Source organism: Cheilinus undulatus, linkage group 12 (assembly GCF_018320785.1).
Source record: "Cheilinus undulatus linkage group 12, ASM1832078v1, whole genome shotgun sequence".
In the NCBI taxonomy this organism is placed as follows: Eukaryota; Metazoa; Chordata; class Actinopteri; order Labriformes; family Labridae; genus Cheilinus; species Cheilinus undulatus.
In genome coordinates, this window is record NC_054876.1 from 24,387,739 (window position 1) to 24,531,917 (window position 144,179).

A 144,179-nucleotide genomic window follows, 5' to 3' on the forward strand; every position below is an offset into this window, starting at 1 on the left:
TCACATCTCTATGGGCCAATCAGAGCAACAAAACACGTGACGTAGCAGCTATCAAGCTGCACGTGCGCAGCTACTGAGGAATAACGCAAAACATGGCGACTATAGACATGTAAGTACTCGCCTTTTGTTGTTTTTGAGAATAAAACAACTCACTGCTGTTCTTTGTTCTTCTTTTAACGAAGGAATGTTGTCAAGTTCTGATAAAACTGGCACTTTAGCAGCATCCATGCTAATCACTTCCTCCATAACTGCACCAGCTCTTACTGCTGCTTGTTTAGGTCAGGACTCTGCCACGCCTGAGAGTACTGCCCCTCGTCGCTGATTGGTCCGGTCACTTTCTAACCGGGCCCAAACAGTTCAGATGGAAGCTTTGCAAAATGGATTCACAAGTGAGAAACAAGGAAACGGATGTATCCATCTGCTTTGCAAGGTTAATGAAAGCATAGATAAGAGTTTCATCTGCAGGGAAGGAGAGTAGTGTGTCTTACTGGTATCCTTAAAATTAATGTTGAGGTTTAAAGCTGTATTTACTTGCCTTTTTGCGTAATTTATTCCTCATGTGATTTTCACATTCCATTCAACAATCCCTATGGATTGTTTACAGTCGGTTCTCAACTGGTGGGTAAGGATCCAAAAGTGAGTCGTGAAGCCATTTTCAATTTCTCACAGATGTGTGCCTCAATCAAAGATATGTGTCAAAAAGTCAGTGATGGACTTTTATTTTGGAAGATGTTCCTATCAATTTTGTTTTATTTCATCTTTTGTTGAATCTCAAGCCAAGATATTTAACAAAAATATTTGGTTATGATTGAAAAATTGTCTGAGGATTTGGAGATGCATCCTGATGCTATACCGGTTTAGAACCACTGGTTTACAGTGTTTCTATGTATCTTGCTACATAAATTTGGACAACCATTTTTAACTTTACAGCTACATCTTATGTTAAATATTAACATATCCTAAAGATGGCATGAATATGTGAAAAATTAGCTGTAAAACAGACAGAAAAATGAATATTCTAATATCGGCATTAGCTAAGATGATGAAATGAAGATGACTGATACTGGTCATGATAACAAAGTCGAGCTACTCTTAGACTCACCTTAACTTCTCTATCAGTGATAAAAGATCTAACGAGAGCTCAGGAGCTCCAAGGAAGATAACCGGTACATGAAGAGTCCCAGTTGTTGACATGCAATAGTGTGATAAGAAGGCATACAGAGATAGAGATAGAAGGGTTAAGCCTCCTCTTAAGACACAAGAGTGTCAGTCTCCCAGACCCTGACAGGGAGATCATTCAAAAGGAGAGGGGCCTGGTAACTGAAGAACCTACCTCCCATACTACTTTTAGAACCCGAGAGTATCACAAGGCAGCCCAGCATTTTTGGAGCATGATGTCCTGGAAGAAAAATCTGACACCGTTGAGCTCTTTAAGATAAGTTGTGCCTGATAAGCACAATTGGCCTCAGTCAACAACTGTTCTTAAAACACATTTGTGCAGTTTTTTAAAGAAGATTATGACATTCCAAAAAGTTTTCTTATCCGTGATTTGTTCTTAGAGAAAGGACAAATCCAAAATTACTCAAGAGCGCTCGTAAAAACATTTGAGTGCCCACGAGATGATAAAACATATCATTTGAACTGGTCAGCTTTTCATTCTAACTGAACTGTTTTTCTCAAACACAAATACGTAAGTTTAATATGGTCAAGCATTAGTTTAAACATGCATCTTAACCACTAAATTTTAAAATCTGCATACATTTATCTCGTGTAGGAGTTACAGTGCCGTGAAAAATTGGATTTGTTTTCCCCCTTAAAAAATTAAATAATCATTCAGACACTGCATTTTGTATTTACTTGGGTTGTCTTTGTGAAATATTAAAATTGGTTTGATGTTCTGAAACATTTAAGTGTGATTAATATGCAAAAACATCATGAATCAGAAAGGGGGCAAATACTTTTTCATAGCACTGTACACACTTATTTAAGCCTTCACACAGGTATTTAAATGGTTTCATGTCTGTGTTTTCAGTATATTTGATATTGACTGCCGGTGTTAAAAATATAATTAATTCTTTCACTTTTGGTGTCATTTTGTGCATCTCAAAAATGAGAATATCATGAACAAGGTCAATATTTTTGTCACTCTTCTGAAAGTGAAACCCATATATCGCCGGAGGTGCATCTGTAATGACGCTCCCAACATTAAGAGTGTCACTGGAGGTGCACCTCACTTACCTGAGGGTTTACTTGATGTTAAGCGTGATTGGGAGTCCTCCTGGTGGTTCCTCCTGATGGCCATTAGAGGTGCATCTCAGATATGGAGGGATGTAAATTTGAGACACATCATCACCTTTGAGTCATAGGGTGTTTCGGCCTTTTAAACACTAGACACCCTTATCAAAGGTGGCCAGCTACAGGGTGATCAAGCCTGAGCTTGTGTCCCATGCCCAATCACGGGATGCACAGATGTTGTTCATTCGTGGGGGGGGGGGGGTTCTCAAGGGGGTGGTGGTGTTAGTGAGTGGGTCCTCTTGCTGTTGTTGGAGCCCAGCACTGGTCCTTCCACTTGAGCCATATCCACTGGCTACTGCAGACTCTGGGACCTTGAAGAGTGGAGAGGCACAGAATCCACGTTGCGTGAAGTCCAGTGTGAAGTTTCCACAGTCAGTGATGATTTGGGCTGCCATGGCATCTGCTGGTGTTGGTCCACTGTGTTTTCTGAAGTCCACAGTCAACGCAGCCATCTACCAGGACATTTTAGAGCACTTCATGATTCCTCCTGCTGACAAGCTTTATGGAGATGCTGATTTCATTTTCCAGCCGGACTTGGCACCTGCCCACACTGCCAAAGGTCCCAAAAGCTGGTTCAATGACCATGGTGTTACTGTGCTTGATTGACCAGCAAACTGGCCTGACCTGAACCCCATAGAGAATCTATGGGGTACTGTCAAGAGGAAGATGAGAGACACTAGACCCAACAATGCAGATGACCTGAAGGCCGCTATCAAAGCAACCTGGGCTTCCATTACACCTGAGCAGTGCCACAGGCTGATTGCCTCCATGCCACGCCACACTGATGCAGTAATTCATGCAAAAGGAGGCCCAACCAAGTATTGAAGGCATAGAAATGAACATACTTTTCAGAAGCCTGACAGTTCTGTTTAAAATATCCTTTTTAAAAAATTGATCTTATGTAATATTCTAATTTTTTGAGACACTGAATTTTGGGTTTTCTTATCTGTAAGTCATAATCATCAACATTTCAAGAAATAAAGGCTTGAAATTTTTCACTCTATGTGTAACAAGTCTATATAATATATGGTTTTCACTTTCAGAAAAGACTGACAAAAATATTGAACTTTTTCATGATATTCTAATTTTTTAAGATGTACCTGTACATTCATTTTAGAACTATTGGAGTATTTCAAAGTATGGCAATTGTTTGATCATTTATTTCATTTTAATTTTAATCTTGACGTTACAAATACTTTGCTTCACTCGCTCTTGTGGGCCTTCTGTATTACAAGGCTTTTAAATATGGTCCTTATATGGGTATAAAAAGGGTGTTTATGGTGATAAGGCAGAACGTGCGCGTGCTTCCAGCCCAGGAGCACCTGGCAGTTATCAGTTCAAGAACACAGGTGCGACCAATCTAGCAGTTTAAGAACGTGCCCGAATATTTCTTAAGGGCAAATTTAAGAAGGAAGATAATTCTCTCTGACTCAAATACCCCCTCAGTTGTAAGCCTTTTTGTAAAACACGGACTGTGTGTCAAGGATTCAACCACCAGATGGCGCTATAGGACCAAGATACGGGTTTGAGTTGCTGAGGTTCATGCTGCTTTCATAACAGTCGGTAATATTAATTGTCTGATCCATTATCCACGAATATGTTTTTCTGTGTTGCCAAGAAGGATTCTTTTTTAATCTTGTTGATTGCTGAGCCGATTTGATGTTTGGGGAAATGATAGGCTGTGCATTATTTACTTATTTATTTTTTTGGTTATGAAAAGAAAAAAAAACATTTTGGACCATTTATTTATCGAACTAAAACAGGACGGAATAAGGGGTTTTCAATATCTGCATATATTCTACATATAAAAAAAATGTTGTTACATTAAAAGTTAACGACGTAAGTCAACGCTGAACCAGGGAGCAAGAGTTTACGTGAAGCCCTTAAAGGCGTCATTAATTCGGCTCCACTTTGGGAGAACAAACCAGACTCCCAAAAGGAACAAAAAAATCCCCCTAGCGGCAGCTCCAGCAGCTCGCCGAAGCAGCAGTAGCAGTAGCACTCGCAGCAGAAGAAGAGGCTGAGCTTGGTTGAGGGGGTTGGGCTGCTTGCTGGTAGGAAACCTGCCGCCAGACATCCACTTTGTCCCCGGCGGTGCAGCGTTGCTTTCCCGCAGCCTCAGCAGCAGCGACACCGCAGAGCAGCCTCCAGCCTCACCTGCTCCTCATCTGCGCTTTCCTCCGCCTCTGTCCAGACACAAACACTGCAGCACACAGAGCCGGACGGACAAGGACGAGCGGCTGTAAGTAACTGCTATTTTTGGGCTTAAATGTTTGTTATATTTGTCATGAAGACAGGTGGAGGCTTTGCTTTTGGTGGAGCTTGTTTTTCTCGTTGGCTTCCTGAAAAGAACACGTTTAAATCACAAAGAAAATGTGTTTTTTTCCCTGTATTTGTGTTCTCCTCCAGTCGCATGCTGTCGATTTTATTATCATGTCTCACAAAAACAGTAATTGCCAACGTTTATGTGTTTTTATTACGCACCACATTGAAGTTAAACCCCCATAAATGTTAAAGTTCTTCTAGTAGATTCCTCTCCATCAATTAGCCTCTTTTCTGCCAGTTTTCATTGACCTGAAAAGCTGTGAGGTAAAAATCATCTCTTTTCAAACACCTCCTCCATCCAGGAGCAGTCTTCAGGGAAATAAGGGAATATATTAAAGGTCGGTGAAAGATGGTGAAACTGGGGAGTAATCTTCAGGACAAAGGGGCCAAACCTGTAAGCGTGGAGGACGGCTTTCAGAATGTGCCCCTCATCACTCCTCTGGATGTTGGCAGCCTGCAGAGCCAAGCACCTGACAAGGTGAGCCCTGGGGTGTGTGGGTTTGTGTGTGTAAGAGTGTTAGAGTTTTTCCTGCTTGTTTGTGCATCTGTCTGTTTTTTCTTAATCTCCTTCTGTTTGTATTTACTCAGTGTTATTGACCTACCTTGTCCCCAAACCCTCTTATGCTGAACACCCCACCTCCTCCCAACACTCACACCCACTTTCATTCATTCACACATCCATTCATCTCATCTGTCACAGGGCCATGTCCTTTGTTTTCCAGCTGAGATTAGGAGACAGATTTGGTGCCAGACAGACTGTCATTTATCATTTCGACATCCCATAGCCACTGCACATCCGCTTGCTAATCCAGTTACCATGGTGGCAGTGCAACTGTTTATGTGTCTGTGTAGGTTTGGACTGGGAGCTGCACTGATTGCACATTATGAAAATTAATGGCATTAGACAATAGGTAAGCTCATTGGTGCTCTTTATGAAAGCATATTATCATGGATCTATTATGTGACAGTGTTTGGCTTATCTCTGTAACACAATTTCAGTGTTACAGCAGCAGTGTATGAAAACATTGTGCTGCCCGGTTACTCTATATAGATTAAATGATTTAATTCATCATACAATCATTGTGGATTAGCTTGCACCAAATAAGGTAACAGAAAGGTTATAGCATAATGAATCAAAATCCACTTTTTACTCCCAAGAAGGAAATTTGGATATACAGCAAATCTCATGATAATACTAGGCAAAAAAAAAAAAATTGAATTTAAAAGTAACAAGGAAGACATAGGTGTAATACAATGTATGAGAGACAAACAGTAGAAAAAATTAATAGGCATGAAATACATTTATAAAAGTCAACAAAAACCAATAAATAAATAAATGAAGACAGGAAATGAAAACAACAGCGCACACTGTCAGAAAGGGCTTTTAAATGGAGTTTAACTGGACAATTTATTCATCATGTTTACATGTAAACACCTACTTTATATTAATATGTAACATATCGACAAACACATTTCCTTTGGGGAATCTTAGGAAACCTATCATTCTCTACCCTCCAAAAAATGAGTCACAACAAATCACTGTCTGTACTTGAAAAACACTCTTTTAGTAACATCTTTTACAGAGATCCAACCTTTAACTACCAATGAGCAAGCAAACCATTTGTACAAATATAAATAACTGAGTTTGTTTTAAAATAACTATCATTTAATGTTTATTTGCGGGATTTTTTTTCTAAATTTTAAGCAGATGTTCTTGATTGTAATTTTTAGGTCAGCGATGTGTTTATCTGTTCATTATGAAAACTGTTGAATTAAATGCACAGTAAGGAAAATTCTGCCATCGGCGGCTCAAGCAAAACAAGAAGACAATATGAAGAGTACAGACCAGCGCTGCCCAGCTGTTCCCTTCTTGAGGACTCTGTTCAATTAAAACAGTAAGGTGTTTTTACTAACCAACATTTTGTTTTTTGATGCCAGAGCATCCTTGGATCCCAGAGCACTTTTAACCCTCTGAGACGGACATTTTCAAAACCAAACGGTAGAGACACAGGCCATGAAAACTTAAATAACTTTTGGACCATAAATCGTAGCCACTTTCTTTCCTCTGGAAGCCCTCCATTTTGCCATTCTAATGACACTACCCAGGGTTTTGTAGCCTTATGGTAGCTTTTATATCAAGCCTTGAACTTGGCTGACTTTCCGGGGGCCTACAGAGATGAAATCCACACCAGTAACTCCAATAATGAACAACTTTTTATCCATTCTCTAATCTATTTTTTATTGTTTGTTCTGCTAGCTTAGCATTAGCCATCAGACTGAGTTCCCAAAATGGATGTCACATGGGCTGTGACAACCAATGGCAGGCTGTTCTGTTGTCACTTCATGCTTTGCCAAACAGTGTATGTGTTTACACTTAGAAACTGGAGGGGAGCTTGATTTAAACATAATGAAGAGAAAAAGAGACAGGCGACCTGTGATGTGGCCCTCTGTGTCACTGCAGTTATGAACTGCTTTGAATAAAAGCTCATAATCAGTCTATGTAAAACGTGCAAGGACTTTTTTTTTTTTTTTTTTTTTAAATACGTGAATGTTTGAAGACTGGTTGTTACAGAATGATTACTTTTTTCATATTCTGGGTCTGAGAGATGGGAGAACAAGTTTAGGCATAAAAAGTCTTAGTCATATATGTGTTCTTGTGTCACACATAAAAATCGCTGTGATTTAATTTCCATTTAGTTTTTTCTTTTGTCTTTATAGTCCCATGACTTTTAAAAAGTTCAAGTGACATTACTGCAGCACACATATTCTTGAATCTCAGCTTATCGTGAATAAAGGATGATTAGAGCTTGACTGTGCACCACAGGGTTGATGTTCTGTAAGCTTTTTAAGTCCAGGCGAGACAAAATGGTTAAAAAATAGAGGATGAAGTGCATTTCTTCCTCATTTTGAGGAATTTATGAAAAAAAAAAACAAAATATTGGTTTCCTGTTTCAATAATAAACCTTATGAGGTGCCTTTTTTATTGAACAGAGCCCTCAGTTCAAACAAGTAGTAGTACTGAGGATGAGCCTGCAAAAGTGGAGGGCACTGAGCAGTGTTGGTGTTAACTCATTGGAGAATTGTCTGGGAGATTGAACTCGCAAATGATAGGAGCCTCTATAACAAGACATGTCCAATTACAGTAATTAAAAAAAAAAAAAATATATATATATATATATATATATATGAATTGTTCTTTCTTTGAAAACTTTGGGAAATATTGAGACTGAAGACCTCAATTCAAATGATATAGAATCTAAGAATGGGCACATTTAAAATTAATATAGGTATTTCAGTGTAAAAGTTCAACATATTGTATCTTTAATTATCTTGACTATCAAAAACTGTAATTTAACAACTTTTATATGAATATATATTGCCCTACATTAGAGTATAATAACCCACTGCTGTCAAATAGCTCCTATTCTGCCAGTTTTCATGACCTGAAAGGCTGTAAGGTGAAAATCATCTAATTTCCAACACCTCTTCCATCCATGAAACAAATTTCCTTTGGGGAATCTAACTCATAAATCAGCTTCTCTCTAGCCCTAGAAATGACTTTAGTCAAGAGAAATCATCAATCAGTCAGTTAGTATTTAGTAAGTGTTATTACGGTCTGGACCTGTCCTCTTTGTAAAGTGTCGTGAGCTAACATTTATTATGAACTGGTGCTATATAAATATAGATTGAGCGATTGATTATTGATACGTATAACCCCACAACAGATAGAAACCTTTGGAAGAAACAGTATCACTGGTAATAACCATCTACATCAGACAGTGGAAGTAGGGACTGCAACTTGAAAAACTGTCACTGTCTGAAAACAATGTGGCTTTAGCAGAAAGAGACCAAAGATCTTTAATAAAGCCATTGCAACTGTTTTTGGATAGTCCTTCTTATTTCCCTGTATTTCCAGAACTGTGATTTGATTCTTTGACTCTGATAACAAATCAGAAATTTAACACATTTCTTAAGCAAAAAAAGCCAAATTTCATAGACAAAGATTTTCTGCTCTTCTCCATTTAGTACACATGAATGATCATATTCAAGCACTGTCTTATCCAATCTCTTCTTCAGTGATTTAAGAGAAGACATACATTGCTCTTTTGTCTGTTCAGTGATTTAAGATTACAGCATGCTGCCAGGTAGCTAAAAGCAAAGAGTGAAGCAGTGAATTTTCTCTAACAGCAAGAAAATCCACCTACAAGTGCCTGTAGAGCTCACTAATTAACACAGCACCTCTTGACTTTAGCAAGTCACTGCCTCCAGCTAAGAGACAGTCCAGCACTGCAGACTAAACCTGATCATTTGGAAGCGTAGATTTCATCCCCTCTAAGTCATACATGGACGCGGTTACCCCACTTATCAGTCTTAGGCCCTGCTAAGCTAAGCTTTCTCTCAGGCTCCAGCAGCTGGAAGTACAGAACTAAATGAAGGCAGTAGTGTATCTGCCTTTTGTTAAGGATGTAATCTATAGTATTACAGGACAGATCCATTCCCAAAAGAACTCTCCTTTGAATATATTTAAGTTTTGGACAATTGCTGGAACAGTATTGTAACTTGAAGCAGCCCATTGAGGCTCTGTGGAGTGTTTTTAGCTAGTTTCAGTTTTCTCACAATTTTAAGGTAAAGAGCAATGTACATATTTAAAAAAGCACAAATTCAAAGCAAGTTTTCAACTTGTAACATTGAGTAAGTCATTGACAAACCAGAAAAGCGTCTCATGTACAATACAAGAGGGATTAAAATTAATGATACAGTAGGATACCATGTGACACGACTAGGGTCTGACTGATTGATTGGCCTGCCCATTTGATTTAATTGGCCAACAATAGCATATTATAAATAATCGTTAATTGGCCAAAAGTTTACCTAACTAGAAAAGCACTCGGAGAGCGCAGACCTCCGCCATTAGCCCTATCTCCCAATAATACAGAATCCTTCAAAAAATTCCTGCATCCGGACGGTGATCCGGATCACTCCCAAAATCTAATAAGTTCTTCTTTATGCCATTTCTGACATGTCCTGAAAATTTCATCAAAATCTGTCCACAACTTTTTAGGTTATATTGCTAACAAACGAACTAACTAACAAACAAATTAACTAACAAACCCTGCCGATCACATAACCTCCTTGGTGGAGGTAATGAAGGGAAAAGGATAAGACTTAGTTTCACTCAGACATGATGTCTGTGTTTTATTATTAATCCAGTAGAGGGTGCTCTGATTCCTTTCATGTTACTAGTTTGTGAAATAAACAACTCCATAAGTTCCCTGTATCATTTCAACCCGCTTGCTCATGAGTCATGACCTGCCTCATTGTGCTGGTCATGCTAACCTGTTAATGTAACGAGCTAAAGTTAAGCTAGATAACCTATCTTAAGATTAGCTAACTATAACTATAATGCTTTAGCTGAGTTAGTAACCACACGGGGATGTAATGGTGTGATATCTCTATAATGACTTCACGGTTCAGAAAGATAGAGGAGAGTAAATGTATGATTTGATGTCAAAAAGTCAATAGATAAATGTCTACAATGTATTAGCATTGGTAGTATTTTCAACCCTCTCTACTCTCTCATCTGGAGGTTTTTTAGAATTGCGCAGGGACACGGGAGAAGAAGCTGGTCAGTCCCCCTGCTCTGTTTCTCTTGTTGTGAGCCGAGAGCCAGTTTTTCTTCTTCTTGTGTTTTGTTTCACTGGCTCCTTCCTCTTCATTGTTGGTTGTTTAATAGCAGTTAGCAAACACTTTTGATCATTACTGCCACCCATCCTTGTCAAATTTGTTTGCTTTTTTTTTTTTTTTTCTTAAGGTTTATTTTGGGCATTTTTGTGCCTTTATTTGATAGAGGTGGACAGTGGACAGAGTCAGAAACAGGGACGAGAGCGGGGGAGCGGCAAAGGGCCCCAGGCCGGACTCGAACCCGGGCCGTCTGCGCACATGGGGCCCCTCAACCACTCGGCCACCTGCGCCCCTTGTTTGCTTTTTTTCATGGTTTGGTTGTATTTGTTGTGTGACTGCGTGCAATGAACTGTGACACTTAGGGACGAATACAAATACGTTACACCCCTAGTATGGCATGGTATTAGGGATGGGGATTGAAACCCAGGTCCTTAAGGACCTGGGTCTGTGCTTATGTAATACCATAGACTGTAGAAAGAATTGGACAAACCCCGTGTGACATCAGTTGTCTGCTTACAATAGGCGGAGTAAAACGGCTTTTGAAGCCAATCCGTGGATGCTTCCATATTCAAATCACGGTCTTGACCGAACTTTGGATCAACCTAACGGCCCACCCACTAAGCGCGACTTCCTGTCAAACTGCTAGCTAGCATTCCGGTTGACAGGAACAGACACTCTGCCTGCCGAGCCATCTGTCAATCAAATGAGACGCACCAATCACCATGAAGTGAGGTTTATCCTAAATATAATCCAAACGAGCATGGTACAAAAAAATTCACCCCCGTACAGTGGGAGCACAATAAAACACTAGCTAATGAGACACGTTTGGTGTTTTGAACCAGGCTGTAAACCAGTTTATTTTGTGTGTCAAAACCGACTGTTTAACATGTGTGCAGACAGAACTTCCGGTTTTCCTGCAGCCAGCCTCAAGTGGACAGTCGCGGTATAGCAACTTTTTGCACTTCCGCATTGACTTCATTTTTTAGGACCGGAGGTTGCTGCTTGTGTAATACCTGAAAATCAGTAACGTTTTAGCTTATCGATACTGCATCGAGTCTCACAGGCTCTGTGACGTAACATCATTTTAGGATACAACTGTTGTAAAAACATACTTCAAGGGTTTTTTTAAGGGCAACATAAACTAAAAGCACATGAAAATTGTGTATCACCAGAATGTACCTTCACCTGTTGGCTTGAGGAATAAAGACTCTGCCTGTGAGATGCATGCAATTATCTCTGCCTGCACTAGGAGCAACATGCTCTCATATCCCTCTCTTAAGCTGCTTCAGAGCAGTTTTCTTCTTCAGTTGCTCAAATAAATGCTGAAAAGGGCTCCAGAACTTTGTAGCAATTCCCGTTTGTTAAAAGTAGTAATCCAGTGTAGAAATCTGTGGTGGAATTGGCAGAATTGAAGTATGCGTTCAGGTAACATCAATAAATTAGATGACTGTATACTATATGTTGTGATGTGTTCAAATGTCACATTAAAATAGGAAAATTTCATTTTTGACAAGAAACCTTAATAAATACAGTTGTGAATATGAAGAATGCGTTTATAATTGAAGGATATAAGGTGTTGCAGACTGAATCATAGCTTTTTAACTCAAGCACTACTCAGCTAAGACCACTTTGAGTGTAAATATTTGTCTCCTTTTTGTCTTTCAACCAAACTATAGAAAAGTATCAAAATGTGGTATCGATAAGGACTCGGATCAATAAAGAGTATTGATAAGGGTATCGATATCAATAAATAATAACGATCTCCATCCCTACATCGTATAGTATGATATAACAGGTTACGATACAATGAGCTGTGTACATAACAGTATGGTTTGATATGTTATGACCCGATATGATACAGTGCAATATAATGCAATACTGTACATGGTGATAGGGTATGATATGATATGAGAATACAATACTACATGTGATATGATGACACCATACCATACTTTACCATACAAAACGAGACGAGGGGAAAAAAAAACAGTTGCAATATAATGTGATAGATACAGTCGTGCATATGTTTTAGGCATGTAGACTGCAAGGGATTCATCATGGGGTCTGACATAACAAAACCCATGAGTCTCTCGGCAGCTGAGCCTTGATAGCATCTCTTTTGTCTGGGCCTTTTCACACCTGGCAATATGCTTGGAGAGCACTGGTGGTTTCCGGGCCCTTGGGACATCCACAGGACCACCAGGGGCTCGTGGCAGCCCTACTACCTGCCCAGACAGTATCCTAGGCTGTTCTTACTCACCACATCCAGCCCTTACTCTGCCCTGAATGTGCAGACTAATTTTTTTTCAAGATAATTTTCCCATACCCCTGGTAAAATGCAAAGACATCCAGAGCAAGACCGGGTTGTGTCAAACCTCATTCCCACTTACTCTACGTCTTTTTTGGGTCTCAATTTTTGGCCCAAACATGCCTAAAAGTTCTTCACAGTACTTTAGGATACATAATCCGTGGCCTACATGAGTTATCCTGTGATAATGGACAGCGGTATATTGCCATATACATATTTTGTTTGACAGTGTTAATATGATGCTTTTTGGGGACATCAGGCATCATCTATTTTCATCTTTGTAGAAAAATAAACACTCGTATTGCATGCTGTCTGGACTTTGTGAATGTCTGACTATTTATGCCACTTAACAAGAATCCCCTAACATAAATCACATAGTAGGTATCCATTTTTTAAATTACTTCCCTCAAGTGGTTTTATTATTGAGGCTCTCCAGATGACAACCAGAACAACCCCCTTAGAAAGCAACACACTAAACACCACACAGCATGGCGTAGCTTTCATTGTGTATTCTGCTGAGGGAAGCACAATCTCTTTCTATTTCATATACCTGTTAACTTGGGAGGCCTGTCATTCACTGCAGCTATACACAAACACTCACCACATGGCTGCACTTTCATGCACTAGGGAACTTGCTTCTGCTCTGATAGAGTGTGTCTGTAAAATACCGGCACGTGTGTGTGCGTTTGATTGATGAGTCAGTTCTGTCAGCAGCCATCAGTTCATAACATGACATTCATAGAGCTGTCAGTCATTTTACACTGATTAAATCAGTCCCACTACACTGGTGAACATGTCTACATTTACTGCACTCAGAGCTGACATTGTGGAGCTTCTACCACACACCAACACCACCATGGAGTCGTATTATGTGATTGCCCAGTGGTGATATAACTTGTTAGTCTGAGCAGGTATACAGACACAGAGAGAATACACTGGCTTAAGTATGATTTCCTGTGATACACTTGTAGTTTTTGTGGCTGGCATTTAAAGAAAAAGAGGTCAGTCATCTCAGCAGGCTGTTTTGTTGACTATTGGTGAATTTCTACATGCCTCAGGAGACACAAGCGCAAAGATTGCTGTTCCTTGTTGCTTTTGGATACACTGGCTGACAGCTGATGCAGATTTTGTATGCCGCTTGCTTGCTCCAAGGACCGACAAATTGTCATTTTAGCCGCTGCATAAGCCGGTTTAAGTTGTCCACTCTTAAAGACATTAGGCAAAAAATGTCTCTTTTGGAATCGTTATGCAAATGCAGATGGGTCCATTTGTTTTTACATGGGACAGAGTGGGAGTTGTAAAGGTCAATTTGCTGCTAAATCTTTAAACGCGTCTCCTGCTGTGAGTGTAAGGATTTGTCTCTCTGGCAAGTGATGCATGAACGCAGCAGAGGCAAGAGAAATAATAATGAAATCTGTAATTAGATGTCAGAGCTGGGGGAGATGTTAATGATGGCTATCACACTTCAGTTGATTTAATGGAAATTCTGCACACTGTAATCCATCTGAAATGTTCACTCTCTTCTTTCCTTTTCAGATCTCATGTAGCCTTTTTCATTTTCTGACTTACTTTGCAATCTGGCTTTGATGTAAACATATACCTGCAAAAACAGTGCTTTCTTTGTTTTTGGTCACTTTGGGACAGCAGATGTGAAACAAGACGATGAAATATCATCACTGTTTAATTTTATATGGCCAAAAACAGCTTACTGCAGCCTGACCACATTTGAAACGTATATCATAACGGTTTTTGTAGAGTTTTTGATAGAGTTATAATAATAATAATATTCATAATATTTGTAATATTCATAATACTAGTAAACCTTTATTTATATAGCACTTTTCAAAGCAGAGTTACAAAATTCTTCTCAGCTTAAAAATAGATTTGCAATCGAACTACAAACTTAGACCCCAAAGACTGATGAAACAACATGAAACCCAGACCCATTGAAAGCCCACTTATAATACTGTATTTTAAAGAGAGATGCAAAAGGGGAAAGGAACTTGCAAATCTGGTCTCCTCTGGTTGATTATACTAGGGAATGGGGGCCTTAGTCCCTCTTGGTCCTTAGCCTGGATTGTGAAACACGTTGCAAACCCTTGGCTGAGGACTTCAGGGTTCCACCAGGCTCATAAGGTGAGAGAAGATGGGTAATGTACTTGGGAGCAAGACCATAAAGTGCTTTAAAAGTTATCATTAGAATTTTAAAATCGATTCCAGAATAAACCAGGAGGCAGTGAGGGGAGGCTAAAGTAGGAGAGGTATGCCCTCTCTTTCTTTTTTTTAAGGTAAAAAGTCTGGCTCTAGTGTCCTGGACCAGCTTTAATTTAAGTAGGCTTTGTTGTGACGGGCAAGAAAATAAAGAACTACGATAATCCAAATGGGAGGAATGAAGAAATGCTTTGTTGTTTCAAGGTGATTTCTGGGAAGCATGTGACAATTTTTTGAGAGCTTCCTGAGCTAATAAAAACACGACTGCAGTACTGAATTGACATGATTGTCCAGATTAAGATTGGGGTCATATTATACCAAAATATTTGCAACTGTCGGCAGTGTTTAATGAGAAAGAACCTAAAGGCCATCCAGTTTTTAAGATGGGTTATACAGTAGGGGTTGACCAATTTTCAACCTGACTGGTTATAGGCCAACGTTTGGTCGATTATTGGTATCAGCATCATATTTGACCTATAATCACTAAAAATAGTTAATCAAAAAGTGTGCTGTCTTGGCTCCACTAAAAAGTATGTCTTCCCCTCTGGCTTTATTTTTCCTAGCACTTGACTCTGGGTCGTAGACACAGTGAGCATATGGCATCACTTTTTGTTCTCCTGCTGCTGTGCTGCTTTGTGCCATTTCTCATGCTGATAGAGCTACAATTAATTTGTTCATCTTTCTGCATTTTTTTGATCTTGCAATTTTTCTTTTGACACATTAGGTACATTTTTTTATGCCATAATAAATCAGTTGTCAGCCTCTTATCAGTATCAGTGTTGGCCCGGTGTACACTTTACGAGTGAAGAAATGTGATCTGGGTCGTTTTGCCTCAAAGACAGAGGAAGCTGGGTGTCATCAACATAACATGCAAATTAATATAATGTTTCCAGATCACATGCCCCAGGGGAAGCATATAGTTGAAAATAGAAGTGGTCAAATAGACCTATGTCAGAACAGGCCCAAAAAAGTACCAGGAAGTACCTATATCGAAATAATCAACTGTTATGCAGATGATATTGTCTGCTTTTTAGGTCAAAAAGAGGCATCATTGTTAATTTTAGTCTCCTTTGTAGTCAGATTAAAGTCCTCACAGGAGTTTTAATATCATTTATAGCAGCGCTGAGGTCAAAGACCTTTAAATTCAGGACGCCAAACATTTAGTTCTGTCTCAAAACATCAGTAATATCTTTGTGATGGAAATCTCTCTAATCTTTCTAAATTTGTAGTAGTTGTTTTTGCCACCAGGCCCCACAGAGAAACAGTTCATTGATAATCAGCTTTTATTTGGCTTTAAGAATTTGATCTGAGAGCAGTTTTTTTCCTGTCTTCTAAAGCTAAAGAGAGGTTTATTGGGTCATGTGGCCTGACTTTGTACCCCAGATCAGCAGCTTTACAGATACAACTCTGGCTGTTTTCACCCTGATCTGGCACAATGACTGTGTGACCTCCCCGGCTACAGGGTTGCCCAGGAATATCTGCAGGGGCTGGGTGAAGTCCACACAAACACAGACACATAATAACACTGCTGTGGGCTGCAGAAGCTGAGGCATTAGAGAGGTATTAGATTTGATTCCATCTGGGCGGGCGGGGACGCGTCACAGCCACCACCGGGTCACCAATATCTTGATTGGATTGCTGCTAGTTTGAAAAAACATCAACAAGCTGAAGAGAGTGGAGAAACGGAGAGGTTGTTAGAGTGATAGATGGTTTCTTTGTGTTTGCTGAGATCAAAGCTCGGGTACAAAAACCTGCCTCAAAGGCTGTGGCTTCCACTGTCTCCTTAAACACGTCTTTTTTTTGGAGTATCTTTTTAAGTCAATCACTTTGTGTTCTTATCCTCATGAATTAGAGAGGGCTTCCTGTGAACGCCGGGATGAAAGATTTTGTAAGTGCTTTAACAATGCGAGGCCACATAACAAGATGAAAAATTACCAATGTTTAATTTGACAAATGGTGATAAATTATACAAGACCCTTTTGTACATTTATGTGTTTTTGCTTTGAGGTTGTTAGAGAAGCTGTGACCCCTGAGGGAAAAACGTTTACTGTGGTAACGTTTCAGTTGCCAATGCTTGAGTAAATGAAAGCCTGCTCATTGATAGAACCTGCTGAATTAAATATTGATTTGTATTTAGGCTGCTACTCCACATCATGTTCTGGTCCATGAAACATGGCTTTCATTAGAACATGAATGCTACCTCTTAGTTTCACCACTAGGTAGTGCTGCTGGGTTTATTCTGTAAACAAACATTTTGACAGGACAAATTCATTGGCACATTTTTTTCCAGAATAAATTGAGATGACAGTGTAAATGTTAAACACCAAACAACCAAAATCATGACAGTATCTTGATTCCTAACATCCTGATGAGTCAAGACAAAAAAGTTTCAGCAGAATATGGAAGCACAAATCACACTCGTTATTTTCTCTGTCTCTGATTTACAAAGAGCATTTTCTGTCTTTATCTGGATAACAACATTGGTATTCCATTGATAATGGGTTAATTTCAATAATTTTCCTCAAGATCTCTAGAAAATTATATCACGAGAAAACCAGCATTGTTGTCTGGAGTAAACAACATAAAAAATTGAAAATGACAAAGAATAAATGTTTGCATATTGTTCAGATGTGTGTACACAAAAGCCTTGGTTTCAACTTTTGGGTCAGGACCCAAAAGTCCAAACAGCCCAGTTTTCTATTTAAAAAAAATCTGGTTATAATTGAAAATTTTCAAAAAATTGGGTGTCATTTTGACACAAAGAGGGAGGTGCTGGGTCCTGCTGCTAGACCAGCTAAGAACCACCGCACTAAAGGCATCTGTAATATTTACTGTTGGATGCTCTTTTTTGCAATTGATCATCAAACATTCAATCCAAATAGTGTAAGGATTGTTTAAATTTCCCAGAATCCAAAGCCATTACTTCAGATCCTTTGTTTTTTTTTTTTTTTTTTAATTTTTACACTCAATGGCCAAAACAAAAATATGCATAATTTACTAACAGTGTGACAAGATTCTTATCAAGGTAAAAAAATGTCTCATGAGATTAACAGGCCTCCAGTAGATCCAGTGCGGCTGTTGCTGTGAAATGGTGAACCGCAAAAAATACAGCCATTTAATTGGTGCACACAGATTCTCACAAAGAAATGGTTTGTAAAGTGATGATATTTGTTACTTCTTTCCTCAGCTTCTGCATTGTTCCACTACTCTCCATCCTGCAGTCTTTGCATTTTATGTCTTTTACTTAATAAAAAAAAATCCCAGTCTTATACTCTGTTATTAAAGTAGAAAATGTATAAAATCAGCAGATGTAAAGAGGATTAATGACATTTGCTTGAAATAGCTGAAAATACAATTGACTACTATAGATGATGGTTATTAATACCTTACTGACAACTGGATTAGTTGACTTATCCTTTTGGATCTAATTTGTGCACAATTTCCAGTCAGACCTTTAATAAATTCTAAAATCTATACTGTCCTGGTTAAAATCTCGGAACTGTTTGTCCAATAGTGATCAAACGTCATGATTTTCAGTTACATGCCTATTGTTAATATATATGTGCTGGTGCATTTTTATAAAAGTGTATTTAGTATTTAAATTGCTCTTTTGTGAGGAAAGAAGTTACCCCCTCCCCCCATCAAACTTTTACTTTCTAGTTTTTTTCATAAAAAGCAGAACATTTCCTAAATAGTTGAGGAGTTAGCTATAACATTGTAATGCTAGCTGTTGAAGACTTGATCCTTCTTTCCAAAATCCAATGACTCCTTAAAATAAGAATTTGTTATGCTTATGTGTAGCGCTGAGTAAACAGTGAAGTGAATCCAGTGTTAATATAAAGGAAACTTTTTGTTTTAGTGAATTAGTTGAAGAAACATAAAAAATGGGGAAAGCTACAGTAACAACGGAAATGTCCTTATTCATATTTATACTGTTCTGTGGCTTTTAGAAACATGCTTGCATAGTGTGTCTATAGGAATAATATTTACAGTGCGGTTTTATGTAGTGTTAAAATCTCTGCAGAACTGAGTAAGGGTTTCTGCCTGCAGGTTGGATCCTCCTGTTTCAGGTCTTCAGGACCGTGAAGCCTGCAGCTTGTTTAAATTCTGCCTGTGTAGATAGATATTGATTTACTCCTCTGATGTGGAGGGAATGTTAAAAACAGCTCTGTACATACCTGAATGAAGAAAGAACAAACAGTACAGGCCAACTTTTTTGAGAGAGCAACGTTGTTGTTGTTTATTTATGGTACGATATTTTCTGTTGAACTGATTTGGTCAATATCTTGACAGTAGCAAAAAATACAGTCATTAAAACCAAAAACAGATCTCAAAAGGAGAATCTTGTGTATCAGGCAGACACAAAACAACTCAGAATTAATGCTGAATGTAGCTTGAAGTGTAGAAAAGCACAAGGAAGTTTCCTCTTTTTATATCTTGTTAGCTTTCATTAATGTTGGGGCTTTTATGCCACTATTAAGCTCAGTGTTATGTTCTGAAACTTAAAGCTCAGAGGTGAATGAAAGAAATCAAAGTTAGGATTAACAGAATATCATTGGAGACATAGATACTTACATTCTCTGACATTGTTTTATTTCTTAATTGAAGATGTTAATTTATTGGATGATTTTTTTTTAGCTTTTAATAGATAATCATTTTTGTTTAATAGAGGTTTGTTACTCAAATCTCCAAAACCCAAACTCATGAGCTCATGTTGAACCAGCAGAGCTGCCACATTGGTGGTTCCCTCCTGTTTTTTATGTGGATTTTATTCACTGTTTTATTCAAACGTGTCAAATCTGTCTGCAGTCGCCCTCCGCACTGAGACTCTCCCTGATTCTCTGGCTGCAACTCAGCCTTTTAGGGAGAAATATGAAACCACAATCACAGTGATAAAAGGTCTGAGGGAGAACATACTGGGGGAGGCAGGAGAAAAGAAAAGATTCGACAGCTTTTCCACAGGGAGCATGAAGTCTACAAAATCACTGTGATTGGAGACAAAAAGATGAAGCTGGCTGGCTAAGGAACTAAAATTCAAGTCAGATTTCACCCTAATATGAAATAACCACCACAAAGCTCTTTAATATTTCCTATTAAAACAACTATACGAAGCTCTGTAGGCTCAAGAATCTTCCAGCATCACATAGTGAGGAAAGCAGCAGTCATTTCCTCTCACAGACATCAAGTGTGGCGGTCCATTACACATCTAAAAGTGACTTTATGTCAGTCATGGAGATATTTAAAGGTCACAGTGACTCAAGAAGTTTGCATAAAATAAATATGTCTAATTGCATTTCTGTAAATAGATTCTCAGAGGAAATTGCACCAGAGGCTGTGCTTCTGTTTGCTGGAATAATTTACCTCCCACTGATGCACAAGTCTCTGTCAGTCTCAGAGTCGCTTTAAAAGGTCACAGTAAGTGGAGGAGTACAAATGAAAGAAAAACTGCAGCAGTAATGTGAGGCTGTTCATGAAAAACACCAACCTCATTCACCACAGGAAGGTTTTTAAAGACACTGGAACTAATACTGTTGTTTCAATCCCGTACTAATATGGTAAATAAAAAACCCAACAGACTTACACCAGCTCAAGTCTTTTTCTTTGGTCATCCTTAAACTTTAAAATGAGGTGTGAACAACATCTATATATCAGTATTGATATCACTGTTGGCTAAAATAAAATTGTAAATATTGGCACATTTGATAGCAGCAAAAATCCAGTAATGTGCATCCCTATTAGACAGCACAATGCCTAGCAAAGATGTACCAATGTGTCGGTGTTACAATGATGTTTGCCCTGTTGACAGACTTGCACTAGCAAACATCTCTGGCATGAACAGATATTAGGGATTTAACTCTCACAATATGATAAGACCTTGATATCAAGTCCATGCTAGGGTATTTTTTGAGGTATAAAAAACTAAATAACAAATGAAGACTTGGAAAAAAAGCGTTGTCTGCATTTATTAAACAACAGTTTCACTTTAAATTTTACAATATGTGAATAAAGTGCCATAGGTATGCATTAGGCAAAATATAAACTTCTACTTTGGGTCCAGTATTAACTAACTTTCCTAAACCGTTGTAGTCCACCAATGAAAATGTCTGTAGGTCTTTGGTGATATATTCACAGATACACCGTGTGTTCTTTCAGCGCTTCCTAAGAAGTCCTTTGGCCTGGTTGGATCCCTCTCCTTGTTTCTCTGCAAATCTTTTCAGGGTGTTGATGTGCCAAGTGACTCCCAATATCACTCATGTTCTCCAACAGTCTGGCACTGTCTGCATTGTTTTTGGTTTCTCTGTCACCTTTTTTCCTTTCTGATTTCTTGACACTAATAAACCAAAATGCATCAGATTTCAAAGTCGCTGGAGCCTCCACAATCTCAAAAACTCTCCCTCCCCAGTGGTAGCATCCACCATTTTCATGGCTTTAGATCAAGCCAGCAAGTGGAGCTCAAAGGATGATGGGTATGCAAGGGCGGATGGTAACTGTAGTTCCTGCACCCCTTCACTCTGATCCACTAAAATAACTACACTATTTGCCCTGTAGACTTCGTTTGAAACCAACACTTCTGTCACCATGACATTGTGAAATGAATCATACCATTACATCTCTAACTGTTACCAGTATTCAGTGGTTATCCAGACTATTTAATCTGCCACTTGCTATGCCTTACTGCTGAATCAAAAAGATGTTTTCTACTGGACAGAAGTCAAATGTTTGACAAACTAAACTGTTTTCATGGTCAGACCCAATAGAAAATGTTGGCATATTGCAGTGTTAAACCAACAGGAACGATGAAATAAAAACATCAGTATCAGTTACATTTTTATCTTAATCAATTCTGATTCTAACTTCACAAATAGCTAGTTTGTAGCATGTTTCTCCTCAATCTGAAGTGGATAGAAAAAAGTTGTTTCCACACCACTTAATCTGGAGTAGGTAGCAGCTACCTTAAACTTCTTCAACATGTAATGAAAGCATGACCATCATACTCAGACCTTCATCCAACAAGTAATCTTGAGTTTTTCTTATATATTGCAATAAATTCTGACTTTCTGACCTTTGTAGTTGTGAATGCTCATAACACCATTATGTTGAAATCGAGATTAATTGCATAGCTCTAATTTTTAAATTCACTTACCTATTAAAATATAAAGCTTTAAGAAATGGGTGCATAAAGCTGAACTGTAAAGGTTTGGAGCAACTTATTATTACAGGATATTGCTGTTGAGAGAGTATTTGACACTTTGTTCTGTGGATTTCTATGAGCTGCTGGTAGCTGAAGGCCTGTGTAAATGAGGCAGCATTGATTGATGGCCTCTTCATTTAGTAATATAAAATAAAGGAGTGAGAAGTGCAGCCAGGGAAAGAGTAATGAAGCAGCATAAAGCGCTCCTATGTTTAAACCTAAAGGCTCTTATTGTGAAATGAGTCAAAGGATGGGTGAGTTGATGCAAAATTGAGATATTACTTATAACTCTGACAAGCCTGACGAGGGTGTTTCTCTCATCATCCTCAGGGGTCTAATCAAATCCTGTGTAGTCAAAACACCTACCGCGGCCTTCAACATGTCAGATAAGAGCTCCGTAGAGCTGGCTGACAGCTCTGTTATTCACATGGTGCAGCCGCTCTGTGTGCGCAGCAGTTTCTGGCTTTGTCTCAAAGTGACGAAGAGCTGCTCAGAAGCAACACACTTAGCCACAAGGACACAGAGACATTGTTCTCTTTTTCTCCCTCCACCTCTCCTCTGCCTCGCCATTTGTACACCTTTGTCCGCAGCCGCCCCCGTCCTCTTGGGAACATTAATATACAGAGAGAGCACGGAGCAGCAGGGACCCTGTCTCTGCTCAGTCCAGCCAGTGATAAGGGTGAAACCATGTAAAAGCAGCTCTCCTTTTTCAGGGAAGTCTGCAGTGAAATTGTGTTGAGGATTTAGAGTAAAGTCTCTTAAATATGGACTGCATAACAGTAAAGAGGATAATCCAGATATTTAACCGAAGGTAATGTTATGTTGGATAAGGAAAAAGTTAAAATAAATGAATTAATTAGGTTGTTAAACATGGGAAATAATGTTTTATATCAGTGATTCTCAGCTTTTTTCCTTCTAGCCCCTAATAACTAAGATAAGCTGAGCCTCCCAAGACCCACAATAAAAAGTGATACACTGCTGTCAAAAATGAACATCAGTAATAATTGTTTTCATTGATTAAATCACAATCCTTGGTCTATATCCAAGTGTTCTTTTAAAAAATGTTGTATAAACTACTTATAAATGTTCTAGCATGATTGTAAGTATTATGTGGAAATCTAGGCCCAAGCCATTGCATCAGAATGAGATAAATATGCAAGATTGAAGTGTATAATGCAGCGTTCATATCAGCATGAATCAAGTATCTAGCGATAAAAAAAACACAAATTGCTTGGTTATGAGATATTTATATTTATTTATTTATAATTTATTTATAAAGATGCATCTCAAAAAATTAGAATATCATAAAAAAGTTAATTTTACTTGTGATTTAATTCAAAAATGGAACTAGATTCATCTCATACAAAATGTTAACCTTCTGCAAAATGATGCTAATTTATTAATTCTTCATTCATACTTTAGTCTTCTTTGTTTGACAGTCCTCTTCTTACTACACCGTTCCAGTCAGCTCTCCATGAATATGTGTTGATACAGCCTCTAAGAACAGCCTGCCCTTAAAGCAGTGACCTTAGGTGGCCTATCCTACTTGTGGAGGGGGACACTGGTCATCTTCTGGACATTTGTCAAGTCAGCAGTCTTCCCCATGATTGTGGTTTTGGAAGGAAGGCTCAGAAAATCTTTGCAAATTGGACTTTTCCACAATATTCTAATATTTTACATGGAGAATTTTTGATTTTTGTGAGCTGTACGCCATCATCGTCAAGATTAAAACAAAAAAAGTCTTGAAATTTTTCATTTTGTATGAGATGGATCTTGAATATATGGAAATTTAACTTTCTAAAGTAAATCACTAGAAAAAAAATAAACTGTTACTTGATATTTTGATTTCCTGAGATGCACCTGTATGTTGTTGTGATATGATAATGTTGTTAGGGGCTGTTGAAGGTAGGTTTAAAAATATTCTCAAGCTTTATCTCAGCCAATTTTTGAGTCATTCCTAGTTGAAGTTAGATGCTGAAAAAAGAAAAAAAACAAACATTAACAAGTAACCCGAGCCATATAGCAGTTTTTAAGTGCATTGTACTACGACACAAAAATTCATGTTTTCCTGTAAACTGTATTATGTTATGCTTTTGACTTTGAGAATATGAATTTGTTGGTATTTTTCTTCTGACAGGATCTAGCAAATGTTTATGTTTAATATTAGGTTGGACCTTCTTATAAGCCCTTAGGGGTTTCTTTTGTCCCACCTGTGCATTTCATATGTTCATGTATTCCTTTGTATTATTTTAGTCTTCTTTCTTTTGATCAAAAAATAAAGAATGAATAAAGCGAATTTGTGCACCCATGCATTTTGCTAAATTGCCATTTTTTTTTTGAACATCCTCACTAAGTTCTGAGGATGCTGTCTTTGCACTTTTACAGAGTTCATGATTTGAAGACTTTTTTGATATAACATTGCTATCATGTTAACATAAAACACATTTAAAAAAATACAAATGTTTATGTTCATACTGCAGCAAGGTTGAAAAGTAAACATCAGTCTTTCAACCAGCAGAAAATCCAAAACACTGTCCAAATCTATAGTTTTGAAGCAGCTCCTCTGTAACACCCAGAACAGTAGAAAAGTAGATAAAGCTGAGAGTTTTGAAGTTTCCCTGTGTGTCTACCCCGTGTCTCTGAACCTGTTCACTGAGGAGTGGTAGACTGACAGTACTGGGCCAGGGCTGTACTGGCCCTGCTTCTCTTTCACATGTAGCTGCTGGCATAAAGCTCAGTGTTTTCCCTTCAGATTAGGTTCTGTGCACAGGACGTTACTAACAGATAGTAAAGTAAACAGATGCCTGGCCTCAGTGTCTCCAGTAGGAATGTTTATAATATCTGATTTCAGGCTATTCTTCAATGTTTGTCCTAACTTAGTGTCCTTAGCGACCTAATCTTTAAACTCTCCCTCTTTCCTTTCTGACACCTTTGTGTAGACTGTATTATTATGTGAACTCATGTTAGCCTACCTTTTTAAAGTCATCTTTGTTTTATTGTAACATTCTGGGGAAAAATGTCTGACCTGTTGATGCCTTTTCAGTGTCTGCTCTTTTGTACCTGTCAGACTCAGGATCTCCTCTGGGGTTAGGATAATAATAAAATATAAAAACCTTAGAGGAAGATCTCTTAAACCTTTACCTGTAATAAAATCTAAGCAGTTACCAAATAATGAAATATCAATAGATTGTGACCCTGACATGTGTTATGCAATTATGTTCTGATGCCAAATATTTTAAAAAGTACAATGCAATGCCAATTTGCCTGATCACATTACTACGCCATGACAGCTCATGGTGCTTATGACTGAATGAGGGTGAATGAAAAGAGGTTATTTGGCTAAAGAAAAAACTTACAGTAACGGCCTGTGTCCATAGCTACTATTTACAGTAGGAGACCTCATTTTCTATACAGAGCCAAGGTGGTCCAGCGTTTCAAGCACTCTGCATCCTGGAACAACCCTGGTATCAGTTATTTGCTGCTACACTCAATGTGCTCTTGGTTGATAAAAAATGAACGTCTCTGTTGCATGTTAATGACTGTTTTTTCTCACTTAGCAATGAAAATCAAGAAAAGGTGATACTTCTGATATAGTCTTTGTCAACAACAGTGATCTGACAGTACAATTTCCTGATCTGCTGTTACTGCCAGCCCAGGACACAATATTTTTTTACATTGGTTTCATGCATTTCCTTGAAAAGGGAAGAGCTATTTGAAAAAGAACCTTACAGTACTAACTTTCCTTATGAAAATTGGCTTCATGAGGAAAGGTTTGAAAATTAGAGCTGCAATCAGTGCAAAATATGGCAGTTATGAACACAGACCCTCAGAGAGGATAGTAGTACATAACTGCAGTGAATGAATTAATCCTGTACTCTGCCTTTGTTTGAGCTATTTCAGTTTCCATTTAATTAGATTTCATGATGTGCCATTTTATGATTGTCTTATATGTTATCAGTTATCACTGCATCATTGTTTTTTTAAATCAAACCATGGATCAAGAACAGAATGCTCTGTATCATATCTTTCATATCGGATCGTATCAGAGGTATCATATCGTGTGGCGTATTGTATATCATAATGTGTATCGTATTATGTATTGTATCAGGAGATGAGTACCTTTACATTTGAACTCGTACAATACCAATTCCCAGATACACAGTTTGTAATGTAACATCAAAATAGTTTTTACAAGTTACACCAACATGGAAGACATTGAGTACTGTAACTTCACAGTGGTTTTTCTTTATATTGCACAAATTAAAACGGAGCCCCACCACCTCCTATTCCTCTAATTTCCCTTATTGAAAAAATGTGTGTTGGGGTCCATGGAAAGCAAACAAATTCAAAACAAATGAACAATAAATGATGGAGAAAAATAAATAAATACATAAAGGTATAATATTTACAAATTAAAATATTACAAACTACAAATGAAAGTAAACAGACTGTTTCGTCTACCATGAACTACATATACTGCACATCTTCTTTCCCTGTGTAGTTTTTTTTTCAACAAAACTAACAGCTAAGCCCGCTCCATACTCATCAATCATGCAGCCGTCCACGCAGAAGCATAAGCGAGCCTTATCTGAAAAAATGTCATGCACTGAACCTACCACACTGAGTCCGTTACGTTCTTTGTATTCACTACAAAAATAAATGGAATGTGGCAAATTGTTTCATTCTGCTATGAAAATAAGCAGTGAGGATGAGCCTGTGGCTCTGTCACTCCTTCAAATCACTCTGAATCCATCCATCCTGACAGAGAGCTTCATACGGCACCACCTGTGCAAAGTTGGAGAGATAGTGAGCAACTTTTAGGACGTGCTGACACTAGTCAATCCTTTCCGTGCCTTAATTGAGTCTCTGTTAGGTGGCTGAGGGAAAAAACATATGCCTTTATCTGGTAAATTTCCATGGTTGATATCCTTCATCTTCTTCCTATCAGCCATCCTTGCTTTGTTGGTTCAGTAAGCTGCTACTGATGCCTTTACTCTTGTGCGTGCAATGCTGCATTTGTGTCAGGCATGGAAAATTGACTACTCTTCCACTCTCTTACAGTTACAAGAATGCGTTACCGAAACATAGTACCATTTGATTTACATGAATCAGTCTCGGGAGGACAGATGGAATTTGATCTGTACCTATAAAAGTACAGGATTAGGTACCCACCATTAATTGTATCATATTGTCAATCATACCTTATATCATAATACATCCTGTAACGTATCGTGTAGCCAATCATATCAAATGGTGTGGTGAGGCACAGTAGCGTGTCTTTAGAGGTAGGTTTTGGTTTGCCATTGGAATTTGTACAACCATATCTTATTGTTACAGCTATACAACAACTTAAAGTATTTTAAGATGCTTTAGAGGCTAATTTGTATGGATATGGTGTGCCTCAAGATTTTGGCTTGATCTTAACTGTGCCATGGGCAAAAGCAGATTGAAAATGCCTATCCTGTCTTATCCTATCCTATCCTATCCTATCCTATCCTATCATATCCTATCCTATCGTGTTGGATTATCAAATCATTATTTTATCCCCTCATTACTAAAATATCGAATTTACAAGAAAATGCAAGAAAATAACAATATACTGTGTTAAAAGCACTGCCTGTGGCTATTATGACTTGTGAGTTCATATCCAATTGAAAGATTGTTTTACACAACATTTACAGTACTGTGCAGAACTTTTAGGTATGTTTGGGCCAAAAACTGACGGAGTCAGGCTTAGATATGGCAAGTTATCCACCTTCAGAACCACTGGGTGGGAAGGAGGATTGACACAACCCCTGTTGGGCTCTGAATGTCTTTGCATATTACAAGGGGCATAGGAAAATAATGTGTTGAAAAAAATAACATAAAACCAAAAACCCTACCTTTAGGGCAGAGTAAAGAGCAGATGTGGGGAGTAAGCACATGGCCTAGGGTTCAGTCTGGTAGGGTAGTACAGTTGCCACGAACCCCTGGTTGTGCTGTTGATGTCCCAAGGGCCTGAAAATCGCATTTTTCCAGGTGTGAAAATGCCCAGGTAGAAAGATACAGTTGAGCTTGACCTTGGCTGCTGAATGACACAGATGTGTTGACATTTTCTGAGGTTGACTTTGGCCACCCCCTGTCTTCAGCCCAATGTTGTGGCACATCGGGCCCTATGACAAATCCTCAGTACCTCATGCCTAAAACGTATCCCACTTTTTATTTTGAGACATTTTTCAAAAGCAAGAGAGGCCATAAACCTTCATTTTGTAAGTTCTGTCTTATGAAACAGAAACCTTACCAGGAAGTTAAAGGCTATATATTGGTCTTTTCATATTATAAATATTAAATTTAGTTATAATCTCAAAGTACATCATAATGTGATTCTGCATCTAGCTCTCTACTTTCCTGACATACTTTTCTGTTTTTGTAAATTGTGTCAACACCTCTGAGGGACTTTAATGGTCCCTCTCACAAAAACCTCAGTTTTTTTCCTTTTTTTAAAAGCATCTCTGAGGATAAATCAGCACTAACCTGTTTTTTTTTCTCCGTAGGTGGTGGTAAAAACTCGCACGGAGTACCAGACAGAGAAGAAGAGGCTGAAGGTGCCAAAGGTGGAGGAGTTCACCATCAGCTTCACTGATGGCGTGTCTGAGAGACTGAAGGTAAGAACTTAAATAACGAATCAAAGTTGTTATGCTGGCCTATTGACCTGATAATCTGGGTCCATGTTGGACCTGATCCTGAGTGGATTGGGGATTAGCTCTGATGCTAATTCAGTTTCCCTGTCAGTGTTATAAAAATGAAATGTCATTTTAATTTGAAGTCATTAATCTCTTTTGGATTGGAATTTGCCACTGGCTCATTTCCTGGATCTCTTATTAGAGAATAAGAGTTGGATCAATCATTCTGTAGCTGATGTGTGTGGGTTGAGATTAAATTTGTCACCATAGCTCTAATTAGAAACAGGATATTTATCCATTTTGCATTTTTGCCTTCACTTACCATAATTAAATTAGTGTGACCAGGTTAAACAGTGTGTTAAGTGCTGTCAACATACTGAGGAGGCAGAGATGTAAGCAGGCGAGCAATATGTTGAAATATTTAGCCCTACAAGGAATAAATCATTCATTATTTAAGAAACAAACACAAAAATTGTGAGAAGAGAGCAGAGACTTTTGTCAGAAAACACTACATACCCATGTACAGTTTAGGATCAGCACCATGTCGTTCTGCTTCGTCCACATGGGGAGACAAAATCCACTCAACTACTGTGTCTCCACCAGTGACTGTTCCCTGGCAGAAAGGACAGCTGACTTTCTCTGCATGTGTGAATCACAGAAACACCAGAAACATCCAGCACCACGGCTGTCTAATTTTGTTGTCATTAAGAGCGACTGAGGAGAGCTCACATTGTCATAGCAGCGAAGAACAACCTCCCACCATGTCTGCCTCTAAAAACAGCAAGAGAGGAGAGAAAGTAACGCAGAGTTAGCGTTAATCAGATGTATAACACTGGTTTGAAAGGGCTCACAAAGTGAGAGGGAGAAGAATGAGGTATCAGACACTGAAAGAGGCTTGGAAATCAGTCTAAATGAGACCTTGTGTTTACATGCGCACGGCCACATACACATACACACACCATAACAACTGATGCACTGGAGCTGTGTCAGAACCATAGACAGTAGAAAGAATTGGCCAAACCCTTTGTGATGTCAGCCTTCTGCTTACAATAGGCGGACTCAAACAGCTCTTGTACATGAAACTCCTTTACCCATTTCAAGATCACATAATCATTATTATGATCCTTGAAACAATTATAACATCAACATATCCTAATATCAAATATCACAATGTGGTACATCATCATTGAAAAATTGCTAAGATATGCTGATTACAAAATTTTGTGCCCAGGGTTTTTTTTTAGTTCTTTTATCCTTTGCAAAATCAATCTGATGCCTTTAGCTGCTGTCACGCTGGGGTAGATCTCAACAGCCTGCTGCTCAACAGTTGTTAGGGGTGAGCATGATTAGCCTGCTAAATGGTGAAAGTCAGATCCCTTTGTAGTTGGCACCAGTATTTTGAGTTGGTTAATCGAAGTATTAACATTTATATTTTTAATCATTGCAGGCCCATAATCCCAGTCAGATGTTGTCTTCACAAACATTAAAACATTACTTTTTTAAAGTTTTGCTTTACTTCCTCCTCTGTCAATGGCATTAAACATCAAAAAATGAAATCATTTTACTCCAAAGCACTTGAATAGTGTGGCCAACAGTCTCTTTCTCATCTCCTTGAAAACAAACCGTACATGCTAACAACAGCTGTCCCCTCTGCTATACGCCAGAACTGAGTGCTGTCAGTGACTTCTTCTATGAATCAAAGGCTCCGTATGCTAGCTAGTAATTAGCAATGAGCAAAAATGGTGCAACGTCCAAGTTTTAAGGTCTTGTGCATGGGGAAAAACATGAGCTCTGTTTACTCAGTGTTAGCCACATTTTGAAAATGAGATTTTCATGTTTGTTTCTGTATCACATGATAGATAAAAACTGATCATGAGAAGTCTGCATCAAACTAAAAAGAGAAAAGAATCTGCTTTTTCTGCAGTGTATTGTTTCTAACAGGCAACATAATTGCTGTGCTAGCTTACTAGCGTAACATATACTTCTAACTCAGCAGTCTGTCAAGTTGCATTGTGGGCTAGTTGCTATGAAAATCTATTTTGATGGTCTATGAGGAAAGAGTTTAAGGGTCTTTTGTGGTCTAATAGTTGTGTGACACTTGACTTAAAGACAAATTATCAGGGAAAAGAGACCAATTGAAGTCAGATGTCATAGCTCTGTAATGCTAGGCTAAGTTGTTGGAGATTGTTCCTCATCAGAAATGTTGCTGTAGACTTTGCTGTCATCTCAGGCTTGCACACCACGTCAGCTTCTGTTAGGCAGAAATGCCTTTCAGTCTGTGTGGTTTTGTGCGGTGTCGGTTGGTTTTTGGAGCTCAGCTGAAGCGCTCGCTTTGCTTGACTGACAGAGCTGATTCTGCAGGCACACAGGCATGTCCAAGACACACACAGACACACACACCCTCACTCACCCCACACACACGCACACGCTGAGTGTGCTGTGCAGTGCAGCACATAGCAAACATTTTGGGATAAAAAGCTTGCACATCTCTTTTCTCTTCTAAGCTTTGCAGATTGTGTTGATGGATGAAGAGCTCAGAGTGTAAAATGCTCTCTAATCTGCCCTCCCTCACCGCCTTGCTCCTGCTTCATGCTTTTCTCTAATTCTCTCCTTCCCTGCAGATGCTTCTTTTCCTTCCCTGCATGTTTTTGCTTATTGCATTGATTTCTCCCTTTTTTAAAACCTTCCTTTCCTTGAAATGCAGTGCCGCTTGGCTGATAAAAGACAGGCATTTATTAAAGTGGACACAGAAGAATATCTGAAAGAAAAGCACTCTCAGAAAGCACAAAAGAGCAAAAGAACAATTGATCTTTTTTGTTTTGAAACATTTAAAACAACAATGCATTTTACCAGCTAAAAAGAAAACCACACAGTCAGAGTTTGGTAGAAACAGGGCATAAAAGTAGAAATATGATGATGGCTTCCTCCTCCCTGCTGCCTCTTCTTATCTCTCCACTCCTTCACCCTCCCTCCTCTGTTCCTCTCTATTTCTCAAAGATTCCTACCGTTAGAGCAGGTTCATGTGTCATCACTTCCCGTGTCTCTCTCCTCTCCCTCCTAGTCTACTCCTGTCCCTCTGCGCCTGCCTTTTACCCTCCTCCCACCCCCTCTTTCTCTGTCTTTGTGATTACTCCCAGCAGACCTGAGAAACAGCGTATTCCCTTCAGTAGTTTTGTTCCATGAAAGACAAGGTTGAGAGCCACGTTTCCCTCCCTTATTAAACATCTTAAAGCTCTTGAGTTTAACTGCATGTTGAAGGACTTGAACTTTGCAGACTTCTCAGGATAATGGAGTTTAATCTGTTATTATAAATGATGTTGGACAAACTTCTCCTATGATAATGGAAAAATATAATCAATTGTTTGTCCAGTGAGGTCATAGAGAAGGAGAAGGTTAGTACAACAAACATGGCAGCACCAGGGGAATGACATTAGGAATGCAAGCAGGGCACGAATGAGATGGATATGACACATGAGGTTTGCAAGAAGTGCTACATGAAAATAAAATACTGTGGAAATTCCACAAACATGAGGGCAAGACTAATGCTAAATGAGCTAAACAGTTAAAAAATGGTTACTGTTGTGGTGTGAGGAGAGAGATGTGCGCTGCAGCATGCAGTTTAGCTGCTGCTGCCATCTGCTGGCTTTGTTGTTAACTGCACCAGGAGGACGTATATCTCAAAACTGTCATCATAGCAACTGCGGCCATAGCGATTCTTTAAAATCTGTATCGATAGGCTATGTGTATCAGCAAAGTACACATAACAATTTATTACGGTATTAATTTTTTAGCACGGGCCAAGTGAGAAGTTTGACCTTTGTAGTATTTGATTGGTTACTGGCTGGGATGCTAAACAGTAGCACTTAGAAAGGCTAATTAGACATCCAAAGCTTTTTTGAAAGACACTGGGTGCTGTGAATTTTCCCCTGGTGCAGAAACGCTGCTGACTTCACTCTTTCTTACTGGGAGATATCAGGATTTAGGTAGCATGCGAGCTAACTGCAGCTAATGCTAATGCTAATGTGAGCTAACAACTTATTTGCAAACACAATCACTAACCTGAAACTAATGAGCCTGTTTCACTGGCTGATGATGGAGCCAGTTCACTCTCTGTGGATGTCAGCTGATGTTTTGAGGTGTTCATGTGGAGAAACGCAGCATTCATGAGGCTAGATAAGCTAATTAGCATCTAGCTATCTTCAACGAGGTGGGATGGTTGTAATAAAATCCTCAAACTCTAATTCTCACACACCTTTCTGGTTTCTCTGGTAGGTTGGACAGGACAATAGATGGCAACATTTCCTCATTTATAAAATGTTCAGTGATTTGTTAAGCCAGAGGAGGGACTGGTAGTAAACTGGGTACTGGGTTATAAAGACTGTGGGCTTTTAAGAAAACATCCTGCCGATGTTTACAGCCTACCTTTCTTTGATGCTAAGCTTACATACACAAGGGCTGAACTATTCGCGAAAATAACCTAATTTGTTTTTTTTCCCTCCAATATTGCGATTGTGATTTAATATGCAATTATTTTTAGGTTCCTCGACTTATGTATTATTTATTATGACGTGTGCTGCTGACTTCTTGGCCAGGTCACCCTTGTAAAAGAGATCTTGATCTCAGTTGTTTTTAACTGGTTAAATAAAGGTTAAATAAATAAATAAATAAATGAATGTACTTTTCAGTAAACACAAGAAATACATTACTCTATATAGTAACGCAGCACAACATTAGATAAACTAAGAAGGGGATGGATGATTCTGAGAAAATATCTAATCGTGATTATTTTGGCTTGTAATGCAAATTTGATATCAATTGATCAATTGCCATCCCTGTTGTAAGGAAAATATATAAATGAACAATAAAGGAAGGATTTTTGTAAAAGACAACTGAATCTGTACATAATGTGTAGAGCATTGAATCTGTGCGTCAAAATATTATTAGACTGGTATTTTGACGCATTTCAGGTAAAATAAATATTGCACTGTCTGTGATTTGAAAATTGCAGCTGGCCATATTGAGATTTAATTAGTGATGCACGACAAGTATTTTTTTGAACTGATACCGATAACCGATAATTTCCTACTCCTAAGATAAGAACCAATAATTTTTTTCTCAATTGTTGATTTAAAAAAAGAAGATTGTTTGATGTATTTATGCACACCTGTGGGTAAGAAGGGGTTAATATGTAGTGAGCAAAGATTTCTTTAATGAATTCTAACTGACATCACTCGTGTTTAGATAAAAAACAAAGAACTATTCTGACTATACAACTGTTATTTTTTTAGTAAAACATTTGTGACTGACGTTTTCCCTTTAAATGAATTGAAGTATCTTGACAAGTGGTCAAATCTTACATTTCAATAAACTAAACAAGAATTCAGCTGACTCATGTCAAATCACACATAAAACCAAATAATAACAGGCTGTCATGCTTAACATATGGAGATGTTTAAGGTCTGGGTTTTTTTCTTTTTGCAGCATAAGTCAGAAATAAAGACAGTTGATGTTTTAAATAAAGATTAAAAATATGCACTGACAGAAGTCATATCAGAGATAGGTTAAAATGTTAAGTCCACCGTGGTCTGTGGCTAAACTTTGGTTCCTAACATCGACCAGACCGAATGAAACCACATCACACAGAGCAGGCAGGGATACGTCTATGAAAGCAGTGGTGGACCAGGAGACTGTCAGACTGATTTTGTCATTTATTAGTGTTGCATCTTTTGGCGACTTATAAGATCTGTTGTGTTAGATTCTTGTGTCAGGACTTTTTTTCCTGTCTTTGGGATCTTTGTGGGTTAAGTTTTACAAACACTGTCGTGTTATCCTCCTGGTAAATACTAAATAATTCCACTGTGTTTTTAGCCTCTTAGTGCTAATGCTGCTTCCTCTTCTTCTCCAGTGTTTAACAGCAGGTCATGTACTGCGGTGCCACCTACTGTTCCGGAATGTGTAGTTTTGTGAGAAAGAGAACAAACGCCTTTATTATCGGTGAATTTTATCGGTTAATATTTTATTATCGGAATAATAAAAATATGTAAAATATATGCAATATCTGCCGATAATTATCGGCGCCGATAATTATCATGCATCCCTAGACTTAATCTAATTTGTCATTTATTTCCCAGCCCTAGTATTAACAGATGCTGCCTGTTTTAATAGTCAGTGAAGGTGTGCTTTTGTTACTCATGCATAAGGTTTCAGAGCATCTTTTTGGTTGTTTCTTATGTTGTGGGAATGCTTCAGCAAAATGTAACTTAAATCCTCCAATGACATTTTTTTAATACAGTGTTCAGTGTGTGTTTAGAGGCACAGTCGGAGGAAAGGAATTCAATGAGCCAGCTGGAATTCACTCTTAATACTGGAATCTGCTTTAAATACCATCGCACAGAAGCCAGCATGTGCACTCAGTTCTTAAAGGGACTGAGAGATGATGCTTGGACTGGTTTGATTCGTGTCTGCCTTGACTCTGCTGCATGTTGGTTCGAGCGGTGGAAAGACTACACTTGTCACTCCCAAAACACACACATGCATGATCAAGCCACTTAATCCAACCTATTTGTGCTTTGGGCCTGGGTTTGCACCTGGATTTTGAACCTTAAAGACAGCAAAATTTAGATGGACATGCCCCAAATTTCTGTGCACACCTTACATTGTCAAAGTGGGGTCCTTAGAGGGATAAACTGTTAAAAGCCATTTTTTTGGAAGTTCCTTTGTCTTTGCTGTTTCTTCTGTCAAAGCAAAACCCATAAAAAAATGCCCTGGCAGTTTCTGAGTAATTCAGCTCACGACCTTTGGTGCTAAAGATCTTTTCTCCTCCTCTTCAACTGATGCTGTGATGCTTTGCAGGTATTCTACCAAAAAGAAAAGGACACGAAGAACATCTCAGAAAATGACGAATCGGTAAACAAACGATCAGACACTCAGTGAGTTCAGGGATTTAAAGCCGCAGGTGTACCAGTGTAAGGGAGTTTTAATTTGTGTTGTCCTGCTTAATTTTCAACTCCACTGCTGTCCAGAAAACATGGAGTACTTGGCTGCCTCTCACCTGGCCTGCACACACACTCCAAGCCCCCATACACACACAAACACTCCTACAGGACTGACACTGACCACATGACAGCGCCATGACTGCCAAGCTGAAGGTAGCATGCCTGAGCAGGTAGCTACAGGAGAGGCAGTTATCGTCCAAAACAATTATCCCATTATTACCTCCACTACACATTCACATAAAAGCTCCACTGCAATCTGCCGCCTCCACAGAAGGCCTTCGCTGTTTGTCAGGTTGGAGATAATTATCCCTGTGGTAGGAAACCTTGCACTGCCTCCTCTTTCTCCTTTTATTTTCACTTGTTTTGTTCGGATGACTAATAGTACGCTGATTGTAGGGAGTGTACACAGACGACGTCTGTACTCACTTAAACACCCACAGCAATGCAAAATCACACTAACACACAGACATTCAACAGAGTGATGTAGGAACAATTGATTTACCTTCAGCTGTAGTACTGAACTGTGAACTCTGGGTGCTGGAGAAGGTGGGAGAACATTAGAGCGAGGGCAGGGAGAGGGCGGATGCTTTTTTTTTTTATCATGTGGGAGCAGTACACTCCTCTGCTGCTGCACTTAGAGAGTACAGCAGGTGTTATGAAAATAGAGTTATAGTGCTTGTACGTGAACTTCTGTTCTCTCTACCCACAGTTTTTAGTCTCAAAGTATTAGTTTCTCCAGACTTTATCTGATAGTTTTTTTAAACAGTTAAAAGGATCTTCTTTTAAATTAAATGTGACAGTGCATCCAAGAGATGTTTTATACTGACACACAGATGAAGACATTTCACTGCCATCAAACTTAGTGCTACACATTGTAGTGACTAGCTGCGTTTCAGTTACCCTTAGAAATGTGCAAAATCTAAATGGCCAAATGAAAAAAATGTTAATGGAAGAACCTGCATTTCAAAAAAAACCTCTCAATTATTAAGTTCAATTTAAAAGTTTTTACGCTGTCATCAGGAGGGTTTTCAGATGTTTCAATATAGAAATATATCGCGCAAGTGCAATAGAAACACTTTTTTTTAACGAGAATTGCGAGGTTCATGCCCAGAACTTCCTTCAATGGAAACATTCAAAGCACATTTGTGCTCAGTCAAAATTTAAGAAATATCACTTTTATTTTGTGAAAAACTGTATTGGAAACCCAGCTATTTTCAATTTCAGTATAGATCTGGGCCTTCAGTGGTCATGTAAACAGGATAATCCAGATTTAATGATGACTGCGCTGCATGCCGTGCTACACTTGTTTTGTCTAAGTCTTGTTCCTGCATTGCCTGGGTTCCTATTGTTCCTATTGTTTTATGGTACTTGGTGTCTGTGTCTTGCCTGCATCCTGATGATGTACATGATGTCTTAGTTGTGTAGAATGGCTTCATGTCTGCACTCTGATTGACATCTATGATGTCTTAGTTTGCATGGCTTCACATGACATCTAGGTTTTGATGTATATTGATCTTGATGAATTACTATCTCATCCATATTCCTGTTTAGTTTCTTTAAATGTGTGGATTCTGCTGATGTTGTCTGCATGTCACGTTCTGTCTTCTTATCTTTTCTTTGGGTTGTTGCTTTGTTCTTCTGCTTTCTTCTGCACTTGTCAAAGCACTTGTAAACCCATGTTTTTAAAAGTGCTATACAAATAAAGTTCTTCTTCTTCTTCTTCTTCTTCTTCTTCTTCTTCTTCTTCTTATTATTATTATTGTTTTGAATTTTTCAGTGTTTCTTGGTAGCCAAAAGAAAATCTCACCACTACCTGAAAAACATAGGTTATTTATTTTGTTTGTTTTTATAAATATTTTCATAGATTTTTATGTTTCAATATTTACCTTTGTTTACCGTTTTTCAAGATAAGAATTAGAGGTGCTGAAAAACCCAATTTACATCAGGATGGCAAATATTATTTTCTAGAATTCTGCATTGATTCTAAATGTCCAAAAATGTATATTTTTAAACAATCTTAGTACTCATGCTTATACTCAAACATTGCAGATACTGCACTCTGTTACACTATAAAGCATGATTTTGGTCTCATATTATATAGTCAAAGTTTGAGCCATGTTTGAAATTTGTCAATATTTTAACATAAATGAGTATGAAAAAAGTAGAGGAGAATGAAAACTATGCGCTGATAAATAGTCAAGAGGAGGGATAGGGAACATCTGATGAAAACTAAAAAAACGCTTCCAAAATAGTTTAAAGAACAGTTACTAAATACTCGTATTTGTACTTGTATCAGTGAGTACCAAAATGTAAGAACTTGTAATCATACTTGGTGCATCCCTAATGTGGCCTACTTCAGACCTGGTTCATATGCCTAAGTTCACAACATACACCGCCACCAGAAGTTGAAATTAAAAAAAACATCAGCCAAAACAGCAGCACAGCACAGACTGTCGAAATAGGCATAGAAGACTGGTGTTACGGTTTAACATGTGAACATTTTAACTGGTGTTTTTAAATGATTTGTCTGTGATTGTCTTAATACCATATATTAATAAGTTAACCCCTCAGATTTTCAGGTAAAATTAGTCAAAAACACCTAACATGAAATACCAAATTACATTTAGTGCTGTGTTTAAATTATTTGGAGTACAAGCACAAACAAGATATCCTCAGAAAGGTAACACTCAGAAGTTTTTCCCCAAACTGCCAGACTCACTGTAGCTGCTATTTGTATTGAATAATACAAATTATACACAATTTTGCCATCTGAATTTGTTTTGTGAAATTCAGGCCTGTAGATGGCTCAAACTGGAAGATACTGACTGGAAGAAAGCACAAAGCCTGAGCTAGTTCAGGTTCAAAGCTGACAACGATATAAGAGAAAATGAGGATTTTACACTTGCTTTATAATGAAAAGTCCGGGTGATTCTAACTGAAGAAAAGGACTGAGGTTAGAAGACATTTTTCTATATAGCACTGCTAATAATTGCCTTAAAAATGCACATCATCAGAGCAAATAGAGCAGGCTACTGAGAACAACAATGGCAAATCTGAAATTATACAAAACCAGTCCATGGATGTTTATGGATGTAATGATGTTGATGGACTAAATATTTGACTGGATTTGAATGTGGGCACTTTTTTGGCAGTTTGTTTGTGTTTGACTGGAAACTAAAGTTTGATATTAGTGATAGCTGGGTTTCCATTACATTTCTTCGCAAAATAAAAGTGATATTTCTTAATTTTTTTTTTTAACGTGTTTCCATTGAAGGGAGTTTTGGGCATGAGCCTCCAAATTCTCGTAAAATTTAATCTCACAAGACTCCTCTGCAAGGAAGCTGGACGCTCAAACCTGTTTCGTGTTGGTACGGTTATGAATACAGCTATAGCGGTTGCCTCGACAATTTTGAACAAAAGACGAAGGCAATGGATGATAGTTTAGAGACAAAGTTTGTCTGTATGGCAAAAGTCTCGATTGAGGGTGTAAGTATGATGTTAAGAAAGTCTCATCTCCTCTTCTGTCCACATGACCGCGCCATGTCTCAGAGTGTACAGGTCATGTGACACCGTACGTTATGTCCTTTGACTTTTTAATGTGGAAAAAAGTGTTTCCATAACAATTGGGCAATACATTTTTATGTCGAAACGTCTAAAATGCCTCCTCATGAGAGCGTAAAAACTTTCTAGTGATTATTGAGAGGTTTTTTGAAATTCAGGTGTTTCCATTACCAGATTTTTATTGAGTTATTTAGATTTTGCGCATTTGTAAGGGTAATGGAAACGCAAAGTCTCTTGTCGGAAGGGAAAAACAGCATTTATTTGATGAGGAAGCTGAACTCTTAATGTCAACAGACAATTTTATGTAACTTTTATTGTTCATTTATTGAAAACCTTTTATCATTTTCCATATTTCCTGGTTCAATGGTTTTTCCATTAAGAGCTTCTAATGGGGAGTTATCACTTTTATTATTGTTTGTTTGTAGCCTGATAAATGCATTAATTGTGGCTGCTGTGGTGGTTTTATCCTGGAATGGTTAACATGGTCATTATCCTGAGAGTCAGAGCTTTCTTGTGATGTATAAAGTATTATGCTTATGAACAGTCCTTTTGTAAATAACTGAAGAGTTTTAAAACATCTCCTGGCTTGCAGTGGGCCCTCTATTATTTTAAAGGGTTAAACCGGCCTTTTGTCTAGTTTGTCATTGAATTCAGGTTTGAGTACATTTTAACTTGATCACCTTTTAAACCATCAAACCTGCTGTCCTACAGCATCACCAACAGTGAAGGTGACAGATTTATGACAATATTTTTTTTTTTCATTGACAAGTTTCTGATAAATACTTCTTGCTTAAGTTCACATACTGAAGTCATATAAACAAATCTTATCATTTAAGCACACAGTAATGTTATCTTTGTTTTATGTTTCCCTTTCTGTTTTTACATTTTTGTAATCAGATGATTTAAAAGCTACAAATGTAGGCAAGTTATTTTGAAAACATATTATTTAGGGTTTTCTTGTCAATAATGTCTCTTAGCTCCTAAGTGCACATCAGACCAGAGTAGATCCACAGATAAGCCCCTCTTTATAAAAAATAGGAGAAGTATTGTGAATTTAAAATCAATTCTCAACTAAATTATGACCCTCAAAATCAAATTATGAGATACCAATGGATTCACCTCTCTGTTCAGAATGTTAACATGTTAAGAGTTTTAAAGTTTAACAAAAGTATATGATTCAGGTGTTTGAAATTCAACGAGTAATCATGTTTAATAATCCTGATCTTAAAGTCAATCAAAAAAGTCACGATTATGATTTTGCCATAATCAAGCATCCAGAGGAGTGTTGGCCTCATACTAAAGTTTTGACATGGAAACCAACATCAAGTTCAGTAAATTAATAATTGATACTGAAATATATTTAGACAGTTCAATACTTAAAAAACAATTAATCATTGTACTGTTAAAGTAAAGTCACATTCCATTTTACATTATACATATGACAACAAAAATTTGAAGAAGCTCAAATTTTTTGAAAGGAAAAAGTGTGGCATAACCTTGGTTTCATTATACCATTCAACACTAAATTGAAGTACTTACTAAGACGTGTCATCTGGGTTTAAAATCTGGTTTTCAGTCCAATGCTTTAATCACTCTTGTATTTTAACATCCATTTTTTTTTACAGAATTCATTTGACTTTCAAAATTAGTTGCTGCAGAACATCTATAAATGAATGTGAGAAAAGATTTGTCCTGTATGTTAGCATCCTATTCATTAGAATTAGGGCTGTCATGATTCATTGTGATTTACTACGATCTGCAATTAGTGCACTATTTTTAAAATTGTGATTAATCGCACGCTTTATTGTCTCTTTCAACCCACCCTTTCTCCATGTATCCACAGTGACATAAAATAAGTCCACCACTGCTGCTTAATGTCTCTTTTTATTTTGAAATACTCACAGAATCTAGACAAGTCAAGAGTCACCTTAACCATGTGTTATATAGCACACATTTTTTTACTGTTTCCCTTTCAATCCATAACAAGTTCATTTGTCTGTGGTTAAGTCTGAGATCTACCAATAAAAGCAGGTCTGTAACTCACTTACTGTTAGTTTAAGACAGTGGAAGATCCAAAAACGACTAATAAACGGTTTTATATGCAAAATAGTGGAATTTTTAAATGTGATAAAAGGCTGTGAATGATGGTGATTAAAAATTTTAATTATTTGACAGCAGACACAGAACACTGTTCAGCCTATTGTGAAGTCAGTCTGTTTTACTGTTAAGATGCACCAAATGATTGCAGAAAATAAAAAAAATGCACTCCTCCTAATAATGCTACAGAGCTACAAGAATCTGCTAGTTTTGATGAATCTCCTGTGAAATCATACATTTCAACCCCACAGTGTGCTTCTGCAGGGAGATCACTGTTTCCAGGGTCTTTAAACCTGTCTCTGTCTCTGGAATATCATGACACAAATAACCAAAAGCACTAAAATAAAACACAAAATGTACACTCAGTAGATTATGTTGTCACTTTCCTCTTAGGCCAACCAAAAAAAAAAAAAGAGTAAAAAGTGCACACCACTATAAACTTTCTTCAGATTCTCCAGTGACACACTTTAACAGCTGCATTAAGTGGCTGCATATCTGAACAGGAGTCCTGGGGCATTCATGCCTCAGGACTGTCTGTCTGCTTAGACTCTTGGCTCCTTTTTTCAAACATTAGAAGTTAACCAAGCTGATTTAATGTAGTCATCTTCTTGCAGTATTATTATCTGCGCTTCAGCAGCTGTAGTTTAGCCCAAAGCCATCTTGAGAATATTTGGTAAAGGAGGTAAGACCTTATTATACTTTTCAGGGATTCCACCTGGCACCCTGATAGGCTATTTGACTTCTCATTACCTCTCTTAACTTCGCCCTTTTTACCTCCTTTTTCATCAAGGCATCATCTCTCTAGCTCACACTTTTATTATTCTTTTTCATCCGTCGTCTTATTTCCCCTCATCGTGTTAAACCCTGCCAAGAATTGGTGGCAGTGTGCTCACACTCTCTCATCAAGCTCAGCACTGAGAGGCATTTTCTCTCACTTATAACACAAACACTCACAGTTCCTGTTATAAGCCTGCCAGTTTCTTTTGGCAGATATTCACAGTCATCTTATTGTAGCAAACTGGCTTCTGATAAAATGAATGAGCCAGATGTGACACATAGATCCTAAAACCTTTGGCGTGTGAACAGACTTGAAGTACAAACACTTAACTTTTATTGTGAAATAATGAATCGGTTCAGGCTGTGATGTTCAGTTAAGGCCTCAGCTGAAAATGATGGTTTCATATGCACAAGATAATCTGTTATCAGAGTTAAACAGAGAAAAAGTGAATACTGTTAACAGGCTGTAAGCCTTTATGAATCAAAACAAGCAAATGTGGATGGTGCCGTAAGTGTGTCCTCATGCTCCAGTGAGCCACAAACACAGCCCCTGTTAGGTCAGTCTCAAAGCCCAATCTAGTCTGAGTCATTTGTCACAGCAAGGAGGTCTCCTGGTTCAGCTGAGACACTCACGCTTTGACAGGCAGGACACACCGACAACTCCCCATCTTCAGACAACACAGAGAACTAAAGCGACAGCCATGGCCACTGAGTGAGTGATATTTGGGATGATTTATAAGACCAGATGGCTCCGTTCTGCTCTACTTCTTGTTTCAGATCTTATATCAAGCAGCAATGCAGAAGAAACCACACTTCAATCATTGTCAGTCTATAAATATCAACAGCATGAATGCGTATGTACACATGGCCTGTGAGAAACAAAAGTCTGACTTCAAGTCCGTTTTATCTCAAAGGAAAACAGAAAATCCAATTTTGATTCCAGAAAAGAAATCCTGAATCAAATACCAACCACCCTGTGTCATTTTACAAAGCAATTAAGAGACAGCTGTATCAAAGACTCTATTGTAGTTTATAACTCATAGGGGTGGGAATCACTTGTGGCAGTACAGTACAATATCATCACCATACTTTGGTAACGATTTGATATTATTGCGTTTTATTGAGTATTGCGATACCATATATTGCGATATATACCAATTTCTAACTGTTCAGCTGATTTAGCCCTGCCCTCATGTTTGGCATATTTCATCAGTATTTTATTTTCATGTAGCATTTCTTGCAAACCTCATGTGTCATGTTCATCTAATTCGTAACCCGCTTGCATTCCTAATGTCCGTACCTTGGTGCTGCCATATTTGTTGTACTAACTTTCTCCTATTCTATGACCGTCACTTATGCTGACCGCACTGGACAAACAATTGTCCAAACAATTTTTCCATTATCATAGACTTCAGTTAAAATTAGCAATTAATTTGAAAAAAAATTGATACTTGGTGGACGAGACGATATGATCTATCACCAGACAAAATAACTCAATACTATGCTGTATCAATTTTTCCTCCCACCCCCAATTACTCAGCAGTCAGGGATTTCAAGACTGAAAAGGATTTCTGAGCCTGATCGATGCTCTTTGACTGCATTAAATCTTTTGGTACATGTATTCATAAACAGGATGACTTAGGCCTGCCATCAATTTTACCTGCTATTGAACCAGGATTGATTCTAGACACACTTTCTCTATGTCAAAGCTGGCTGGTAGGAAACACTCTGTGACCCCAATTATCACCATTGTCTTCTCATTCTACAGCCAGCAGGATATTTCCCCACTAAATTGAGAGCATATTTTAACAGAATTTTGTGGAGAATTAGGTTATGGCCCAAGGAAATACTAATTAGTGTCTGGTGCTGATCTAGCAACATTTAAATTATTTCTGAACATTGCAAAATCAGGCTTTTTGAAAAAGAGATATGCACACTGTTGATGGGATGAGTTCTTTTCTGTCTGAGTTCTTTCCAGATTTTCAGAACTGGTTTAAGAACATTAAACTGTTGATCAGCCAAAGACACAGAAAAAAGTGATATTACTTCTAAAAATATGAAATGAACCATGCAGAACTTTTTATTATCCATTACTGAATTTAGAATGAAATATTTATATACAGTGCATTTCGGAAAGTATTCAGACCCCCTTCATTTACTGCGCTCGAAAGTACTGCCCCTCGTAGCTGATTGGTCCAGACGGGAGCTTTGCAAGATGGATTCGCCAGGGAGAAACATGGAAACAGGCGAATCCATCTAGGTAACAAAGACGGTGCACAAAAAGGAAAATGAATGAATAAATAAATGAATAAATAAAAGGTAGATAAATGCAGAGAAGTTTGCAAAAGGCTGGTTCAAAATATGAAGCATAATCACACGTTAGAGAAAACACAAACCAATGCTAGAACAAGGAAACCCTACAAACTAGCAACATGAGGAGGCAACTTGGAGGTTTAATACACAAGCGATCAGTGGATAATGAGACACAGGTGTGGCTGATTAGGGGCGGGGCAGATGCAGAAGGCAGGAGTAAGGAAGTGTGGAAACAGAAATAAACAAACCAAACCAAACCAAACCAATCAGGCTTGACAAGATGTGTCAGCTGTGACATGAATTGGGATGACTGTAATGGAAATTCATTGGCCAATAAAGAAAAACAGGAAGACAACAGCATGATAAGAATAGATTAATAGATTAGATAGATACTTTATTCATAGTGAAGGATAAAATCAAATGATGACATAACAGGTGAAATGGACTTCAGATTGGAATAAATTAATGCATTTAACCTCCACTTTATTTTTAAGGGAAATTTTACAGTTATCAGTCAACCAAAGTAATCAAATATCATTATAGTAGGCCAGGGATTTTTTTTAATAAGCAAATGAGTAAAATTTATTTACATAGCACTTTTCACAGACAGTAGTCACAAAGTGCTTTACATAGACATAATTTACAGAGGACAAAAGTGATGATAATGAAGTCACCACATGACCACAATAGCAATAACAACAACACAGCAGCAACTTATAAGTATAACTATTAAAGGCACATTTCACACAATTTAAACAGATCATCATACATGAAAAGAATGATGATTAGGCCAAAGTCTTTCTAAACTGGTGAGTATTTAACTGACTTTTAAAGTCACTCACAGATTTTTGAAGACGGGGGCAGCTCCAGAGTTTTGAAACTATGGCTCGGAAAGCTTCATCACCCTGAGTCTTTAGGTGAGTGCATTGGACAGAGAGATACTCTAATGTGTTTGAGTAAAGGAGGCAGCATGTCTAGTAGGGGTGAATGACTTCTAACAAATAATCTGGAGTTTGTAAGGATCTGTAAGTGAGTGTGAGGATCTTTGACTTAATTCTGAATGTAACAGGGAGGCTGTGAAGGGATCTAAGTACAGGAGTGATGTGAAAGTGTCTGTTTGTCCTTGTTAATATCATATTCTATCCTATCATATCCTGAGTCACCCCTAAATTCTTTTAGTGACTTTTTCCTTAGTTAATTGAAACTCATGATGCATCATTATGTGTTTGTTTTGCAATAAATGATGAAAAAGTCCCAGTATCATGATAATAATCATCATCATGAGTCACAACCCTTTGACTCCCACCCCAATTTATTACATTTAAAGCTCTGCTGTTGAAAGCAATCAGCTCTGGAGGTCATTTCAGGGCCTTTAGTCTGTAAAAGATTTCTTAATCGTGTCAGTAGGGACCAGTGGTGATGTTGTCTGGTAAGTCTTATTAATATAATGAGCTACCCTTGAGAGAAGTAATTGTTAGTGGATTTATTAACACAACGTTGGACTTCATCTGCTTGTCTGCTTTTCTAATAAACAACATTTTCATCCTGACCTTGACTCCGGTTATCTGTGTAGTGACTAGAGGTTGTTAATTTTGATTGATAGTGATACCCTTAGATACTCCTTAGATACCTCCTTCGATCCTTAGATACTCATTCGGAGTCTTTGTTAATACTATTATCGATCCTTTTCTATTGTTTGGTGGAGAGACAAAATGACGATACTGTTTTTAACAGATGTGGTATAAGCTGAGTAGAGCTTGGGTGACAGGACTTTTGAGAGCACTTTTCAGTGCTGATCTAAGCAGAGAAGAAGAAAATTGTCCTGTAGCAGCAGTAGAAATCCAGTGCTAATACGGCATATGTAAGCGTATGTTCCCCCTATAAAGGGATACTTCAACATTTTGGCAAATTCGCCCATTGCCAAAACTCCTATAGTCTTAGTAATAGGTTTGTTTCCTTTAGTTGTTGGTGCAAGCTGTTTCTAGATCTGGGGGGGCTGATATACCAGCTGCGCAGCTATTGCTATGGAGACAGACGGTATTTTTTGCTTTCCCTCATCAAACTCATCAAATACACAATCCAACTACTCCAAAACGCTCTCGTGGACAAGTTGTGACCTGCACATTCACCACGCTATGAAATAGTCATGGAACATTACGAGACGGAGATGTTTTATAGCTAAATGCAAAGCCGGAACTACCAAGTAACTACGGCACTGCCACAGGCACGCACTGTGTCACTCCGCCCAGTGGTTTACTCGGAAAATAGTTCCGAGTATTTGCTTCATGTGTCGTAATGTTACATAATTATACGTTATTATTTCATAGCTTGCAGAATGTGCAGGTCACAACTTGTCCACAAGAGCGTTTTGGAGTTGTTGGATTGTGTATTTGATGAGTTTGATGAGGGAAAGCCAGAAATACCGTCTGTCTCCATAGCGTTAGCTGCGCAGCTGGTATATCGGTCCCCCCAGATCTAGAAACAGCTTGCACCGACAACTAAAGGAAATGAACCTATTACTAAGACTATAGGAATTATGACAATGGGCAAATTTGCCAAAATGTTGAAGTATCCCTTTAAGAACCATGGTATGCTTTTGCACCAGTGATAAAATAGTGTTACACCATAGAATCTGTGAGACTCTGTAAGAGTATTGATATGTTCAAATATTATTGATTTTCAGGTTTTGATAAGTACAGGGTATTCTTGCAAAGCTCCAATCTGAAACAATTGTGCCTTAGTTTGAAAATGGATATGACCAATCAGCGTCATTTGAAGAGATTAAGCTACAGGTGTGGTGTAGTTGTTTTTGAAGTCAAAGGCAATGGCTGCCACTGATGTAGCGACTAGCTTTGATGTAGCTATAGTATAGTGGCATTTTTTTAGAACTGGACCAAATTTTTTTTATCAAACATAGGGCAAAGAACAGCTCTGAAAACTTTTTATGATGGAAAAAAACATTTTTTGCTCTTCTAACTGCTTTTGCATGATTTTGCAGTAGTTACAGACGGGTTCAGTTGTTCTGTAAGTCGGTACATACATGGCTGCTGTAAGCATAAAGATTAGCTTGGATGTAGCTATAGTATAGCGGCAAGTATACCAGAACTGGGCCACATTTCTTTATTAAAACAAGAGCAAATAGCCACACTGATAGCTCCTTTTGGCAGAGAAGATGTATTTGCACTTCTCCTGATCAGCCTCAGTATGAGTTTTATCCACCAACAAACCTCCACTGCTCACTGTTACCTTGTAGAAGAGATCTTTGTATCTCAAAGGGAATATTCCTGGTTAAAAAAAGGTTGAATAAAGAATAAAATAAACTATGGCAGCATAAGCCTGTTGAGCTCAGGCTATGTCTTGAGCTGGGCATGCCTACCACCTCATCTGGCTTGTAGCTCTTATTGGCCCATCATGAATGTGACGGACAGAACAATCGTTTAAGTCCTGCCCATCCCAAACGCTTTAAATAAAGGTTAATTTTCCCATTTCATGATTGGACTTTGAGATAAAAATATGAAAAATCCAGCTTTAACAATCACACTTCCTTTTCCAGTGTTAAACTGAGTGTTTTGTTAATCTCTGTTGATATTTGTTTGCTACCACAGCACAAATGGAGTCATGAGCCAGACGAAGTTCAATGCTTTGATGTTTTCATGTTGAAAAAGATAGAATAAAAGGAGGAAAGCGAATGGTCACTGCTTTCCCTTTCCTCATCCAGAGTCCTTCACTGTACTGCTGTTGTTCTGACAAGATGAGCCAGGGGAGCAATTAGAGTCAGACAGACTGCGGATGGCTGGTCTGACCCTCCACTTCTCCCTTATCCCTGTTTCCTATGCCTTTTACATCTGTCCTTGTCATCCATTCACTGATCTCTCTGCTACATATGTCATCAATGCTGCTTTCAATGCACTTATCAATATTTGTCATCCTTTTCATTTAAAACTAACTTTCATTAGGTTTCGACATGATTTAAAATTGACAATCCACATGTTTTAAAGACTGGAGGTTAGTGGTATTTGGCACTCCTTAAACTTAAAAAACTGACAGTGACATATTATCAAAGTAATGTTTCAGACAACAATTTAACCAGCACAGTCTCTCTTTATTGTCAGTGTTATAACACTTTCTTTTCAGGACAAATTCTCACATCTCCCTATCACCACTAAATCTTCTCTAAAATCTGCCTCTCTGTTCACTCATAGTACACAAATCCTTTCTATCTGTTGCTTCAACTTTTATTTCCAATATTTAATCCTTGGACAGCTTTAACTTGTTGAAATGTGGCTGTAAAAGCTTCACATGGTTCCTGTGACATGTCTATGGCTTGCATTTGTTTTTGGCTGATCTAAAACATGATCCCTGATCCCCTTTTTTGCTTGTTCACAAAGGTACTATGATTCACTTAAAATCACTTTACCAAGATTTATATTCCAGCACAGCACTTTACACTTTTTGTCAGTAAAAACATTAATTTTAAAACTTAAACTTAAAAAAAAAAAAACTTAAACTTAAACTTAAAACCTTGTCAAATGTGCATTAACAGAGTTATGCTGTTGATATGGTTGTCAAAATGTTCAATTCTCTGATGCTTTATTTAATACCATGTTTTAAACCCTTGGTTCTCAAATGGTGGGTTGGGACCCAAAATTAGCTCATAAGGTCATTTTCAGTGGGTCCCAAATGTGTATATGGAAAATACTAGTGGCAAAAACTTCATGATATGTTATTATTTTGAATGAAATTTCAAGAAATTTGGGTTGTGGATTGTTGTTAAGGAGATGGTGGTGGGTACTGTCACTAGACAGTGACACCAGTTAACCTAACACCAGTAAAACAAAGACACGGGTTCTATATATCAGACAAAATGAATGATAAGAAGGTGACATGAGTTAAAACTTCTGCCTTCTGAGTATTAAAATAACTTTATAATTCATTAAAAATTTGGTTTAATTCTTTCAACCCAGAACTCTTTTTCAATCAGTCCTTATCAAGCGGATACTTTTCTGTTGTTAAGTGGAAGGATGAACGAACAATTCATTTATTTTAAGTTAATTCTGAAATGTCAATTTATACATCAGGTGTACAAATGTCACACAGAGGGGGTGGGCTACTTGCTGTGGTGCAGTATAGAGAGACAGCAACATCTCAGATTAACTGTGATGCCAAAGTGCGAATTTTGCAGACAGTTTTAATGGTGATTGAAGTTTGAACAGTGTGATAATTGTAGAGACATTTTTATCATGGCTAACATTAAAACCAGCAACATTTTGATCCCTAGTACTGAGACACTTCAGCAGACGTAAAACATCTTATATAGCAAAGAATGAAGTAAAAAGAAAATATTAAGTATCCTGTCAGTAGGTCTTGCAAACTTACCAGCATTCAGAGAGATGAAGTACTCGCCCAGACCTTAACTCACAAACATATGAACTTACACTTACACAGGCACACAAACACACCTACACAGCCGTCTACATGGTGAACATGTGCAGGAACATTAAAAGTACCCAAGAGACTGAGAGCTGGTGAAACATCAGAGTAATGAACCTTGTCTTTGGTATAAACAACTGTTTAGAGGTGTGCTGAATTTTCTGCATCTGTGTGGGAGTGCCTTGAGGGGCGGGTCCTGTCATTAATAATATTTCTAGCAACGTCTTCATCTCCCAGTGCAGGAGCTGATTAGAAAATGTAAACCAGATGTTTAGTTTCTCCTCAGAGATGAATTACTGATTCATAATGAGTGTGCGTTTGTGTTTACACTCAGGTCTTCACATTATTGATGGTGCATTCACATTTAATAACACTTGCTTCAGTGTATTTCCTCAGGGTCAATGTTTCATGGGTGTTTTCAGTGAATTTGTGCATCGTTATCTCCCTGAATAGGTTTGCAGAGTTGGTTAATTATTCTCCTTTTTATGACCTTTCCATTTAAAACTCCCTGCTCTTTGTCTCTGAGTCTATACGCACGTTATTCTCCTGGAAACATCTCTAACCAATTTGACAGCGGGCTCTAATAAAAGCTTTGAAGTTTGGTCTCCATAGAGACCTTGCTTAATTGGGATGCATTAGCATAATTAGCATCTATCTCCTGCTGCACATGCACTGACTCACTCGCTGTTGAACTGGTGGAGTGTGTGAATGGGAAGAAAAAGACTTTTGATGTTCCTTAATGACAAATCTTACTACAAAACGGGGGGTGAAGTAAAACAAAACACAGAAATCTACACAAGCATGTGAAGTCTAAGAGTATAGCCAAACCCTTTCATTGTACATTTAGCCTCATTAAGTCCCACAGAATTACAAAAACATTATTCCTTAGTCAATGCCTAATCTTTAATAAGGAGGACAATCAAAGGCAAAGTTTTTATTTGAAAGTCACTGGCCTTTCTTTGAATGAGATCCAATTACTGCAGCACCAACAGACCGTGATGCAGCACAGAGCAGCACACATTTACAGAGAAGGTTTAGCCAATGGTTGTTTTTATCACTTATTTGTGTATGCCAACATATTCTCTCACATTTGACCATAAAAAAAATCATCAGTTTGTTTAACTGATCACTGTTTCTGCCCAGTAAAACATCTCTATTATTTGATTAAGCAGCTAGGTATACCAGATACCAGTTCAGTCAACACTGGTGACTGATATCAGCTCATGCTAGATCATTTTGCCTGTGGCCAATGGTTGTAAACAGAGCTGGTACTGATGTTAAATCGATGTACCTGTGCATCCCTAGCGAAAATGTGAACTAGCTGTAGCTTATAGCTTAAACTTCAGTCTTACAACACTCCAAAGCTGAAGGAATGAGGAAGAAAACTTAAGCTGGGATATATCTGTTGGTTTAGTTTTCAACTGCTTTCATTTATTTGTATATTCTGCCTTTATACAGTACTGTGTGGAACCTCTCTGCATGTTTGGGCCAAAAATTGAGGCTGAAGTAAAGTGTGGATGTGGCAAGTAGGCAGCCTGAGGGCACAATCGGGTGTGGAGGATTAATACAACCACAGTCATGCTCCAGATGTCTTTGCATATTACCAGAGGCATGGGAAAATAATCTGTTCAAAAAATAACAAAGTCAACACTTTCAGAGTGGATTAAGGCGTAAATGTGGTGAGTAAGCACAGCATAAGGTACCTTCCAGGCAGGTAGTTGGATAGCCATGAGCCCCTTGGTTGTGCTGTGGATGTCCCAAGGACCCGGAAACCGCCTGTGGGCCTATTACCAGGGGTGAAAAAGCCCGTACAAAAGAGAGCTTGACCTTGGCTGCCCTCCTCCCATCTCCAGCCCCGGGTTGTTGCGTTTCCAGCCCCTTGATGAATCCTTAGCGCCCTACATGCCTGCAACATATGCACAAGACTGTACATGACTGATAATTAGGCTGTAAATATTGGTAGATTTTTTATTATCTTCCAATACTTTAATTGACTTTTTGAGCTATTATGGGTTGATATCATGCTGATGATATTGTGCATCCCTAAGTGAGACAAGATCATGTTATGAAAGTAAATCCTAACTGAGCTACATTAATATACACTCTATTTGTTCAAATCTTTTGTGAAGAGACTCTCATAAAGTGATCTGTAGAAGAAGTTTAGTGTAGTTTTTACAGTGTGATCAGGGTATACCTCCGTGCGTAAACAGACGTTTTGGGCCGGTGGATTACGCCTGTTGCCTCATTCCGACACACTGATTTTTTTTTCAAACTAATGTAGACAGGTGAATGTTCAAAGTGTCCCACTATTTTTCGGCTATTTTATACCACATCAGCGCCGCCAAGCTGCATCTCTGCTGATGTGGACAGAGAGCTAGAGGATGCGCGCATCAAAAACCTGTCAGCTGTCTGTCATTGCTTTGTCATATTCCATCATTTTCGTAGCAGCATGCACTTTAGATTTGTACATTTTCCACATCTGACAAACATTGGCAACTGTTATCGGTGCGTGTCAGAATTTTTGCAGATGTTTGCAGATATTGGTTGAAAAAAGTTTCTGGTAACCTGGTGTTGATGTCTGAGTGCCCTATTGCTGTTGGCTGTTGTCCTTGCAGCAGGTGGCCTGGTTCATATCCAGCCTGTGGCTCCTTGCCTGCATGTTACTCCCTGCTCTCTCCCTCTACCAAGTTTCTGACTACCCACTGTCCCATCTGAATAAAGAAATAAAAGCCCAAAAATAAATCTAATGACTCAAAAAAAAATAGTATGCATGCTGTGAAATCCCTAATGAGTATAATTTTGAAAGCTTGTTGAATGTTTCAATGACCATAATTTGTCTTCATGCGTGTCCATATTTTTTAGGCAAATAAGACTGCTGCTGCTGTTGACAGGCACAACTTAATACAGCTCTACTGAGCTGTTTTCTTTACCCCAGCAAAGTGACCTCTAAATAAAAAGGTAGCTCTATGCTTTCAAATACAAAGGATAAGAGCATGTACTCTGTTTAAGTGCTCAATAAGGTCATATATTTTCACGTTGTTTAAAATACTGGCTAGCCTAGCTTCTGCAAAGCTCAGAGGCAGAGTTGCTCTTGGGTGCAGCTCACCTGAGATCAGGGGAAGAATCCTCCTTTTTGTCAGCTTGACATTTTAACAGTTTGTGTTTCCATTTCATGACGTGATCCATCACGACAGCAGAGCGTTTGCATTTTGTTGCCACACTACTGTAGCTGAGCTTGTCTCAGCCAGATAGCCAGTACCTGAGAGCTTAAATCCCTGTACGCAGTCTCCTTGACATCTCTCTGCTCCGTCTGAGATACTCGGCTCTTTGGTAGTAGGCTCCCTGTAGACTGCTGCTCTGAGACTGCTCTTTGAAAACAAAAGAGAAGTTTAAACAGAGATGCTCTGGGAGAAAAGTAAACAGTAAAGAAATGGGAAAAAAAATCCAGGAGGAAAAACTGGAAAAAGTGAGATGTCGAGATAACGTGTTGTTCTTCTCAACTGTTGCATCATGTTGATAATCTCACATTAAAAAGCACAGATATAGACAGTAATGAAGAATTTCTACTTAAGTTATTATTTGAGGTACTAACCTGCAGGTTGTACTGAATTAAACTTATTTGTTCCTCAGTATTGAGCACACTTACCTCATATTTGCATGTTAAGATAGATTTTTGAAATACACATTTCCCTTAACCTGACACGCCAGATGGATTTGTTTCACACATCCATCTGGTAAAGCTTCAATTGGAAATGTTTGGGAAAAGGCAGAGGCTTTGAAAAAACAGTGATGAATGGGGTAACGTTCTGTCTGTCACATCTCTACGGGCCAATCAGAGCAACAAAACACGTGACACAGCAGCTATCAAGCTGTGCGTGCGCAGCTACTGAGGAATAAGATGAAACATGGCGACTATTGGAGACATGTAAGTCCTCAACTTTTGTTATTTTTGAGAAGAAGACAACTCACTGCTGTTCGTTGTTCTTCTTTTAACGAAGAAATGTCATGAAGTTCTGATAAAACTGGTGCTTTAGCAGCATCCACGCTAATCTCTTCCTCCATAACTGCACCAGCTCTTGCTGCTGCTTGTTTACATCACGACTCTGCTGCGCCTGAAAGTACTGCCCCTCGTCACTGATTGGTCCTGTCACTTTCTAACCGGGCCAAAACGGTTCAGATGGGAGCTTTGCAAGATGGATTTGCCAGTGAGAAACAAGGAAATGGGCGTATCCATCTGCTTTGCAAGGTTACATTTCCCTCTCATGGCAAAAACACTACACTGCTGTCCATAGATCCAAACAACTTTTATCCTTCTCAAAAATTCATAGACAATTACATTACCATGTCATCATTTTTCATCCCCATATGTTTAATGCCTTTCTCTCAACCTGCATATTTAATAACACAGTGACGGCGTTGAGCGAGGACTCTGTTTTGCTCAAGGACATGAAGGGATCAAACCTGCGACCTTCACTTGCCGTTTATTGTTACCCTAGGTTTGCTGTGAAACACCTCATTAATTTCATCATTACCAAAGTGCCTTAAGAGGATAAGAGAATATTTAATTTACATTTTTATGCATCTAGTTGATCCCTGAGATGTGATGAACAGGTGAGGACTCAGTGTCACTGAATATGACAGATTTCCATCTGCACTCCAGGCTAGATAGCTTGGTTTAAGGTTTTAGTATTAAAAGGCTGCTGCAGAAAGAAAAGAGGAGTGCTTTTTGAAAAGTAGACTTTTTATACTATACGTCATAGCTGACAAGGCTACAATTATTTTCATTATGTGCTTTTACTCTTTAAATTGTAGGAAAATAGTTCAAAATGACTGTAATCATGGTCCCAGTGCCATGATGATGTATCTGAATGACTTGTTTTGTTGCACAGTCTGAACCCAGCAAATATGAACGAGAGAGGGGAACCAGAGATTGTTTTGTGCTTTTTCTTGACAAGTTTGTTTTTGCAGAATATGTTTTGTTAAAGGAAAGGCACAGGTGTACATAAATGATATCAAGAAAAGTGGAGGAATTTAGCTAACTCTGTAGATGCTGTCATGTACTGGACCTGATGTTGTGCATGCTGGTTCACTGTCACTGTGAGGACTTACTGGGGCTCTTGGATAATGCAGAGCCATTCCCGTCGATTTAAGTCCCCTGTGCTTTGGTAGGACATTTCAAATATTGGCTTTAGAAAGATCCATGACTTAAATGTTGATCTAATTGTAAGAACTACATATGCACAATTGTTGTTGTTTCAGCCTCTCAGTAAATTGAGAACCATTGGAATCTCATGTTAATATTATGTTTGCATTTTTAAAGCTCAGTCACAAATTCTTTGTTGGATTGAGGTCTGGGCCCTGACTCAGTCTCTCAGCAACATTCCCCTCATTGTTTTTAAATAATTTCTGTGTAGCTTTGGCTGTATGCTTCGGTTCATTGCTGTAAACTAAATCTTCTCCCAAGCCATAGTTCTCTTGCACACTGAATGAGACTGTCCTCCGCGATTTTCCTAAATTTTTCTGCATCCGTTTTTCCCTCTACCTTTTCAAGCTTTATAGAGCTGGCTGCAGAGAAGCATCCCCACAGCATAATGCTGCCATTGCTGTGCTTCACAGAGGGGATTTGTGGTGATGTGCAGTATTTGGTTTCCTCCAAACATGGCCAAAAAGCACCTTTTTGGTCTCATCAGACCAAAGAACTTTCTTCCACTGGACCACGGTGTCTCCCACATGCCTTTTGGTGAACTCTAGACGAGATTTAATATGAGTTTTCCTCAAATATGGCTTTCTCTTTGCCACTCTCCCATAAAGCTGTGAAGAACCCCGGTAACAGTTGTATGCAGAGTCTCTCCCATCCCAGCTTCAGAATAGGCATATGTGTCTTGGTGGTTTCTCTCACTTTCTCCGTCTTGCACTATCATTTTGTGGTCAGTTTGTCTTGATGGTAGATATAACTGAACTCAGAGGATGTTCAGTTCATTGGAATTTTTTTATTTGGCCCCTGACTTACACTTTTCAATAACCTTTTCTCTGAGTTGCTTGGAGTGTTCTTTTGTCCTTATGGTGTAATGGTAGCCAGGAATATTGTTATACTGGTGAGTGGACCTTCCAGACACTCTATAATCACTTAAGACACATTCACTGCACTCAGGTGATCCCCATTTCACTAACTGTGAGACTACTAACACCAATTAGCTGGACCTCTGTTGAATTAGGTTAGTCACTTAAAGGGTGTGAATATTTACACAGTCATTCATTTACCTTACAGTTTTGTTTAATTCACATTACTTCATAGATATTTGTTTTCAATTTGACATTAAAGAGTTATTTTGGGCCTTTTTGAAAGGAGTAAATACTCTTTAAGGCACAGTATAAACCTCTCTGTGTATGTCCTTGCCAAATTAGCCAGAAGCAAAATGATATGTTTGCTTGCATTAATTTTGCAAATAACAAATAAAAAACTTAAAATGCTGAATTGAAAAAATATATGGATCATAAAATCTGTTGTAAACCTTAAAATATATACGGTTAGATATGCATCCAAGTCCCTTGGATGTTACTGTAACTTTATCTAGTCGGACCATATCCTAAAGATCTAGATTATAGGTTGCTGATTCAAGCATGTATGCCCACACTTTTTCCAGCTCAATGTGACCACTACAGATAGATATGATGTATAGAGGATATGGCTTAAGAACTCAGTTTAATACCCAGGAATTATCCCCTCAGAGTGCCTTCCCCACTTGTCCTGTCCTTCACTGTGAAAATGACATTGAGTCTGGTGGACATGCAATGCTCTAGCCTTTGCAGCAATCCGACCAGTGACCTTCAGGCTTTTTCTTTTTTTTCCCTTTTAGGGCAGGCTTTTTCTCTGCACTGGCTCCCCCTGTCACCAAGTTCATTAATTTCATTAATCAACAAACTCCCCTAAAGGCATCAGAGATTATTACAGCCAAGACAAAGTGTATGTTATATTAGACCTATTCCTGTTTGATAATAATAGCTTCTTTTAAGGCATGTAGCTCGACATGGCAGCTTTACAGTGAAACACAGAGTAATCCATGAAGAGCAGGGACTAAGCTTTCTTTGTGGTTTTAGATGACTTAGATTAAGATGACTTTGAAATAAGGCAGTTTTTGCTTTCTTCAGCAGTTTATTGATTTATGCAGCAGCCTGTCTGCCCACTTGCCTCTCAGTTGTTTGTCTGTCAGTGTGACCACATGTTACAGGAGAGATCCTCCATCTACCCTGTGATATCCATCAGTAGCTCTCTGTCTGCTTTCATGTCTCCTCCTTTATTCCTCACTTTGCCCTCTCTGTCACTCTGTGTTATCGGTTCGTATCAACGACATTTTTCTCCCCTTCTGTCACACCATCCTCACCATTTCCAGACACTTACATATTCTCCTCTTCCTCCTTGAGTGAATGGGAGGAGGTGTCTGCTCCTCTGTATGGCATGTCAAGTTCCAGCATTAGAAGCATGGGTGATGTGTTGCATTGTAACAAGATGTGGTGATATAAAAAGGAGAGAAATCATAAGTCAAGTCAGGGTGGAATAGGCTGTGAAGACACATATTAATTCAGGAAAACTGCTTTTGAACTTTGATGTGGGGCATGGCCATAAATAATTAAAGGCAAGTGTATGCTTGAAAATATCAAAATCAACAAAATTCAGCATCCTCACAGTCAGAGATGGAGAAGACAAGCTGGTGGTATTTTTTTGTATGAAAGATACTGGTAAATATAAATTGTAAGTAGACTGTAGAAACATAATCTGCAGTCTGAGATGAGAAGGCAGGTGGACAGGAACAATCCTACTGGATTTTTTAATAATCTGCTTTGATTGTCTCATAAACCACCATCTGCAGCTGCTGTCTTACTGAAAAGACTCTCAAAAAAACAAAAACAAAAGAACAACGGGCAGGAAAAGTACGATATGCATCAAAATGTGAAGCTTATTTGCCAATGGACTCTTTTTGGACTAAAGAAACATTTTATTATTATATTATTACATTCTTTAATCTTTATTTTTCATTCATTCCATGGAGTTAGAATTTGTAAGAGAGACAAGCCAAATTCCCTGGATAATGTGGCCAAGTGGTTATGTCTGTGTGCCCCATGTGCAGATGCAGAGACTGTTGTCTTTGAAGCAGGTTCAAGTTTGACCTATGGCAACTTTTCCACATCTTGTTCCCAACTCTCATTTACCCACAATCCCACACAATCCATTGTCCTATCACAATATTGGTGTAAAAGCTTTTCTTGGGGGGTGAATAAAACTCTTCAATTCAAAACATTAACAGCTTAAAATGCTTCCAATGAGAACAATGCTCAAATGGAGAGTTTACGTATTTTTTTTTACTATCAATATTTTGTTTCATGAAAATATGCAATGTATTATGTATTATGTGATAAAAACTAGACTTTTTTTTGGTTCAAACAAAACAACATGTAGTTTACTGAAAAATGAATTTTCTGTTACTATCTTTACCAGCTTGTGCCCCGTGTGTCAGCACCCCTGGCACAGATTTAGCTGGTATCATAAGAACAAGGGCATTATCTTGTCATTGTGCAAAATTTCATCAGGCCAGTTGTGTCAGATCTAAGTATGAGTCTAATTCATGCATGGAGGGATCTGTATTTTCCCTGACGACCTCCTGCGGTTTACAGTGGAGATCAGCCAGATTATGAATAATGGAGAAAGGTCAGGCTAGATTTCTAATGGATTTATAAACCACATGGTCTCGCTTGCATCTACAGGGATTTGGAAGTGATTGCTTCTATGACAAAGGGCGGGTCATGTTGTTGCTTCGACTGTCTCTGCTGTGTTGAACCTACAATGATAGTTTTATTGAACATTAGCAATAGGATCAGCTTTGCAGCCCATGCTAGGGTTAATTCCACTAATCTGTGCACTGACCTCATTTCAGGCACCATTAAAGAGCGGTCAGATAATCTATTTCTGATATCAATAAATAATCTGCTGAGAGACTGTTTCAGTGGTATCAGCTCAAATACTAGCTACTTCATTGCTTTATGGGACCTGAAATACAGTGAAAAAAACATATTAAAATATACATAGCACTAGCTTCATCAGGCTGTGTACATCAACAAACACAATTAAGATTTTCTAGTCCAGATCTGATCGTATCTTCCTCTGGATAAGGATTCTGATTCCTGGACTTACAGTTGCAAGAAAAAGTATGTGAACCCTTTGGGATTTCTTGGATTTTTGCATAAATTGGTCATAAAATGTGTTCTGATCTTCATCTAAGTCACAACAATAGACAAACACAGTCTGCTTAAACTAATACCGCACAAAAAATGATGTGTTTTCATGTTTTTATTGAACAAAACATGTAAACATTCACAGTGCAGGGTGGACAAAGTATGTGAACCCCTAGGCTAATGACTGGTTGACCCTCCTTTGGCAGCAATAACCTCAACCAAACATTTCCTGTAGTTGTAGATCAGACCTGCACAACGGTCAGGAGGAATTTTGGACCATTCCTCTTTACAAAACTGTTTCAATTCAGCAATATTATTGGGATGTCTGGTGTGAATCACTCTGTTGAGGTCATGCCACAGCATCTCAATTGGGTTGAGGTCAGGAGTCTGACTGGGCCACTCCAGAAGGTGTATTTTCTTCTGTTGAAGCCATTCTGTTGTTGATTTACTTCTGTGCTTTGGGTTGTTGTCCTGTTGCATCACCCATCCTCTGTTGAGCTTCAGTTTTCCTGCAAAATATCTTGATAATCTTGGGAATTAATTTTTCCGTCAATGACAGCAATCCGTCCAGGCCCTGAGGCAGCAAAGCAGCCCCAAACCATGATGGCCTCTCCACCATATTTCACAGTTGGGATGAGGTTTTGATGTTGGTGTGCTGTGCCTTTTTTTCTTCACACATAGCATTGTGTATTCCTTCTAAACAACTCAATTTTGGTTTCATCTGTCCACAGAATATTTTGCCAGTAGTGCTGTGGAACATCCAGGTGTTCTTTTGCAAACTTCAGATGTGCAGCAATGTTTTTTTTTGGACATATAGTGGCGTCCTCCGTAGTGTCCTCCCATGAACTCCATTCTTGTTTAATGTTTTACTTATTGTAGATTTGTCAACACAAATGTTAGCATATGCCAGAGACTTCTGTAAGTCTTTAGCTGACACTCTAGGACTCTTCTTCACCTCATTGAGTATTCTGTGCTGTGCTCTTGCAATCATCTTTAGAGGACGACGACACCTAGGGAGAGTAGCAACAGTGCTGAACCTTCTTCATTTGTAGACAGTCTGTTTTACTGTGGATACATAAACATCAAGGTTTTTAGAGATACTTTTGTAATCCTTTCCAGCTTCATGCAAGTCAACAATTCTTGATCGTAGGTCTTCTGGGAGCTCTGTTGTGCGAGGCATGGTTCACATCAGGCAATGCTTCTTGGGAACAGCAAATTCAAAACTGGTGTGTGTTTTTTATAGGGCAGGACAACTTTAACCAACATATCCAATCTCATCACATTGATTAGACTCCAGGTTGGCTGACTCCTGGCTCCAATTAGCTCTTGGACAAGTCATTAGCCGAGGGGTTCACATACTTTTTCCACACTGCACTGTAAATGTTTACATAAAAAATATAATTTTTTGTGCAGTATTGGTTTAAGCAGACTGTGTTTGTCTATTGTTGTGACTTAGATGAAGATCAGAACACATTTTATGACCAATTTATGCAGAAATCTAAGAAATCCTGAAGGGTTCACATACCTTTTTTTGCAACTGTAAGTATGGGTTAATACAGTATATTCTCTTTATAGCAGTTTGATTTGAAAATAATGATATGAATATCTTTCAAAAACAGTCTAATAAACCTGCTTGGCTGTTTGCCTTATCATGCTTTTAAGGCGGTATTATTACAGATTCAGATTATTAAAACCAGTAGAAACTCAAAATGAAGAGGTTTCATCCAAAAATGTATTTTCTACCATACTTCAGAATAGGAAAGGACAATGAACTCAACTAGCCTAGTGCTGAAGTTAGCTTAGCATGTCTCTGGGTGCTTTGCTTGTTTTCTGCCAAAGATTTTTCAAAGAACTGAGTGTGGCCAGACGGGAAGATGTGGGGGGCCAGAGCAACACAACACAATTACACAGCTCATGCCTGGCCTTCCTCACTGATATCTGATATCCTATACCAGGTTCCTACATAACTCAAACATTTCCAGGACTGGAATTGGTGTTGGAGCAATTCCAGTGACTATGTTACATACCAAGTTAAAGACAGGACAGATAATTATGTCATATACATTTAGGTTTTACATTCCATTCTGTTGCATATGATAGATTTGGGGATCATAGTAGCTGTTTGGGAAATTTATGGGGTTTAAATGTGACTTAACAGTACCTTTTAGAGGCCAATAACATGTCTATACATCCTTAAATTTTAGTTAAACACTTTTAGTGTATTTATCATAGTTTGTTTTCAGCATCATGCTGTGAAAAGGCTAAACAGATATGTTTAAACAAAGTGTAGTTTGTAAAAAAAATGATAAAAAAGGAGCAGATCTCTTCAGTCATCAGTGACTTAAGTCTTCATGTCATGTTTCAAAGTGTCTGAGTAAAGTTGGGTCTCCACATGCATAAAACAGTCATCTCTCTCAGCATGATTTGAGAGCAGCTTTACAGTAATCCCTCTTCTTAATAAGCCATTTCATGAGCATCACCATTCAGAAAAAGGGTCAGGGTGGGACCATATCAGTCATTCTGCGTCTGTTTCCGCTCCAAAAGGCTGGTCGCTCTGACTTTAAACGCTTCTATTTAATGGAAGGCAGCGTGTAATGTAGGAGATGTAATTTACAAAGGGTGTCAGAAGCAACCCAGGCTGAGCGCCGTGTCCCCCAGTTGACACCGAGTAAACAGTCAGTTAGCTTGCGTGTCCCTGTCCACCCCCACAATGCTGATGGAGACTAATGATCACAACCATGTGTAATTGCTGTGACAGATCATGCAGAGAGCAGTGATTTGGAGATGGTTGGTCTCTGAATTGAGCCAAAAAATTAGAAATATTCACCCAATGTGAGAGATTTTATTCTATTGAACTCACTCAGTGGGATAATTTTGACTTTTCAAAGGCATTTTTTACTGGTTGTGTGGAAAGTGGTTGCACAGGCTAGGCTCAAACATGTACCATATGTATCCTTGCAGCAGCATTTATGACTGCAGAATATAGCATCTTACACCGCTATCCTTCGCACTTGATTTCCATAATTCCAATTAAATGCTTGCTCAGCAGTGTCCAATCAGTGTGTCAAGAAGAAAGTAGAAGGAGACAAATCCTTTTATATGTAAATGTGCTTTACTACACCATTGTCTAGCCTGGCAGGAAAATGAATATTTCACACCTCGAATTACACAGGAGCATTTTTATTGCACCAGTGTTCAAAGTACAAAAAGTTTTCATCTTTTAAGCTCTGTTTTTGGCTGCCGTTACCCCTTGTTCACATTACAGCTTCTTTTAGTTGTTTTACGGTGATTTCAGAAGACATTAGACAGTCTGTTGTTGTTCAAACTGACCAGAACATTTTGGTTTGTCTAGTTTTCACAATAGCAGAGAAAGACGAGATTTTCTCACCCCAGACAACTTCCAAGCTGCTTGCAGATTGTAAAAAAAAAAAAACCATGGATGTGTTTGCCACTTCCTTCTCCTTTACAATGACTCTAGGAAGTTTTTTCCCCTTTTTTCCCAGCCTCTCACAGTGAACAGCTGGAAACATTCAATTTATTCTCACTTTCCCAGATGACTGTGCTGACAATTAGCACAAGTTTGGTTTCAGTAAGGGTGATGATTGATTCATGGCTGGTTTTAAAACAAGATAAACAGCAGTAGAAATTCATTACAATTTCTCTGCATGATAATGTTGTGCATTGTTATGATATGGGAAAAGACACTGATATCACTGTCTACATAACCAATGAATTGATCTCACTCATGTTTAAAAAAATGTCACACATTATTCTGTTGTGAAAATCCTGCATTTACTTTAGAAAAAAAAAGGGCCAGATCGTCCCTAGTTTACTGGTCCTAAATGGTGATCATATACACATTAAATTATACATCATTACATGATATCTAAAATTAGCGACCTGATTTCCCCTTAAGCCAGATACAGTGTGCGATTTTCAACAGATTCGTCACAAATTTTGAGTCGCATGACTCACCTGGAAGTTAGGGCAACCTCCTGTCATTTGTTGTGCGTGCAGTGTGTGTATAATAAATGCTTTTCAATGTGTACGTTTTTTGTTTTTTTTGCTTTGCTTCCCTCCTTACTCACATACACAAACTCTTAATAATGACACTGCCATAGTGTTATGCTCTGAATGAAGGACTCTGGTTATAGTCAGATAATGCTCTACCTCATCCTCCATAAAACACCACCCTGCCAAGTAATTCCATAAGTATGCAACACAACAAATCCATAAAAATATTTGTTACCAACACTTTAATTATTGATTTTTTAAAAATCAGTTTTATTGATTGGTTGTTGTAGCCCTAATAGCAAGAGAGAAAGGGAAAGAGAGAAAATATATGACTATACTTAAACCTTAGGATGTGAGACTTTTTCAAAGGAAAGTCCAGTAACATTCGACACAGTCAGTCCTGAATTCACTCATTCACTGTGAGCAGGTTTTGCATGACCACCAGACCGTACAGTGTGAACACATAAATCGTACACGATGGTCCTGTGTAGAAAATGACTCAGTCATTGTCAAATATTATTAGTCTGGTATCGGTATCGGCAGATATTGGTTTAAAAAGGCATATATTGGTATTGGCAGGTATAGCTGATATTTACATCTGATATTTTGTCTATGTATTTCAGCATATATCAATTGTAAATTTTGTCCATATTACTAATAAATTAGTGTGATTTTAGGCTGAACTAACTGACCTATGTCATTATAGGTCTGTTTCTTTCTTTATCCTCATTCTCTAAACTTTGAAGTGTTTTTAAGGACTAAAGTTTGTTTTCTTGGTAGAGGGTGGGTAAAAATATCGATTAATCGATGCATTGCAATATTTCACCCCTCAATTCAATATCGATTCAGCAAATCCTCTGAATTGATTCACCTCCTGGCCAGTGGGGGTCACTGTGCGTGTGATTCGTGTTGTATGGACAGAGGCTGCACTCGACCAAACAACAACTAACCATAACCATGTTATGTGAGGTTTATCACTATTTCCAAGAGGAAAGACATATTATTAAAGTTTACATGCACTTTACTTTTTCAGTGTTTATACAGAACTGGCATGTTTTTTACTTTTGTACTCCTTATGCACAAATAATTTATTATTGTGCAAATTTTTATTTTCAGATGTTTTATTGGTAAAAAATGTGAGGTGACCTACAACATATGTTCACATGGGCATGAAAATAATTATTAAAAATTGTCAACAGGTCATTTGCGTATTTCTGCTTCTTACTGAATTAGCATCAAAGCATTTAAATCAATATCAAATCGATATCAAACTGAATCGCAACCTAAAGAATCGAAATTGAATTGAATCGTGAGGTTCTTAGCAATACCCAGCCCTATTTTTTGGTCATCCTCAAAACTTAAAGTGTGTCCAAAAGGACTGAAATTTCTTGTCAGAAGAGCATATTTAAATATCTGTATCGATATCGGTATCGGCTAAACTGAATCTGTAAATATCGGCATATCGGATATTGGCAAAAATCCAAAATAGTGCATCGCTAGTTGTCATAGAGTCAGATTGAAAATGCAAAGTGAATTCCTGGCTTTACTTGGTAAACTTGGCCTACCTTTGAGCTTCTTTATCCAGATAATGACTGTGTCTCCCCCTAGTGTTCTGCCCCTGACACTGTAGCTATGTCTGCAGTCATGATGTGTACACCTGCAATACAGAAGACAGGTTCCATTAATGTTTGTGAACTTGTCCTTGCCAGACCCAAAATGTAAGACACCCCCATATCTTCAGGTGATGTTTTGGCCAATGCAGCCACCATTGATCAAGATTACTCTGCATTTTACAACCAAACATTAAAGTTATTTCAGACAAAAGCTTCTATTAGAAGAATACAATAATATGAGGTCAATTAATATTGGCCTAACCTTACTCTATCATAACTTTATTTGTTAAAACAAGCCTTATGCATTAATCTCACACAACAGGACAAATGTCATCTGTATAACAGGAGGTGATAATCTTTTAGGATTAGAAGGAGAGCTTGTGTGACCTGAAACAAATTAGAAGGAGCCTTTTCAAGATCTGAACTTTAACTTTCAAGACATTTAATTAAATGAGGCGGGATCTTATGGCACTTTTTTATCCGGATTAATTCCAGTGTAAAACTGATGAGATGTTCAGGGAGGCCTTTCATTGATATTCCATTTCATACTTTTTGTGCGCAGTCCACAGAACAAAACATTAAAGTAGGCCTTTTATACTGAAAAATACCTTTAAAAGAAACAATACACATAAGAGGTAAGGCAGGTTTAAATGAAAGAATTAATGATGGTTGAGGTATTTTGGTTGGTGTCTATGCTTAAAACCAAGAATTCTTTGCACAGAGTAAAACTATAATAAAGACAGTGAACATTTTAACCGAGATGCAACTCACTTAGCACGAAATGACCCCAGCAAAATCTGCAGTTCCTCAAATGGCCTCTAGGGCCCTGCTGTAAAGTTAATTCAGTCCCAAGAAGTGTGTTTAAATAGTAATTTTTACAATAGAAATAGACATGTTTACAGCCTGATTCATAATGTTTTGATCCCTTTAGCCTCTCTCTTTACTTGTCAAACCTGCACATGGACTTTATAATCCACAATGGTTATATTTGGGTTAGATAGAAGGATAGATTTCCCATAAGAGGTCGTGTAAGCCACTGGGTGACTGGTTGGCAGGGCTAGCTTTCTGCTAGGTGTCACCTCAGCTTATTGAATCACTGAACCTGACCTTTTAACTTTCCACCCTTTGTCCAAATATAGTCACTTCAAGCTCCAAATACAACAAACAAGACAGGGAAAATCAGCTCAGTGCTTCAGAGCTGAAGCTAAAAATCCAATAAATGAAGTCACAGAGGTAACATTAACGCCTTTTCTGCCTTCTATTGTCATAACTTATTTATGATTTATAGAGGATTTATAAAGAATTTATATGATTTATCACAAAAGAGACAAAGCGCAAGGAAAGGAGTATACAGCAGAGTAGTAAATAGAAACTACTGTCATTTGTTCTTGTCCCATAATTATCCATGGACAGAGTCACAACCTGGGTAATTCATTTCAACAGTAACCCCTCTCAGCACCTTATATCAAGGAGCTGTTGACCTCAGGAAACAGCGTCTCACTACACAATTTATTATCAGGACACACACAGTCCTATGCTTACGTTTATCCTTCTCGCTGTCGAACCCTAACCTCGTCCCACACACTGTAAACCAGCCACACTGTAGCCCTAGCACACATATTGACACTGACAGATTTTTTTTTCCTCCTTCAGGTGACCATCCTGATCATCCTGGCCCTGGCCTTTCTCGCCTGCATCGTGTTCCTGGTGGTTTATAAAGCCTTCACCTACGACCATGCCTGCCCAGATGGATTCATTTATAAGGTGAGACCCGTGACTGACCTGCATGCCAATTTATAGAGTTTCAACACGCCTTTACTCTGCCTAGGGAAGGTCGTGTGGTGAGTATGAAGCTGAGGGTGCAGTAAGTAGGTTAACATCCAAAGATGGAGAAGCATCAAATCTAATGAATGTTTTTTTTACTGTTGTCTTTTCACAGTGCCATGAAAGAATATTTGGCCGCTTTCTGATTCCTGATGTTTTTGCATTTTATCACACTTAAATGTTCGGATCATCAAACCAATTTTTATATTTCAAAGCCCAGAACTAAATCCAATTGATATGCTGTGATGTGACCTTAAACGGGCAGTTCATGCTGGAAAACCCTCCAGTATGGCTGAGTTAAAACAATTCTGCAAAGAAGAGTGGGCCAAATTTCCTCCACAGCGATGCGAAAGACTCATCACCAGTTATCACAATTGATTTCAGTTATTGCTGCCAAGGGTAGCACAACCAGTTATTAGGTTCAGGGGGCAATTACATTTTCACTTAGGGCTAGTTAGGTTTGGATTTTTTCCCCCTCTTAAAAAATTGAAAAAATATTCAGACACTACATTTTGTATTTATTTGGGGTGTCTTTGTGAAATATTGAAATTGGTTTGATGATCCGAAACATTTAAGTGTGTTAAATATGCAAAAAACTCAGGAATCAGAAAGAGAGCAAATACTTTGTCACGGCACTGTTATTATGTTGCCCTCATTTTTGTTGAGCTGTAAACTTTTATAAATTTAGGGCAAGATGCCATCACTATTTGTAGCATTACCAAAACCCTTTTCATTAGAAACACCAATTCCATTTACCCTTTAGGTTTTTTGGCCAAATTTGGCCGCTACTTCAAAAACAATTATTGGCAGCTCAAAGAATATCTGGTACCTTTTCTTTCATGAATATTAGCAGTTATAAAAACAGTCTGAATTGATAAGTGTATCAGTCCATGGAGCTCTAGATCAGTGAAAATATAACACAATTTGGTTGATGCACCATGTTTACAATCACATTCTGTTTACAGAGGCTTACAGAGACTTGTTATCATAGCTTACCCTGTATCCCCTGGCTCAGTGTCTTCAAACTAGTGAGACTGCTGTTGACCACAAATTAAATACAGCAGGAGCTTGCTAGATTGCTTGGTATGTTGCATAAAGCATTGCTGATGTGCCTTACAGTAACAGTTTTCTCCCTCAAAATAGACTTGAGCTTGTATAGCTCTTTTCTAGTCCTCTGCAACTCAGAGTGCATTTGATACAGCAGGTCACACTTACCCATTCACTCCATATTCACACACTGATGGTGAAAAATATGAAGTAGTGTTGATTAGTATTATGGCATTCCCATTCATATGCATTAATACAAAATAACGTTTCCAAATGTCTGTCTATCTGTATGCTTTGAAAAAGTGATTTAATATAATGACAGCACATAAATCTCATCTACTGAGATGGAAGAGCTCTTTTTTTTTTTTTTCTAAGTCACTAGCACTAGCAAGCATCACAAACAGACCTGAATATTTAACTTTTTCTCAGCCATGACTCAGCAAAGTCTTTGGTCATTATAATATCCACAGCCAGCATTGATATTGTGACTTAAAGGGGACATATTTTACCCTTTTAAGACAAGTTTATATTGGTCTCAGAGGTCCCCAAAACATGCCTGTGAAGTTTGTTGCTGAAAAAAACTCTAGTATTGGATTTTTGCATGTCTAAAAACCCCGCTGTTGCAGGCCTGCTCAGAACAAGCTGTTTCTGTGTCTTTAAATGTGCTGGGCTGTCTGACCCCACCCCCGACTCTGCTCCTCCCAGGAAATGGATGTGGCTTAATTAATGTGGCTGTCCCGATACTCCTCTAAGCTGGCAGCTGAGAGGAGTATCAGGAGAGGAGGGTGGAACAAATGAACCTGGGGGTGGTGCTAACTCCCCACATGACATCATGAGGGGAAAATCTGATGGATTTTTCTGGTACTTGATAGGGTTGTGGACAGGCCAGGGGTGCATATTTTTGTTAGAAAAGCCTGAAAAAGTGATTTTTGAATAACATGTCCCCTTTAATCAATACATATGAGTCAGATTAAATCAAACAGAAAGCATTTCACCGAGCTGACTATCAATACAAAAACAAAAAATACAAGAACAGAAGGTCCAGACTGAGTGGAGAAACACTGTCTCAACAACATGCAAACTAAATATTCCAGTAGGAGAAATTATGAAAGAAGAAAACAGAAATGTCAGACATGCTCATGAGTGTTGTGAGCGACTAACAGTCTTGTAGTGTGTCATTATCAATGATGTGTCCAAAAGGCCCCCACAGCCACAACTCGACAAGACTAGCATGTCAGATTTTTTCTTGAATCATTAACTAGTTTGACAACCTGCCCTGACGTCAACATTTATCCTTACGCCTACCAGCAAGAGAGCATTTGCTCTAATATTTAAATCATTATTTACCAGAGTGGCTAATGAGGCTAATCCATGTGTTCTCTTGATAAATCGGGGCAAGCCCATAGTCATTTCTTGTTTTGTTTTTTTTTGTTTTCTTCTTTTCAGAGCAAAAGGCTGCTAGCTTCACATTGAGCTCTTCTATTGTAGCTATGGTTAAGAAGATTTCACCCGCCTCTATATGTGGACAGTGGTGATGATGGCATACAATGAGTGCTCGAAATCACACTTGCAGTGTGGCCAGTCTGCCAGCCAAGACTGGACAAGATTTTTGTTGCATGGTCTGAGATGGTGCCTTCATAAGAGAAAATAACATCATGTAGACTAAGCTGGCCTCAATATTCTCATGTGAAGCAGACACACAAAGCTCTCACAGTGTTTTCCAAGATCTCCTTTAGTAGTTAAACTGGCTTTATTTCATGTATCTTGAGGGAATAAATCTCTTGTTTTAACTGTAAGGATTTCATAATGCCAATGAAGTGAGAAGTAGATAAGGGCAAAGATTCATGTAAAAAGACACTTTTGTATTTGTTCCCCAAACAAAAAATCAAAGGGAGTGAACTAAATTGGAGCATGTGAAGAAGACTTCATAAATACAATAGCTGTATATTTATTATACATGCATATTGTGCATATTTGTACAGGAGGCTTGCTGTTTGGCCCTTTCATAAATAAGAAATTCAAAGACACGCATGCTATTTTAGAATTATCTTGTTTCACCTATTTTTCTCAGTTTTATAAGGCAAAAAGTTATTGGTATTCCAATTTGCATAAAATTGAATTGAACAGAATTGAATCAAATGTAACCAATTTATTCTGTATTGCAAAAAACTGTCAGCGAATATTAGCCTTTGGATTGAGAGAAAGGACAGATTCACACCCTAAAGTTAGATTCAGTTTCATTTTAAAAATTAAAGACTGTTCATGACTGTTAAAGACTGTATGATTTTATAACATCTCTCCCCCTTATACATTTCTCATTTTTCCTCTAAACTAATTTCCCCACCGTGTGTCACAACCCTCATTTTCTCTGTTCTTCTTTACGTTTTATATCAAATAAATAACTAAGATAAGTTAATTTTTCATTTAGCTGTTGCTTAAAAATGTTTGCCTGCCTCTCTTTGTCCTGTTGGCTTGTGGAGTTTTTATCATGTTTATATCTGTTTATCGTCAATGTTGAGCTATAATATGTCCTGCATATGATCCCTCTGATAGCTCTTAATGCTGCCCAGTTTGTTTTCTTCTAAGCACTATATTGAAATATTACCTAAAACATATCAATTTGATTACATTTGATTGTACTGAGCTCCACCAGCATATGAGAGAGCGACACTGGAAGCATACTGTGCACATGCAGTAAGTGCAGATATGCCATGGGCTGAATGGAGCTTTCAGGCAAGAGGAGTGAGTGCAGGGAAACAGTATGTGTTCCTCCTCAAATTGTTCAAAGCTTTCTCTCTTCTGCTGACCTCAGCTACACTTTTGACATGTTAGCCTTTGTGTGGCTGTACCATCATTGTTTGTTTCGCTGTGCTTACAGCACGAAATAGCTCATACTTGTGTGCCTAAAATTGGCACAAAATCAGTTTTATTTGAAAGGACCAGCAGGTCTCCATTCAAAGTCTAGCAGGCTGAAAATTGGTCAATTCCGGTCACCTACAGATCGATCAGTGCACCTTTACTTTTCTCACATTTACTCCTGAAAGTTTCAATAATATTTCAGGTCTGCCTGCCCCTAAGTTTCCTGTGTTGCTCTTTTATGCATTTCTTTGCATAGCAAGAGATTGTCCATGCCAAACAGGGAATTTTGGAGGCAAGACATAAAGTCCAAAATGATGCAGTAAAATTAAATTGTAATGTTCACAATATAGCCTTTCCAAGATTATCATAGTCTTACACACCGATGACAGTTTTTACCTTTATATTATACCATGATTTTGGGGAATACTCGATTCTGATTGGCTCTGGAAATTCCATTGGTGTCCTTTAACTTTTGATATGTGGACACCGTTCGAAATTCACAAGTAGTTCCGGTCAAAAAATCATTACACTGTTCCAAATAAATGCGCAGCAGTTGTTAGCCATTACTCCGTTAGGAGTGACCATAGCAACCTGAGACAATCATATTTTCTGAGAAGGGAGCACAGCGCTGCCAGCCTAAGGAGCCTTCAGACAAGCATCAACCATCACTTAACGACATAAACGACAGAAGATTCAAATAACATAAACAAAAGAAAAGCATTTATTTCTTTGTAGAGCCAAAAGAAATGCTCCTGATAAACCGGCATGATAATATCTGATAAATATTGACGTGTCTGACAGACAATCAGCACCTGCAGGGCGTGGACAGCTCCGTTTCACGTCCGTGACCTCGTAGTGCAGAAGGAGGAATTATTCTCTTTATTTAAACAGCTGGTCTACTAAAACCAAACTTTTTATCAGAGGACTGTTCATGTTAACGTAAAGGTCTGATCACAGATTACTCTCAGTCTCACTCGTCTTCTTGTCTTTTCATTGATAAATCCGTTCAGAAAGTGCGCTGAGCGGACTTTTTTTTTTTTTTTGTTCCATTGTGACTGATGATTGGACACCTCGTCTGCATTAACCCTTACATAATGCACTAGACATATTCAGAGAATTAAAAAAAGAGAGGGCATACTGGAAAGCAGAACCTGCTTTTTTTTTTTTTTTTTTTTTTTTTACATGTGTTGAGATCAAACAAGCCATGGAAGTTGCACCTGGAGAATTTTCATGTATACCTCCTGCTCTGTTCGCACTTCAGCCCACCGTGACCTCTAGTTAAGTTTTCCCCAGGGGACTTGCAGAATTTTTTGTTTTTTTATATTTCAGGAGTTTTGTGTACTTAAGAAGGATAGATCTCATGATGTAGGATCCCTCAGTCCATTCTATCAAGCTCACTTTATGAAAGATAATCAAAGAAGATCACAATAATAATAATAATAATAATAATATCTTGAATTTATATAGCGCCTTTCAAGAAACCCAAGGACGCTTTACAGGAACACATATACATGGACAAGCTATGTGAGGGGTAGGATGAGTGTAAGGGGTGGTTTAGTGAAGACTGTAGGCTGTGGTGAACAGGTGGTGCTTGAGACGTTTTTTTGAAAATGTCCAGAGATGGAGCGCTACAAATGTCTGCAGGAAGAGTGTTCCAGAGGGTGGGAGCTGCAGCGCTGAAGGCTCTGTCTCCATAGGTTCGGAGTTTGGTTTTGGGCATGGAAAGTAGGCTGGTGTCTGAAGATCGAAGGAGGAGATCAGAAAGGTACTGGGGAGCCAGAGCATGGAGAGATTTGTATGTGAGGACTTTGTAGTCACAGTGTGGTCAGCTGTAATTAATCAGTCATATCAGTGGTTTTGTGACTGCCAGAGTAATCAGGTGTCATTTTATTCTTTTCTCTTTTAACACATAAGCTAAAGTAAAACACCCAAAGTGCTCACGTTTTAAGTGAAAATTAGACCTATCTCCATTTTTACAATAATCACTGCAATTTATAGTCAGTCATTTCTGACCCATATGGCTGAGATTTAAACGCTCATCTTTCCTCATGTAACAATGTGCTGTCCTGATACATTCACTATTAGTTGAGTCTGTAAAGTTAAGCAGCTTGTTCCTGCTTCCTCTCCTGTCCCCTGTGCTGATCATAGTTTTCCCCTGCAATGCACTTTTAAGTTTCACACAAGTTTGAGAGGTCACCTTGAAAGTCCGTGTCTCAGGACAAATCTGTCTTTGAGGTGGAATAAATCTAGTTTCAGGCCCACAGCCTCTGCAGGGGCTCTGACTGCAGAGGTATTTTTAGAAGTGTCACATGCACGTTCACCTGGTGTACAAGTGTTAATAGAAGAATTTGAATGTTCAGTCAAACAATATGGCACACTCATTACACTGCACACAAAAGATCAGATTCGCAAATGGATGGACTACTTTCGTGGCTGCTAAACTTGTGCAAACCAGAGGAGAAAAGCAAATTTACACAAACTGCACAGCTAAAGAAAAAGCGTCCTGGGTGTTCCCATTCCATTTGCATATCTGTGAATTGGGAATGCTAAAAAAATGTCAAAAAATGCCTTCTTCCTATGCAAATAAGACACTACAAATCAGGGCTTGACATGAACTTTTTTGCTGACAAGCCACAGTGGCTAGTGGTTTTGCAAACTTACTAGCCACTCGGTTTTCCCACTAACCACAATTTTGGTGTTTGGAAACTATGAGCTATATGCCGAATTTGGTACAAAGGGTATGATATGACACACATGCTTTACCTTCCCTCGTCAATATTATCAATATCAGCTCTCCTCTTAATAAAGCACTTCTCCCTACACAGCACACTACAGAGATATGTGTCATACTTCACTGTTAGAGACAGTCATCTAAGAGTCAAGACTCTTAGATTTTTATTTTCTTTAAAGGATATTAAGTTTATGCTAATATTAAATACTGTTAATTGGCTGTTTTGTAGAAAAAACTACAGCAGATTACAACATTTCTAATTTTCACTCTGACAAATCTCCACCAGAGAATGTTGATTGTCAAACCTCCTGTCCTCCGCTCTATTCTCCTTTAAACTGTATGGTGAAAATGTCTTCATATGTGTTTCTAAAATTAATCAAAATATCTGTTTCAATAATAGATGACATATATTTGGTGCATGAAGCTCACATTTGGAGAACCTTAAACAACTGTAATGTCTGATGCTTAATATTAGAAACAAAAAAATCACTGTTTAGTTGGATTCTCTTTGACTCCTAAGTGATCAGTTAGTGACTTTTATGCTTCTGTCTCTGTTTCTCACTGTCTCAGTTAACTGATTCAAATTTTCAGAGTTTCTCCGTCTTTTATATCCGTTAATTATTATATGGCGAATCAAAATACAAACGTATCAAAGGTTTTAATAATGTTTTGATTACGCGCACATTTGCGGATCACCCTCAACAAAGAAAAATATAAATGGAGTATTAATCGAACAATATTCAGACACACTGCCTGCCCTGGCTCGCACGAGTGACAGAGACACACAGCTGGAGCACACACACAAACAGCATGGACGTGGACAGAGAGGCACTTTAAAGCAGAAGGAGAAAGTTCAGGTCTGAGTTTATCCTCAACATTCTGAAACATTTTCCCTAAACAGGAAGAAACCTTCAGTGTGCATTACCATGCATTACCATACCATGACACACTGCACATGCTTGTGTGTCAGTAAATGTGTGTGAGTGTCGCGTTTGTGTGTGTCATACAGCATCAAAGCCCTTGGCGCTGTGTAAAAACGCACAAATAGATGAAGAGACCAGCCACTTTCCAGTTATTTTGGAGGGAAGTTTGAGCCTTTATGTGCCAAAGGCCTCTCTGTAACAAGCCTAAATCATACTGGCTAACAGACAAGCACGGTCAGAGTGAAGCATTAGTTATGACACTGATAAATTCCACCCGCCATCGTGGCTAGTTAGAGTCACGCTGCTACCTGCCATGGCCAAAATCCACCCCCATTTGGCTAGTTGGCCAGTGTAAATGTCAAGCCCTGCTACAAATTTCATCTAAACTATAAAAAAACAGCGCTAATTGCCACTGGGAGTCACAGTAGTACTATCTAAAGCCATTGAGACCTGTGTATTAAATAGGCATGATTTCTCTCACCCTGACTCTCACGCTCTCCACTTACCAAAATGCTGCTGTGTGCTGTAAATCATTTGATTTATCTCTAACTATCTGTCTCGTTTAAAGCTTCTTAATAACGCCTGACAGGGGGGTTTATATCAGGTTGTGATGAATGAGTCAGGTCTGAATGAGATGCTGAAAAGGTGCTGAAAGGTATGGTGTATCATGGTGAGGTGACTTTCAGCACCACAGACAGCTCCACATTCATGAACACATTTAGGACTACAGTTTGTTCTCCAGATGTGAGTCTTTGGCATCGGTTTTTACTTTTCATGTGTGTGTTTTCGCTGTTTAATTTTTTAGAGAGTGCAGAAACTTTGCTGTTCCACTGCTTGGAAAAAAAGTTTTAGCTCCCACCAGCATAGACATCAGTTGGTGCCTGTTTCATTATCTCTCTGTCAGAGTGAGATTTCTTAACATGAGTTTGGATGCATGTCTCTGAATTCATCAGTAAGGACTCTGAGTTGTCTTTCTAAAACAATTTTAGTTTTCTGACTCTGCCATTGTTGTGTCACTGTGATCTTGGTGCAAAGCCACTCGTTCACCACATGGCTGGTGGCAATCGCAGGCGCAATTTGTGCTCAACTGCCAAACTTTGTGAGCATGTTAGCATCAGCATATAATTAGTGTAAATTCGTTTGTGGATAGGGGCTAAAATGGGGCGGATTGTGAATGCTAATTCTGCACTAATCATGGAGCTATTAACAGGTGCATTCTAGTCTCTGTGGATCAGGTCCAAATTTTTTAATATACACTCAAGCATATGGTGTACAGATTGAAAATGTGCTCAGTATTATGGCCTGTCTATCTCTACATAGAACTGTTGATAATAGAAACAGCTTTGTCTGTTTCCTCCTGTGCCCTCCTATAAAAGGTAATACAGAAAATAATATGGAAAAAAATATCCCTGTCCTTTCAAAGTTTGTAGGACATCATGTGTCATTAAGTTAATATGTTTCTGTGTCTTTAAAATCTCTTCAGGTGTTTTATGTGTTTCAAGTGTTCTTTTGTATGTTTTGGTGCACTTTACAATGTTTGGATGTGCTTTTCTGCATTTCTATGTAACTCAATATAAATGTATTTGATATCTTTACTAAATACTGCTAATTAGGCTACTTGTTTACTCAGGTTCCATTTAATGTTGAGTTCTCAATTAATTTAAAGGCTTATTTAAAAGTATTATTACATATTTAATTACTACATTTTTATCACAAAGTTACCAGTTCCTTTGCAAACAGGAACGTGGATCACTCTAACTAACCTCGACCAGATTTGGTCCCCATCACCTAAGACCACCTACATCCTAGAATGTATAGCTCTTACTGGTAAATGCTGATGAAAAGGCCTATGAATGCAAGAAGCTGTGCTATGCAGAACTGGCAGCAAGAGGCAAAGCTGCAGGGATGGAGTGCCGAAGAGTTCCCCATTGAGTGTAGAAGGCTTGTGGCCTTGTCTTCCATCAGGTTGCTGAGGGAACAGATGAGCATTGTGGCAGACTGTCAAAGTAACCACAGAAGCGGCTGAAAAAGGCGGCCAGTGGATATGGCTGAGGGTGCATTTACACATGAGCCGTCTGAGCCATTTGAAATGAACTGTGCTTTGTCAGATGGTTGGTTGGCTGTAGTGAATGCTTGAATGAACTCTGGTGCTTTTGAAAATGTGAATCTTGGTTTCCTTTCAAGGGCACCAGAGCTCAGTTCCTCCTTGAGAGTGCAGTCTGAACCAAACAAGGGAAGTGAACAACCAGGTATTAAAAAAACAAAAAAGAGAAGAAGTTTAATATTGGATGCCAGTGACTAAAAATGATTCGGACGTCCTTGCAGGTTAGCCTTGACATGACTGATTATGTTTACATATTCCATTGGTGGATATGCCAGTTTAACCTGACTCAACCTAAATGCAGCTTTATCTCCATCTTAGATCAACACACTGCCGAACAGCAACATGCTATGAGATATAATTTCATGCTGTACCATTGTGTATTTCTGGTGAAGATACCACGTGTGATTGGGTGTCAAATCTGCTTGTGGTCCTGCATCTGCTAGTGATGTTACACAGTATGATTGGCTGAACATTGGTATGCTGACTCGCACATTGTGATTGGCTGTATTTCAGAGTTTTTACTGTAGTTTTTTTTGTGGTGTTTTTTTACAGGTACATGTCTAATATCACTTGCAGATAGAGGACCATGAGCTCATCTGGTTCTCACACCCAGTCATATTGCAGCATCAGGTCAGGTGACGCCTGTAACCGAAGCTACAACCTCAAGTAATTACAGGCGGCTGTACTAGTTACCCTGCTTTAGTGTGCTTGACAAAGTATAGTGTTAAAACTAACTGGACCAAATGAAAAATGCAACACTTTTGCAGCAACTTCACCCCTAAATTGCATTGGATTGAGTCCAACAAACTTTATATGTGAAAGCAGCTGCTGGGCTATTAAAACAACAGCTTAATGCAACCAAACCCAGTCCTAAAGCACTTTTCAGCAGCATATAGGCACAGGATCCAAGCTCAAGTCTGATCACCCTCAGGCTGGCTGCCTCTGGGGAGAGTGTCTGGTGTTAAAAGGCCAAAACACTCATCAGTGCAGAGGTACACTGCTGACAATGTGTCCCCTCCTACCTGTTTTCAAGACTGCCAACTCAACCTCAGAGGGATGGGTAACATTGCAGCCTGTGTTCTGCTGATTTTGCAGTTTGGCTGTTTCCAGCTGACTGGCACAAATCCCAAGAGGACACTGACTGCAAGAACTGTATAATTATTTAAGATGAATATGATATTGTTGGCACATACACATTATGCTAAATACTATGCATAACAGCAGATATGTTTTGAAAGATCTCAATAAAAAATCAAACAATAAAATCAATTGAAATTAAACATGTTTCCCAATTATCCCAGAGCCAATCACAGCTCTTTCTCCCAGCACAGCAGTGTTTTAATATGATGTACTCCTCACTAATCCCTGCTTGCATTAATGCTGATGCACCATGCTGCTGCTGCTGCAGCTAGCAAAGCTTAATCACCTCCACCCCAGCCTCTTCCTTCATAGCATAATGCTTGTTCCACCCTCATATTCAGATTCATGGTACTATGGATTAATTGATTTGTTATGCATTATCATAAATGTATCTATCCATATGGAGGTTTCTAGCGATGTGCTCCCTAGAAAGTCAGGGAGCATCTGTTAAGCAGAGCCTTCTCTGCCAAGTAAACTGTATATCCATTTTGCAATGAAATTGTATAATGTATGACAGGAGTGTCCCTGACTGAAGCACCTTTACCAATGACTTCACTGATGATTGTTTTTAACCCTGCTCCCTTTTTTCTCCCTCTCAGCACAAGCGGTGTATCCCAGCTTCTCTGGAGGCCTACTACGCCGCCCAGGACGCCAACTCGAGGGGCCGTTTCTACACAGTGATCAGCCACTACAGCATGGCCAAGCAGACCACCTCACACTCTGTCTCCCCCTGGCTGCCTGGAGGGGCGGGAGGGCAGCAGCATGACGCCAAACCCCCGAGCGGAGAGGGTCACTGAGTTTGCCGAATGGTTAAAGGGTGTTGTACACAAACATGTGCACTCAAAGAACACAGACAGATATCAACACTAACACAGACATGTAGGTGATAATCCTGAAAAATAGACAAGAGACACATAATCAGATACATGTAAAAAGCAGATTTAGAGTGAAAACATGCATGCAGACATAAAACAACACAAAGCACATGCTAGATCATACTCTGATTTAGATTGAATGCCCATTATTGTGCTCATCTACAATCAAGGGGCATTTCTTGTTGAACCTCTGCTCTCTTGTGATTATCATTGTCTGCTGATACACTTACTGACACTCAGTCTACTCTCTTGTAACCATATCTACGCCATTCCTTTTATTTATTATTTATTGACTGCCATATTTATTTTTTCAACTGTAATTTATTGATGATTTTTATTTGATGCATTTTGTTCATCTGTACAAAGACACCAGTCAGTGCTGACATTTAAGCTTTGTCATTGTGAGATTCTCTGGAGTTTGGACTCTTTATTTTTCATGTTTGTATACTGTAGCTACTGTAATTCCATTCACAGCCCTTTTGCTATCATACTTACCCTCAGGCACCTCTGACAAATACGAAACACACATCCAGCCACACATATTCCAGCAGTAACAAAGAAATATTATCTGGTATTGCAGTAACACATTTTTAAACAAAATATCACACCTTTAGGGAGCTTTCACACCCTGAGGTAATTTTTTTTCCATCATGGCTGTTTGATAGCTCTCATTAAATGACATTTGAACGTGCTGTGCTATCCATTTTAAACCCCCTCCCCAGTGACCCCAGCTGTAAATACAACTGTGCATTCAAGCTAGTTTTTTGTGTGTATGCATTGTAGTAGCTTTTATTAGGAGTTATTCTGTTTTTATTTTAGAAAACTTTCAATTTACTTACATTCTATTCACCTGCCAGTCCTGTAGCTCCATTAAAAACAACACTGCAGATGGGAAAGGAGAATACCCGTGCATAAGCCCGTGTCTTGCCAAAACGATTTGTTTTCCGCTGTGTTTTAATATGTTTATCGATGGGCTTCAACTGCAGCCAATTTTTCTCCCCTCTACTGTTACTTTTCAATTTCGCAGTGTTGGATCTGTTGTCAAGAGTGCTTTTATGGGATGTTGTGATGCTGTTAGTTGATATGTAGCGATACTTGATGTAATTTATCAGTGTGCATCCTTGTTCCACTCTTCTCTTGGTTTGAATTCAAAATAAAACAAGCTGTGACCTGTGCCGAGTGAGTCTGTCAGTCCCACTTACAGCTGCCTCTTCCATGCAGTGTCCATATGTGGCCCAGAGCCAGAGCTGTGTGAATGACAGTGACGGCTTCTCATACAAGCATGCTCTGTTATTCACTTGTCCATGCTCCTGCTACATTAGAGATGTGGTCTCCTTTCCATGTACAGAACTTTCCAAAGCTGCAAAGAGCGGATTTGTCTGCTGTAATGATGCAAGCCTGTGATTGACAGCAAAAAATACCTGTATCTGTAATGACTGCCGGATACAACATTCATCCACAGAGTCCTCTGTGATTGGCAGAAAAGGCCTCTGTTTTTTATGCACAGTACAGTGAGTCAGTGAGTGACAGGAATAGCTGGTGTTCTTAATTAGAGGCTTGTATTTTAATGAATCTGTCAGCTCTCCCTGATTTCAAAACTGAGGGAGAAACAGCCGCCAAAAGAAAAATCTACCAGAGAGACATAGTGAAGAATGACAAGGACAAGAGGAAAACATTTTTTTTAACACTGAAAAATAAAAGCAATCGTACAGTTAATTTAGCATTTAGATGCCCAATTTAAACTCCATAAGTTAATCAAACATACACAACAAAACTACATTTTAAAGGTTTCAACTCTGTGTGCAAGTTCTGCAGGAAACACTAAGGATATAAAAGGGTCCAGTGCAGAAGTGCTGGTGCAGTTTCTCCAATCACCACCTGAGGATGGAGACATAAACCAGCCAATATGGATGTAATGTAAATGCATGGTAGGGGCAACAGCAGCCTGGGAGTGAAGCCACAATATCTAGAGCTCCCACTGCTGACTTGATGCTTAACAGCTTACACAAATACCAACCAAAAAAGTTGCAATGTTCAATATGAAATATTAGAAGTATCACAATTTTTTCGCTGAATGTTTTTAAAATTCAATGTGTTTTTTTCAAGGATTGAGAAGCACAACTTCACATTCGATTACAAAAGTGGCAGCCAATGTGAGCCGAGAAAAGATGAGGAAGAAAATGCATGTCTTGTTTTTCCAAAGTGCCCTGTAGGCCCCCATGCTAGGTATTCATGATGTTGACCTGGGTGATATGGCATAGATGCCATATCACGGCATCATATAACTGTTTTACAAAATTAGAAGAAATAGTGCACTTTCAGGTGCAACAACGCCTTTCTGTCGCTAAAACAAGCCACTTTTGGTTTACTTAACTCATGTCTGGGCATATGATCACAGAAAAATGATGTTGCAAGTCTCTGTGCTCACTTCTCTGTAACTGCACCTGTAGTTTTAAGTTGAATTCATCCCCTATTGAGGTGAGTCAAGCCTCTACTGAAAATACCACACTTCCTGATGTGGGCGTTCACAACAAAACACCTCAAGAAAGGACAACTACAGACTTTTATGGTGAAGAAATTTACAGAAATAGTGTAATTATCACTATGTATCTTAGCTTTAGCACTGGTACCGGAAGATTTACACAGCTATTGAGTTGGGTTTCTGACTTGTACCCTGCCACAGTTCACTTCTTTAAAAAAGGGGAGGGTATACTAATTATATTACAGTTTGTCACATGAGATGTATACGATGACAATAACCATCAAGTATAAATTACATGGAAATTTTCTCTCTGGAGTTTCATTTCTCCCCTTGTCTCTAGAATGTCTCTCTCAGCAGACAGCACAATCCTCCACCCATCCAGAAAACTCCTCTGCACAGGAGAGGGAGAAACCGACATTAACACATCAGCCACCATCCACAGAAAGAAAATGCAGTGTTAGAATCCAGTGAACTTTGAGGCTTTTTCTATCAGGTTAAAGGATGTGGTTGTAGCAGAGATCTGCTGTTAATTATTCATTAATGTTAGCCCACTAGCGTTGGCCGCAGTCAGCTTGTACACTGCATAAGTCCATTTATCTTTATGCTAAGCTGTTCCCAGTGAATACAGAGTAAAATCAGCAGTATGTGGGGAGAGGGAAGGCTACGACTGCGATCAGCATCTTTCTTAAAGTAGTCAGAGGTTTTGCTAATACACATCTTAGTCTGTTATGCAAGGTGTTGACATCACCGGACAAGGCAACCAATCTTATGATAGATGGGGCAGGACTTGTTGCAATGATTACAAAGAACCCTGATGTTTGTAGCATAGTAAAGAAAATATAAATACTGCAAAAAAGAAGAATTACTGATGTATAAATCAACCTTTTTTCCCTGTTGTATGACTTGTATATTATTTTGTTTTAGTTTCAACACACAGCGTGGCTCAATCATTCAAGAATTGCTGTATTTCAGATTTGCAATATAAATCAAATAAGCACCTAATAATTCTGATAAAATGTAACCAAAGCAAAACATGAAAGAAAAACATGGTATATTCGTGATATCAGGGAAAAGAGCTACAAAACCCACAATCCTAGAGAGTCAAAGTGATGTCTCGTCTTCCCAGCCATTTTAATCAGCTCATAACCACAGAGACCAGCTGACGCTACGAGGAATATCAAAGATCTGTGAGTACAGTAACTGCATTTCTGAGTAGAGAGATGAATGTTTTTTTTTAATCTCCACACTCACGCTTGTCAAATCAAACACCTGTAAGGCCATTGTCATAAACAGCTCTAGGTGGACGTTCAAACCTTTGAAACAAGTAATACTGTTTGCTGTACTAAAGCTACTGAACTGAGCTCATAACAGCATAGTTCTTTACCCTTAACGGACACTTAAATGCTGACAACTGATCATAAAAGACATTTTCCTGATGTTTGCTATTTACTCCCATATGGATATAAAACAGAACTGACTCATAAACAGAATTAGACAGATGGTTGCTTATGCAGTGCTTACACAACGCTGACATGTTGGGAATCGAGGGTCAGGTGCAGAGAAGCAGCTGGTGGACGGCAAGTTGTCTTTTTCCTTCAAACACTAACAGAGGTCAGCAACAATAGACAAATATATGCATCTAAAATAAGCAATAACTCAACAGAAGATTAATCTTCTTAAAGTGTGAGTAAACATAAAACACAACAGAAAACCTTGTCTCTACAGAGACAGAGGTGGACTTTATAGGGTCTTTCTAGCTAACTGATGTTAGCAGAACTGCTTCATTTCAGATCTTTTCTCACTGCAGAAGTGCACAATCTTTTCCAAGCTTTATTACACCATTCATTTTAAAAGACCTTATGGCCCTGATTACTTCTGAGGCACAATTGGCAATCAGATATGGGATGAACTGTGCCTTAATCCTCTCTCTGGCTCTCTAATTATGATGGCAAATAGCTTCTAGTGCTATAATTCATGCTTAATTCCTGCCGGTGCAGTACATTAGATATTAATGTGAATAAGGACTGATTGTAGCAGACAGGTCATTGGTGTTTTTTTTCCCTCAAAGTAGAGACATGTTTTAGAAAAGTGAAGATCAGTTTAGTAACTAGAAATGCACCTCCGCCATTAGTCCTATTTCCCAATAGTGAAGAATCCTTTAAAAATCCCTGGATCCGTCCCCATGTGCCCCCCACCACGGCATTCACTGATTACCCCCTCCCCATTGGGGTGGAAAGCAAAGAATTGGCTTTGCTATGGGTGGACTGTCATGGTGGAAGCATTGCCTGCTGGTGCCAACAGATGCACTGACAGTCTCACCCATGGTCTCACTGGACAACTAGAAGCCATGGCAGAGGGTGAATATCCCTCTATTCCTCCCAGCATTGTGAGTATTCTCGCTACAGTTCACTGTCTTTCTCTCTGTTACGCTCCGACTTGTCTCCTCAACTGGACGTGCGTCTTTCAAACTCTATAAACTCCAAAACTTTGAATAGAAACACACCCACAAATGCTGCTGGGATTGAAGTTACTCATGTCCGCCATCTGGTGTAAAGTGGTAACAGCACAGACCTCTGCCATTAGCCCTATCTCCCAATTGTACAGAATCCTTTAAAAAATTCCTGAATCCAGACGGTGATCCAGATCAGTCCCAATATCTAATCAGTTCTTCCTTGTGCCATTTGTGATGTTTCCTGAAAATGTCATCAAAATCCATCCACGACTTTTTGAGTTATGTTGCTAACAAATGAACAAATGAACAAACCCACCCAATCACATAACCTCCTTGGCGGAGGTAAAAATATGGCAGGCCTTATAACTTTCAACAACAGATGATATGCAGCGGTATTTCCCTCTATTCTGGCAGTAGCTGTCAAAGGCCTAAACTGTCAACCTAAGCCAAACAACACTGCCGCTGTTAAAAACCACAACTAGACATAAAAAACTATATCAATAAATCTTGTCCTTCATCTATACCGCTGAGTCATGAAATATCTGTCCCAGCTCACTGGTTTGTCGGTATTCCTGGCTACCATTACACCATGAAGATAAAAGAACACTCCAAGCAACTCAGCAAAAATGTTTTTAAAAAAATGTAAGTCAGGAGATGGATACCAAAAAAATTCCAAGGCACTGAACATCCCCTGGAGTTCAGTTAAATCCATAATCAAGAAACTGAGAGAATTTGGCAAAAGTGTAAAACTGACCCTGCAAGAATGAGACTAGTGAGAGAGGCCACCAAGACACTCTGGAGGAGTTACAAGCATCAGCAGCTGAGATGGGAGAGACTCTGCATACAACAACTGTTGCCCAGGTTCTTCACGAGTCAAAGCTTTATGGGAGAGGGGCAAAGAAAAAGTCACTTTTGAAGAAAACTCATTACATCTGGATCAGAGGCATGTGAGAAGAAAGTTCTTTGATCTGATGAGACCAAAGTGGCGATTTCTTCCATATCTCCTGTGTATCTTCAGCTATCCTGGCCAGCAAAATACCCCCAAAAATAATCTTGAGAAAAATTAAACTCAATATTTTTTTTTCTTTATGCCAAAATCAGAGTTGTCTTGTGTTTTTCTGTAACTCTGTTTTGCAGTCTGCTTCGATTTCCTCCACCCACATACAGATACACAAATGTGAAAAATTCCCATGTGCTCCAAAATGTACACACATATGGCCATCTGTGTAATTTGTGCTCCACACCTCCATCTCTACCCTCAGTTGTTCACCTGCTGTGAGAGAAAGGCTGCTTCTCAGCAGTTGTCCCTCAAAAATGTGGAGGAGAAAAACAGAAAGAAGACCAGCAGAGAAAAGCAGAGGAGGAGTGCAGACCCAGAGTGAATTACAAGAAGGAGAGAGGAGTCAAATAAATGTTGGAGAGGCAGCGATGATCAGGAATCTCATAAAAACTGCACAAGTTAGCTATTATCTGTATACTGTTCACACTTTACCATTTAATACTGATATAGACATTATTACATTTATTTTTTCATAAATCAAATTGTGAATTTTTTATTTGTTATTTTTCTCAAAAGTAAGATATCAGGGCAGTTCTGGATTTTTACAAAAAACTGTGCTCACGAAAATACAGCATTATGGATCAGCTTTTTTCATTTCATCTTTACCTAAAACATAACCAAGTTGTTGATGATAATAACAGATGGGACTTTACTGGCTGTACTTCCCATGACAGGAGCAAATTGATGTAGTGACATAGTTCAGCAAAGGTAAGGACAGGAAAATTGGGTGAATGTGGGTGAAAACAAGGCTAGCCATAAGAAGAAAGGAGGAAGAAAACTTTCTGGGGCTCATGGAAGTCTGCAAATCATGGCTCATTGAAAAGTTCATCTGATAACCATTTTATTTATAACCTGAATAATAGCCACTCTCATCAAAGCAACAAAAATCAATGTTTTCTATTCATGCTGCAGTACAGTATAACCTTTTTCAAAATGTGAACCCCTTTTCTTAAAACAGAATTACCTTTTTATTGGTAATCTAAACAATATTGTCACTGAGCTTAAACCAAAATTTAGATTTCAAAGCTAAGCCATGGTGTGCACACATCTCAGGTTGCAACAAAATTAGGTAGAAATAAATGAGACAAGTTTAATAGAAATGATTCAACATTTGTGAAAATAGGCAAATAAAGGCAAAAATCTGCGATAATGGGTTAAAAGTGGCAAAAGAAGTGGTAAAATGGATTAAAAGCAGCCAAAAAATTGGCAAAAAGAAGCAAAAATTGTAAGAAGTGACAATTCTTAAAAGAAACCAGCAAAAAAAAAAAAAAAAAAGTGAAAAGGGGTAAATAGTAGGAAATAAAAAAGATGACAAAAACTGGCAAAAAAAAAAAAAAAAAAAAAAAGTTGCTAAAATGACCAAAAAGGAGCAAAAATGGGTAAAGCAGCAAAAAAATAAATAAAAATAAATTAAAAAAAAAAAAAAAAAAAAAAAAAGTGGCAGTAATGGGCTAAAAGCAACATAAATGGGCTAAAGTGGCAAAAAGAAGTGGCAGAAATGGCAAAAAAAAGCAAAGATGAGCTAAAATCAGCAAAATGACCAACAGGTGGCAAAAATGGGTTAAAGGTAATGTAAAAGGTGACACAAAGTAGCAAAAAATGACAGAATACATGTTGAAAAGTGGTTAAAAAGTAGCACAAGTACTTATCTAATCCACATGCCGTGATATCATTAATAAATTACAGCCAGGGAGGGCCCATTCTCTGGGTATTTGCAGAAGCCCAGCCAATTCTGTGTGCAGGCCTGGGTGAAACAAGAACAAAACTTTAAACCCAGAGACTGCTAGTGAAGTAGGCCGATAAAGTCTATAATGTGAGCTATTCTGAAGCTGGTCATTTGGAGAATCTCCAAATATTGATCAAGTCTTCTGACTTGATGACAGCTTATAGTTTTGACATACCACTTACTGCTAAGCAGTGCCACTCATTATAGCCCCAAATTTCCTTATTGGCTGTTTTTGCAGAATTCCATCTACGCCATGCTCTCCAGAGCAAATCCCTCTAGTCAACCTTTGGGTTTCCACAGAATGCACCACAGTCCTCTCTGGTGTGTGCCTGAAACGCTGCTCTGTTTAGTTGAGGTACTATCTTCAGCAGAGCCTGCAGCCAGCTCACAACCATCTGCACAGAGAAGAATGGTCAGGTCACCAGGTACAGAAATGATCTAAACTTTTACAGCATACAGGAAGATTTCAGCATATATCCAAATCTCAAACAAGAATACACCACTTGAATAAGAAGTCACATAATTAGAAGATTAACTTGATATTGTGATATTTAACCGCCTGCCCTCTGGATAAAGGATGATTTTTAGTGAACAGCATGTCTTCATACACTTCAAATAGATTCAAGAAAACATTAGAAAGTCCAGAATAATGTTTTCCAAATAAGAATAAACTGTACAAGAAAAATAGAATAGTTTCCTTTAATTCAACACAGCACTTTCAGACAGACTTCATCTTTCCCTGTTAAATATATAAAAACCTCAGCAACCAGCTGAAACAGTGATCCATGGTGGTTAGAGCATATACAGTACGTTTAAAAGCTCTCTGCTAAAAGGAAAGTTGTTAAAAGGGATCAACATACAGTATAAATGTTAAAATGTTAATGCACTGGAGTGTGTCCCCCAGCTGTGAGTGTGTGTTGGTACCTTTTATGTGGCCTAGTTTCTCCCCCTCTTACATTTGGGAGGATGTCTGTTCAGTCTACAGACCTTTATTGCTGCTGGGGTGCTCCTGCTGAGTTTGGTGCATTTAAAATTCAAAATAGTGAGCACAGTTCAATTATTTAGAAAAAAATGTCTGGGTCAAGGGATGTAAGCCATGTCTCTCTCTCAGGGAGTGGCTGCACGGCATAATAATCTGACTCTGCAGTGTTTGTTATTTTACAAGAGAGAAAATAATTCTTAACAGTGCGTTTGCCCTGGGTTATTATTTTGTATTTAAGGGAAGAAAACCCATTAGGTCAGGGGTGTGCAATTAATTTGTCATGCCTACTCTGTTATTCTAACCACCTTTAATCTCTAGACACACACTCTGTAACTGAAAGCAGAGGTATGCCTGGGAACAGATTAACATATGCACACATTGACTGGAGTAAATGTGTAAAAAGGCACATACACATCCAGAGAACATGTCATGTAGTCTATGCTGTGTATGAGCAATGGTCCCTGTGAAACTGGGGCAATGGGATAATCCCTGGTCAGATGTCAGACATATTTAGGCATGGGTGCCAAGACTCTGCAGACAGCAAACTGTGCTCTGAGAGAGCGGATTACCAAGAGATGATGTTAAACACCAGCTTGGATGAGTTTCATGTGCTCTTGCTGGCCATAAGTGTTAATTTTATGGCTTGAGTGATTCCATTTCTTCCAAAGAAGCTCAACCTGCCAACATGAGGCGGAAACTGTGAATACATCCTGTCAAAACAACAAAGAGTTTTGATCTTACGTTTGATTCACAGTAAACTAGATTGTAAACGACTTATTACAGTTAGTATATCAGTCTAAGTATTTTATGTTCTTTAAACCTTCGAGTAAAAAAAAATGACCAGAAGTGGGTCAAAACTACAGGAAGAAGCAAACTGCAACCCTAACCCTCAAAATAATGACATGGCAATTCTCTGGTAATAAGGTGGCATTTTACCCTAACCCTAACCCTTGCAGTAACATGGATTTAATCTAGCATTTTACCAAGTAATTTCTTAGAAGCAAGACAATAGTTTTCAATATTAGTTGCTTGATCATTCTCATATAATTTATTAATGTTGGCCCACTTTCTTAAAGTAAGTCCTTGAACATTTTTTAGGGTTATGGGTTAGGGGGTAAAGATTAGAGGTATGGGATTAGGGAAAAATACCATCTAGTTACCAGGGAATTGCCACAATATTTAAAAGAATCACTTGATAATTAATACATTATTACTAGGTAAATACTTCCTTAATACTTAATACGTAATACTTCCTTAATAATGTTAATGATATATTATATCATATTTCTGAGTTATTACTTGGTAAAATGCCAACTTACTATGAGGTAATTAACACCTTTATCTTTAGAAATTACTAGACAATTACACTATATAATTAATGAGTAATTAGGGCCCATTAAAAGAAACTGTTATAAGGTTTTCCTTTTTTGGGACTTCAGGAGCTCTGAAGAGTCATACATTGAACTAATATCAACAAAATCAGATGCAGTGTCAATAGTTATATTTCTTGTCTTTGAGTATTTTACTATTTAACAAACAGTTATAATTGGGGGCTTGTCCGGGATATGAACCTGGGACCTCTGACAATTATTATGTTTCCCCTCAGAAAACACAAGAACTTATAACAAAGGGTTAATTCCACCCTCACACACACTAATTCTGTCAAATGGATAGATAATTTAAAATTGACCCACCCCCCAAAAAACAGGAAGGAGTCACTAGCATAGGTGTAGTGGGTGCTGAGGATGCTGCAGGCAGTATGAGCACACAATGTGTAAACAATTACAACTTAAAAATATTTAGCCTCTTTTTTACAACAGCGTGTCACACATTTCTTGTCAGAAGTGAATGAAACATTTTATAAATATTATATCATTCTACTTAAATTAAATATTTTCTCCAACCTGACAACAAACATCATCACATCAGGTCAAAGTGTATCGACAAGTCTTGCCTGCATGCAACTCACTCTTCTGCTGGGTTTTACGAAAGAAAAGAGATTAAAAACAGCCACTGATGTTGCAGGTTTTCTGGGTGGCCTGCATCCACAAACTAAGGAGCTGCTGAGAGAGGTGGAAAAGTTAGAACTTTGCCTCTGCCTGCGCATCAGTGGCCTCTTCTGAGGGGTGATTCTCCACACTTAGGCGGTTGACAACAGGGTTAAGGAGCACCATGACTCAAAAAAGATTATCACACATGGCTCTGTGGCACGTCCATCAGGACGTTTTGAACGAGTTGGACACTGTGCCTTTGACGCAAATCTTTGTGCAGCGCACAGTGGGGTGCATGGCCACCTACGGAGTCAACAATTGAAGTAAGTTAGTTCACAGTTATATTTTGCTGTAGATATACGTTTGTGATCATTTTGGCTGTACTGGATTTTTGCTCAGTTTACTTGTGGGTCAGAGCCAAATAACACCGTTCAAACATGCATGTAAAGTGTAAATCTAGTGGCTTTCATAAAACACAGAATATGCACACCGTAACAGCGGGTGTCTTTGGTAGTTTTAGTTGTTAAAAATGTGTTTTACGGTATGAATTGTGTGTGAGGGACTTGCGTGGACTTGAACAATGTGGCTGGTTTGTATGTGGTGTTCATGGATAATGTCAGGAAACTGAGCTTTGGTTTTTGTGTAGTCTTTTGTTGCACAGTATTTGTGCCTTTGCAGAAAAATTGAGTAATAACGCTTTCGTTTGATTCATGTGTGTAAACAGGGCTGCCAACTTGTGAGAAAACCTTGGAGTGAGACTTCGTCATTTGCGTGACTCTCACGCCGATTGCATGAGAGTTGGCAGCTCTGACTTCACCCTGGTAAGCTAGCTGACATGTGCAACTCCTCCCCATAGGGGGTCTGATTTGACAAGAACAGGCTGTCTTCCTGCAATCCAGCCAATCAGAGGTAGCCAGGGCGAGTGCTTGGCTGAATTTCTAGAAATGTGTGAGAAATTGGAGGTGTGGTGTGAGTGCGTGTGAAAAACGTAATTTGCGTGACTCTCACGCTGATTGCGTGAGAGTTGGTGGCTAAGGTGTAAAGTTAAGAACATTTATGGTCTTGCAATGTAAATGGCATTTCAAAGATATTAAAGCGGCTAATGATTGCGTTTTGTTTTGGCAGTATCTGAAGTTGTCACCTTAATTGAATAAAGGTGTGTAAGCATCTGCACATAAACAGTAATGCACGCACTTTTACTTTGCAGCACCCCTCAGCAGAAACATGTTCTTGCACGCATGGTCACTAGGTTAAAAGGTAGATAAAAAAATATATTTATTTTTTATTCTGTTTTTCATTTCATATTAATCTGCTTCCAAACAACAGTTCTTTGTGATTTGAGAGCATTTGTTTTGGTTTGAAATGATGCTCTGATAGTCACATTTTAAGCTTTAAAATAATTCGTCAACACAATCACCACATGATATATTACCTTCATTATTTACTCCATGGGCATTTTCCATCTGCTTCGACTCACTGGATATTTACATCATTTCCTGTTTTGATCAGAGTCGGCATGACAACCCAGTTTGAGATATTAATCAGGGTATGTCTTAAATTACATCATGCCTCCTGCTCTGTTCTTGACCCTGCACTCATTAACAAGTCAAAAATTAGCCGTGGTCATTCTGAGGTTATATTTACAACTTTCCTCACCTATTTGCTGTCCTCTACTCTCCTCTTTTCCCTTCACTTCACTTCCATCTCTAATTATCCTGTAATTGGCCCTTCATTCATGAGAAAATCTATCTCATCACCATCACCTAGCATTGAAACCTAATCAGAGAGAAAAGGCTGCTGTTTTATCTCTTACACACGGATCTGCATGCTCCTCACCCTCAGTGAAACTCTCATGCATTTTTTTCTGCTGCTCTAAAAGGATTGGAAGATGTCTGCCTTTTGATTTGTCCAGAAATTACAGAAAACAACAAGCATGTAATTAGTGGAAAGAATATGTCAGAAGATTTTGGATGAGTGAGGGTAAGTCAAATAAAAGAAAGCTACCACAGAGGAAAGGAAGTAAATACAGAGGAAGAAGATGCTCTGTTTTAGCCAAAGAGAGGAGGAGACAATCTGAACCTTCAACGATGTGCAAAAAATGTTTCTCTTTCAAGTGAAGGATAATACAGTCATGTTATTTTTGCACATCAAATGCTAACGCACAACAGATAAAGTATCATGGACAAATTTTATACAACATATTCACAGTTTCAGGTGTGAGTCCTAGTGTTTGGAGAGCAATGCATTTCTGTTTCACAGTGCTCTTGAACATTGACTTTTTTCTATAATACTGAATGAAGGCAGGCTCTGGTGTGGTGTACATTACCTCTAAAAAGTAGTCACGTCCTTGGATGTTTTATCCTTTGATTGATTCTATAAATCAATCACGGTCAATATAATTGGGCTTTTTCTACAAAATAATGACCCAAAAAGATTACAAAGTAATGTCAATGTCATCAGAATTAATTGTATGTCCCTTTCAGCACACCAAAGCATACATATCCCTACAGCCACAGTGATGTAAAAAATAGTCCAACTCTTTCAAAAACTCACAGACAGCTCAGTACATAAGTCAATAGTAATATACATCTTGTGTTATCAAATTTAACAATTTAACCATTTTAATGTCCCCTTATTTCCTTTTCAATCCATAACAAGTTCTTTCTTTGTGGTTAAGCTTCTGTCATGGTCTTCAATATATATTTATAAAGCAGGTCTGTATCCAAACAGGAAGTCAAACACCCTTCAAAATAACATAATACAAATTTAAAATGAAAAACTGTGGAATTTTCAAATGTGAAATCAAATGTGTAAATCAAATATTTAGTATTTTTACAATGGAAACTTGAAACTCCCCACAGCAACAGTAAAATAGATGCCAGTCCTGTTAGACACTCTGTTATACTACTTGTTGTTAAAGTTAGCAGATATATTCAACCTAAGTAGTGCCTGCTTGGTTAATTGATTGATAATCATAAAAGTTAATTATCTCTCTCAGTAAAAAGGATCAAGCATGCTTTATGTGATGAACTTTACAATTAAGTAATAGATAAAGTGAGAAAACTTAATACTGCAGCAGACAGGAGGTTTTCTCTGGTGTACACTGATCAGAACAGTTTCTGAAAATGCCAAGGTTTATATCCTGTTAACATAAAGGAAAAGAAAAATGCCATCAGGGTGAAAAAATGAGCTTCATTATATCACAGCATGCTTCTATGAAAAAGACAAAGTGTAAAATACAGTGTTTTCACACCTTAAAGAACATTCCATTTATTTTTAACCCACTTTCACAGTCATCTCATGACACACATCACATTACTTTCCTGTTCCTCAGCAGATGAGTTGAATTGAACTTGGGAAATATCACAAAAAAGCCACTTTTTAAAAAGTATGCCAAAAATTTCTTCTGTATGTATTAAGATTAAAAATCCTGGATAACATACTACACTAATTACACATTATACTGGCTTAACTACAATAAGAACTAAGCTGACATTTCCGGCACTACTTGTCTTCTACTGCTACTGAACATTTTCAATTATTTCTGCCATTTAAGCACATCTGCCTTTAGGACCTTTCTTTGCCCATTTTTGCTCCATTTGCTTAATCTGTAAAAAGTAGTACGTCCAGATAAACACTTGAGAGTATCATCAGCAGAAAGAGCTGGGATTCACTAGGATGAAGGTGTAAGTGGTTTGGACTGGCAGTTATTTCTACATCATGTTGTACAATATGGCCCAGCATCTGACGTTGAATTATGAACCATATGTGATAAAATGATCTGCTTATGTCTTTTTTTTTTCAGAGAAAGGCTTCACACTTCCTGCTTTTCCTCTATTTTTTCTCTCTAGGCCAATCCATCAGGTATCTTTTCTCTGTGTGATAGCTTCACTCTATCGGTTCAGATCCTTTCTCTGACAGCCACTCTGACATGCAGAGGATGCAGATGTGTTCTGATTAACATATGAAACATCGACCTCTCTGTCTGACTGCTTCTTGTTTACCTCAAACACACAGAAACCACACAGTACTTTTTCACAGTTCCTTAGGCTGCCATGATGAGGTGGATGTGTGCATAAAAGGAACACTTCTTTGAGCTACTCTGAGGAACCTTTACTGAATGTTTCTGTAGTCAAAGCAGTATCTTATCTGTGGTCATTATTTTCTGTGAAACCTTACATTGATTCTTTTCTTTTCTTTTTTTTTTTTTAACCATTGAAATCATAAATACTGACATATTGCTGTCTAATGTCTTACAGCCATGCTGGCAAGGGTCACAGGCATATCACTTTCTAAGTTAAGTGACAATTTTATGATCAGCTAAAACTTCATATAATATTGTGAAATTGCCTTTTTCTGTTGAAACAATTTCTGACACTTCCTGTAGTCCAGACATTTAAAAATCAAAACTACAGCTTAAAGCCTGTTGTGATCCATTGCAGCATGTGCCCAAAGTAATCATATAAACTCTTTCACCAATACTCCGTCCTGTTTCTTGAAATGTCACATACTCTCACAGAGGCTGTGACATTTCTGAAAACTAATACTGCATGTGGCTTCTCCTGACACAAAAGTAATTCCTTTTTATTTCTTTGAAAAATGGCAGGAAGTGGAGGATATGATCAGCCACATATATCCCCCTCCTCTCTTGATGATAAATGAGGAAAGCACAGCTGTCTTGACTGACAGTTTTAACATAAAACTGAGCCAATGGTTATAGACAGTCAAATAGTTGGAAGTCAAAAAAATTATGGAATTGTATTTTTGAAGTTTAATGACTTGAAGTATTTTAATAAGACAGTAGCGTAGATAGATTGGGGAAGATGAGGAAGGCGAGAGAGGATGCAGCAGGAATCACAGGAGACAGAGCCTAGCTTTCAAGCTCGATAATAACTCGCCAGTATAGCAAATCAGCATGCAAGCTAGCTAGTTGATCCTTTATTATACTAGCTGCTATCTCTTTTGGTTCCCTCTTCTCAGTCAGCCTCCATCTTTGCTACAGCTCCAACAAGCTCACTAACAGTGCCGGGCACTAACTGTCAAACATAAAGCCAGAAGTAAGCTACTTATCTGGCTACAAAAATGGCGCAAAGGGAAAAAAAAACCACTCCATAATTATTTACTATATAAGACACTGACTTCAGTATTTTGAAATTTAGACTTTAAGCCCTACAATATTACTTTTTTTTTGTTTTGGATCATCAAACTAATCTTAATATTTCACAAAGACAACCCAAGTAAATACAAAATGCAGTGTCTGAATGATGATTTTATTTATTAAGGGGGAAAAAAACATCCAAACCTATCTGGCCTTGTGTGAAAAAGTAATTGCCCCCTGAACCTAAATACTGGTTGTGCCACCCTTGGCAGCAATATCTGAAATCAAGCGTTTGTGATAGCTGGTGATGAGTCTTTCGCATCGCTGTGGAGGAATTTTGGCCCACTACTATGTAAAGAAATGTTTTAACTCAGCCATATTGGAGGATTTTCCAGCATAAACTGCCCATTTAAGTTCCCACCACAACATCTCAATTGGATTAAGTCCAGACTTTGACCTGGCTGCTCCAAAACCTTAATTTAGTTTTTTTGAGCAATTCAGAAGTGGACTTGCTGGTATATTTTGTGTTGTTGTCCTGCTGCATAACCTAAGAGCACTTGAGCCTGATGGCATGAACTGATGGCTGGACGTTCACCTTCAGGATTTTCTGGTGGACAGCAGAATTCATTGTTCCATCCATCACAGCAAGTGGTCCAGGTCCTGAAAGCAGCAAAGCAGCCCCAGACCATCACACTTCCACCACCATGTTTGACTGTTGGTATGATGTTCTTTTTATCAAATGCTGTGTTATTTCAATGCCAGATGTAACGGGCCACACACCTTCAAAAAACGTTCAACTTGTCCTGTCAGTCCACCGCATATTTCTCCAAAAGTCTTGGAGACCATCAAGATGTTTCTTGGAAACTGTGAGACAAGGCTTTGTGTTCTTTTTTGTCAGCAGTGGTTTTGGCCTTGGAACTCTCCCATGGGTGCCATTTTTGCCCGGTGTCTTTTCTATGGTTGAGTCATGAACTCTGACCTTAACTGAGGCCAGTGAGGCCTGCATTTCTTTGGATGTTGTTCTAGGTTCTTTTGTGACATCCTGGATGAGTCATCGTTGCACTCTTGGAGTCATTTTGGTGGCCAACCACTCCTGGGAAGGTTGACCACTGTTCCATGTTTTTTCAAACATGTGGCAACATCCAACACTATTGAGTATTATTATCCTACACTATAATGAATTATTTGTCAAGAACATGCCCTTAGTATGGTTGCTAGATGAGTCAGCCATAGCCTATATATAGACATTTTACACCCCTTAAAAGGCGAATGTCAAAATATGGCTCTTCCATTTTCACACTGAAATTTTCGTAAATAGTAAAAACTCCTATCACGACATCTATCACAACTATTCACCTTTATAATGTGGGAATTTCATCAGATTATCGTGGTTAGTTATGATTTTAGGGCCATTTGTTTGGGACCAAAGGAGACGCAAAACTGAGAAAACAGGAAATTTGACATGCTCTAGGCCACTGCTGATTGGTCAGATGTCATTTCCATGATGTGGACTGATCACTGATTGGCTGGAAAATCATTCTGCTACTGTTTCACTGAGAGTTGGAAGGAGGCCATGAAGGAAGTCTATTGAAGTGACCATATATGGTTCTTTTCCACATAGAGGGTTAATCATGTTTTAACTGTGATGAGTTAAAATTCCTGCTGTTACCTCAAATAATTTATTAAGGTAAACTATTGATACAAGCCTACATTAGTTCTTGTCCAGTCTGTCCAGTCTGATCTTCAGTGGATCCAGATGGATCCAAACAGAAGGGCAAAATCAACAAAATGGCAGTTTGATCAAATGGATCCAACCAGCTGTCTTGGTGAGAATGAACCCCTAAAATCCTCTCATGACCCTTCACAATTAACCCAGCAATACGTAAACAGTGAGTGCACCAAACAATTCATAATCATGACCCAGCATAGTCAACCTAACAATGTGTCTACAGAAATGCCCCAGTTTTCTTTCAGTGTGTTCACACCTATCAGTGAGCTTCATAATGTAATCAGGAGCTTTACACCACTCTCTGCATAAAGGGTGGCATATTTGTGTAGTCTCATAATCTCTCCATCTTGTCAGTTATGCTGTATGTGTGCTTCACAAGATGCCTCTCCTCTTATGGCCTTAACTTGCATCTAAAAATCTCATGCACTCAGAGTATGTCCTGATTCAAAACACACAAAGACATGCACACAAAGGAACCCGGTGTCTGCCTGACATCCTGAGGCTGACATCGCTGGCAGATTGTGAACCGGGCGGGTGCATCAGAGGAGAAACTGCTTGACAGTCATCCACTGACATGTCCGACACACAGGGGCACCAGAGAAATCACTGCCCATACATTTATTCCTCACATTATGATGCTTTTTTGTATTTTCAACTCCTTTTTCAGTCCTAGCATGCTTTAGTTTGCTGTGGTGTTATACTGTAAGTAAGTGGGATTTCTTCGACACATGAGCACGAATAAACAATTATTGTGCCCATCTGTTCCACACAAAAGCAACTACTGCTTAAGGAGAAATGCCTCATCTTCACCGTCCCTCTTACAGCTTTTTCATTAAGTGGAATTATTGTGCACAGATTATGTTACATAGTAAATGAAAGACTTAACATCATATTTAAAGGCACAGTATAAAGAATTAATGCAATGTAGAATCTACAACTCAAAAATAAATACCTGTTATTTTTTATACCTATACAGTACATTCAGAAAGTATTTAGACTCCCTTTGCATTTTTCAGTGTTGTTATGTTGCAACCTAAAGCCTGCTTAGAGTTTGAGAAAAATCCATATGAAAGCCAAGTGGAATTTTCATGTGTGTCCCAGGTCAGTGGAGGGCTGCAGTCATGTTTGTCCTTCTGGGACTATCCCATCTCCACACAGGATCTCTGGAGCTCAGTCAGTGACCATCAGGTTCTCGGTCACATCTCTTACTAAGACCTTTCTTCTCGATTGCTCAGTTTGGCTGGTTGACAAGCTCTTGGAAGAGTCCTGGTTGTGCCAAACTTTTTCCACTTGAGAATTAAAGAGGCCACTGTGCTCTTGGGAACCTTTCGTGCAGCAGAACTTTTTTTTCACCTTTCCCAGATATTACTCTAAATCCTGCAGGCAGATCCTTTGACCTCATGGCTTGGATTTTGCTCTGATATGCATTGTCAGCTGTGAGGCCTTCTATAGAGAGGTGTGTGCCTTTCCAAATCATGTCCAATCAGTTTCATTTACCACAGGTGGACTCCAGACAAGGTATGGAAAGCAAGGAGATCAGTAATTTCACTTCCCAAAGATAATCCATTTGAAATACCTATCATCAAGATTCTATATTGTCCACAGTGTCTTTAAAAACATTTGTGTGATTCATTCACTTTCCCTCAAACAGGAAACTGTTCTTTTGATTTAAAAAGGTTTACTTTCTTCCTCTGACTCAGCCATAGGCCTAAATACACACATACGGTAAATGACCTACCTCTAGGGTTATCAGCCTGAGTGAGTCGAAAAATAAAACATTTAGTATCATTGGGGACAAAAACACCAGCCTCTGTCACTGATTGAGTTCTATTATAATAAACCTACAGTGCTTTTACATGGGAATCATTTAACACGCCCTAAGAGTGTTTTCAGAAAAAAAGTCTAGACAGGTCCTTGAAATGCAAAATTCTTAACCACAGTGGCAATGATGAAGAAATATAAATCAGATGACGCTCAAAGTTGTGCTGAAGTGAATAAATTGAAGAGGAAAGAAGAACGCATCAGCAGCTCAAGTTCAAACCAGCCTACAGCTGCACATCCAGACTTCTTGACCTTGCTTTATGGCATGAACAGATGGGGGATCTGCTTGGAAGTATGATCTGTTGCATTATAATTCAGTAAAAGAAGAAAGGTTCATCTGCACTGAAATACTGGAGACTTTGGATACATTCAAACAGACGAACTATATGTATTCCACATATTTATCTCAAACATTGGCCCTTAAAGGCAAACTATTTGTGCTTTGAGTTTAACAGTAACCAGGAGATGTGACCCAAGAACTTAACTTTATTGACCAGATTTGAGGACCTGAAGGAGTGTGGGGCATGATGGGTAATACCTGTTGTCTTGTGAGATGTTTATAACGGCCACAGAGATCTGACACTCCTCAGCTTTATAGAGTTAAAGATCTAATTCATACAGATGTTATTTCTTAAGCTCTGCTGTACTGTGAGGTCTGATGTTCATAGTCCTGCACTGTCAATCACCTCCTCTAAATCTGAAAGTGGAAGATAACGTTCAAACCTGAAGAACAATCTACTTATCAATCTTCATTAAACTCTCACCCATGATCCCAGATTAAAGATGACTGATACCAGAGCCTGCACAGACCGGCTTTCAGGTTTGTGTTCAGTCTGGGTGATTGATTGAAGATATCTGTCAGCTTGTCATCAGCTCTCGCTTCCTGTGCGGTGGAACTGATTGCTTGATATGGTTAAGAAACTGAGTTTGAAACAGAAAAGGAAGCATTAAAGGTACGCATCACTCTGAGACGATCAGATGAATGCATGAAAAAGTCAAACAGAAACACAGCTTGGCTGTGGCATGTGGTGTTATTTGTTCAGTCTTTGACTCAACTATAATGGTTCCAGAAAACCTTTGAAAGAGCCAACAAAAATTAACAAACACTTTGATTAAAGCTGGATTCTGAGAGAGACTGTGTCTTTCTGCAGGACAAAAATAGTCCACATAGAAACTGTGATTTCAGTCGTTCCATAGATGCTGTCTGGTTTCTCAAACAAAACCAGCTGGAAGCAGATCAAGAGGTCTTGGACCTGGATACCTGTTTCCTTTGTGTCCTTAAAGTTTTCTGGATTTCATAGAAGGAACTGCCATTGGAGGAAACATGAGGAAATATCAGCTGTCTTTATTTCTAACTAAAAGAAATAAAGGTTCTTTCCTCCATCCCTGGGGAGGCTGTAGACATGGAATCTGATTCAAGGCTGCCATTGTGGCTTCCACAATGGACCTTCTGGTCATAGGTGCCTGAATCTGTTGGTGGACACCAGCAGTGAGGGAAGCCTTCAGGTTGAAGATGGAGATCCTTTGGGCTTGGTTAGCCCAGAGGTCTCTGGAAGGACACTCTAGCATGTGGCTGCATGAGCTGAGAATATGGACCCCTGACCGTTAAGAGACTAGACTAGCAGTAAGCCACAGCCTCCCTCTGAAGAGCATAATGAGAACATGTTTTTTTCCTTTCTGTTCCCCCCGTAATTTGCCATGCCTTTTTGAAATATACTATATTTTTTTACTGCTTTACAAAAAATATTTGACTCTGCTTTGATGAAAAATTTATGGCTAATATCATCCATCCTTTGGCCTTATGTACCAACCGTTTTGTAGATTCTTCTACGGAACAAACCTGATATAACACTGAGGGGAAATTTTAACACTGAATGCATTTTGAGAGGAAAAAACTGTGCATGTAGGTATTTTTGCTACATTACCTGCCTTTGAGTCAAACCTCACAGCCTAACCTAACCTTACACACCATACAGGACTAAAGCTGCAGCACTTTTCAGAGATCCTTAGTTAATCACCCCAGGAATGAATGACACTCTGAGCACACTTCCAGACAAAACATAAGAGTATGATTAGCATGTCAGTCTGTGCATGAGCACCGAGGAGCAAAGGAGAGCTTTTGAAAATCCCTCTAATCTGTTTACCGCTTCATTGGAGTCAAATTCAGAAAAGGAAATGGGCTATCAGAAGAATTCTCTCTCACATCATCCTTATGTTTAGAGACGACCATGGGCTCTTTTTAGAAATGGTAATTGCTCTGCTGATAAAACTAATCTCCCTTGAACAACCAAACAGAATGCAGGGAAGAAAAATCCAAGGACTTTGTCTCACAGCTATGGATTGGGGTTTACAGTTAGCAAAGTAAAAACGCAATATTTTTTACTTGTGGTGTGAGACACATTTAAATGAAGTCTGGTTCTTGTGATCATGTGCCCTGTGATCATAGTGTATCTTCAAACAACAACATTTCTGACATATGAAATAAATGTGATAAATGATGCTATTCTGATTGATGAATAATTATATATTTTCACTGGAAAAATTATCAGCCAATTCAACACTTTTAGCTATGAGCATGTTATGTCAAATAAGTGGCAACATAAAGTATTGAGCTGGAACCCTTAACTAAAGAGGTGTGAAACATGTTCTTAACTATTACATATTGGGGCCTCACATTCATTTTTACAGTTTCTTCCTATGAATTTGTGGCTCCTCTTGGAGCACACCAGCTTCCTCCAACAGTACACCGTTAGGCTGAGGGATGATACTCAATTGCCCGTAGGTGTGAGTGTGACTGGTTGTTTGTCTCTATATGTCATCCCCATCATTGACTGGGGACCAGTCCAGGGTGTATCCTCTGCAACCCTGATGGATGGATGTTTAAAGGCAGCAGGGTGAAATACTTACAAAACATAACATGAGCTGCTTTTTCCACAGGATGTGCCAGAATCGACTACAACCTGGAGTATGCTCACAGAAGCTTTAAGATGTTAAAAGAAGGATTTTTATGTTTTGAAAACTACAAAGAAAATGTTGAGTTCTGTAGGTGTTACTATAGGTGTATGAGCTCCTACACCTATAGTCAATCCTGCAGGAGCATTAATTATAAAAAAACAAATCAAGCTTGGTAATGACGAGTTTCTCTCTCTCTTAATTAATATGATGAAAAGATCAACTTAGATATTTTTTTCCACTCCTTTTTCATGACTTTCCTTTAGCTTCCTGTCAGTGCACTTCTGGTTCAGGCCTTTTCTATTCATGTCCCATCCTCTCTGTTATACCTGCTCTGTGTGCCCCGATCCATACATCAAAACAACATGAACAATAGTTATGAATAATGGCTTGTGAATTATCATATGAAAGCTGGTTTCTGGAGGATCAGTGGTACAACAGAAACTGTAGTGAAAGCTTTATACAGAGGCCTAATGCAAGCACACAGTGGAAAACACAAAGAACATACTCAGAGGCAGAATAAAAGAGGACACTCAGGGGAAAGAGATGATGACAGACAGAAAGGTGGTGTGAAAAATGTTCCATTAGGAGAAATACAAAAAGTGCAGGTAACAAGACTGCTGGACATTGTAGGAGAGAGATGAGCGTATTGAAAAGCCATTCAATAACTGCAATAGGCTGCAGCATTTCTTCCCTGGTGTTTGAAAAGTGCATAACTCATGTACAACCATGTCAGATAACCTCTGGGAGGGAAAGCCCATAGAAACCAATTTGGAAGCATTTAGTTTGGTCCAGACAGAGATGGTTGCACTACAGTAGTCGCTCCCTAAATAGATAAATACCTGAGGATGTTTGAGAACCTGAGAACCATGCTACTGGTCTGTGCGGTTTATCCTTATGAGCAGTAAGTTGTAGCTGAAGTTTAAGCTGCAGCAATCCTGCTTTTGTACGCAAATCAGCCAAATTATTAATAATATTGCTTCTTTGAGGTTGGGGTCAGAGAAGGGATACAAACTGCAATAAATCTCTTACAGTCTGCTGTAGTATCTGGTGCTAAGTGATTGACAGCAGATCTTTTGTCCTGTCAGGCCTCGCACAGAACCTGCTAGGCCCCTGAAAAACCCATTCCAGCTGTAATATATTGATCATGTTAATACACGTGTCAGATTATTAGCATTGGTGTTAGCATCCTAGCTAACAGGATGTTGGAATATATTCATGCTACTTTTAAACCCCTTTTCACAACATTTCCACCCATTTTTGCTACTTCTCATTGCCATTTTAAACTAACTGTTCTGTTTTTTACACATTTTTAATTTTTTTCTTCCAATTTTAAACCATTTTTACCACCTTTTGTCAATCTTTGTAACTGCACTTTTATGCCATTTTTAGCAATTTTTTTACTGTTTGCAACTAATTTTTGCCCCTATTTTGTCACTTTACCCATTTTGCAACTTTTTGCCAATAATTACCACTTTTTTTTGCTTTCTACCCTTCTTTACTGCTTTGTGTCAATTTTTGCCAATTTTTGCTGTTTTTCTATAAGATTTGTCAATTCCTGTCGCCACTTTAAACCCATTTTTGCTTCTTTTTACCCATGTTTGACACTCCTTTTGCTACTTCTGCCCATTTTTGCCAATTATTGCCACTTTTTTCTGTACTTTTTACCCTTTATTAACAGCTTTTTGCCACCTTTTACAAATTTTTGCAGCTTTTCACCCATTTTCGCTGCTTTTTGTCTCTTTCTGTTTCTTTTTTTTGCCACCTTTTTTTTTTAAACCTATTTTTCCTTTTTTCACAATTATTTCATTATTTCCATTAAATTTGTCTCATTTTTTTTCTACTTTATTTTCTGGCATCTTGATGTTGTCTTCATCCTGGTTTAGCTTTGAAGTCTAACTCTCCTGGTGGTTTAGTTCAATGCGCCCATCCACATTGTTAACATTATCTATAAAAATGTAATACAGTTTCAAGAAGCAGCGTGAACCTTTTGAAAATGACTAAACTGTACTGGCCATGGTCATGAACTCTGGGTAATGGCTGAAAGAATGAGATCATGGGTTCAAGAGGTCAAAATGAAATTCCTCAGGAGGGTGGCAGGGCTCAGCCTTAGTGATGGGGGAGGAGCTGGAACATCAGGAAGGATCTCCAAGTTGAGTCGCTGCTCCTTCACATCAAAAAAAAAAAAGAACCAGTTTAGGTGGTTCAAGCATTTGATCAGGATGCCTCCTGGGCACGTCCAACCCCAGAGGAGACCCTGGGGCAGACCCAGAACTTGCTGGAGGGATTATATATCTCATCTGGCCTGGGAGCGCCTTCAAATCCCTCAGGAGGAATTGGAAAGCATGGCTAGGGAGAGGGACGTCTGGGTTGGCTTGCTGCGCCTGCTGCCACTGTGACCTGACCCTGGATAAGCAGAAGATGCATGGATGGATATATTGTTCTATGGCATAAAGAAATCAAATTAATTTTTGTTGCTTTGATAAGAGTGGTTATTATTCAGGTTGAAGGTAAAATATTGTTATTGCAGTTTAACTTTTCAATAGACCATGACTTTGCAGACTTCCATGGGCCCCCAGTTTGGCTTGGTCACAGCCAAGCTTGGTCTCCCCTTATGTCCTGTAAGTTTTGAGGTTGTTCCTGCATGGACCAGACTTGCTTGAAATGCAGGGATTTGGAGGCCAAGTCAACAAGTTGAACTTTTCCATGAGTTCCTCCAACCCACCATGCATTGCTCTGTGGTGCTGTTCTGATGCTCATGTGCCCATTGTAGGCGCTTTGACAGGAGTCAGCATGTGCACCCGGGTTTGTCTACAACTACCATGCCTCATGTTCAACAGTGATGTGCTGTGTATTTTGACACCTTTCCATCAGAACCAGCGTTTCTTTTCTTCCTTTACCTTTTCTTTTTTCTTTTTTTTTTTTTGAAAGAATTTGAGCGCCAGTAGCTCTTTTTTAGGATCAGACCATATTCCCCTTCATCAATGAGCCATGGCTATCTATGATTCTGTTGCTGGTTTATTCATTTCCCTTTTTTACCCCCCGCCCACTGACCATTGCAGACCATAACAGCCAACAAGACCTGCAGTCATTGACATTAACTGTAGGACAATATACATAGAAAACCACAATATTATACATTTCAAAATTAAAAAACACAGATAGATCAATTACTGGCACCGTCTGGTCTAAAGATGCATGAGATGTTTCTGCAGTGATGAAATATAAAGCAGCCTGATGGACATTTAGTGAAATGCCTGATGTAGCTAAAGTTATTTCTTCAAGCTGTATTAAACGTCTGAATTCAACCCTCAGGCTAGAATAAGAAACAAGTTTTTAAAGTCAATTCAGTAGACCTGGGCTGTGCTGATCAGTCAAACACATGTTGTGTATAAGAGTGAAAAATCTGTGCACAAGTATGTTCCTCCTGGGGGACATTGAGCTAATATTATTGACTTCATATCCTGAATGAACCAAATAAACCTCTTAAGGGCATCACATGTATGCTTTTTTAATGATTCAGAGAGAGTTTGGATGGGCATATTTTTATCTTCTGTAGAAATCACCCGGTTAAGTTTAAGTAAAATTTGTGAATTGGAGTTTTCAGTGCATATTTGCTCAGAACAGTAAACCTGTTGACGGACCCATACTTTAGCACTGACTAGTCTACACCAGTAACCTCAGTGCAGCAGGTCTGACAGGTATAAGATTCAAGATGAGGGAAATTTTACATAGTGAGAGCTGGTTACTTTTCTTTCCTAACTGCTGAGTTTATGTAACTAACTATGCACATGCCTACTTCCTCATTCTGTTTGTCGCTCTGATTGGCCTGAAATGAATGTGACAGCACAATCATTTTTAAAAACTATTATTGAAAGTTCTGCCCTTCCCAAACACTTTGTAAGGGAGGTTTCCCAGATGAATATGAAATTTTAATGGATATACAGTATAAAACAGTCTATTTGGCATGTCAAGTTATATCCCACTGCAACTGGATTTCTGACCATCACTGTCTGTCCCTGCAGTGCCCATCCCATCCCCACCCACACAGAGACACTGTTGGCTCTGAAAGGGGTGCATTAAAACCTTTGCTTGTGAAGTAGATGATGCCTTTGACTTATTTGCACAGTTTGAGTGGGTGCAACAGCTGTGCATTCCTGTGTGAATCATGACTACAGCTTTAACAGAGCATAACAGTTTGGCTGCAGTGAAGCTGATAGACACCCTATATTCAAAAATAAACTATATAGCACTGATGATCAATTGGCAGCCCGAGAATCATATCAGGCCTAAAGCTTCCTATCTGGCCCCCATTACATTACATTACAATCATTACATTCAAAAAAGAGGAAGAGAAGATGTTGTGGTTTTAATGGTATCTATTTGCTTTAAATGTCTGTAGCTGTTAAATCCACAATTACTGTTGAAATAGTTTAGAATGACTTAACATTTAATCTGTTTTAACAGAAATTCACTTGTCAGCCATTATTAGTAAATATTTTTAAGATATATATATTTTTGATATGTATTAAGACTAGCAGTAATTTAGCAAAAATGGCCACAGAGAGTGGCAAAAATGGGTGATAAGTGGCAAAATGGGTTGTGGTGTGGCACAAGGGGACAAAAATTGGAAGGAAAAGTGGTGAAAAGAGTTATAAAGGTGGCAAACAATAGTGAGAAAGGAAAAAATTGGCAAAAAAGTACCAAAAATAAGTTCAAAGTGGCAAAAATTTTGTGAAGAAAAAAAATCAAGAAAATTGATTAAAAAGTGGCAAAACTGGATATAAGAGTGGCATAAAGGGGATAAACCATGCAGGAGAGTGGAAAAACGAGTTAAATAATTTCAAAAATTGGGTTAAAGAGTCAAAAAAGGGAAAAAATGACCAAAAATTGGTTAAAGGTGGCAAAAATATAGTAAAAATTGCCTGACAAAGTAATGAAAATGGGTTAAAGAGTGGCACACAAGGGCAGTAATTCACAGGATAGTGGGAAAAAGGGATACAAGAGTGGCAAAATGGGCACAAATTGGTTAAAACGTGGCAAAAATGAACAAAAAATGGTTAAGAGTGGCAAAAAAATGTTGCAGAAATGGCCAAATAAAGTAGTGAAAAGGGGTTAAAAAGTGTAAAACATGAGTTAATATTGGTGCTGAATCACAATTATATTAATTGGTGCTAAATCACGACCGGGGAGGGGTCATTCTCTGGGATTTTCAGGGGCCCAGCCAATTCTGTGGGCAGACCTGTCTCCTTGTGGCCTGCTGCATTATAGATAATGGGGATAGATCTCACTGTTAATGCCTAACATTTTCTGCATTTTGAAAGAAAATACAAATACTAATACCATAATATGTTCATGAGGACATTTTTTAAAATGTTGGTTTATTTTGAAAGTCTGGCCCTCAGAGTCTCTGTCAAGACTAAATCTGGCCCTTGTGCAAAAGTACTTGATGACCCCTGCTATATAGGCTCTGCATTTACACTAAGATTTGACTAACACCAAGAACTTTAAACACCATTGTCTCAGTAAACAAATCTAAGAGCCAAGGTTGACACATTTGTCTGCAGTGTGCTGTTTAATATGTGCAGGGAAAAGTGCATTATTGCATTACATTGCATGTGTTTTGTCTCATCCTATACCTGTCAGATTTGTACCTATTGTAAATCAGGACCTGTTCATATTTGTTGAACCAAATGTCAAAGTCTAGTTGCTTTGTCTTTGTGTTGTAAAAACTAACAAATAATCTTTGTTTCCTTTTCTGTACCTGCATGAAATAAACCTATATGAATAAACTTTAAAAGCTTTAGGCTACACTCCAGTACAAGCATGCCAAATGTCCTTAAATACTTAGCAAAACTCACCTATGAAGTCTGAAACTGGAATAAAACAGTACTGAAGCCTTAGGATGACTAATAAGCAAACTAACGGGCTTTTGATGTTTTGACTTAAGCCAGCTCTATTTAAATGTATATGATAAGCAGAGAATGAGATTACAGACAGACTCAGCCGACTACACAGTCTGTTACCAAAAACTGTTCTGACAAACATGGAGCCTATAGAGAGCAGAGGAGTCTGCCATCAAGCCTGTAATACAGTTTAGAGTATTACAGGCACGTAGAGAACTTTCCAGGATTGAGCCTGACAGCATTTCATCAGTGAGGCATTGATCACAGTATCGTTTGAAGCTTTGCCCATGAATGTGCAGCAGATGGCTGTTAGGCTGTCACTGCTCTGTCCTGGCCACAGTATACGTTCATCATTTTTGTGGCTTTGAGGAAAAAAAAATCTCATCATCTACAGAATAGATGGACACAAGTTTGATAGACATTTTGGCAGAGAAACTGTGATCACTCTGGCAACTTTTTAAAGCCATCATCCTCTGAACAAATTGTCCAGAAGCCTTATTAGTTTAAAACAAGGGCTTTATAAGTACAGACGATCTTCTCAGATAAACAGTCAAATGTAGACATCTTTTTTTTTTTTTTTTTTTTTTTTTTTTTAGGTTTCACTATAATTAGGAGATTTTTACACATATATATCCTTCTCTTTGGATAACAAAGATTATTTGTTCATTTTTTTCATTTACCTGCTATTAGAGTGCATTGATTTTCATTTACAGTACTGATCAAGAATAATTATTTAACCATTGACAATGAAGAGCTTATCAACTACAGAAAAATATCTGTATCACTGGTGGATGATGATCTGCACATCCAAAATTGCCTTATAAGACAATTTTAACACTAACTTTACAAAAACATAATGACTTGTTAACAGGTTCAAAGGTTTTTTGTAGTATAATTTCTAACTTATCTTGTCACTTCCTTTATGAAATTAAACAAAATTAATGCACCAAAAAGCTCTGCTGATGTAAAGAAAGTAAAAGTTCAGTCTTTGTTGACTGTGCTACCTCTTATCTCATAAAGACATCAAAGGTCATTAAACAGAGGCGTCAGCAGTTCAGTTTCATTAGATGAATTCAGTATAATTATCTAAAGCTGCAGTTGTAAATGGCATAATTAGAGGGAACTGATGGAAACCTTCTGGCCTCTAGTCTGGACTTGATAATAAGATCTCTTTTTCAATACATACACACACACACACACACACACACCCCACACACACACACAAACGTGCTTGCATGCACACACAAACAGGAGTGGTGAAAAAGGCTGATAACAGGAAATCATAATTATTGGCTTGGGCCATTGTTTCCTCTCCAGCTCTTCGCAGTTTGTATTAAAAGTCTTTTATCTGAGTTCTCTGTTCTCTGTGAAATCTCTCCTCTCTGTGAAAACCTGGGAATGAATGCCACACGTTTGATAAGGTAATGTAAGATTAAGGTTTTTAAACTAGTGTTAATGTACCCATAAGCCATCATCAGACAACAGAAATGATAGAAGTTTAAAGAAGCTTTATATGTGATGGATGAATGTCATGATTGTATCTGTTTTAACTGACTTACTTTGATATAACCATTACTGGTCAATTGTATTTCTATCCTAACTGATAACTTCAGCTCTTAAATTCTGAAATATTTGTAATATATATGTAGCAACCTGTGTCAGTAGACCTCTTTTTATCTGCTTGATGGCCTTGTAAATGACAGCACGCCCTTTTTTCTTAGTCTTAATTAAGATATAATGTAAATCTCTTGAAAACAAAGAACATGCTATGTAGAGAGATACCACTCAGACAACAGGGGGTGCCCAAACGCTGCAAACCAAAGTTCCTCATGGTAGCTTTAACAAATGTTAAAACCTCGATGCCAATGTGTATTTTTTTTAGAAAAGAAATGTTATTTTTAAGCAGAACAGATAGAGTCAATAAAATTGTGCCACTTCTAGAGCGGATGGGTGGGAGTGGGCTGACAATGCTATGAGAGAAGACTTTAATGTGTAACACTCAATATGACCATGATTAAAAGCACTGTCTATATGATATATTCATTAAATGAGACTGAATCTCATTCAAGAGGTTAAAACACAATTGCATGATCTCTGGATTAATCCCAGCAGTGAGTCATGGTGTCTGGGCTGGAAGCAGCATTTACTGCTAAAACCTTGCCAAGATTTTCAAAAAGTTCACCCTGTGCAAAGCTGCATGCAAACATAAATACAAACATCTTTTAAAGCATTAACCCTTCAGTTCTGTGTTTTATCATCTACTGCAGGGCCTAATTATTCAAGAAAAAGGACAACAGGATCATGCAGGGATATTTTTTGTTTCTTTTGCTTATTCAAGTTTCCCCCTCAAAGCTACACCAGGTCAACAGCTCCTGTCCTTTTTGTTTCTTTGAGTATGTGTTTCTGTAAGCCAGCTAGTGTTTTTCAAGGCTGCCTACAGTAGAAGCAATTTGTGCATAAGGCTATTTGAAGCCAATTATAAGCTGTGAACCATGCAGTGCCCCTGACTCAGCTGCTACTCACACAAATTATACAGTAGCTTCATCTGTGAGCCACAGAACAAGCGCTCTCTCTCTTATTAACATCACAGCCTCATAGTCAAGCTGCTGGCTGTTACTTTTAATATACAATACATGCTGTCTAATCAGCACATAGCTTAAACTAATGCAATGTGATATAACAGGTAAAAAAAGAACTGTTACCTGTTATAAATATTTCTGAACTGGGTTGTAGCATTGACTGCATATCAAAGTAAACAGCACTTCTTAGTCTCCTGCGATGAAAGCAAGAATACCAAAGTGATGGACAATGACATGCTGTACTTATGATGTACAGTAATTAGGAGCAATGGCAAGTAGAACAGGGCAGGATGACTGAACTGCAGAAGTGGTGCCATGCTCCTTCCACTAACCAAAGCAGTTGGGTTGTAACTACCTTTTGCTACAGTTACAACTTTTCCCAGTTGCGGTGCTTAAGGTAACAAGCTGAATTAAACTGCTCCGTGTATGCATGACAGTACACTCCTCAATTACAGAGGCAGCCTGCAACATTAAAACAGTTTGCAGAATCTTGTCTAAAAGTCTGTGTGCCCAAACCTCATGTATATAAATGAGACCCCAGGTCCCCTCGACTTTGGAACGACCTGCCCGAGGAGATAAGGCTAGCAGATTCAGTAACATCTTTTAAATCACTCCTTAAAACTCACTTTTATAGAATTGCTTTTATGTGACACTTCCTTTAACCTATTTTTAATTTCACTCTTTTACTCATTTTACTGTTCTTACCCCTTTTAATCCTTGACCTTTACATACATTGCAACCTCAGTATCCTCTATTTTTAATATTTTACCCATTTCTTCTTTTCTTTCTGCTTTTAATCTTCTCATTTTTGTTTTATTGCTAATGATGTGATGTCATTGTCTTAACTGTATGTATACAGTTTTATGTTAATTTCTTATCATACTGTCTTTTCCTGGATAATTTCATCTTTTAGTATTTTAAATGCCCTCAGGATCATTTACGTACCTCCCGTTCCTTTTAACTGTGCAGTTTTCATATTTTTTTGTGTTTCAGTTCGTTTTGTTTCCCGTTTGACTACCAAGACTTTTCTGTCAGGTTTATTGCTAATTTGTTCTTTGTTTTTTGTGAATCCCTGAGTTCTTGTTACTGTCATGTTTGTTAAAGCACTTTGTAAACATCTGTTTTTAAAGGTGCTATATAAATAAAGTTTATTATTATTTTCAGAAAAACAAGTAGTGGTTTACACAATGTTTCTCTGGAGACTCCTCAGAGACCCCTCTAGTTGCTGTTTCCTCTGTATAAGCGTGGGTGTGATAATTAGGAGCTGCAGAACAAAAGCTGCTATCGAACACGCACAACAGCTTTGAATTGCCTGTTACATTCCTGTTATTTCTTACTATAGCTACATAATAAACACCTTAGAGGACACCCGCTTTCTTTCTCTCACTTCTTATTCTTCTTTTTCTTCATTTCTTCCAAGTACAGCTCTTTCTCTGTCTCTTCTTGCACAGTAATTGCCACTCTACTGGAGCCTGGGAGTTTAAAATAGCAGGGTTTATCTTTACCTCCACACTGCAGGGACAGCCGGCAGAACTACAATCAAACATGGATAAATTTTACAAGAGGAGGGACACTCTTTTTATCCCTATGCTACCCTTTGCACATACAAATACACTTAGATCTGAGGTTGATATCAGTTTCAAACCCTTTTAAGTGGCTCAGTTAGTTAGAAAACTGACATGTAATTCCCCTAACTAAAGGTTCGGTGATGTGGAATGAATTTGCTGTGTATTTCTGAATTGGAAAGACCAGAATAGAAAGGCAGAGGAAATGGTGCAAAGACGAACAAGGCTCAAGGACAAACAGAAAATAATTCAACACATTATGATTGTTCACAAATGGAAAATATCTCATATATATATATTTATATATTTCATTAAGTTTTGTATCACATCATATTGTATTGTATCGTATTGTATAGACTGTATCATATTGTATTGCTACTATCAAATATTGTATGGTATCACAACCCCATTCCCAGAAGTGGAGACGTTACAAAAAATGTAAATAAAAACAGGACGCAATCATTTGCAAATCTCATAAAAAAATCTTCACAATTGCACATAAACATATGATGCTGAAATTGAGAAATTTTACCATTTCATGAAAAATGTTCACTCATCTTTAATTTGATGGCAGCAACGCCTTTCGATGGGAAGTAGCTATGGGGCAACAAAGGGCTGGAAAAATAAGTGGTACTTATGAAAAACAGCTGGAGGGCATTATGCAACTATCTGGATTAATCAGCAACAGATCAGCAACATGACTGGGTATAAAAAGAAGCAGTTTAGAGAGGAAGAGTCTCTCAGAATAAAAATTGGCAGAGATTTACCAGTCTGCAAAAAACTGTCTAAAAAATTGTGGAACAAATTCAAAAACATTTTCATCAACCTGAAATTGTGAAGACTTTGAATATACCACTATCCACAGTACATAGTATCATCAAAAGATAGAGAAAATCTCTCACAAGGAACAAAAGCAAAGGTCTTGGATGCTCGTCATCTTCAGGCCCTCGGGTAACACTGCAAAAGCAGGCATAATTCTGTACTGGAAAGCTCTGCATGAGCTCAGGAACACTTTGGGAAAATCACTATCTGCAAGTTAAAGCTGCATCATGCAAATATGAAGCTATATGTGACCACAATATAAATTTGACTAAAACATAATGGAAAACTGTTCTGTGGTCAGATGAATCAAAATTTGAAACTTTTTTCGAAACCGTGTCCTGCAGAATAAAAAAGAGAGGGCCTATCCAACTTGTTATCAGCGCACAGTTCAAAAGCCTGCATCTCTGATGGTATGGCGTTCCATTAGTGCCTATGGCATGGGCAGTGTACACATCTGGAAAGGCACTATCAATGCTAAAAATAAGGTTTTTTGTAGAGCAACATCTGCTCCCATCCAGACATCTCTTTCAGGGATGCCCTTGACTATTCCATCAAGACAATGCTAAACCACCAACCTGTCACACCAGAGCGATAAGACAAAATAAGGTTGTGCGCATGCGCTTCTATTGAGTACACAGGCTACTGCTGCCATAGTTGTGAATGGTGGAGCTCTTCGGTGAATACATTTGTGCCAAGGCTGGTCAGGAGATTTGCAAAAACATCTTCTCTGCCAAGACAAGCTTTCGGTGTGACTCTTAGTTCTTGTCCAGGTCTGATTAAACTGCCTGACCCTACCTGTAATGATCACAAACTGGTGCGAAGTCATGCCACGAGAAAACATCCTCTTAGTCATACAAAGCTTTTAGTGTGGCTCTTTTCTCTTGTTTTAATAATTAATTGATGTCCAGTTCTGACAAAACCACCGTTGTGGCTACAGCCAAGCTAATCTCTCCACTAGCAGCCATTGCATGCAACCACTCACACAACTAGCTATTATCACCAGGTAACTCTCACAAACTCATACCAAAGCAGATTGGCTGAAGAGTGAAAACATCTTTTCCATCATGAAAAGCCTTATGTGTTGTTTAACCCTTTATTTCATACAGAAATTTGGTCTGGTTCTGGTAAAGCTGTCGCTATGTTAGTAGCTACATCCAAGCTAATTACCACATTAGTGGCGGCCATTGTAATCAGCTAGTACAACTAAACCCGGCCCATAGCTACCGCCTCATTCTCCAGACTGCTGTTCGGCACAAATGTTGTGGATTGGAGCTTTTCAAGATAGATTCCCTGATGACAGACATGGAGTCTGGCAAATTCACCTGCTTTGCAAAGCTCCTAAACCACAGCATCCATCACAACAGCATGGCTTTGCAGAGGAGTTGGGCTGCTGAAATGGCCTGCTTTTCACTCCAGGTCTTCCACCAATAGAAAATATTTGGAGCATCATAATACAAAAAACCAAGCAAAGCATACTAAGCACTGTTGAGCAGCTAGAATCCTACATCAGACAAGAATGGACAACATTCCTCTCCCAAAACTCCAGTAACTGGTTTCCACGCGTTCTGGATGTTTACAGACTGTGGTTAAAAGAAGAGGGGATGCTACACGACAGTAATCATGGTCTCTACTATATTGACATGTGTTGCTGCCATCAAATTCAAATGAGAATATTTTCTTCCGCCAATGGTGGGCCCCATGGATGACATTTACATATTTTAGTCTTCACTTTGGTCTAATCAACAAGATCTGCATCTCATTACTATGCAAAGTCCCGTACAACAGAAAGGAGAGGAAGTCACATCTCGTCTACTAAAACTTGGGGTATTCAGACAATCATGATAACTAAGTTTACTGTATGCATTACACCCAAATGACCGAAAAATCAGGAGGAATATATACCAAGAGAGGAAGAGGGAGAGAAAGAATCCCAGACTTGGAAAAATCCCACAGTGTGTGCTGATTTAACGGTGTGGAACAGTTTTTTTGGACAGTAAGAATACAGAAAAGCTTAAAAGAGTAGACACGCAAGTTCACAGGCAGAGAGATAGATGGATAATAGAGATACTGTCTGTGACAGAAAGCTTTGTGCAGCCAGATGGCAGCTGGTACAAATGAACACTTGAAACACTCTTGTGTACGTATAGCTGCATCAGCTCTTCAACAACAGAGGGTGGGAGGCTTCATACAAGATAAATGAATCATCCACCCCCTGCTGTCGACTCCAGGGTGTCCAGTGTCAGCGGCGAGACTTTGTCAGCCCCGGGATGACGAGGTCAGTGATCAGAATTCTTCATAGTCTGCACTGAGGGAGCACTTGGGAATGAGAGGAATTTTGGATTCAGGTGTGCAGCACAGTTAGAGAACTGTGAAATGGGTGATAGACTTTGCTCCCTTACAGTTCAGCAACTAAATGATATGTCATCTGTGGATCCATCTCAGTCAAAGTGGCGGTTTCTATGATGGGCCTCAGCAAAAACAAACAAACAAACAAACAAACAAAAAAACATCATTAGGAAAAAAACCCCTCTAAATTAAAACCAGAGAAGGGCTTACTTTGGTGCATATGCTCACACAATGACATCACAGTCACATCCAAGAAGCCTGTCCAGGTGTCGCTATAATTTAGAGGCAAACATTATTCCAAGTATGATCTTTGTAACACTGGTTCCCCCACCGACCTTTTTTCATCAGGGTCTTAAAATCTTATTGTGTTGATTTAAAAAGGGCAAACTCAGCAGGTTCATCTTTTCTTTCACAAAGGAAGGCAGCTAAGTTTTGCTATGATGCTGTTATTTCTGAGGTTGATCACAGCACATGGGGCTTGCAAGCAATGTTTGAGCACCAGTTTACTGACTTGACCGTTTCATTATTCCTTGAATGGTGGACTAAGACAGGACAAATTTATCATGACTGTCTAAGACTAGATTTTGAACAAAATATTTATTGAAGGTTGCTCTGGTTGAACAACTTACCAACCAATCATAAGCATCAGGCCATCAGCATGGAAGGAAGCCAGTATTAATCTAAGCCCCTGTCTCTTATTTTTGCTTATGTCATACATATTTTTTGTGAAGTTCATTTCTTTAAAGGGTGCTATATTTTTGTGTTTACATTCTTATTTGTGTCAGAAATTTAGCCATAGCTATAGCTCCTAGGCATGTGAAGCATGCCAGCTGTATTTTTGGCAGGAGTGAACAGACCTGACCATTATGATTGCAAGCTTATCTTATTTACAGGTACATCTAAAAAATTAGAATATCAAGTCATCATTTATTCCTGAGATTTACCTCGGAAAGTTGCATTTCCATATAATCTAGAATAATCTTATGCAAAGAAAAATATTTTTAAAAAGTGGTTTTAATGTCGATGATTATGGCTTACAGCTCATGAATCTGAAAAATTCACTATCGCAAAATTTGAATATTGGAGAAAAGTCCAATTTGCAACAGTTTCCTAAGCCTTAATTCTCTCATTTAGGTTCAGTGCACACAACCACAATCATGGGAAAGACTGCTGACTTGACAGTTGTCCAGAGGACAATAATTCTCATCCTCCAAAGGAGGGTAAGCTGCATAAGGTCACTGCTGAAGGGGCAGGCTGTTCTCAGTACATTGTATCAAAGCGTATTTATGGAAAGTTGACTGGAGGAGAAAAGTGTGACAAGAAAAGATGCACAAGCAACAGGGATGAACTCAGCCTTCAGATAATTATCAAGCAAAACATAATCCAAGAACTTAGAGGAGCTTCACAAAGAGCTGGGTCAAGAGCCACACAGACGGGTCCAGGAAATGGAAAGTGTCATGTTCTTAGTGCCAAGTGACTCCTGAGTTTCTCACCTGGGCTAAGGAGAAACAGAACTAGACTGGTGCTCAGTGGTCCAGTGGCTCAGCGCTCTGTTTTCAGATGAAACAAAATGTTGCATTTCATCTGGAAATCAAGGTGACAGAGTCTGGAGGAAGATCAGTGAGACACAGAACGCAAGATGCTTGGAGTCCAGTGTTTCCGGTTTCCACAGTCAGTGATGGTTTGGGGTGTCATGTCATCTGCTGCTGTTGGTCCACTGTGCTTTATCAAGTCCACATTCAACGCTGTCTACAAGGAGGTTTTAGAGACATGCTTCCATCTGCTGAGAAGTGTTATGGAGATTCTGATTTTCTTTCCCAGCAGGACTTGGTAACTGTCAACAGCGAAGCCAAACACCATAAATTGGTTCACTGACCATAGTATTACTGTGTTTGACTGGTTAGCCAACTGGTCTGACCTGAATCCCATAGAGAATCTCTAGGGAAATGTTAAGAGGAAGATGAGAGACACCAGATTTAACAATACAATATAAGGCGTTACATAACCACTAAGCCATTTCCACCTCATGAACCTGTGTTTACTTGGGGTTTGCCACAGCAACTTTGCTAAAAAAGGCTTAGTGCTGCGATCATGTCACACTAAAGTTTGGATTTTGTAAATAGAACAAGTACAGTCTAGACCTTAATCCTTTAACAAGCCAACTATAGCTACAACTAATATTATATTTGCCGTTTCAGTTATTGTAAATATTGCCACCTAATTAAATGAATCTCTTATATTAACATTATTTAAGTTAAAATACACATACACTTTTGTCATTCTCTGTCAAACACTGGCTCTCTATGAATCTAAATGATTTTTCCAGATACACACACATACACAAAAAGCCTGCACATTTAAGGTGAACACTTCCTTTGCAGTGCTACAGATGAAGAAGTGACCTCTATTTCACATGTGTCACCTCCTCTATCAGATTCTCAGCTAGTAAACACACCAACAGCCAGCAGTCAAACTCACACAATATGTGTCTATCTCTCAGTGTGTTTGATGCCTCCCTACAGCCCATCACAGCAGGGCAGATTCAGCCTGACACAAAGACTCAGAGATAATGATACTCTCAGATTCCTCCACACAAATAAGGAGAATTTCATAAGTGTTAAGATTTCAATATATATTCATAGGGGCTACTGGATGTAGTTATACTGAATAGATAACATGGAAAACACATTCAAATCACCAACAGCTGATCCAGATTCCTATTATTTCCCTCATGTGAATGTATACACTATATAGGTATACTATCAGGCCTGCCCACATATTTCACTGGACCCCTGACGAACCAGAGAATGGTCTGTCCTAGTTGATTCATTGAAAGTGTTAATGTATGTGTGTTGGATCAGTACTACTGATGTTAGTCTTGATGTCACTTTTCATCAATTTTGTGCTTTTTTCGGCCTGTTTTTGCCATTTTTTGCCACATTTTGGGACTATTAAGTCATTTTGACACTTTTAAACCATTTTGCCACCATCTGCCCATTAATGCCACTGTTAACCCCTTATCACCCCTTTGTATGCCCATTTTGACATCTTTAACCACATTTCATTATTTCTTAAGTACATTTTGCTATTCTAAATTCTTTTATGGCCCCATTTGACCAGTTTCTCCGCCTGTTTTTGCCACTTTAATCACATTTTGGCACTATGAATGTATTTTTGCCACTTTTTCTGCCCATTTTTGCCACTTTAAGCCCATTATTGTCCCTCTCTGCTTTTTGTTGCCACTATTACCCCCAATTTATCACTTCTTATGCTTCTCTTTGGCCATTTTAACCACATATAACTATTTCTTATGCACTTTTTTGTCCCTGTAAATTAACTGTTGCAACTTGTAAATCTTTTCAATATTTTTCCTACCCGTTTTTGCCAGTTCTAACCCATTATTTTGACTTTCTCTCTTTTTGAGGTTTCTATTTATCCATTATTGCCTCTTTTGATCCATTTTTGTCACATTTCATTTCATATCACCATCTATTATGCCCTTATTGCCACTTCCAACAAATGTTGTCACTATTAACTCATTTTGCCACTTTTTCCTGCATGTTTTTGCCACTTTTAACCCATAATTGTCACTATCTGCTGATTGTTACCACTATCCCCTTTTCACCACTTTTTATTGCCATTTTTGGCAATTTTAGCCATATTTCATTATTTCTTATGCATAATTGTGCCCCTGTAAATTTGTTTTTGCAACTTCTAACCTCTTTTCACCACTTTTCCTGCTTGTTCTTGCCACTTTAAACCAATTTGCATCTGATAAATCATTTTTGCCTTCTTTGATCATTTTTCACCACTTTGAATGCCTGTTTTTTGCCACTCTGAACCTGTTGTTTACACGATCTGCCTATTCTTGCCTAGTTAACAAATCTGTGCCCCTTTTGGCCAATTTTTGCCACTGATTCATATTTTACCACCCGTTCAGCCCATCTTTGCCACTATTTGCCCATTTTAACCCTGTTAACCCATTTTTGCCACCTTAAAAATATTTCACACTATCCTTTTTTGCCACTTTTAATGCTGTTTCTTCACTTTTTATGCCCATTATAGCCACTTAAAAACCATCTTTGTTACTTGTAATACTTTTTCAACTCTATTTTTATGCCATCCATGTTTGCCAGTTTTTAATCCTATTTCATGACCTTTACTACCATTTTAAAATGTTCAAATCCTTTTATTTTTGTGTGCACCACTGTATTGTAAAACCACTTGACGATCGCATTTGGTCTGAAATGAACTCGTCTTTATGAATCAAAAGTGTTTTCTTTAACACCAAACCTGTGTTCATGTAACCCCGCCTGTTTTAGTGTAAACACACAAAACTGTTAATGAATCTGATCTAGAGAGCTCATAACCACCTCTGTTGCTGCAAGTCAGTACACATTTGGAAAAAATTAGAAACACAAGTTAGCTGAGCTGTGAATCATCAGTAATGAGAACTGTGAGCTAACGGTGAAATTGAAAATAAATTGACCTGCATACATTGGCTGCATTCAAGTATGGATGAGTTTTAAAGGCTTAAAAAATTTCAAGCATGCAGTTAATGTGACAACAGAGAGTTTATGGTGTTTTGTCCTTCATATTCTCCAAAGATTGTGTGATAGAGAGGAAGATGCAGAGAGATTCGGAGGTAATTTTGACAAGAGGTAGATCGATAAAAATATGGATATGGATCAATAGATATAGAAAGACAAACTGATAGATACAATGACTAAAAATAAAGCAGAGATAGGCTTAAAAATGAGAAGAAAATGCAGGGACTGACAAATAACAAATGACTAATAATAGAAATGTAATGTGCTGGTATTGATTACTCTGTCTAAATAGTGAGCAGGGTGGCATAAGGTGGTAGAAAGTGGAAAAGTACAAAATTAAATTGCTTGTTCACTCACAGTAACACAGGAAACATTGATTTCTTTAATTAGAGAAGGATGTGAAGCGAATCAGAAATAACAGGCTTTCATTTCTCTTCCAGTGCTGATGCTGGTCTCTCAGTGTCATCTTTTTAACATGACTCACTGGTAAAAGGGAGATGGGGAGTTTTCATTTACAGCCATGATTGCTGGATTATACTGGACATTTTTTTTACTTTCCTTATCTCTTCATACTTTTTTTTAATACATTTAGTATTTTAAAGTATAGTAATGTAGCTACAGAGAGTTATCACTGCAGTCTAATTCTCTCCTCAACATTACAGAGCTCATAGTGAGATATAGCTCAGTGTCTGCTTACAGCTATACTATTAAGGTAGCAAGTTCACCATGTCAGCCTAGAGAAAAAAAATTAGAGGATTATGTTACACCCCTTTAAAGGGGAGAGATGCAGAAGGAAGACAGACACGTCTGGCCCTCATTCAAATGTGTAATGAATTTCACATTAATAAACATACAGTTCATGTTCACAAAGTCCCAAAACCTTACTCGATAGAACATGCATTTTTTTCCTTATGACCAAAACGTACAGAAAATATATGTATTCCTCTTAAGCACATAATTCATATTCATACATATTGTCAGAACAAAACTAAAGAATTGTGATTTAAATTTCACTGCATCTTATAAAATACACTTAGCAGTACTATTTTAGAAAACAACAAAATACTAAACATAGAAAATACACACACTCTTTCAAGGCTGTGCCGAATCCGCCACGCTCTGAGTCGAGTAAAGCCCATTTCAGACCGGGAGCGTGTTTTGCTGCTTGCGCGTGCCGCGTGTCTGCTCCGGCTCTTGCCTGTGCGGCTTTCACACATGGCGCGAGTTTGCTGCGTGTCAGCCGCATCTGCCTGCTCTCAAAGCCCTCTCCTTCTTCATAAGTTTTACCTCAATAAACCCCTACTAGCTACTTGATTCAGTGTATAGAAGAAGTTTGTCAGGAACTATTCAAAACAAAGCATTCTGTACAAGTGAAAGGAGTTTCTCTACAAAAATGCAAAACCAGACTTTTAATTTGAAAAGCACTTACTAGAAAAGCACTTACTGTGTTTGACCTTCCTGTGACATATTCTACCAGTGTGGAGACAGAAAGTTTCACAAATAGTAGATCTTTAGAGAACAACTTTGTAAAACAGGTGTGTTTAAGCTTGTGGCCTTCCTCAGGGTTATCAAGAAACACACTGTAAACATATTCTATGTGCATATGTGCTACAACAAGGTAAATATGGCTCTCCATTAATCATTTTCCTGTCTAATATGGTCCATAGCCGTACGCGGTGCGCAGAAAAAATAGGCGAGACTTCGAATCTCTGAACTTCCCGCACCTGAGCCGCATGTATCAGGCACGTGAGACGCAGCGCACATGCAGGTAGTCTGAAAGCCCTGACTTGTTAACATGCAATCAAACTGAAAATTCAGGCGTGTCACGGTCAGAACGCGCGTGTCACGCTCCCAGTCAGAAATGGGCTTTAAGCTAACAAACATGTTCTGCTCGGATACCACTTTCAAGTTTCAAACACTGAATAAATGTACTTAAACAATTAAATAAACTTATTTCACTGTTAACACGTTCCTTATATCTACAGTAACCTTTTACACATAGTTTCATTCATTTTTAACCATGCATTTTACCTGTAAAGGGGAGAGATGCAGAAGACAGTGTAATGAACGACGCACAAGCAACTTACTCCCCCTAGCAGCTAAACCCGGAAGTACACACACACACAAAACAAATCTCAAGACAAAACTAATCAATAGCAGATATGAACTAACAAAATCAGTTTAACAAAATATCATAACATTTTTACATATTTATTTTTAACACATACTGTTATTTCAACCCCTTTCAAATCAGGTTTAAGCCTTTTAAAATGAAAACACCATGCTTAAATGCTTTTTCTTGTTACATCAGAGTTAGACTTTTTAGCTTAGTGATCGTTTTTATTTTTACTACAATTACATATCTGTTAAGTTCTTATTCAATGCGTTTCTGCTGCCAGAAAGTAAATAGAACATACTAATTACATATTAAAGATTACTGGAATTATTTGTATTTATTAATGAGAGTTTTTTTTTTCAATAATAACATAAATGTATGCATATTATTTGTAGGTAAGATCACTCTCTAATGGGCCATTACTATATTTAAAGGCTTACCTGTTTGTTTTTTGCTGAGAGGATATTTTTTTTATTATATATGTAGTATGAATTTACATCCATCACATTGACTGACTGTATTATAGAGGAGAATCCCAGCTGGGCCAGGCTGCTTTTAGGGCCAGAAGGGCTACTGTACTGTGGCATAAACAGGCTGCACTTGCCATGAATGGACACATACAGTACTCATTGTTGGAGTTGCATTTCTCCTAAGAAAACTCTCTGGCTGGGTCCAAAATCACTCCCTATTCGCTATATAGTGCACTATATCGTGAATACACCATTTTGTAGTGGTGTCCAAATTCTGAGTGAGCAATAATATTCCCAATATAGTGCACTCATTCTATCCCACAATGCATTGTGAAAAGAAGTGAACAACCGATGGTCCCTTACCCAGCAATATTTACTGTGCGCTTTGTGGTTGCTGTTCTCAAACATGACTTGGTTGGTTTTAACAAGAGTATTTAATCTGTAAGAAAATGATAAGGATCCTGTGATGATTAAAAACATGAGACCATAATCCCTTTCTAAAAATAAGTGATAATACAGACTAAAATGTCAACTATTTTGCTACTAAAGTCACAATTTTTTTTGTGAAAATACATTATTTTTAGTATCAGTTCTCAGTGATGTTCTACCGTTAATTTCGATCCTTAGCCATTGTCATGGAAATCTATGAACAATTGTTGTTAAATGTTTGAATTGTGAGACAGTGATGACATCATCGCCCACAGCCGGAGTAGTATCTGAAATCATTTTGGCGTTTCTTTGCACTTGAGTCCACTATATAGTCCACTATATGCTGCTCACTATATAGTGGATAGGTGGAATGAGAGTGTGGTTTTGGACACAGCCTCCTCTATCTCTCTCTCAGCACTTGGTCGGGCAGGGAGTAGCCTACCATCTGTGTCCATCTAACTGGAAACACTACCATTACATTGGCTCCACGTGTTCCTTGTCAGGAGTTAATCCCTCCAACATAAAACAGCCAAAGTGATAATCAAGAGAAAAGATGGATATTAGCTAGAGCAAAGTTTGCCTAAAAAATAGACTAAAAAATGGAAAGCTTTAGAAGCTTACATGACCTAATGTGCAAATTTATTTTGTTATTACAAGCTCACAGTTCATGATAAACTTGCCAGGTGGACATGGCATAAGTAGTGTCAAATGTCTGACACATAACAAAACATAAACTGTGCAAATCATCATCCAAGTTTAGGAATCAAATCATTTAATTGTATGCTGTTATAGTCTATATAACAACTCATAAGTATATAATACAGATAAGCTCTTGTAACGACTACCTCTGCAGCAGCTGCAGCCTCTCAGTCAGTTTGCCGCTGACTGAGTGAGGAAGAGCCACCAACACTAACAAGTAAAAGCCATCAGAGTGGGCAGGTAGGACTCAGTCAATGCTAATGTTAAAAAGAGTACAGAATAGACTTACTCTATTTGAAAGGTGCCCAGATAAAAACCCTTATGATTCAGGGGTATGTAAATAAAACTAACCTGACTCACAAATGATTGGAAAAAAGATAGTTATAGTAAGGAAATAGGCCTAGTCAAAGATATGAAATAAAAATGTGGGGTTTTATTTTTAGTGCACAAAAAACTGGGACCCAAAAAAAATCTGACAGCACTGGAAAAAAGTCAAACAGCCCAAAAGAGGAGGAGGCATATTTACAGGTATTAAAATCCACATTTAAAGTCAGGAACAGAAGGTTGACTGGGTAATTTCAGGGGTTAGAGGCAGGCAGAGTTAATGCCAGGTAGTCAGTCCAAGGGAAGCTGCTAGAAAGACTGCAAAAGAGCAATTATGCAGATACTGGGTGAGCAGGAAAGGCTTTTAAATGGTCTTGATTGCAGATGAGAGGCAGCTGTGAGCACAGGTGAGCTGAGCTGTCTGATGAGGTGGGTGTGGCAGGTAGGCAGAGAGGAACAGAGGCCGGGACGCTTAGCTGAGCTGTGACTCTATTTCCTGTTAGACACTCTCAGGGACTTCAAAGGAATATAGATCAGTGAAATTCTACTATCTGGTTGAACTTTATTTTAATGAATAAGACCTGAAGGTTTCCTGTGATTGCACTACATTTTAGGGAAAAACCAGGTCATAATCACTGAGAGTGAAATACACCAAAAAAGAAAACAGACAGAATGTTTCTGCCTCAGGAGGCCCAAGTATTTCTTTATTTTTAATGCTTGAAAATCAATGCTTCAGGGTAGGTGCCACGCAAATATATATCAAAAGCCCACTGAAGAAGCTTGCTTTTCTCTGCAAGTGGCAAAAAAAAATCTACAATTTTATAATATATAGGAAAAAATCAGCACAGAGGTCCTCTATGGACAGATGAGGACACAAACATGTAAACAAAGCTAAAGTTTCTCACATGAGACTTTGTGAAAAGATAGAAAAGCTTTTATTTTAAGAAGGTTTCAAACAAATAGAGCTGACGTGTTGAACTGAACTCATGACAGAAGATGAAGCAAACTGAGACTCACAAAGATGAAGACAGAGATCAAATACAGAGACAAAGACTGTATTTAGTTTTATATGCCTTTGGGAAATCCCTTTGAAGGATCCATAAAAGGTTTATTCTTCCCTGAAGCAGTGTCCAAAGGATATTTCATGGTACACTGATCCTCTGTATATGACGTCATTTCAAGGATCCTCTGTATTTATCGGTGGAGCTTTGTTCACATTTGAATGCACAAAAAACACAACAGTTTCCTGTGCCTGAAGAGGACACTGCTTTAAAATTGATCACACTTATTGTACACCCGCTTTTGTTTGTGACATACACACAGTACTCCATAGTTGAGTGTGATGACGTTTGAGGTGTATTTTACAAAGTAATCATCAGAGTCACAGAAACATCCTCACTGTAATCTTTCCACTAATGTGAGTTAGTTTATCTCCTTAGTTACAAACTTCAATCATGAATTTTGCCCACGTTCTCAGCATTTGATACCATTTTGTTACAGTATTCATCACACTAGCATGAATGCATGGTATTATTACAAGAAACCAAATAAACTCTCTTGTATGTGATCTAATACTCTGAAGTATTTTCTGGAGACATCGGGCATAAAGCATGACTATAAGGAGCTTTATCTGTATAATTAACTCAGTGTGGACTCTTACAAGAACTGAGTCCCAGTGAACACCATCAGCCAGCTTGATTCGAGTTGTGACGGCTAAGTTCACACTGCTGCAACTGTCCCTCAGTATGCTTTGAAATGATCTTCTGTCACAAATCTTTGGTCTGAACTAGGCTTATGAGTGACTGAAAGGCTTTCAGAGCGTATTTCTGGACTTTCCTTTGACTCAAATTCAGTTGACCATGTTGTAGTTCATTGTAGCATGACGTTAGCTTTTTAGTTTAGTCAGTTAGATTAACGAACCAGATATGATGCTCATATTATCAGTTTATGAAGATTTTATTTATGAACAAAATGTGTAAGTTTTATAAACTTTTATTGGACATGGATCTTATTTTCAGCAATAATCTAAAAACCCATTGCAAAATCCCATAGGCTCGCTAACTTCCAGGTTTGCCTACAAAATTACGTCTCGACTACACCACTCTATTGTTTCAGACTGGAGCTCTGCAAGATGGATTTGCCTGATGACAGACATGGAATCTGGTCAATCCTTGTGCTTTGCAAGATTAGGTACTGGTATCGGCTAAAATGAGTTTGGAAATATTGGCAAAAATCTGACATTGTGCATCCCTAACAGAGAGTCTTTCCTTTGCTTTGGAAAGCCTCTTCTCCTTGAATAGTAATTTAGTGACTGCCATTGTGAAACAACATTTTTGGGTGGGGAGGGCCATCCCTCTGAACCCATAGGAGAGGTTCACATAAAAAGGTTAAATAATAATCATGTTTGAAACATGTTTACCTGTACCTCTTAGTGAAACATACAGGAGCTGAGGGAATCGCAGCCAGTCAGTTTGAACACAGAGCTGAGAACAACAAACACTTCACTGTTTCTAAAAAGTCCTTATAACACCATATAGTATATACAGAGGGCACATGAATTTTTCTATATTATTCAGGAATTTGCACATTTTGCCTAAAAGAATTTTCACCTTTATTCTAAAAAAGGAAAAAAGGATTAAACTATATTTTGCCACTGAGACATGTTATTACATGTTTGCCTTTGCCAGTGAACCAATATAAAATTTGTTTTAGAGAATCAAACTCAGAACACTCAAAGGAGCAAGAATAAAATAAGGTATGAATGGTTTAAAGAAGTGCACAGTAGGCACTGGATGGACGGTGAGTTAGAGGAGCAGGAACAATGAGAGGGGTAAAAAAAAGGGTCCAGAGTTCAAAGTGGTCACGGTCATTCTTCGGGTTTATCAGACTGAAACAATCTGCCTGTATGGTCCAGGAAAGAGGAGGTGCAGTCCCCTTGAGTGTCAGGCAGTGTCATTCCCTTACAGTGTGATGAAGAACAGCGGGGAAAGATGCACAGTACTTCACACAAACACTAAATGTGGATTATAGCCTGCTCAAGATGTCTCCAACATGTGCATAATTAACATTTTTATGTAACCACACGTCTCTAAATTTAACTAATATACCAATTAAGGAGTCATGGCAGCAATGAAAGCTAAGACATATTACATACTGTGTTAATCTGTGAAATGCATTTGCTTTGCTTCAAACACAACTTGACTTTCAGAATATTGCACTCCCCGTAGAAGCTAAAACCTCTCAATCCGCCAATAATGAGAAGTCTCTCCACTCTCCACTCTGGGTGTGGAGTTGCTGACACAAAGCTTCAGAGTGATACATGGCTTATGAGTGTGTGACTAATAGAAATAGAGGGATAATCCCTCTCACTGCTTGGGTCTGCAACCGACTGGCTTTGGGAAAGAGGAGAGGGGCTGATACCTCGCCTTTTTAATCCCAAAAAAGATAGACAGAGAGAAGAAACGGTAAGGAGGAGAGGGGGAAAGGAATGATGGGGGGGGGGGCATGAAACAAAAATCACAGGCAGGCAGTTCATGTTATTGCCATGGTTACGAAAAAAAATGGCCGAGGCCTTACATGAGTCACCTTCTAATCAGAGAAAAACAAGATGAGGATGCTGTGAGAATAATCTCCCAGGGAGACTGTTTTATGTTGACATTAGTTGCAACATTAAAGAACAAACTACTGACTCCCTACAGCTCAGCGTCTCTCAGGTAAAATTTGGACAATTATACTGATGAAAGATGAACTTCTGTTGTTCCTACATTTCCTGGTTTTGTGCATTTTCCTGGCTCCGGGGCTGTGTGCCCACCTTGAGTTTCTCTAGTTGTGCCATTTAAGTTACTTAAGGTTCAGTGCTTTAACTCTAGGGTGGACTATGAAAACAGACCAGTATGTAAGATGAGAATGGGACACATTTTCATGACATACACTGCATTCAGAAAGTATTCAGACCGTCTTCACTTTGTCAATTTTATTACATTGCAGTCTGACACTACAGTTGTTTAAATCTGTTTTTCTCATTGATCTACACTCAGTAGTAGCCAATAATGACAAAGTGAAAACAGAATTTTAGATTTTTTTGCAACAACACTTGAAATTTAGCACCTATTCCTCCAGTTTCTCTTACCTTTGTTGAGATGTTTCTACACCTTGTCTGGAGTCCATCTGTGGTAAACTGGATTGATTGTATGATACGGAAAGGCACACATACTTCTGCTTCCATGTGTTATGCACTGAGGAGAGGCTTCCATATAGCTGCTCTGCCATAAAGCCCAGATTGGTAGAGGGCTGCAGTGAAGGCTGTCCTTCTGGAACTTTCTCCACACAGGATCACTGTAGCTCAGTCAGATTGAACATCAGGTTCTTGGTCACTTCTATCGCTAAGGCCCTTCTCCCCTGATTGCTCAGTTTGGTTGGACGACCAGCTCGAGGTCATCTATAGAGAGATGTGTGCCTTTCCAAATCATGTCCACTCAGTTTAATTTACCATGGGTGGACTCCAATCAAGGTGTAGAAACATTTTGGCAAAGATCAAGAGAAATGGGAGAAACCTGAGCTTAAGTGTTTTTGCAAAAGGTCTTAATAATTATATCAATGCAATGTTTCAGTTTTTATTTTTAATTAATTTACAAAAATTTCTAAAATTCATTTTTTACCTCATTATTTTAGGAAATGAGTGTAGATTAATCGAAATAAATATGACATTTTTCAATTGCAACATCATCCATCTACATAAAAAGTAGTAGTAATAAAAGTTATTTAAGTCCTCAAGTGCTGAAACTGGATGGACAATGAAAACTGTACATGCTGTACCATAAAATGTTGACCAACATATTAGTGTGATTATGTTTAGTTTATTTTTTGTTTTTTAAATTCTAATAAGGCTGTATGTTGGTTGCTTTCTTGTTTTTTGTTTTTTTGTAAACCTGCATCCTTAAATTAGTGGATATAACGGATATAATCTTTACTGCAACACATTCAGAGGACACATCTAGATAAGATAAAGCCATTTTTATTTTTTTGTTAAGAAAAGACTTGTGTGACCTGCCAGTGTTTTTACAGTTAATTTGATAACACTGTTATACTAATATCCTATTTATCAGTAGAATGGTTCTACTCTCCAGCTTTCTAGTTTTGTTCCTTTTCAGCAGATAGGAGGCTGACAGCGAGCTGAGGGTGTCGACAGAACATCTTTGATACGTGGCGGTAAGTCTGGAGGGAATGAGTTAGCAAACCGAGGCTTGAAACGGAAAGGGATGTACAGATTAAATGGATTCAGAGAGCTCTTAAGTTTGTGCAGAGGGGAAGTAGGGGAAGCGCCTTTGATCAGAGCTGCTTCTAATCCCATAGACATTTCAGTAATTAAGCTAAACTAAGATAATCTCTCTGCGACAGGGACATTAAAAAGGCTTCCATTTTCTCGTCCCTCATGCTAGTTCTGCAAAAACATGTTCTTTAAAGAGGTGCTCTCAATTTAACACCTCTGCAAAACCACATTGGTGTTTTCAGTCCTTTTTATTAATCACACCTGCAATCACCTGAGTGGAGCAATGCTTGGGCTTGTTGTTTGAAATATCTGTGAGGTGAAAATATCAAGGGATTTTGGACTCCTCAAACTGCACACATAAATGGAATACAGATTTGTGGAATCTGATCTGCACAGAGAGAAATCCTCTGCATGTGCCATCAAGCATTTACCATTACTTTAGGGCTAATGCATGAAATCAGGTGAGAAAAATGGCAAAAACTCTGAATAAGTCTCTTGCTATGCATATGGACCTTTCTGCTTAAAATTTCAATCCAAAAACACCAGCACTTTCAGTCACACGCACCAAGAGTGAACATTCTTAGCACTTACGGGTGAATTTTTAAGAAAGTCACACCAAGACTTTACACATTGTTAGTGGAAACAGACAAAGGAATAATAAAGCCAAAAGCACCCAACAGAAGCTTTTGCAGAAGAGCCTATCACTCTATGGCTTGAATCACTCCCCTGGCGTGGGTGAGGACAGCAACCAAGGGGTCATGAGACATTTAACCGCAATCAAGTCATTTCTTTCACCTACTGACTTGAAGAAAGTCATCCATGAAGCCAAGACCTGGCTTCTGTAAAGTATTTTCTTCCAGCTCTGGGAAGTGAAACACTCAAAGGCTGAAATTCATTCAAAATGTTACTAACGGACTTGAAGGAATACTAAGAGAAGTGACTACAGTCCAGCTGTCCTTGCTTTGCTTTACTGGCTGCCTTTGACATCTAGAATGGGTTTGAAGATCTTATTGCTTGTTTAAGAATTGAATGGTCAGTCCTGACCTTATATCAGCGAAATGCTACTCCATCTACTGCTGAGATCCTTCTGCATGTCTCCACTAGCAGTTCATAAAACTTGTAAAGTCACAAAAGGAGATCAAGGCTTTGCAGTACTGGCTCCGAGGGAACTCCCTATCTGCAGATCCTAGAAAAGCAAATCAAGTGTCCTCAATTAACTAAATTAACACTAATTTCTATCAGCTGTTTTTTCTCACCTACTGGCCTTGTTGTGTAACTCTTTCCCACTTTTTTATTGCTGTATATGTGCGATTGCTTGGAGTGTATTTACCCATCCAACTGCTTTATTTATATTTATTTTGCTATTTGCCAATTTGTTTATTTGTTTTTAATTACTTTTGTCTTTAATGTCATGGTAAAGCACTTTGTAACATGCTTTTGAAAAGTTCGTAGAAATAATATTTTTTTTTTTTTTTGCTGTCACCATTTATTATTTTCCACATGGATTAATACAATCAAACTCATAAGAATATTTAAGGCCCATATTTTGTCATTAATATCATAAGCATTCATGTCTAAGACAATGCAGATAGCAGTTGAAGGTGATAAGTAATTCATGATGCCATCAACAAATCTTATGGACACTGTCCCATCCTTTTGGATTCAACAAAACCAAAACAACTTAGAGGAAACTGTCAAGTAATACCTCACACACACAGAGACTTTAAGGGTTGTCTGCAATGTGGTCATGCACTTGTAAAACACAGATATGACATACTGTTGGCAAAAAATTACTGAACCTGCTTAGCTATGACATGACCTTTACACTCTTTATGACCTGTAAGATTTTCTGATAACCAGAAATTAGTTCTGCCAACTTAAATGTATATACACTATATGGGCAAAAGTATTTGGCCACCTGTCCATACACCAACAGGGACTGTTGGGTCTCTGCTCTTTTTAGAAAGCGTGTCTCTGTGGGAATTTGTGCCTATTCATTCTGTACGGTATTTATGAGGTCAGGCACTGATGTTGGACAAGAAGGCCTGGCTTACAATTTCTGTTCCAGGGCTCTGTGCATGCCAGACACATCAAACTCATCAAGCCATGTCTTTATAGTCCTTTCTTCGTGCACTAGGGACCAGTCATGTTGTAATAGAAAATAGTCTTCCCCAAACTGTTGCCACAAAGTTGGAAGCATAGCATTGTCCAAAATGTCTTGGTATGCTGAAGCATTAAGATTGCCCTTCACTGAAGTTAAGGGGCCTAGCCCATACCCTGTAAAACAACCCCATACCATTATCCCTCCTCCACCAAACTTCACAGTTGGCACAGTGTAGTCAGACAGGTAACATTCTCCTGACATTAACAACACCAAAACTCACCCATCTGACTGCCTAACAGAGAAGCATGATTTGTCATTTCCACAGAGCACATTTCCACTGCTCCACAGTTCAGTGTCGGTTCACTTTACACCACTTCATCTAATGCTTGGCATTAGACTTAATAATGTGACGCTACACAGTTTTTGCACTCACATTAATGTTAGTGGAAGTTCAGAACTTTTTAGCTAAGGAACAAGCAGGGTGTTGGCGACTTTTACGCACCATGCACCTTAGCAGTCATTGACCCCACTGTGTGATTTTACATAGTGCTGCACTTCGTTGCAGAGTTGCTGTTGCTCCTAAACACTTCCACTTTCTAATAATATCACTTATAGTTGAAGGTGAAATATTTTACAGACCGTATTATTGCAAAGCTGGCATATATCACAGTACAACACTGAGCTCTTCAGAACGACCCATTTTGTCTCACAAATGTTTGCAAATGGAGACTGCATGGAGGTGCTTGCTTTTATACACCTGTGGCAGCGAGTCTGATTGAAATACCTGAATTAGATAATTAACAGATGTGGTCAAATACTTTTGTCCATGTATGTACCGCTCTAGCAGTGCTATTACTGAGGTGATCTACCTCATAATGAGCCTCACACTGTAAAGCCCACTGTTGTTTATATATAATCAAACTTGTCACATGCCATGCCCTTCTGTCTCAGGTGTGAATAAAGGAACGAAAGGATCTTCAACGCAAAAATGTCAGAGAATAACAAAGAGAGTAGGACAGGTGGGAAGTCATAATTCAAAGGGGAAGAGTGTGCTGTCAGAAACACTCTGAAATGTCATCCATCTCAGCTTGACAGCAAAAATAACCAGAAGGCATCAAGTCAAGATGCCTTGATTTGCAAAACTGCACCCTTCTTAGATAACTTGTCTGCTACATCCAAATACAAAGGTCCGTAGCAGTTAGTTAACCATTTAGGATAGATACTAGCGCTACATACTGATGCAGATCTGAAGTTACAGCTCACCTTCACTTGCTCATCTCCAGTGTTGTTTTGCACATCCAGTGGTGTCCACATGGTGTAAAAGTCTGCCTCCTGCAGCGCTGCAATCTTCCCTTTGAGATGGAGCTCTATTATGGAAAGGGAACACAGGATGGAAATCAATGTTGGAGAGTTCCTCACATGTTCAATAAAAAAAAAATCTCTCAAGAATCAGCATTTTACAGATTAGGAAGTAAAATCAGCTGCTGACTGGCTGCAACATGTATTGGAATGTGACCCATTCATCTGTGCTTTGTATTGATAACAGACTGATGACCTGCCAATTATAAAATGTCTGTGTCCAGAACCTTCCATCTTTCATTTATTCATTCACTTCTGCTGATTTAATGGACAATATGTTACTGAACAGAGACAATAAAACAGGATCACAGACACGTTAAAATCATCATCATCATAATCCTGCATCATCACTGACAGCTGCCTCCTTATTCAGCAGAGATTTAATCTGTTAAATGCAGCTCCCAGTATTGGGGATTTTTTAGGCACTTTGCAGTAAATAGATTCCAATAAAATGACAAACAAGCAAATATAGCAACCTTGATGGAAACACAATAAATGATCAGAAGACTGATTAGTTTTTTCTGGTCCCTTTTCTTCTGGGCTTGGGTACCTTTTCATTGTTATCTGTTCTGATTATGGTCCTACATAGTTATCAGTTGTTGTTTTTATTGAACCCTCTATCATTGGCATATTCAGACTCTAAACTGTCAACTGGGATGGCTGTTTTTATTTCCCCTTCATTTTCAAAAATGAACATGGATAAGGCAACAAATATAACAGGATAAACTATTCAGATATTAAAAATGAACAGTAATGAAATACTTTTGTCAGAAAATCTGTGTCGGTTATTCTGCTAGCCATGTCTGATGCACTATGATGACACATGAAATTATCAAACCAGGCTTTCATCTATGGATGTTACTGTAAATAACCAAATATGAATAATGCATTTTGCTTCCCTGCAAGGGAGTGACTCAGCAGTGGCAATAGAGTTTAACCCCCTCACCTCAGATCTTGTCACTGCATGATGACATTCCTCCTCCTTCTCCTTGTTCAGTGGTCACTAAAGCAGAGTTTCCATGCTATAGGGTCTCTCAACAAGCATTTAGGGGTGAAGAGGTGCTCTTCACTCTATTAAGTGAACAATATAGACTTTGCACCAAAAGTAGGGAAATTTGTGTTTGGGCAGTTTTTTATTTGTTGTAACAGTGCTTCTTGGCAATGAATCATATACTGTTGGAAAGCCTTTTTTTTCACTTTTAAATTACATCACATTTGTAAGGATCATGTGTTTTGTGAGATGAGCAGCAGAGCTGAGTATGTGGGTTGCGCCCATAAAAAAATCTGTCAAATCTTCTCTGCTAATGCCAAACAGCTTGTTTTGCTGTTGCTATTGACTCTTGTTCTAAACGCTTCTGGTAATGTGAGGTGCTGACTATCAGGTGCCAGTCACCTGTGAGCATGGGCCCTGCTACCATGGTCAGGCGGTGTCTGCTCCAAGAATGGGCATGCAAGGTTTGACTGATCTGGATAGAGCCTGTGCGATAGGGCAACTTCAAGCTGGTGTTCCGTTAGAGTTGTGGCATTGTTTAAAATGAGCATCTCCAAACTGAAGGCCAAGTTCCATATAACAGGGGTGGCAGAGAAAGGCCATAAGGTGGGCTTCCAAAGAAGATGACACCCCAGGAAGCCCGTCTCCTCACCCTGTCAGCACTTAGGAGCTGTGGGCTGTCTTCTAAAGATTTGCAGTCAAGGTTTGCAGGATTATATGGCCAATGGCTCTCTGCCCAGACAATCCTGAACAGACTGCATGCAGCCAATCACTGGTTTTAGAGGGCTACCAGGTGGTCTACCATGACTGCCCTTCACCATCAGGCCTCTTTGCGCTGGTGCAACACTTGCACTGGAACCTGAGCATGGGGAGGAATGTTATCTTCAGAGATGAGTCCAGATTCTGCATACAGCAGTTGGATCAAGTGTCGAGAAGACAAGGAGGACGCTATGCTGATTGCTGCACTGATAGAGTAACATCTTTTGATGGAGGCAGTGTGATGGTGTGGGGTGGCATCTCCCTCACTGGAAAAACAAGGCTTGTCATCAATGGAGGAAATCTTAATGCAGAGAGATATCGAGATGAGATTCTGCAACCAGTGGTAATCCCATATCTACATAGTTTTAGACCGAACTCTATCCTCAAAGATGACAATACTTGCCTCCACAGAATGGGGTTTATCAGAGACTAACTACAGAATTTGGGAGAGGAGAGGATGGGGGATGGCTAGGATGCTAACTCTAACCCTGGTTTGCCAGCAGTCCTGACCTCAACCCCATTGAACATTTGTGGGATCAGCTCGGGCGTGCTGTTCGGGCCAGAGTGACCAACACAACCACATTGGCTGACTTGTGACAAATGCTGGTTGAAGAATGGGGTGCCATCCCACAGGAATGTGTGACCAGGCTGGTGACCAGCATGAGGAGGAGTCAGGCTGTTGTGGCTGTGTATGGTTCTTCCACATGCTACTGAGTTTCCTGTTTGTAAAATGAATAAATTGTTAAATTGCCAAGATGTCTCGTTTGTTCAGACTTCAATCATCTAATCCACCAAACAATATCAAACAAGCGTCAATGGGAAAATAAGATATGGAAATACAAATACCAGGTGGAAAGGAGAATTGACACACCCCTGTGCCATCCTAATCTGTTGAAAAACAAGGGCTGAGTAAGGGTGGATGTGACGAGTAAGCCAGGGTACTGCCAAAAAACTGCCCGCATTTTCTAGGCATAATACCAGGGGTGAAAAAGCCTGGACAAAAGAGATGCCGCCGAGCTTGACCTTGGATGACGAATGACATTTGTGTTGACATGTGTCTAGTGTGACTCTGACTGCCCCCACCACCTCTCCAGGCTGTGACTCATCAGGCCCTGGGATGACTCCCTGGTGCCATTCATGCCTAAAACTGATGCACATGAGTGTATATGGTTTGTTGTTGCAAACTATTCCTTTCTCCTGTAGATTTATTCATGTCATCATGACTTGTCACGTAATACCTAGCCAAAGTCAACTCGACTTTAATCACATGACTGTTTACTTTAAAATTTCTGAAGTCATGCAACACGTAGGCTAAGGAGTTGTTCTGAACAAGAGACCTTAACATAGAAAATACAGTGATTTCACTCAAATCCACACTGAATTAAATAATTTATCATGTATGATGTGCTTCATTTCTTGCATGAAATGCAGGTGTTGTGTTGCTCAGCTAAACTTTGGACCACCCTCTGTGATCAATCATGTTACACAGTTAAAACACAAATGTTGAATTTGGGGTGGTGGTTATGTAGAAAAGGTCAAAATGTGATTCATTTTTTAATCATATTCATTGATCTCTAGTTACTCATTTATGCAGCCAGAGAGTATCACCTAGCTGTGGCCAGACTGCATGCAGCTCACTCTCTTCTGACAGAAGAGAAGTCGTCCTTCTTTTCCTGTAACTTCATAGCATGCATTTATGAAATGCGTTCAATGCATCATACTTTTTTGAGGCGCTTTAAGGGAAAATGATGCAGCAACAGAAAAACATAGCTCATGACTTCTGGGCATTAAGCTGCCAATTAACTTGATGTCTACAAATAAACTCGAAAAAAATCTTCAAACTAATAAGGACACATGCCCAAACAAATGACAGTTTTGACATATGTTGCATATGCATCACAACTTTGGTCCTGATAAACAAGCTTGGGCAATTTGCCCCATCCCTGTGTCTTGAAAATCAGTGGTGTTGGGCTCTCATGCTTCACTGCACGTATCAATTTCCCTTAAAGCTGAGTCAGTCCATTCAGCATGTAAAAGATTTGCACAACAAGGCAAATCTTTAAATTCATAATAGAAGAAGATAGGACTTTAATGTTATCACGGCACTTAGAACTAAGACCGTTTCCCCTGCAGATGTTTTTATTCATTGAAATGAACATAAAGGACTATTTAAATGCTAATATGTTTCTGTTTTTTATAAAATCTAGTTGCGCCTTTAACATAGATATACGTTAAAACACTGTTTTAACATAATGATGACTGCATGTTGCATGCTTAGGAGGAATAAAACCTTCTATAAATAAAACATGAATTCCTGTGAAAACGTAGCACACATAATAGTAACCTAGCTCTAATAGGGCATCTATTTGTCTTTCTGTTTGTTCTTCATTTGTGATAAACGTCTATAATCTTAGTCCATAATAATTAGTATTTGAATGCAAATAAAATGTTATGAAATGTACTCAGAGCTCTGCCAATGGATCAATGCTTTGATATCTCTACTGAATTCCACTCACAACTAACAGAGGCAATCTGCACAGCTATGAAGAGTAAATGAAAATCAATATTTTTTTTGTTCTGAAGGGTCACTCCAACCACACTTAAATCCACATTCACTTGCTATTTTTGAATAATTTCATCTGATCTTTGTTTCTCTCATCTTCTGTAACATAACATGATTTTCAAAGAGAAATGGGGGGGGTATGTGTGTGCTTTGGATGTCATTCTAGGGTAAGGAGGCAGGGGAGAAGGAATTGTGCTCAGTAATTAATCATATTGTGCTCACGTTGGTTCAGTCCTACTGTGTTTCCACATGTGCACAGCTGCATGTCCAGTGATGCACGTGTCTGTGTGTGAGTATGTGTCTGATCAGTATCTGCAGCAATTATCAGTGAAAGAAACCACACTGAACACACACACCCACACACACATACACAGGTCCTGCAGCCAGAGGAGATGGATTAAACTCTGAAGTACGTGGTCAGAGTGTAAATAACTGGACTGTACAGGCCAAACACTGTGCTGCAATGAATGTCAACCTCTGCAACACACAAAAACACCAAAGACATGCTGAAGTAGCAGTTTATAAAGATTTATAATGTTTATAAAGTTTTAATGTATTTTTGAACCATAATTTCTCAATTTTATTCTATTTCATACAAATTTCAGTCTGTTGGCCAATTAATTTTGTTGCTTTTGATTCAGTAATGACACTAGTTACTAAGAAAAAATAAATAAAATCACACTTTTCATTGCAGGCTTCTCAAGGGCCCCTCCCTACTGTGGGCCTGGGTAATTAGTACCCTTTTCCCCCTGTGCTACACCCATGGGTGTTCAAAAGGATTCAAGTCAGAACTCTGGCTGGGCCACTCTCAGACATTCGGAGTCGTCGTCTTGGTTGTGTGTTTTGAGTCACTGTTGTATCTGAAGGTGAACCTAACCCAGTCTGAGGTACTGAGGGCTGCAGAACAGGTTTTCATTGAAGATATTACTGTACTTAGCTTTCCCTCAACCCTGACCAGTCTCCCAGTCCCTGCTGCTGAAAAAACACCCCCACAGCATGATGCTGCCACCATGCTTTACCAGCCAGCATGATGGGGCCTCATATGGGCTGATCCACACTTGCAGTTCACATGGGCAATCACAGGTGGGGCCACCATGGTACCCACGGACAAACCCATATTGCAGCCCACATATAACTCATATGGGATGGACATAGTGTTTAGAATTGAGGCCAAACAGTTCAATCTTGGTTTCATCAGACTAGAGAATCTTGTTTTTCACAGTCTGAGAGTCCTTCAGGTGCTTTTTTACAAACTCTAAGCAGACTTTCATGTGTTTTGAACTGAGAAAAAGCTTCCATGTAGCTACTCTTCCATAAACCCCAGATTGGTGGAGGGCTGTAGTGATGCTTGTCCTGGATTTGTATTCCATCTCCACACAGGATCTCTGGAGCTCAGTCAGAGTGACCATCAGGTTCTTTGTCACCTCTCAGAAGCAATCCTCTTGATAACAGACTTCATATTCCAAAAAACATTACATTCTTCCTTCTCTATGCTTTATCAAAAAAAAAGCACAATAAATAAACCAAAAAAGAATACTGGATTCCTTTCATGTGAAGAAACTGTTTTAATTTTGTTGTTGCTGGTGTTTTTACCTTAGATTCCACAGGCTGAAGACTCACAAAGCAAAAACAACAGGAAAAAAAGATTTGTTTGAGATATTACCTCTATTCCCATCACACTGTTCTGTTTCATGAACAAAACTGTTCCTGCCTGGAGTGTTCCTGTGCACTGGTCTACCTCTTTATCTTGAGAAGAAGCACAGTGACATCTGCTGGACTGAACTGGTATCTGGTTCTCTTGGATAGGATGATGGACTATGAAACATCTACAATCTGTTTTGTCTGTGTTGATGTATTTTATACATCAGGGTTTTAACCTTATAGTAAATGTGATGTTTTTGATTTTCTGGAGAAAAAATGCAACTAGGTAGTCGAGACCTTATAAAACAAAGCTTCTTTCAGCTTCTACTTGAGGTTCATACATTTTTAATTGTCTCCTCAGCTACTAAATGAATTGAAACTCGATGCATACATAACTGTTTTATGACACTGAACAACTTGGTTAAATGGCAAAAAAGCATTATTCTCTTTTACCTAACAAGGTCCACAAGGCAAAAAAGGCATAAAAGAAAGCTAGTACTGCTGCATCTGTTTAGTGCATTATTATGAGTCTGTTTATCTTAACCCTATGAATGACTGTTCAGGGTGTACCCCACCACTCATGCAGTGATGGCTGAGGTCAGCTCTAGCTTCGAGTGGTCAGACTTTGGGCAAGTCTGACATCACCTAAAAGATTACTCTAGGTTTTTCCATCATGTTAACAAAATGCTGCTCCACTGTGTTTTATAGTTTAGTACTCAAAGTCCTACTTGGTTCATGGAACACAGCATGCCAGAGATGGAACTGTAATTGGGTGCTGTGGATTTGGGAGCTCTCTGAGCAGATGGCTGCAGTGATCTCATCTGCTGAAAATAAAAAGCACAAATAAACCTTTCAGGGTCTGTCTTTGACCATATTTCTCTGACTCTAGCTGCACTTTCAAATGGCATAAAGTACAAGATGTTATTTAATGTGGCTGTGGGAATGACTCCTGTCTGCCTCAACTAAAATTAATCTTTATGCTAAGTGACAACTGTTGAGCTTTTTGGACACTGAATTCATTTGGAAAACAGTGTGATTACTTGGTATCATTAGCATATTAGCATTGTTAGTTCATCCTCCAGAAAGCAGTGAAATAAGATGTATAGGCTTATTTTATGTTTTGAGAGCTTTTAGCTTGTTTTGGTCTTAGCCACTAACAATAGGGGGCAGCATTCCAAAGCAAGATGCTAAAAATGTGGAACTGATGAGAGCAGGGATGATACTTGTTCTGTAAAATTCAAAGAAGATGGGATGTTTTATGGGTTGTTACTGGCTTCTTACAGAAGGTGGTGCTACAGCAAATCCAAGAAATTAACATTTAAATGTGTCGAGGAACATATCTTGAATGCACATGAAATCTGAAACACATTGGATGTTTAATATGAGAGTGAGGTGTCCTTTAAGATAAATTTAAGGATCTGATTTTTGGTTCTGAGAGCACAAACACCCCTCTGTTGTCATGTCTAGCTCTGCCCTTACATTAGGGTATCATTTGTCATTGTATTATTAATTTTTTATGACTTACCTTGCTTCTTATTTAAGATCTGCAACTTCCTGTCCTCATTTGTTACCTTCCTGTGTACCATCCTCCCCATCCTTATAGTTTTAAGCTATGCCTTATTAGCTGTGCCCAAAACTGCATACTTTCACACTATACTGAATGTGACATCATATTGACTGTGTAGTACAATCCATATTTAGGGCCATAGCTCCATAGCTGCAACCTTGGAGCGAGGACCCTATGGTATCTGTAGGCGTTATCATTATTGTGTCAGAAGAATCGTTATTTTAGAGGCGTTAAGATGCACAAAAACTCGGTCTCCCCCAATGAAAATGTTTGTATTTTGGTGGAATATTGCAAATCCATTGTACAGGCGCCCCATGGTGGACTTCCATCTGGCCACTGGGTAAGCGCTAAAGACATAAACCAGAAAACATATATATCAGGTCTAGATGGAAAAAAAAGTCTCCTGGGACCATATAATGTATCGGAAGCTCATTACAAACAATTTTTGTTAGATAGGTTTTGACATTTCACAGGTCACAGGTCGCACATTTTAACTAACTCCTCTGAGGGATTTTATCTGATTTACTCCAGACTTTTTGTGGTCATTCTAGACAAGATTGAGATTAAAAGTTATTAAAAACTTGAGCAGGGCCCAAACTATGGCGATTGTTTTGCTTCTTTTTTGCACAGTTTTCAGTGCAGTAATTCCAATTTACTTTTAGTGCTGATGTCAATCGTCACCAATCTTAACAGGGATGATCACACATTGAGCCAGAATAAATTAATGCTTTAAAATCATTCTTTTGATCACAGCACCCCCTGTGGCCAACATATTTTATTTTTGTATGATTTCTGATCTTCTTTCATGACACCGAGGCTAATGATCATACATCTGCATCTGGATTAGGGACATCTTTGAAGGAGCAAATAATTTTGGGCAAATTGAGGTTAAGGTGAAAAGGATGAGAAGACAGTTGAAATTTCAAGAATAAAGTTGAAATACAATTTGGAGATTAAAGTCGAGATGACAAGAAAAAAAGTCAAAACTCGCTATTACAAACAGAGGATCATAGACACTGTGTGTTTATGTGTTAAAGAAAAAGAATCTCTTGTTAAATCCAATAATGAGGTATAATTTCACATGTTCATCATTATAAAGCACAAGGCATTTTGTAGAGACAGTCAAGATACTGCACATTGTTTGTTATTCTCTCAAATCCTCATACATTAACAGGAGGGACATAACAGCGCTCATGTCTGTCTGCTGATCACCTGTAGAGACACACAGGTAACAGGCTTAACCTGGATACACAATGGGAGAGTGAAGGGAGATAGATCACTCATTTATTGATCATGGACAGTTTGCTGAGAATGACAAAATGTTTAAAAAAAAAAAGCAAAAAAGGGATATTTTGGCATGTGTTGTCAATTTGAAACTCTAGTTAAGCTGAATCAACAACATCAGACTTTCAGGACTGTCTATCAAATGCATTTACTGGGTGAAAAGCAGGCAAAGTTGAACATTTTCCATCAGTCCTTTGATTTTTTCCTCCTAGATCTGTCCTTGTCTTCTTTCTTCTTGTTGCCTAACTGTGATGCAACACATTTATGTAATACAGATCCTTACTTATACATGTGAATCTGTCCTTGTCATGTTCTCTCTCTAAATGAGTGAATACGTTATTAGTCCAGACATGTCCTTTCTTTATGATAATTTATCACTTCGATTTGTCTGGAGGAAACATGCAGTGCCGGCAAGTGAATCCACCTTGAAACCACTGTAACCTTCTGAGATTCTTCAAAGGATAATTATCTGCATAGTTAGGTTTTCTTCTTTTCTATTTTGTTTTAAACCTAAATAGGGAACCACAGCGTGAATAGTCCCATTCTGAGTATTACTGGAAAACACAGATTTCGTGATGAGAACAGAACAATGCAGCTCCTATGAGTTAACATCATCCCCCTTGTTAAAAAGTCCCCATTTCTTAGTTTCAGATGTTTTAATGCCATGCTTGTCTGTTGAGGATTTTATTTGTTACAATAAAATATTTAATGGATCAAAAATAATGGGAACATTTTGACCAAAGAGTCCCTTTTTGTCATTATCTAAATCCTGAAAAAAGGGATGATATATCTGTTTTTTCTTTGAATGTTCCTTAAAAGCATTTCACGCTGTGGTGTTTTTCCACAGAAAGAGCTTTAGTTTATTTTGTCAGTGGGAGATGAAGTTGTTGAGGCAATGGCAGTAGAAGTTATGAGAAAAACACAAGAGGACAATTGTTTATCATTTCAAAAAAAACAAAAACAAAAAAACAGTGAATAAATCTAGGCACAGTTTGATTCATCTGCTCTACAGGCATGGATTAGTTTACAAGGCACAGTTATGTCACCTATTAAGTTATATGGGATAATAATAAATTACACTTAACTCACTGTGACCACGGAGACGCAAGGTTTACATTTCCCAGACAGAGTAAAGGGAACGTCAAAGAAAAAAGTAATGAATCCAAGTGAGGCAGAAGTTACCCGGCACAAAATGACCTGACTAATCAGGCTATTGGAAAAGTAACTACTCCAATCGTTCACATATACAGTCAGTAAATCATCAGGATGCTGTTCAGTTTTGTGTGCCCCATTTACAATACAATACAATAACTTTATTTATCATAACTTTATATACATAATATTATATACAAAATCATAACTTTATTTATCTAGTAATGCAGCAATCTGCATGTGATAAAAATGTAATTTCATTGAATATTGAATGGCGAAACATTCAGAGAAATCAGAACAGGTCTGTTTAGGCCTTAAATCAAATTTAGTCAAGCACATTTTTCTATGTTTTGTGCTGTTATCAGGACTGGGCGCCTGAAAAACCTAGAGCAGTTGTTCCCAACCTTTTCCAATTTAGGGCCCACTTTTAAGTCTCAAAAATTTTCGCGGCCCACCTCCGACTCCATAAATATGGAGGCCATATAATGTGTTCTCAGAGTGCCTTTTTTTTTTTTTTCATTGAAGATTGAACATAAAAGACTGAACTGAATAAAGGAGAAACATGTTGGAAGCTCCACAGTCGTTAACACAGCATCTGTAACATGTTGCAACACCTTCAGTATTACAGTTTTCATGGAGCTGTCCACACAATAAAAAAACCTCTAGATAACAACAAAAGTTCTTATCTCTCATTTGCTTGTCACATCACTAATAATTAAAGGAAAAACAAAACAAAATAATGAAAAGAAAATTTAAACGTTTTTAATGTCCTTTTAAACATAACTGAGTTTTAACATTTATAACACTACCCTGTGTATTTTTTTAATATAATTACCACCCCCCCTTTTTTGCTTCCCCCCTCCCTCTTTATATCATTTATCCCTTTTTTCATCCATTTCTGTCACTCTAACCACTTTTTGGCTATTTGTGCAAAATCTTGCTACAGCTTTTTTGCATGCTTTAGCTTCTGTTTGTCACTTTTTGCCAAATTTCGCTAGTTTTTTCCTTATTTAACTCATTTTTGCCCAATTTTGCCCCTCTCTGCCCATTTCTTGCCCTTTTTGCCAATTTTTGCCACTTTTTGCCCATTTTTGTATTTGAGCTCATTTGCCCATTGATGCAACGTTCTGACAATTTTTGTAACTTTGCATTTTGCATTGTTTTATTGCCACTTTTTGCCCATGTTTGCTTCTGTTTTTTTTTGCCACGTTATCCAACATTTACTACTTTTTTTGTGAATTGTCACCTATTTTGCCACTTTTGCCCCTTTTTGCCACTTTTAACCATTTATGCAATTTTCTTTACTATTTTAACCCATTCATGCCACTTTTCACACCTATTCATTTTTTCTTTCCTTTTTTGCCCATTTTAGCCACTTTAGCTACTTTTCACCCATTTTTGCCATTCCTTTTACTATTCTAACTCGTTCTTACCACTTTCTTTCCAACTTTTTTCTATTGTTTTGTTACCATTTTTTGCCACTTCTTTTTGCCACCTTACCCCATGTTTCTTTTTTTTTTTTTTTTGGCCACTTTTCACCCTTGTCTCTCATCACAATTATTCAATTATTCACTATATTTCCAAAAAAAGTTGCCTCAGTTCCTTCTATTTTATTTTCTGGCATCTTGACATTTATGCAAACTATGGCCTAGCAATAAAGTCTGACATTACTTTCTGAATAGTTCAGTGTGTCCATACATGATGTTAACATTACTAACAAAACTGTAATTCTGTTCTGATAAAAGGAGTTACATTTTAAAAAGGCTACATCAACAACGGCATAAATACATGAAATTCATATTTTGTTGCTTGAATAAGAGTGTTTATGAGTGTTTATTATATTATTCAGGTTAGAAAAAAGATATAGTTATCACAGCTTAACTGTACAAGGGACCATGATTTTGCTGACCTCCATGGGCCCCTCATTTTGTCTGGGGCCCAGAAAACGCTCCCTATTATCCCCCCTTATGGGCAGCCTTGGCTGCAATTCATCCATTTACTTTGCCCCTGTTTTTTATCATCCTCATCAGTGTCCAAGATTTCAGCACTACTGGCAAGGACTTTTTTGGACTATAGTTGTTATTTCTGGGATTTCAAAGTATTTTTTCAGTAACAACGCGAGTGAAATGTCTGCTTATTTGACCCGAGAGACAGCCACTAAATGTAAGAGAAGCTATTCTGGTCACAAGGGGGGGCTACTGCACAAGACAACTTACTGCCCTACCTGCATCTCGATCAGTTTCCAAACCTTATTTTTCTTCAGAGCCCCTCCTCTAGCCCAGTGGTTCCAAAAATGGGGATTGGGATGCCTGGGAGGGTCACAAAATCTTAGGGGAGGTTGTGGGATGATTTTTTAAAAAGAATATTTTTAAATGATTTTAAAGTGGTATATTTTGTCTATCATTGTAAAACTGTACCCTTAAATGGGTTCAGTTTAAGATAAAACAGTTAATTACTGAGATTTGTCCTTAAAGGTAAGTAATGTGTAAAAAAAAAAAAAAAAAAAAAAAAAAAAAAAACCTACTCAAAATGTAAATTTGCACACAGTGCATTGTATAACATTATATGCTTTAACCACCTCCAGGGTCAGTGAGGGTCCCTGGTGTCTGGCACTTTATTTTGGGGGTCACAGCCTGAAAAGTAGGGAAACCCTGCGCTAGCCTTACATCTGAGAAAAGCTGAGGACCACCCTCTTTTTGGTGACACACTTACCATCTAGTGAGTATGTTGACATGATTTTAGTTAATATGTAAAAGTCCAATTTTGACAAAAAGAGGTTGTTACACCCCCCAAATTCTTTGGTGCTTCCTTCCTGGGTGACCCAGACCACGAGTGAAAAAATCTGAATACCAGAATTTGTGACAAGAAATCAAATCAGCAATTCATCAATCAACTTTAACAGGAGTATGTCTTCTGAAGGATAATTCAGGAGGATTTAGCACTCAAAAATCAGGCTGATTTTTACCATACTCATTGCCATGACAAAAAAACCAACCAACCAACCAACCAACCAACCAACCAACTGACCAAACAAACAAACAAACAAACAAAAAAAAACATACCTCCCTTGGAAGTTTAATACTTCTGAACATATTTGTTAAATAACTGAAACTGCTGCTGCACGCTAATTGTAAGAGGAAATGATTGACAGTACACCACTAAAACCCATACATGCATTTCCTTCA

General features: G+C 38.5%; 1 protein-coding gene across 1 annotated transcript; it reads left to right on the forward strand.

Moving 5' to 3' along the window:
* Positions 1–4,226: 4,226 nt before the first annotated feature.
* On the forward strand, positions 4,227–79,374 carry nsg2 (neuronal vesicle trafficking associated 2). Its single transcript, XM_041800759.1, has 5 exons — positions 4,227–4,537; positions 4,923–5,098; positions 28,547–28,657; positions 66,357–66,467; positions 77,931–79,374. The coding sequence occupies exons 2-5, from the start codon at positions 4,970–4,972 to the stop codon at positions 78,126–78,128; spliced, it is 549 nt and encodes a 182-aa protein (XP_041656693.1). The 5' UTR covers positions 4,227–4,537; positions 4,923–4,969; the 3' UTR covers positions 78,129–79,374.
* Positions 79,375–144,179: the final 64,805 nt, after the last annotated feature.

What these genes read in the sequence shown, in the direction of transcription:
- nsg2 (XM_041800759.1), top strand. Translation starts at nt 4,970, where the DNA reads ATGGTGAAACTGGGGAGTAATCTTCAGGACAAAGGGGCCAAACCTGTA. An exon ending in AGAGCCAAGCACCTGACAAG is followed by an intron (nt 5,099 to 28,546) that starts GTGAGCCCTGGG and finishes TTTTCTCCGTAG; the next exon opens with GTGGTGGTAAAAACTCGCAC. An exon ending in CAGATGGATTCATTTATAAG is followed by an intron (nt 66,468 to 77,930) that starts GTGAGACCCGTG and finishes TCTCCCTCTCAG; the next exon opens with CACAAGCGGTGTATCCCAGC.